Source organism: Cherax quadricarinatus, chromosome 43, assembly GCF_038502225.1.
Source record: "Cherax quadricarinatus isolate ZL_2023a chromosome 43, ASM3850222v1, whole genome shotgun sequence".
NCBI lineage: Eukaryota > Metazoa > Arthropoda > Malacostraca > Decapoda > Parastacidae > Cherax > Cherax quadricarinatus.
In genome coordinates this window covers 20,265,482-20,409,660 of record NC_091334.1, presented here as the reverse complement: position 1 = coordinate 20,409,660, position 144,179 = coordinate 20,265,482, and the positions used below count along the sequence as shown (strand labels likewise).

The 144,179-nt window shown below is 39.7% G+C and overlaps 4 protein-coding genes and 1 long non-coding RNA gene across 10 annotated transcripts in view; 4 read left to right on the top strand and 1 right to left on the bottom strand.

Moving 5' to 3' along the window:
• LOC128694320 (akirin-2) overlaps nucleotides 1–3,909 on the top strand; it is a 16,983-nt gene extending 13,074 nt beyond the window's left edge. Inside the window, exons 4-5 of one of the 2 annotated variants that reach the window (XM_053784413.2) lie at nucleotides 529–691; nucleotides 2,226–3,909. In XM_053784413.2, coding sequence (XP_053640388.1) covers nucleotides 529–691; nucleotides 2,226–2,236 — 174 coding nt within the window. In that variant the 3' untranslated portion in view covers nucleotides 2,237–3,909. The remainder of the gene's footprint in view (nucleotides 1–528; nucleotides 692–2,225) is intronic. The other variant, XM_053784414.2, reaches the window with a different exon arrangement.
• Nucleotides 3,910–11,327: 7,418 nt separating this feature from the next.
• Nucleotides 11,328–31,499, top strand: Syx16 (syntaxin 16). The gene is made up of 6 exons (XM_070093651.1): nucleotides 11,328–11,498; nucleotides 19,805–20,050; nucleotides 28,833–28,989; nucleotides 29,201–29,306; nucleotides 29,633–29,777; nucleotides 31,253–31,499. The coding sequence occupies exons 1-6, from the start codon at nucleotides 11,415–11,417 to the stop codon at nucleotides 31,433–31,435; spliced, it is 921 nt and encodes a 306-aa protein (XP_069949752.1). The 5' UTR covers nucleotides 11,328–11,414; the 3' UTR covers nucleotides 31,436–31,499.
• Nucleotides 31,500–33,498: 1,999 nt separating this feature from the next.
• Nucleotides 33,499–40,128, top strand: LOC138853925 (uncharacterized). Its single transcript, XR_011393117.1, has 2 exons — nucleotides 33,499–39,166; nucleotides 39,209–40,128. It is a non-coding gene; the product is annotated as an uncharacterized lncRNA (long non-coding RNA).
• A 2,769-nt stretch (nucleotides 40,129–42,897) lies between these two features.
• Nucleotides 42,898–131,080, bottom strand: LOC128705456 (uncharacterized). Of its 3 annotated transcripts, XM_070093649.1 has the most exons (18): nucleotides 131,002–131,080; nucleotides 128,610–128,708; nucleotides 127,131–127,247; nucleotides 117,496–117,624; nucleotides 117,116–117,249; nucleotides 116,574–116,710; nucleotides 106,526–106,611; nucleotides 100,315–100,413; nucleotides 94,193–94,331; nucleotides 93,792–94,076; nucleotides 88,780–88,919; nucleotides 69,613–69,723; nucleotides 67,013–67,179; nucleotides 62,682–62,796; nucleotides 58,304–58,699; nucleotides 51,057–51,176; nucleotides 47,888–48,019; nucleotides 42,898–43,780 (listed from the first exon to the last, which is right to left on the bottom strand). In XM_070093649.1, the coding sequence occupies exons 2-17, from the start codon at nucleotides 128,655–128,657 to the stop codon at nucleotides 47,918–47,920; spliced, it is 2,325 nt and encodes a 774-aa protein (XP_069949750.1). In that variant the 5' UTR covers nucleotides 128,658–128,708; nucleotides 131,002–131,080; the 3' UTR covers nucleotides 42,898–43,780; nucleotides 47,888–47,917. The 3 variants fall into 3 exon arrangements, with proteins under 3 accessions (XP_069949750.1, XP_069949749.1, XP_069949751.1); XM_070093648.1 differs by lacking the exon at nucleotides 42,898–43,780 and having other exon boundaries at nucleotides 45,923–48,019; XM_070093650.1 differs by lacking the exon at nucleotides 42,898–43,780 and having other exon boundaries at nucleotides 45,923–48,019; nucleotides 131,006–131,074.
• Nucleotides 131,081–141,437: 10,357 nt separating this feature from the next.
• spir (spire type actin nucleation factor) overlaps nucleotides 141,438–144,179 on the top strand; it is a 481,192-nt gene continuing 478,450 nt past the window's right edge. For all 3 annotated transcript variants that reach the window (XM_070093645.1, XM_070093647.1, XM_070093646.1), the window contains exon 1: nucleotides 141,438–141,719. In XM_070093645.1, the coding sequence (XP_069949746.1) occupies nucleotides 141,464–141,719 (256 nt within the window). In that variant the 5' untranslated portion in view covers nucleotides 141,438–141,463. The remainder of the gene's footprint in view (nucleotides 141,720–144,179) is intronic.

Below are 144,179 nucleotides of genomic sequence, written 5' to 3'. Positions count from 1 at the left end.
CCACTACTACTACCACCTATCACTGCCATTACCTATCACTGCCACCATCTACCATCCACACCATCTATCACCACCTATCAGTGCAGGCATTGAACGTATCACCTCTAAGACTCTGTTCCCCCTAACTGGTTCTCGGAATACCTTCATATGTGTTACCTTGCTCACACTCTAACTGCACATCAAACTATAAAAATCACTAAGCTCTACTTGTTTCAGTCTAATATGCTCACACATTCTGCTGGATGTGCAAGCCCCATGCACTTAAAGCCTTTACCCCCTCCCTCCAGGTCTTCCTGGGAGTGGCCCCTACCCCTCCTTCCTGTTTTCTACCTCAGCTGTATGCATCCTCTAGGTCATCCTATTCTACTACACATGCCCAAACCACCTCAGTAACCCTTCCTCAGACTTATAATTTTGGTAACACCTCACTATCTTCAAATTTCTAGACTCCGAATTGTCAGCATAATATTCACATCCCATGTTTTCTCCACAAAATGGCTTTGATGATAAGTGCACTCATTATTACAGGTGAATCTGATCTGTGAGCAGCTACTGCGTGAACGTGAGGTGAATATCCGAGAGGAATATGATAAAGTTTTGGCATCCAAACTTGCTGAGCAGTATGATTGCTTTGTACGTTTTACTACAGATCAGATACAGCAGAGGCTCTCTCAAGCATCCCTTCCCAGCTGTAAGTATTGTTTTAATATGGTAATTGCTAAATGTATCCAAGACATTATAGTTTTTTACAGAAACATGCTCATTATTTAGCCTGTTGGGCTTCATAACTACCCATAAATTATAATTTGAAACTGGACAGCTTTTCAGTCTTTCTTGGATTACTATTATCAAGTTGAGAGTCAAAGAGAAGTGGTGAATGCTAGAAGTTAGGTTGAAATCATTGGTAGGTTTTCAGAAAATGTGTATTACAAAGATAGAGAATTAGGTACTGGGAGGGACTAGCATCTACAGAAAAAGTGGGGGCTAAGAGTTATGTTAGGGATGTTATAAGGGTAGGTTCAGCAATGTAGCTTCTGTGAAAACTTGAAGAGGGATACATAATTTTGAATATAGACCACCTCATGGAATGGCACTATGATGCCTAACATCACAGAAAGGAGCCTTATTCATGTCAACAGTAGTGAAAGTTTGAAATGGGTTGATTGTTGACTCAAAAATTTAAATTCTTTGCTGTTCATTTTCATCTTGTCTTTACTAATTTCTTAAATTTGGCTTGCTTATGCTAAAAGAATTTTTTTCTTGAATTTACTTTTGCAGTTAAGACATTTGTGTTTTGCCTTCACTATATTTGTAGTTTATAAAGCCTTAACACCCTTAACTTGCTTTGTTAAACTAATATACAGTAGGGCCCTGGTTTATGGACCTTCACTGATGCAACCATTTCAAATTATACCCCAAAATTTGTTTATATGACTCCTGATTCACTGTCACAGCCTGAGTTCCCAGGTGGCTGTGTGTCCATGCATCATTATCTTTTAGGTTGTTTATATCCTCAATGACTTCCATGTGTCTCTTGATTCTTCCTGGAAACTTTCCAAAGTTTCAAGTGTTTTAAAGTTATTGATTTTTTAATTAACAGGTGTTTTTATTATCAGGCATTTATATGCCTGATAATAAAAAATGATTCACTTTACAGCAATAGCCTGGAACTTAACCCACTGTATAATCAGGGCCCTCCTGTATTTTAAATATAATCTGGTTCTTACTATTACAACTGCAGCCAACGCTTGAGTGTTTATTTCCTGCACATTTTACCCTCTAATACATTGGTGAAGCTGTTCAACGAAAGACATATTTGGCTTGCTGACACTAACAATACCATAGTTGTATTAGGGATTATATCTAGCATCTGTGATGGTTCTCTTGCAAAATTTTCTGTCCTCTTAAAGATTTTACAGACATCTTTTTGTGGAAATGGCCCTGGCATGAATCTTAGCTGTGTCCTTTCTTCACAATGCTCTGACTTCTGACTTTCTCCCTCTTTCTTTATGGACCAAATTGTAGTCTAGCTTTCAGTTAAAATTTGTTAGTTAATGTGGATTGTTCCAGTCACAGGATTGTAACTTATTCTTCCTGGTTTACTCATTGTGGTTAAGAATATTATTTTAATTTACTTGTAAAACATTTTTTAGGCAAATTTGTCTTATTTTCCAAAATGTTCACTCGGAATTGAAAGCCTATTAATTTATTGTTTTTACTTTCAGATCTTTCATAAAGTGACCATGTTCTTTTGATATGGACTATGTGCCTTTGGAGGTACAAAGAATGAAAAATTGTGAGAATATTTCCCCTGGAAGTGTGAACTTTGTACATAGGAAGTATCTCAAGCTCTGGAAGGAATAAAAGTGTTCAGGAAACAAGTGTAATAATCGATTGCCAGATAAAATGGATATAAACCTCATTTCGGTTTGATAGTGCTTGTGAAGTGCTGTGTTTAGTATGAAGGTGTTAAATCAATATATCCATATCATTCAAGGCTGTACACAAGTACAGTGGTCTTGGGTTAGCCAGGACACAAACTCAAGTCACGTACATAACAGCAAACAATATAAGTTAGAAGGGACTTACACGGCAACCAGAAGTGGCAGCTTCAGTGACAAGCATGAGTTAACTTGTGGTGCTCATTCTGTGTGGCATTCCTCAACTGTTGTGTGTACATACCTTCTAACCATTCAGTTGCCTTTCACACTTTTCTTGCTTTAAGTGGGTACTTTGTGGAGTAAAACTCGGCGATACAGCATACTTGAAGGGAGGAACTGGTATCTATAATGGTTTGCGAGAAAAGTTGTGATTGTTGAGAATTTATCTAGTACAGGAAGACAGCCTCAGCTGCAGTCACATTGCCTTCATGTGAATAGTAATCTAGGGTAGCGCTCCATATTGCCTGTTTTATGTTAGCATAAATTTATTTTTTGCTAGCTTCTCTTTAACTTGTATGTATCTGATACGTGTGACTTGAAAGTAGGTTCTTTAACTTTGTAAATAAGTTTTTAATAGGAAGGAGATACCCTGGTAATGTCTTCCTGTATTAGAGCCATAAAACTTGCCCCTCTCATTAGAAGGGCAATATTAACCCACCATACAAATCAATATCTCGCCTATGCTGTTTTATTAGAGATCTATTGTATGATAATTTACTTATGGGTGTTGTGTCTAATGTGGGTAATAATGTAATTTAGGCATAATAAGGTGTTAGGTTCAAAAGGGTTACATTCTGCTGTAGCAGAAAGAGCCCTATAAAGTGAGAAAGGCAGTAGTGTTAGTTGCAATGAATGATTGTTTCACCGTATGAATTTACAACTAGTGTAGAGTAAGTTTTTTTTATAATGTTCCGAGGCTGGAAGGTCTCGAATCGTGTGTACGATGCACGTTTGGAAGCAGGACTTTGTAAGCTGCATATTGTCAAGCATTGTTGAAGCAGTAAGTCTGCATTTATAAGATAATTGGTGAAATTTTGGGTTTTGTAAGGAATCTGTTAGTGCATTTTATTTCCTTAATTTCATCTTTCATGACAGGGACATTGTATAGCAGTTCTGCATTACTTTATCACTAAGACTTTTCACATCCTGTAATGTCATTCACTGTTATAAAGCAATGCTTCTTTTCCATATAAATAGAAAAGTAATCTTAAAAATTGAGCAAATGATTCTCTTTATTTTTTTTTTATTTCCTGCAAAGAATAACACTAATCTTGGCTTCTCTGTAACTTTAATTTTATGAATCTGGAAAATTTGTTGCTAAGTTAGCTCAACATATTGGTTAATAAGTTAGTTGGACATATTGTTGCATGAACTCTTGAAGAGTAATTGTTTACTATTTATTTTCTTGTTCTCACTTTTTTACTGTACTTGTATTATTAAATATACTTGTTAATGGGAAAGTACGGCATTTGTATTTTTATTGGCATACTCGAAGATTACCCATTGTGGCATGTACGTTATAAACTTGAGATAAAAAGAACTTATTGAAGTGAATTTAAACCTTCTGGTATTTTCTTTTTTTCTTTCCCCAAGAGCAATCTGCCAAGGCAGGGTAACCTAAAGAGGAAAACTTTTATTACTATTCATTCGATCACTGTCTTGCCAGAAGTGTGCTGACATCACATTTCAGATTACTCTCTGACTGCAACATCTCCACCCCCTCCAGAGTGTAGGCATTGCTCTTCCCGCCTTCAGGACTTGAAGTCCAGCTAACTGGTTTTACTGAATTGTTTAATTAATATTGCCTTGCTCACACTCCAGTAGCATGTCTCCATTTAATCCTAACTAACATGCTTGCACAAGGCTGCTAGATGCCCAAGTCCCTAAAACTCAAAGCCTCCTTTGCTCCCTCATTCCATTCATTGCTTCCTACTTTCCACCTCAGATTTATATGCCCTCTTCATCATCCTATCTCTCTCCATCCTCTCGACATGCTCAGACCACCTCATATCATCAGCCCCCTGAATTAAACCCTTTGTGACCCCATATCGTCTTTTAATTTCTCTGCTCTGCATGATATTCACACCATACATTTCTCTCAAATTCAGTCATACACTTTACTCAGCATGTTCAACAGGTTTATCCCCCTATAATTCTTAGTGTGTCTTGTCCCTGTTTCTCTTATATATGCATATATTATGTCCCTGTTTCTCTTATATATGCATATATTAAAAAATACAAACTACTACGACACTATCCCACCTGCTTTTAATATGTCTGGCTTATGGCTTAATCTCATGCAACCTAGCCACTTCACCCCCCTTTCATTTTAGTCTGGATTTCCAGATTTTGACTTGGATTTGACTATTGAAGATACTAAATGCTGCTATAGTACTTTATTTAAAGTGCCTGAAAGTTGAACCTGCTCTGTGACCTGTCTTTAATCTACTCTCGGCTAAAACTGGGGAGTTAGTATATTATATTACATTACCTCCTTGTTGGGTCTGGTGATAATTGGGGATGTGGATCCATAAGGCAAGAGACCAGACCTGATTTCCTGGTTTGCTGCATCTGACATATTTCAGTCCAAGTCTGACCAAAATGTCATCATAAGCTCCCCCCTCCTATGTGCAGGTTGTTTGTGTATCCTTTCTGCGTATAAAAGTTTCTCCTTTGTTTAGAATTTGACTTCAGGCACTGGGAATGTTTTTATAGTCCCAACAAAATGCTGTAGCAGATGCTCTTGAAAACAGGCTTTTCCCTTATGCTTCAGTGTTTCATTTCATTGGCCCTAATGGCCTGTATCAAATTATGCAATTGATGTGTATTGTGCATTCTGCCAGACAAACTGAGGCCCTCTTTGAATTTCAGGCTGGATGACCTTTGCTACAGTCTTGCCATATGCCCTGCATTTAGCCAGAGACCCCAACAACACTATTAAATGACAGAAATGATTCCCCATTCAGCATAATTTACTTCCAGAGGCTTAGAAATTGTCAGCTGACTTTTCTCTATCATTTGTATACATAATGATTTCAAATATAGTAGTTATAAGTGCCTAAAATGTATGTGTAATGCTATAGGGATGAACCTGTAAACTCCAGCAAGAAAGGAGTCTCCCCCCAGTTGATCCTACACCAATCCTGCCCCTCCCCAGTCTACCCTACACTCAGTTCAATTGTACCTAGATGGTACCACACCAGTTCTTACCCTCCCCAGTGTAACTTACTCCATTTCTTCTGCTTCCCATCTGTCTTGCACCAAACCTTCACCCATCCTTTTCTCCAGTCTTACTCCATTCGATCTCCCCAGTCAATCCTACACTAACTCTCCCCCACTCCAGTCTATTGTACAAAAACCCTACTCTCCTTGTCTATCCCACCAGTCCTCCCAGTATATCCTACAATCTTCCTCAGTTTATCCCATACCAATCCTTACCCTTCCCAGTCTACCCCCCACTAAGCTTTCCACTCCTTTGTCTATATCAGTCTTTACCTTCCCCAGCCTATCGTACAATTCTTCCCTCAATCTATCCTATACCAATCCTCCACAGTTCTACACCAATCCCCCAGTCTAACCTACAATCCTTCACTATCTTACACCAATCCCTTCCTACAGTATCCCACACCAATCCTCTGCAATCTTGCAATCCTCATATGTCGATGGCAAGAAATTGCTTCCCATCCACCTGGGACCCCAAGAACCACCCATTTATACAATCTCTAAAATGAACAAACCAGGTACATCTCTTAAGACATCATGTTTGGCATTGGAAGGGTCTCACACCAACCTGCAGGAGTACTTGCCAAGCATCTCTCCAAGCTGCTGGGAAAGATCAGCTCTGCCCTCTGTTTCATGATCAGCAGATGGAAGATCAAACCTTCACCACCAGGTCTTGCGCTGAATGACACAAGTTTAGAGCTTAACATGAATTAAACGAACAAACACTTAGCCCTTAATTTTGATTGTAATAATGATGGTGATGTCACTATTCACAAAGTCCCCACACACCAACAGTCATGGCATGACTGGGCACCTGGAGGAGGAGAAATTGAAATAATTTTTAATTCACACCAGCCAGTGTCACATGGTTAATATACGTTGGTCATCGCCCTCAAGAGGCGTCAACACTACTGAACTAAATGCCACAGTTCTGTAAAGCCTTCCATAAAGTTTACCATAGAAGAGGAACATGGTTGCCAACCTGTTACAGATGTCCTACTTGGTAAGAGTAACAAACTGGAGTTCAGGGTCGACTGGAAACCAGCAGCACTTAGTTATGATTATAATGTTACAGGAAACTAACCAACAAAAATAAACTTTTGCATTTCTTCTCTTGCCACAGCACACGCTCTAAGTGGGGTGTTGTCACTGTCTTTTTGAGGGCCTTCTGAAACTTTTTTTTTATTTTTGTTATCACACTGGCCGATTCCCACCAAGGCAGGGTGGCCCGAAAAAGAAAAACTTTCACCATCATTCACTCCATCACTGTCTTGCCAGAAGGGTGCTTTACACTACAGTTTTTAAACTGCAACATTAACACCCCTCCTTCATGCAACATTAACACCCCTCCTTCATGCAACATTAACACCCTCCCAGAGTATATCTGGAGGGTGTCCCGTGGTCAACGCCCCCGCGGCCTGGTCCAAGATCAGGCCTTGTGGTGGATCAGGGTCTCATAGCCAGGCTGTTATTACTGGCTGCTCAATCCAACATACGAACCACAGTCCAGCTGGTCAGGTACTGACATCAGGTGCCTGTCCAGTTCCCTCTTGAAGACAGCTAGGGGTTTATTGGTAATCCCCCTTGTGTATGCTGGGTGGCAGCTGCACAGTCTTGGGTCCTTGACACTTATTGTTTTGTTTATTTCTTAATGTACTCATGGCACCCCTGCTTTTCAGTGGGGGGATGTTGCATCATGTGTGAAATTAAGACTGGTCAGTAACTTGTCATCACCAGACAGCTCTTAGCTTGTATAAGCTCAGGCAATAATAATCCTTACTTCTACAAGTACATGTACAAGGTATACAGGCCTAGCTGACATCAATGAATGACATACTACTATATAAAAAGCCCCTTGTTATGCTGAGCATTTCGGGCGACCCACACCAATCGACTAACACCCAGGTACCTATTTTACTAATGGCGCTGTATAATCCTCCGGGTTTAGCACTTCCCCCTTGATTATAATAATAATAATACTAATGGAAGAGGATGAACAGCAGACGTCCTATGGAAACACATCCTAATGTTTCCACCCATTTACCTGGAGAGTTCCGGGGGTCAACGCCCTCTCGGCCCGGTCTGTGACCAGGCCTCATGGTAGATCAGGGCCTGATCAACCAGGCTGTTATTGCTGGCTGCACGCAATCCAACGTACGAACCACAGCCCAGTTGGTAAGGTACCGACTTTAGGTGCTTGTCCAGTGTCTGCTTGAAGACAGCCAGGGGCCTATTGGTAATCCCCCTTATGTATGCTGGGAGGCAGTTGAACAGTCTTTGGCCCCTGACACTTATTGTGTTGTCTCTTATCGTGCTAATGACACCCCTGCTTTTCATCGGGGGGATGTTGCATCGTCTGCCGAGTCTTTTGCTATCGTAGGGAGTGATTTTCATGAGCAAGTTTGGTACTAGTCCCTCTATTATTTTTCAAGTGCATATAATCATGTATCTCTTCCACCTGCATTCCAGGGAGTACAGGTTCAGGAATTTCAAGCTACTGGGGATCGAACCATGGACCTCAGAGTGTGAGCTCGGCAGCTCTTGGCTTCTGAGCTGATTTCTCTTGGGTTAAGCAGTAAGTTATAATTATAATCATAATTATAAAAATAACTGAGCTGAGTTCCAGCAAGCGTGTTAGATAGGAGTGAATGGAGACGAATGATACTTGGAACCTGACGATCTGTTGGAGTGTGAGCAGGGTAATATTTAGTGAAGGGATTCAGGGAAACCGGTTATTTTCATATAGTAAGACTTGAGTCCTGGAAATGGGAAGTACAATGCCTGCACTTTAAAGGAGGGGTTTGGGATACTGGCAGTTTGGAGGGATATGTTGTGTATCTTTATACGTATATGCTTCTAAACTGTTGTATTCTGAGCACCTCTGCAAAAGAAGTGATAATGTGTGAGTGTGGTGAAAGTGTTGAATGATGATGAAAGTATTTTCTTTTTGGGGATTTTCAGATGACAGCAAGGAAATGAGTGAGCTACTCAAGTCCCAATATGACTCAGTTTTTAGCAAGCCGCTAACCAGACTGAGAGTCGAAGATCAAAATGAATTTTTTATGAGAGAGCCACAAAATTTGATTAACACAAGCCTATCCGATGTTATCCTGACACCAAATGACTTCGAACAGGCGATAAATGACATGCCCATGCACTCTGCCCCAGGGCCAGACTCATGGAACTCTGTGTTCATCAAGAACTGCAAGAAGCCCCTATCACGAGCCTTTTCCATCCTATGGAGAGGGAGCATGGACACGGGGGTCGTCCCACAGTTACTAAAAACAACAGACATAGCCCCACTCCACAAAGGGGGCAGTAAAGCAACAGCAAAGAACTACAGACCAATAGCACTAACATCCCATATCATAAAAATCTTTGAAAGGGTCCTAAGAAGCAAGATCACCACCCATCTAGAAACCCATCAGTTACACAACCCAGGGCAACATGGGTTTAGAACAGGTCGCTCCTGTCTGTCTCAACTATTGGATCACTACGACAAGGTCCTAAATGCACTAGAAGACAAAAAGAATGCAGATGTAATATATACAGACTTTGCAAAAGCCTTCAACAAGTGTGACCATGGCGTAATAGCGCACAAAATGCGTGCTAAAGGAATAACAGGAAAAGTCGGTCGATGGATCTATAATTTCCTCACTAACAGAACACAGAGAGTAGTCGTCAACAGAGTAAAGTCCGAGGCAGCTACGGTGAAAAGCTCTGTTCCACAAGGCACAGTACTCGCTCCCATCTTGTTCCTCATCCTCATATCCGACATAGACAAGGATGTCAGCCACAGCACCGTGTCTTCCTTTGCAGATGACACCCGAATCTGCATGACAGTGTCTTCCATTGCAGACACTGCAAAGCTCCAGGCGGACATCAACCAAATCTTTCAGTGGGCTGCAGAAAACAATATGAAGTTCAACGATGAGAAATTTCAATTACTCAGATATGGTAAACATGAGGAAATTAAATCTTCATCAGAGTACAAAACAAATTCTGGCCACAAAATAGAGCGAAACACCAACGTCAAAGACCTGGGAGTGATCATGTCGGAGGATCTCACCTTCAAGGACCATAACATTGTATCAATCGCATCTGCTAGAAAAATGACAGGATGGATAATGAGAACCTTCAAAACTAGGGAGGCCAAGCCCATGATGACACTCTTCAGGTCATTTGTTCTATCTAGGCTGGAATATTGCTGCACACTAACAGCACCTTTCAAGGCAGGTGAAATTGCCGACCTAGAATAATGTACAGAGAACTTTCACGGCACGCATAACGGAGATAAAACACCTCAATTACTGGGAGCGCTTGAGGTTCCTGAACCTGTATTCCCTGGAATGCAGGAGGGAGAGATACATGATTATATACACCTGGAAAATCCTAGAGGGACTAGTACCGAACTTGCACACGAAAATCACTCACTACGAAAGCAAAAGACTTGGCAGACGATGCACCATCCCCCCAATGAAAAGCAGGGGCGTCACTAGCATGTTAAGAGACCATACAATAAGTGTCAGGGGCCCGAGACTGTTCAACTGCCTCCCAGCACACATAAGGGGGATTACCAACAGACCCCTGGCAGTCTTCAAGCTGGCACTGGACAAGCACCTAAAGTCAGTTCCTGATCAGCCGGGCTGTGGCTCGTACGTTGGTTTGCGTGCAGCCAGCAGCAACAGCCTGGTTGATCAGGCTCTGATCCACCAGGAGGCCTGGTCACAGACCGGGCCACGGGGGCGTTGACCCCCGGAACTCTCCAGGTAAACTCCAGGTCACCCTGCCTCGGTGGGAGACGGCCGACTTGTTGAAAAAAAAAAAAACTGAGTTGCGGCAGGACTCACTCACTCTCTCTCTCTCTCTCTCTCTCTCTCTCTCTCTCTCTCTCTCTCTCTCTCTCTCTCTCACTCACTCACTCATCAACCAAAGAATTGCTGCAACACATGGATGCCTGGCAAACCTAAGAACAGCGTTGAGACACTTCAGTCAGGAGTCATTCAAGACACTCCGTCAGGCCCATATTGGAGTATACTGCACCAGTCTGGAACCCACACCTGGTCAAGCACGTCAAGAAATTAGAGAAAGTGCAAAGGTTTGCAACAAGACTAGTCCTGGAGCTAAGGGGAATGTCCTATGAGGAGAGGTTAAGGGAAATCAACCTGACAACACTGAAGGACAGGAGGGATAGAGGGGATATGATAATGACATAAGATACTGGGAGGAAATAACTAGGTGGATAGGGACAGAATGTTCCCGAGATGTGACACAGCAACAAGGGCTCACAATTGGAAGTTGAAAACTCAGATGAGTTACAGGGATGTTAGGAAGTATTTTTTTTAGCCACGAAGTTGTCTGTAAGTGGAACAATCTGGAGAGTGATATAGTGTAGGCAGGATCTATACATAGCTTTAACAAGAGGTATGATAAAGCTCAAGGAGCAGGGAGAGAGTGGACCTAGTAGTGACTAGCAAAGAAGTGGACCATGAGCTGTGACTCAACCCCTGCAACCACAACTAAGTAAGCACACATAACAATAATTATTATAATAGTAGTAATAACGATAATAATATAATAACAACAATAATAACGATAATAATAATAATAATAATAATAATAATAATAATAATAATAATAATATAGGAGTGGTGATGCCATCTGTCGGCGTGTTGGGGAGTTAGCTGCCACAACAAACACAGGTCATTCTCCCTCACTCCCTCCATCACTTCTCCCTGGTTCTCCCTCACCATGGCCTCCAAGAACCTCACTCACATCTTCATGATCATGAGGGACAAGGCCATCCAGAGGAGGAACATGTACAAGCGTGTGGAGGTGAGAGAGACCAGTGTCGTGGCACAACCTGCTGCTCATCACCCTTGATACATCATAGACTTAGTCACTGTAGCTTGATACATCATAGACTTAGTCACTGTAGCTTGATACATCATAGACTTAGTCACTGTAGCTTGATACATCATAGACTTAGTCACTGTAGCTTGATACATCATAGACTTAGTCACTGTAGCTTGATACATCATAGACTTCGTCACCGTAGCTTGATACATCATAGACTTAGTCACCGTAGCTTGATACATCATAGACTTAGTCACTGTAGCTTGATACATCATAGACTTCGTCACCGTAGCTTGATACATCATAGACTTCGTCACCGTAGCTTGATACATCATAGACTTAGTCACTGTAGCTTGATACATCATAGACTTAGTCACCGTAGCTTGATACATCATAGACTTAGTCACCGTAGCTTGATACATCATAGACTTAGTCACTGTAGCTTGATACATCATAGACTTCGTCACCGTAGCTTGATACATCATAGACTTCGTCACCGTAGCTTGATACATCATAGACTTAGTCACTGTAGCTTGATACATCATAGACTTCGTCACCGTAGCTTGATACATCATAGACTTAGTCACCGTAGCTTGATACATCATAGACTTAGTCACTGTAGCTTGATACATCATAGACTTCGTCACCGTAGCTTGATACATCATAGACTTCGTCACCGTAGCTTGATACATCATAGACTTAGTCACCGTAGCTTGATACATCATAGACTTAGTCACTGTAGCTTGATACATCATAGACTTAGTCACCGTAGCTTGATACATCATAGACTTAGTCACTGTAGCTTGATACATCATAGACTTAGTCACCGTAGCTTGATACATCATAGACTTAGTCACTGTAGCTTGATACATCATAGACTTCGTCACCGTAGCTTGATACATCATAGACTTAGTCACCGTAGCTTGATACATCATAGACTTAGTCACCATAGCTTGATACATCATAGACTTAGTCACTGTAGCTTGATACATCATAGACTTAGTCACTGTAGCTTGATACATCATAGACTTAGTCACCGTAGCTTGATACATCATAGACTTAGTCACTGTAGCTTGATACATCATAGACTTAGTCACTGTAGCTTGATACATCATAGACTTAGTCACTGTAGCTTGATACATCATAGACTTCGTCACCGTAGCTTGATACATCATAGACTTAGTCACCGTAGCTTGATACATCATAGACTTAGTCACCATAGCTTGATACATCATAGACTTAGTCACTGTAGCTTGATACATCATAGACTTAGTCACTGTAGCTTGATACATCATAGACTTAGTCACTGTAGCTTGATACATCATAGACTTAGTCACTGTAGCTTGATACATCATAGACTTAGTCACTGTAGCTTGATACATCATAGACTTAGTCACCGTAGCTTGATACATCATAGACTTAGTCACTGTAGCTTGATACATCATAGATTTAGTCACTGTAGCTTGATACATCATAGACTTAGTCACTGTAGCTTGATACATCATAGACTTCGTCACCGTAGCTTGATACATCATAGACTTAGTCACCGTAGCTTGATACATCATAGACTTAGTCACCATAGCTTGATACATCATAGACTTAGTCACTGTAGCTTGATACATCATAGACTTAGTCACTGTAGCTTGATACATCATAGACTTAGTCACTGTAGCTTGATACATCATAGACTTAGTCACTGTAGCTTGATACATCATAGACTTAGTCACTGTAGCTTGATACATCATAGACTTAGTCACTGTAGCTTGATACATCATAGACTTAGTCACCGTAGCTTGATACATCATAGACTTAGTCACTGTAGTTTCATACATCATAGACTTAGTCACCGTAGCTTGATACATCATAGACTTAGTCACTGTAGTTTCATACATCATAGACTTAGTCACCGTAGCTTGATAGATGATAGATTTAGTCACCGTAGTTTGATAGATGATAGATTTAGTCACTGTAGCTTGATAGATGATAGATTTAGTCACCGTAGCTTGATAGAGGATAGATTTAGTCACTGTAGCTTGATAGAGGATAGACTTAGTCATCGTAGCTTGATACATCATAGACTTAGTCACTGTAGTTTCATACATCATAGACTTAGTCACTGTAGCTTGATACATCATAGACTTAGTCACTGTAGTTTCATACATCATAGACTTAGTCACTGTAGCTTGATACATCATAGACTTAGTCACTGTAGTTTCATACATCATAGACTTAGTCACTGTAGTTTCATACATCATAGACTTAGTCACCATAGCTTGATACATCATAGACTTAGTCACTGTAGCTTGATAGATGATAGATTTAGTCACCGTAGCTTGATAGATGATAGATTTAGTCACCGTAGGTTGATAGATGATAGATTTAGGCACCCTAGCTTGATAGAGGATAGATTTAGTCACCGTAGCTTGATAGATGATAGATTTAGTTACCGTAGCTTGATAGATGATAGATTTAGTCACCGTAGCTTGATAGATGATAGATTTAGTCACCGTAGCTTGATAGATGATAGATTTAGTCACTGTAGCTTGATAGATGATAGATTTAGTCACCTGGGGTGCCAGGTGTAAATGATAATGGGAGCCCTTTGATTGAACTTTGTATAGAAAGGGGTTTAGTTATAGGTAATACATATTTTAAGAAAAAGAGGATAAATAAGTATACAAGATATGTTGTAGGGCGAAATGACAGTAGTTTGTTGGATTATGTATTGGTAGATAAAAGACTGTTGAGTAGACTTCAGGATGTACATGTTTATAGAGGGGCCACAGATATATCAGATCACTTTCTAGTTGTAGCTACACTGAGAGTAAAAGGTAGATGGGATACAAGGAGAATAGAAGCATCAGGGAAGAGAGAGGTGAAGGTTTATAAACTAAAAGAGGAGGCAGTTAGGGTAAGATATAAACAGCTATTGGAGGATAGATGGGCTAATGAGAGCATAGGCAATGGGGTCGAAGAGGTATGGGGTAGGTTTAAAAATGTAGTGTTAGAGTGTTCAGCAGAAGTTTGTGGTTACAGGAAAGTGGGTGCGGGAGGGAAGAGGAGTGATTGGTGGAATGATGATGTAAAGAGAGTAGTAAGGGAGAAAAAGTTAGCATATGAGAAGTTTTTACAAAGTAGAAGTGATGCAAGGAGGGAAGAGTATATGGAGAAAAAGAGAGAGGTTAAGAGAGTGGTGAAGCAATGTAAAAAGAGTGCAAATGAGAGAGTGGATGAGATGTTATCAACAAATTTTGTTGAAAATAAGAAAAAGTTTTGGAGTGAGATTAGGATTGCTGGTTTCTTTTTCTTTCTCATAAACACGCTAGATAACAGGGATATCTTGCTACTCCTACTTACACTTTGGTCACACTTCACAGACACGCACATGCATATATATATATACATACATCTAGGTTTTTCTCCTTTTTCTAAATAGCTCTTGTTCTTTTTTATTTCTTCTATTGTCCATGGGGAAGTGGAAAAGAATCTTTCCTCCGTAAGCCATGCGTGTCGTATGAGGCGACTAAAATGCCGGGAGCAATGGGCTAGTAACCCCTTCTCCTGTATACATTTACTGAAAAAGAGAAGAAGAAAAACTTTATAAAACTGGGATGCTTAAATGTGCGTGGATGTAGTGCGGATGACAAGAAACAGATGATTGCTGATGTTATGAATGAAAAGAAGTTGGATGTCCTGGCTCTAAGCGAAACAAAGCTGAAGGGGGTAGGAGAGTTTCAGTGGGGGGAAATAAATGGGATTAAATCTGGAGTATCTGAGAGAGTTAGAGCAAAGGAAGGGGTAGCAGTAATGTTAAATGATCAGTTATGGAAGGAGAAGAGAGAATATGAATGTGTAAATTCAAGAATTATGTGGATTAAAGTAAAGGTTGGATGCGAGAAGTGGGTCATAATAAGCGTGTATGCACCTGGAGAAGAGAGGAATGCAGAGGAGAGAGAGAGATTTTGGGAGATGTTAAGTGAATGTATAGGAGCCTTTGAACCAAGTGAGAGAGTAATTGTGGTAGGGGACCTGAATGCTAAAGTAGGAGAAACTTTTAGAGAAGGTGTGGTAGGTAAGTTTGGGGTGCCAGGTGTAAATGATAATGGGAGCCCTTTGATTGAACTTTGTATAGAAAGGGGTTTAGTTATAGGTAATACATATTTTAAGAAAAAGAGGATAAATAAGTATACAAGATATGATGTAGGGCGAAATGACAGTAGTTTGTTGGATTATGTATTGGTAGATAAAAGACTGCTGAGTAGACTTCAGGATGTACATGTTTATAGAGGGGCCACAGATATATCAGATCACTTTCTAGTTGTAGCTACACTGAGAGTAAAAGGTAGATGGGATACAAGGAGAATAGAAGCATCAGGGAAGAGAGAGGTGAAGGTTTATAAACTAAAAGAGGAGGCAGTTAGGGTAAGATATAAACAGCTATTGGAGGATAGATGGGCTAATGAGAGCATAGGCAATGGGGTCGAAGAGGTATGGGGTAGGATTAAAAATGTAGTGTTAGAGTGTTCAGCAGAAGTTTTTGGTTACAGGAAAGTGGGTGCAGGAGGGAAGAGGAGCGATTGGTGGAATGATGATGTAAAGAGAGTAGTAAGGGAGAAAAAGTTAGCATATGAGAAGTTTTTACAAAGTAGAAGTGATGCAAGGAGGGAAGAGTATATGGAGAAAAAGAGAGAGGTTAAGAGAGTGGTGAAGCAATGTAAAAAGAGAGCAAATGAGAGAGTGGGTGAGATGTTATCAACAAATTTTGTTGAAAATAAGAAAAAGTTTTGGAGTGAGATTAACAAGTTAAGAAAGCCTAGAGAACAAATGGATTTGTCAGTTAAAAATAGGAGAGGAGAGTTATTAAATGGAGAGTTAGAGGTATTGGGAAGATGGAGGGAATATTTTGAGGAATTGTTAAATGTTGATGAAGATAGGGAAGCTGTGATTTCGTGTATAGGGCAAGGAGGAATAACATCTTGTAGGAGTGAGGAAGAGCCAGTTGTGAGTGTGGGGGAAGTTCATGAGGCAGTAGGTAAAATGAAAGGGGGTAAGGCAGCCGGGATTGATGGGATAAAGATAGAAATGTTAAAAGCAGGTGGGGATATAGTTTTGGAGTGGTTGGTGCAATTATTTAATAAATGTATGGAAGAGGGTAAGGTACCTAGGGATTGGCAGAGAGCATGCATAGTTCCTTTGTATAAAGGCAAAGGGGATAAAAGAGAGTGCAAAAATTATAGGGGGATAAGTCTGTTGAGTGTACCTGGTAAAGTGTATGGTAGAGTTATAATTGAAAGAATTAAGAGTGAGACGGAGAATAGGATAGCAGATGAACAAGGAGGCTTTAGGAAAGGTAGGGGGTGTGTGGACCAGGTGTTTACAGTGAAACATATAAGTGAACAGTATTTAGATAAGGCTAAAGAGGTCTTTGTGGCATTTATGGATTTGGAAAAGGCGTATGACAGGGTGGATAGGGGGGCAATGTGGCAGATGTTGCAAGTGTATGGTATAGGAGGTAGGTTACTGAAAGCAGTGAAGAGTTTTTACGAGGATAGTGAGGCTCAAGTTAGAGTATGTAGGAAAGAGGGAAATTTTTTCCCAGTAAAAGTAGGCCTTAGACAAGGATGTGTGATGTCACCGTGGTTGTTTAATATATTTATAGATGGGGTTGTAAGAGAAGTAAATGCGAGGGTCTTGGCAAGAGGCGTGGAGTTAAAAGATAAAGAATCACACACAAAGTGGGAGTTGTCACAGCTGCTCTTTGCTGATGACACTGTGCTCTTGGGAGATTCTGAAGAGAAGTTGCAGAGATTGGTGGATGAATTTGGTAGGGTGTGCAAAAGAAGAAAATTAAAGGTGAATACAGGAAAGAGTAAGGTTATGAGGATAACAAAAAGATTAGGTGATGAAAGATTGAATATCAGATTGGAGGGAGAGAGTATGGAGGAGGTGAACGTATTCAGATATTTGGGAGTGGACGTGTCAGCGGATGGGTCTATGAAAGATGAGGTGAATCATAGAATTGATGAGGGAAAAAGAGTGAGTGGTGCACTTAGGAGTCTGTGGAGACAAAGAACTTTGTCCTTGGAGGCAAAGAGGGGAATGTATGAGAGTATAGCTTTACCAACGCTCTTATATGGGTGTGAAGCGTGGGTGATGAATGTTGCAGCGAGGAGAAGGCTGGAGGCAGTGGAGATGTCATGTCTGAGGGCAATGTGTGGTGTGAATATAATGCAGAGAATTCGTAGTTTGGAAGTTAGGAGGAGGTGCGGGATTACCAAAACTGTTGTCCAGAGAGCTGAGGAAGGGTTGTTGAGGTGGTTCGGACATGTAGAGAGAATGGAGCGAAATAGAATGACTTCAAGAGTGTATCAGTCTGTAGTGGAAGGAAGGCGGGGTAGGGGTCGGCCTAGGAAAGGTTGGAGGGAGGGGGTAAAGGAGGTTTTGTGTGCGAGGGGCTTGGACTTCCAGCAGGCATGCATGAGCGTGTTTGATAGGAGTGAATGGAGACAAATGGTTTTTAATACTTGACGTGCTGTTGGAGTGTGAGCAAAGTAACATTTATGAAGGGATTCAGGGAAACCGGCAGGCCGGACTTGAGTCCTGGAGATGGGAAGTACAGTGCCTGCACTCTGAAGGAGGGGTGTTAATGTTGCAGTTTAAAAACTGTAGTGTAAAGCACCCTTCTGGCAAGACAGTGATGGAGTGAATGATGGTGAAAGTTTTTCTTTTTCGGGCCACCCTGCCTTGGTGGGAATCTGCCAGTGTGATAATAATAAAAAATAATAATAGCTTGATAGATGATAGATTTAGTCACCGTAGCTTGATAGATGATAGATTTAGTCACTGTAGCTTGATAGATGAAAGATTTAGTCACCGTAGTTTGATAGATTTAAGTCACCGTAGCTTGATAGATGATAGATTTGTCACCGTAGCTTGATAGATGATAGATTTAAGTCACCATAGCTTGATAGATGATAGATTTAAGTCACCGTAGCTTGATAGATGATAGATTTAAGTCACCGTAGCTTGATAGATGATAGATTTAAGTCACCGTAGGGTGATAGATGATAGATTTAAGTCACTGTAGCTTGATAGATGATAGATTTAAGTCACCGTAGCTTGATAGATTATAGATTTAAATCACCGTAGCTTGATAGATGATAGATTTAGTCACCATAGCTTGATAGATGTTAGATTTAAGTCACCGTAGCTTGATAAATGATAGATTTAAGTCACCGTAGCTTGATAGATGATAGATTTAACTCATCGTAACTTGATAGATTAGAGTTACCATAGGTTGATAGATTTAAGTCACTGTAGCTTCATACATATGTCACCTTAGCTTCTTAGATGATAGAATTAAGTCACCTTAGCCATATAGATATACGTATTTAAGTCACCATAGCCTCATAGATGATAGATTTATTCACCTTAGCATGATTTTTGTAGTTTTTACAATAAAAAGGTTTATCAAATCAGGAAGTAAGTTTATTCAGGTATACACAAATACAGTTACAAAGATTATCATACATAGCAGCATATGTGTAGAGAACCTGGGATAACCCAAAAAAGTCAAACAAAGTGACTTATTTCCATCTGCAATGTAACCCTAGGTTTTCTGAATATTCTTCACTTTACATAATGCTGATTTTCATATTGCTCCAATTTTCATATGAATGTATGAGAGTAAAGTGATACTAACACTATTATATGAGTGTGAAGCTTGGGTTGTGAATGTTTAAGCAAGGAGGAAGCTGGAAGCATCGGAAATGTCATGTCTGAGGGCAATCTGATGTGTGAATGTTATGCAGAGAATGCATAGTTTGGATATTAGAAGATGTGGGGTTACTAAAAGTATTATCCAGATGGCTGAGGAGGAGCTATTGAGGTGGTTTGGGCACTTAGAGGGGATGAAGCAAAATAGGATGACTTGGTGGATGTATAAATATGTAGTGGAGGGAAGGTGGGGTAGGGGGTTATCCTAGGAAAGGTTGGAGGGAGAGGATAAAGGAGGTTTTGTATCCAGCAGGCATACATTGTGTAATTTTATAGAGTTAAACAAGATGTTTGTTAATTTTAAAGCATATTTAAGTTTTTATGTCAGGCTTTTTATTTCATTACCACATGTCTGTTGTGTATTGTATCTTGTCATGGCCACCTCCTCTGGAGAGGATCTTGGAAGCAACATGATGTTGGATAAAACAATATTTTGAATGGCAGTTAAAAAACCTGCAACACAGTATATATGGGCATACTGTATTATTACTACACTTATATTGATGCAGGCATATTCCGATCAAGATTCTCTGGTGCACAGCGAAGAGCTAGAGAATGGCCTTGGTGGAATAGGAGATGGCCATCTTCCAGACTGGGCAGGGATGGTAGAGGAAGTTCAGTACAATATCATCACACTGAAAGAAAAGACAAAGCGAGTGGCAGCCCTGCAGAGCTACTTGGTAAGGCGGCCTTCACTGGATGACAATACAGAGGAAGAACGGCAGTTGACGGCACACAACAATGAAATTAGACGGGTTTGTATGTATTTTTTTTTGTAAATTTTTTTTTAGCATTATTTTATTTTTATTTTATTAACACATCAGCCTTCTCCCACGAATGCAGGGTGCCCCCAAAAAGAAAAACTTTCATCACCATTCACTCCATCACTGTCTTGCCAGAGGTGCACTTACACTACAGTTATAAAACTGCAACATTAACGCCCCTCCTTCAGAGTGCAGACACTGCACTTCCCATCTCCTGGACTCAAGTCCAGCCTGCCGGTTTCCCTGACTCCCTTCATAAATGTTACCCTGCTCACACTCGACAGCATGTCAAACCCTAAAAACCATTTGTCTCCATTTGCTCCTATCTAACATGCTAACGCATGCTTCCTGGAAGTCAAAGCCCCTCGCACACAAAACCTCCTTTACGTTCTTCCTCCAACCTTTCCTAGGCCAACCCCTACCTCGCCTTTCCTCCACTACAGATTTATTTATTTATTTATTTAGAAATTTTAGCATACATACAGAGGTACAAAAAAATACAGGTAAGAGCAGCATGCCAAAGCCACTTATATGCATAGCATTACGGGCTGGCTTAAAATTAACTTAAGATTAACTAAGCAATGATGAAATCAGTGATAAGACATTATTGTAAACAGATAACTATAAAATACAAATGAGTATTACAAAGACAGGTCATATGGTTGCATACATTACTGTACATTCAGTAGAATGGAGTATTCTGTCAGGTAGTGTATTTAAAAAAAATAACAAAGTTAGGTTTAACATTTGTGTGATATAATTGTGAGTAACATTTAGGATATACAATTTATATGGTTCAGTTATTCAGTATTTATTTGGTTTTGAGTGAGTAAGTGAACTTTGAGAAGAGACTTGAATTTATAAACAGGTAGTGTTTCTTTTATATTTACAGGTAATGAATTCCAGATTTTAGGGCCTTTTATGTGCATTGAGTTTTTGCATAGCGTGAGATGGACACGAGGAACATCAAAGAGTGATCTGTGCCTTGTATTATGGTCATGTGTTCTGTTGAGGTTGGCAAGATGTTTGAGGGGAGGGTTAATATCAGAGTTAAGTGTTCTATGTATGTAATAAGTGCAATAATAAGTATGGATGTTTTGTATGGTGAGTAGGTTGAGTGTTTTGAATATTGGTGGAGTGTGCTGCCTGTAGTGAGAATTTGTTATTCTAACTGCAGCCTTTTGTTGGGTAATTAGTGGTCTGAGATGGTTAGTTGTTGTTGAGCCCCATGCACAAATTCCATAGGTGAGATAGGGGTAAATAAGAGAGTGATAAAGGGCCAGGAGGGCTGACTGGAACATAGTACCGTATCTTCGATAGTATGCCTACAGTCTTGGAAATTTTCTTAGAAATTTGTTGTATATGTGTATGAAATTTGAGTCTATTATCGAGGTGGATTCCTAAGAATTTTCCCTCTGTTAGCTTTGTGATAGGTGATCCGTTTATCGTTATGTTAAGAGGTACATCTGTAGCTCTGCTACCAAACTGAATGAAGTAGGTTTTGTCAATGTTTAGTGTAAGTTTGTTAGTCCTCATCCAGGTAGATATTTTCTGTAATTCGGTGTTTACAGTATTGGCTAGCGTGACTGGGCTCGGGTGAGAGAAGACATATGTGGTGTCATCTGCAAAAAGTGTGGGTTTGAGTAATTGCAAAGCATTTGGTAGGTCATTTATGTATAGGAGAAAGAGAAGAGGGCCAAGGACACTTCCCTGTGGGACACCAACTGTAATTGTTTGTGCGGAAGAGCTTGCCCCATGTGCGTACACATATTGGCTTCTGTTGCTGAGGTAAGACTTGAGGTAGTTGAGGGAGTGCCCTCTAATACCATAGTGTGACAATTTTACGTGGAGCAAGTCATGGTCAACTGTATCAAAAGCTTTACGTAAGTCAATGAAGATCCCCAGTGGGACTTTTTTTTTCTCTATTGCAGTGTATATATGTTCTAGCATGTGTATAATAGCATCATTAGTATTTTTATTAGGCCTGAATCCAAATTGGCAGGGGTTGAGAATGTTATGGGAGATGAGGTAGGAGTAGATTCGTTTATGAATTAATTTTTCGAAGATTTTTGAGAGAGGGTGTAAATTGGATATTGGCCTATAGTTATTCAACTCTGTTTGGTCTCCTCCTTTATGGATCGGGGTGACCCTTGCTATTTTGAGAACTGTAGGGAAGGTGGAGGATTCAATGGATTTGTTAAAGAGTGTTGCAATGATTGGTGATAGTACTTGTGATGCTTTTTTGTATATAAAGGGTGGTAAGGTATTTAAATCTCCTGCCTTGTTTTTCAGTGCGTTGATAATAAGGGAGACTTCGTATGGGTTAGTCGGAGCTAGGAACAGTGTGTTCGAGTAGTTGCCAGTGAGGTAGTCATTTGGTAGGGTATCTGAGCTTGGGATATTATTGGCAAGGTTTTGACCTATAGTGGAGAAGAAATCATTGAGTCTGTTTGCTGTTTCTGTTGGTGGGAGTTGGGGTTCATCTGATTTTGCTAATTTTATTTCGCTATGTCGTGATATCTTTTTTGTTCCCAGAATTTCTGATAGGGTCTTCCAGGTCTTTTTTATATCACCTCGTAAGTTGGATAATCTGTTCTCATAATACAATTTTTTTGCCCTTCTTATCAGGCTGGTTAGGATTGACAAGTAACGTTTTGTTTGGTCTCTGGTTATGTGACCCATTCTGTACTGTTTTTCATATCGGTGTTTTGTATTTATGGATTTGAGAATGCTGGGTGTTAGCCAGGGACTGTTCAGTCTCTTAGCTGTCATCTGTTTAGTTTTTTTAGGGCAGTGCTTGTTATAAAGGTATTGGGTCTTTTTTAGAAAATTATTAAAACATTCGTCAATATCTGTATAGATTTCTAGCTCAGTGTGCCAGTCAATGTTTGTTACTGCTGTTGTGAAGTTATTAATGGCTGCCTCATTGTGAAGTCTGAAGGTGACTTTAGTAGTGTCTTGGGGTATTTTACCAAGAGTTGTTATGAGGAAAGTAGGGTAGTGGTCTGTGGTATTATCTGTAATTATGCCTGATTTTAAAGGGGATATGGTGTTGGTCCAGATGTGGTCAAGTAGGGAAACACTAGTCTCTGTAACTCTTGTAGGTTTTGTTACTGTTGGTAGCAACATGCAGTTACTCATTGTGTTTGTAAATTCAGTAACGTGTGGGTCCTGGTCTTGCAGGAGATTTATATTGAAGTTACCTGAGAGTAGTAAGTGATCTTTGTTCATGCGTGCATCAGTTATCATACTTCCTAGGTTTTGACTAAATTGGCTAATGTTTGATTGTGGAATTCTGTAGATGTTTATCACTGTGAGAGGTTTTTGTAGGTATTTGAATTTGAATTTAGCTATTATATATTCCCCATGTTCATCCCTTGTGCAAGTATTAGTGATACATTCTAGTTGGTCTGAGTAGTATATAGCTGTGCCACCCCCTTGTTGGTCTTGCCTACAGTTGTGTATGGCTGTGTAACCAGGAATGGCATAGACATCTGTAGTATCAGGCTTTAGCCAGGTTTCAGTTAGTGTAATGATGGACATATTGGCATGCAAGGAATTTAGTAATGCTAGGAGGTCATCATAATGCTTGCTTAAAGATCTGATATTGTAGTTAAAGATAGTTATGTTGTTGTTGGCTCTGAGAAGTGCCTTTGATTGTTCTGCTGTGTAGTAATTACGGTAACTGTTTCAATCATTTAAGTCATTAAATAAGAGGTTGGTATCAGGATCAATGCTTGTAATCATAAGATTTGTAGTGAATCTATAGTTAGAATTAAGTAAATAATAAAGTAAATATTCTAAAGCTAAAAAAAAATAGCACCTGAATTATTTAACAAATGTAAAAATAATGAGCTAAGGTAGTTTTTTAAAGCTAAAATAAAGGAGACAATATAAAAGGGACTAAAATAATTTGTGGTGAACAAATAAAGTGATGATCAAATAATGGAGCTTGGGAATATGACAGTAGGTAGTACTTTAAAGGTAATTCTTTAAAGTTAGAATTATAATATAAAATTATAATATAAAAGGGACTACTATAAGTTGTGGTGAACAATAAAGTGGTAATCAAATAAATGAGCTTTGGAGTATAATGGCAAAATAGTGAACTTATTAACTTTAGCACCTGAGAATAGCAGGTGATTCGATTCCTACTCCAGGAAGATCTTATTCTGACTGTGAAGCCACCAGCACCCATCAGTGACTTTGTCATCAACCAAGAATTACTGTATCAAACAGCCGAGTTGGGTACTCCTAGCAGAAGAGTATACCAGTTAGTAATTCCACAGTCACTAGTGAATGTAGCCTTACAGCTAGTTCACGATGTACCAGGTGTTGCACACCCTGGTATGGATCGTTCAGTAAAACAAGCCAGATTGAAATACTTTTGGCCTCGTATGGCAACTGATATTTCTGAGTATGTCAAGAAATGTAGTGTCTGCATGCAACACAAAGGTAATGCTAATGGTCCTAATCCAATCCAAGTGTATCCAACTACTAGCGAACCGTGGGAAAGAGTTGCACTAGATTTGTTAACTAATTTCCAATGTTCCCTCCAGGGCAACAAACATCTGTGTGTTATGGTAGACCATTTCACCAGATATTGTGAGTTAGTTCCTATTGCAGATAAGACTGCCGAGACAGTAGCTAAAGTGTTTAAAGAACGCATTATCTGCAGGCATACCACCCCTAAGTCCCTAGTAACAGATAATGGTGGTGAATTCTGTAATGAGATTCTCGAAAATTTGTGTACCTTGTACAAGATCTCTAAATCCACCATTGTTCCTCATCATCCTGCCTGCAATGGGTTAGCGGAACGAACCAATAAGAAAGTATGTACTTGATGTCTTGAGAGCCACTATCAATCCCAACAGTGAAACTTGGGATGAAGTTATACCTGATGTGCAGTGTGCTATAAATTCTGCTTACAATGTTTCTATAGGTGACACTCCACATTATGCATTGTACGGTGTAGATAAACGTTTGCCTTTTGAGTTGCTATATTCTAATCCGAAACCAAATTACAACCCTGATGATTTTATAGCAACTCGTACCAGCTTAGCTCACAGTGTTTTTAGAAGAATCCGTGAAACACTTCATAAATCAACAGCAGAATTTACAAGAGTCGCTAACACTTGAGCAGAGCCGTCCAAAATCAAAGTAGGTTCGAGAGTTATGCTGACTAACTTTAACAAAACGTCTACAATGCCAAAGCTTGATCAAAAGTTTGTTGGTCCTTATCGAGTAGTTGAACATATCACTGGTAATAAGTATAAGGTTAGAGAAATTAGTACTGGTCAGTATAAAGAATCGCATTTAGATCATATGAAGTTAGCATGTGATGATAATGATGTTCCAACCCAGACTAATGTGACAGACTCTGACAATCCTCCTGATCCTGTACTCTCTACCTCTGATACTCAGTCAGACGATCAACCTGAATGTCGTTATTCCCTATGTACACGACAGGTATTGAGAAATCCTCAAGTATCATTTGTAACTACAAATTCAGATTTGCCCCAAATACGGCATGAGTTAACCAGTACAACAGAGTTTGATCCTCCCAGAGATGACACCCATTCTGCATATGTCAATCTCACCCTAGCAGAGTTGGGGTTAAATGTAAATAACCTGTATATCGAATAATTACAGTATCAACTTATCAGTATTCAAGAATTTTTTTTTTGTGTTCACGTTCTCTCCGAATTCTGAGATTTAACAGTCTAGATTTGAGTGCACCGAATCTGCCTTTCTGTTAAACACTTCTTTCTTTGTATATATTCCTTCCTCAGAATCCGTAGATCACATGAATACAGATCGATCGATCAAATTTTTTTTTATCACTTCTATTGTGTAATCCCAACATTGAGTTTCATTTGATGAGTTGTGCTATATTATGCCTTGTATTGCATTACAGTTTCAGTTACGTAAGCTTCCATTCCAATATTCTACTTATGTATGTTATAATGTTCAATTGTTGTGTACTTTGACATTGTATAGAATCAGCCCAAACCGTACACCTGCCATCTCTAGTTTGTATTAGTTGTATGTCGGGACGACATACGTTAGCGTCGCCGAGCTCTCAGTAGTAGTACCAGTTCCTAGTAACTAGTTACCAGCAACCAGTGTACCAGTAGATGACTCACTACCAACCGTCTGTGTGAATCACTGACTGTTATTCATGTTGCTGCTGACCATAGCATGATTTCAAACACCGCTCACCCTGTAGGCACTGGTGGGTCAGTCTAAGATAGGGAGCAGAGAGAGGCAGGTCGGCTGATGTGCTTCCCATTCTTCCCGTTATATATTATACGTACTACCAGCCTACGTGAGTATTTTTACCCCATCCACGTTATTAAACCCACATGACACTGACAACAAACTGGTATTAGTACAAATATGAAGCTCGTCTTTCTCAACTCAGCAGACAGAAAATCAAGCCTCCACCACATCTTGCACTGAATGATCCATATGTGGTGTGTCATGTCAACAGTTGAAAAACTTTCTGTTTTTGGAATTTTGGATTCTGTACTGTACAAAGAAAACCAAAGTCCTATCAGTACTTATTGGGATACAAATGTTGTTGGCCCCATGATGGCAACATCAGAAATTGCTGTGCTTCATTTTTTTTTTTCAACAAGTCGGCCGTCTCCCACCGAAGCAGGGTGACCCAAAAAGAAAGAAAATCCCCAAAAAGAAAATACTTTCATCATCATTCAACACTTTCACCACACTCACACATAATCACTGTTTTTGCAGAGGTGCTCAGAACACAACAGTTTAGAACCATATAGCACGTATAAAGATACACAACATAGTTTATTAATTTTTTTTTTTCTGGTGTTTTCTAATTTTTAGTATGTTCATGTAAGTTCTGTGGACTGTGACCCTCATATCATTCCTAGTGTCCATATGGTAAGCCCTTGTATACAACACAGTAGTCACACTAAGAATTTCAACAGCATATTGTTTTGAAAAGAGTGATGCACAATTATGTGAACACACAAGCATTCTTTGCCTAACAGGCCTACTTACTATTGTAACATATGCACACACATATACAGGCACTGGTCAGGTTCCCAGAACTATTGCAGTTTGTGGAAGTCTTGGAAACACAGCTCCATATATATTGGTGCTTTACATTCCCATCATATAAAACGTATCCCTGTGCTTTACTGGTTCCAAAGACGTGTGTGCTTAGACGTAACATCTCTTCTGAGCACATTTCTGATAGCATGCAAACAGAAGTGGACATATGGTAGTCTGTTACCAGTCTTGACCTGGTACATTCAGCATTGTAATGTCAATAAGATGGAAGAAAAGTTTCATGTGCCACTTGTAATTAATTGTTCTGAACACAACAAGTGCAAGCTGCATGTCACATTTGTTCACCAAATGCACACTATTTGTGTAATCAATGATACCAGCTGTCAGTCACTTTTGTCAGGCCTCATCTTTTCTGAGAAGTGTAGCACATGCAGAAGCATATACATGTATAGGATAAATCTGTTGACAGGGATGAGATCACTGAATGCTGGGGTACACACAAGGTGGTCAGTTGACCAGAATGCTGCAATATTATGCTATGCACATGTGGCATAAGCATGATTGTGGCAATGAAGAGATGCATCTTTGCCACAGTTGTGTTATTCCTTTTGTGAAGCCATGATCATAGTGAAGCAAATAACAAAAAAGGCACAATACCATGACTGGAACGATACACAAATAACCCGCACATAAAAGAGAGAAGCTTACAACGACGTTTCGGTCCAACTTGGACCATTGACAAAGTCACACTGTGACTTTGTCAATGGTCCAAGTCGGACCGAAATGTTGTCGTAAGCTTCTCTCTTTTATGTGCGGGTTATTTGTGTATAGTGAAGCAAACATGTTATGCATTATGTTCTGGTACTGTAGTATCTGCTGGCTTCTGTCACTCATTTTCATTAGGGGTTTATCAAAATAGAGTTCAAAAAAATCAGGGTCATTGATATTCCCGAAGATAAATTTCAGCTTGAATCCACTGTGTCGTCAAATTGAGGAGGATTGAGCATAGATTGTGAATTCTGCCAATCCCAGACACTGGTGATTACAAATACTTGACTCTTCAAACATAAAGTACTAAAGCCAGCTTTTGTCCCATTTGCACCAAGTAGAACTATTTCCATTGCACTCCCACTTAATATTAGCCATTTAAAATTATAAATTGCTGCTAAACTCACGCCAGGCCTAAAATTTGATATTGACAGAGATGTCCTCTGAAATGCAAAATTATCCTGAATGTAAAGGAAAATTTATTATGCAGACATAGTTTTGTCCATGGGGAAGTGAAACAGAATTCTTCCTCCATAAGCCATGTGTATCGTAAGAGGCGACTAAAATGCCAGGAGCAAGGGGCATGTAACCCCTTCTGTGTGCATTACTTAAGTTAAAAAGAGAAACTTATCTTTTTCTTTTTGAACCACCCTGCCTCAGTGGGATACAGCTGGTTTGCTGAAAAAAAGAAAGAAGTTTTGTTTTACTGTATTTGTGGATTCTGAATTCATAGGATCTCTTAAGAATAAACCCGTGATTAACAGTCACATAAATTATTCTTTAAAGAACTAGATTGACAAATTGCATTTATTTAAATTTTAAGAAAACTTTCAAAACTTTCATCATGAAAGATTAATTTGGAAAACTGTAAAACATTGGACAAAAAGGCAAACTGCTTCAGTGAACGAGAGAGAGATCTGTTGGAAGTAATTGTTTTTCTGATTCCCATTTCCATTAGACGCTGGAGAGATGTCAGATGCTGATGATACAGATCAAGCACAGTGGTGGACAAGGACGAGAAGAAACGCTCAACAAAAATGTTGTCCGAGCCTTAGGGTTTGCCTTACAGGAAGTGAAAAATGAGTTTGTTACAACTTGTTCCGCATTTACTACTTGTAAGTTGTAATTTATTACTCCTGTTTTTTTAGTTACCGTGCCTATATAAATGCTGAACAAATAGTTGCAAGATTAATGAAACAAATATAGGCACTTAGAGACTAACTAAAAGTCATTATATATACTGAAATAATAAATTTTTGTCGTAAAATTCATTGCTCTTCTTGTCGGTGAAATGAGTATACAGTAACAATAAATTCATTATTACAGCTATGAACAACATAAAGAAAACCAGTTCCTTTGTTCATGAAGGTGGTGGTGATTATGACAGTGATTATGGAACATTTGAGGGAGGATCCAACTCTAGTCAGAGTCAGTGAGTACTACATATATTGAAGTCAACACTTTTTTTTAAGAATTACAGTAATCTTAATTTACTAAGTTTCTACAGTGTTTTCATGTCATGCTTCAGGAAGGGTCATCCTTTAAAAATTCGCATCCTTTTCCCTATTTTTTAACCTGTACTGATAAAGACTTGATAAAGACTTTGGTCAGATGTTATATCTACTTAGCTTTGCTCAGTAATAAGTTATAGATCAGTGAATTGAGTTGTGAAATAATTGATCATCTGTGATTCTGTTGTGCTTGATTTGTTTTGCTTATTACTTAATAAAGTTTTACTTACTAAAATCAAATTGGCAGAGCATGGACACAGGAGCAGCTCATGTTTCTGGCTGACAACACTGTTCAAGTGCAAGAAAGGGACAAAGCTGTTCAGCACATACTGCAGTCCACAGTCCAGCTTAACCAACTGTTCCGAGATGTAGCACAACTTGTAGCAGAGCAGGTATATACGAATTTCATTAAAATATATTTTTGTAACTGTTTCCCATCTAGGGAAATACTCGCAAAAGGTATAAATGTCACATTCCAGTATTGCCTCCCTTCCCCTCCCCAGTCTCAATGTCCCTCATCCCACCCCCACTTTCAGAGTACAAGCCTTGTTGTTTCCTGCTTTAAGAATTCATAAGTTGGTTTCAGCCAACTGGTATGAGTAACATCTTTGGGAAGAAGATTGAAGAACCTCAGTGAAAATAAACCACTCTGATGACAGTGACTTTCATGGGTAATCCCAGGTTACTAACCCTCTTTCAGATAATCCAGACACAATCTTCAAAACTCTTTTGTAGGCTTTCCATGCTGCTTGTGCATTGTTTTATAGTTTAACAGCTTTTTGGCCAATTGTATGGTGGTCTGAGAAGAGCATACACATATAACAGCTTCAACATTGTACTGTGTATGAGGTGGGAGGCTAGACTGGCTAGCTGAGTACTCTGGTGATGCTGTAGGTCCCTGCCCAACACATCACACAAAGCCCCTTTAAGATGACAGGGTCAACAACAGTACATTTCTTGTCATATGATACATAAACAAAATACACAATGTACACTGACAATTATGTACAATACTGGAACAATGCTATCTTTATTTTTCTCCTCTGTGCTTTCCTGGTGAGCACAGTGATTGATGGATGGTTATCTGTCAGTTGTGGGGACCCCTCCACACCTTTGGCCCTTTTTGGGGACTGTCTGGAGAGTTTGCACATACTAGGCCTGTCCTTAGACCCACAACATCAATTATGAACCCCACAGAAGGGGCCATAGGTGTGGATGGGTCCTCATGGCTGATGTATGACTGCCCAGCAAGTGTTACACCCTCCAGGAGAGCAGAGTGGAGGGAAAGAAAACCAGCCCAGCTTGCAAGCTTAATTATCAAAGTACATTATAGATTTGTCTATGCATCCCTGAAATTTCAGTTGAAAAGTTAAATACTGTCCAGCTTGTCATCTTAAAAGGGGCACGAGTGATATGATCCAATGAGCAGGTGCTTCTGGCATCACTCAGGCTGCCTGACCAACCAGTCGAGGCTCCTACCATATACGTACTTGAAACAATGTTGTAACATTGTCAATAAATACTGGCTATGTCATCTGCGTATTCTTGCAGACCCCGTGGGCTTGTAATCCTACTCACTGAGTTGTTCAAGAGTGGGTGTTTTCACTGTGGAGTGAAGCTAGGCTGCTCTCTAAAACATTGGCTTCTCCCTAGGCATAGAGGGAAAATATCTCTGTGCATGATAAAATGGCATTTCACACATGTAATGGGTGAGTGAATTGTGAGTCTACTGCATTATTATTTTTGTTTGGGATGGCTTATGGAGATTATGGGAAGGCTGAAGACTATCCTTGGCACTGTCACTGTTGAACATTGCATCAAGGTGCATTACTATATTTGAATAAAATAATTTCCTTTTCTTTTGCAGGGAACTATCTTAGATCGAATAGACTTCAACATAGAACATGCAGCTATTAAAGTGGAAGATGGAGCAAAACAGCTGAAGAAAGCAGAACATTATCAACGCAAGAATCGTAATATGAAGTGCATTTTAGGTCTATCTGGCACTATCATTTTTCTTATTATTCTACTTATAATTGTCAAAACCTAACAATAATATGAATTTTAACTATATACATTATATAGCTTTATTTATTTTTCTTAAGAACACTATTGATATCATTTTTCTTTAATAATGGAATTTTTTTTAATGTTGCTGTGGGTTTGATGACCCTACCAAAATACACTTGGCTTGTTGCTTACACTGTACAGCCTTAAGTACTATAAATCCTGCTTTCCATTTAATAATGGTTGCTCTTCAAAAGAAGCTTGTAGTCAGCAGCAAATGATCTTTTGTCATAATTCCTGTTAGGCAACCTCACAGATACCAGTGATAGCATATCACTGTAGCAAAAATCTGTCATGTTCAGTGACATAATGTAAGGAGTACTCACTTGAAAGGGAAAATAGTGGGAAATAGGTGATCACTAAACCAATTGCAACATAGGAAACATTCTTACTTTGAGTTCTAATTTTTGAGTAGGACCCAGATTCAGATTTGATGGGGAAGTGGAGAAGAATCCTTCCTCCGTCAGCAATTCAGGTCATAAAAGGTTACTAAAAAGCCAGGAGCAAGGGGCTAGTAACCCCTTCTGTATAAATTACTAAATGTAAAAAGAAGAAAAGCTCAATTCCGTCTTTTTTTGGGGTCACCCTGCCTCAGTGGAAGATGGTCAGTGTTAAAAGAAAGTAGAACAAAAATCTTGTCTGTTCAACATGGTTCGTTATGATGCTAGTGAGTTTTTTATTTTTTTGTTGAAAGTTATTGAGTTAAAGTGGAAAGCTTCATGACTGCCAATCCAAACAATGAGATCTGGTCATAAGTAATGATGGTAAGAATCAAGGACTTCATTATTATTATTATTATAATCAAAAAGAAGCGCTAAGCCACAAGGACTATACAGCGCTGCAGGGTAGGGAAGGAAGCGAGGGTATTGGGCAGCAGAAGGGGAAAGGGATGATCAGTAGGTTACAGAAAACAGCGGGGCAGGGGATAGTGTAGGGGTAGAGGGTAGCAAGAGATTGAGGTAGAAAGGGCTGAAGGCATCAGAGTTTGTGAAGTAAGTCAGTTGTTGTCAAAGAGTCAATGAGAGAGTCCGGATGAAAGGTGGGTCCATCAGCGAGAAGGGAAGGTAAAGAGAGATCAAGGACTTCACCCTTGACTAGGGAATCCTTTTTAAACATCCCTACTTTACCCATATCATTATTAAAATATGAAGCCTTAATATCCTGCAGCCTATCCTGCAGGACCTAATTAATGACTGTGATAAAGAGTACATGACAATGCTATAGTTTATATAGACATTAAATGTAGTCAAAAAAGAGTCCTCATGTATGAATTTCAGGATGTGAAGAGGTCCTTCATCAGCAAGTCGAGTCACTGGTGTAGAATTAGAATTAAGGGAAGCAAAAAATAAAATTAAATTAATTTTAGTAATACAGTAAAATAAATGAAACACCTTTAAGTATACTTAAAAGGAGACTATACTTTAAGCTAGATTTTATAGAAAAATTAAATACAGGTAGTGTGCAGCAACAGTCCTAGCATTCCTGGAAGACAGTGAAGAGGAGGCCAACTGCAGTTAGTGTGTGGCAACAGTCCTAGCATTCCTAGAAGAGAATAAACAGGTGGCTTACTACAGGGCTAACATTTCTAGAGGAATAATAATGAACAGGTGGATGACTAAAGGTAATTTGCCGCAACAGGCCTAGCATTCTTCGAAGTAAAAGAATGAGCAGAATAAAACGTGTTAAAAGAGGTGTCTAATATTTAGTTTAGGTCCTGGTCTGAACTCGCGTATTATTTTAGTATGTAAAATACAAGCTTGTTATCCATATGCTGGTAACAATTATTATATCTTGTGCCAAATTGTATTTTGGGAAATATTATATTTTTTTTTTTTTATTATCACACTGGCCAATTCCCACCAAGGCAGGGTGGCCTGAAAAAGAAAAACTCACCGTCATTCACTCCATCACTGTCTTACCAGAAGGGTGCTTTACACTACAGTTTTTAAACTGCAACATTAACACCCCTCCTTCAGAGTGCAGGCACTGTACTTCCCATCTCCAGGACTCAAGTCCGGCCTGCCGGTTACCCTGAACTGGACTTGAGTCCTGGAGATGGGAAGTACAGTGCCTGCACTCTGAAGGAGGGGTGTTAATGTTGCAGTTTAAAAACTGTAGTGTAAAGCACCCTTCTGGCAAGACAGTGATGGAGTGAATGATGGTGATGGAGTGAATGAAGTTTTTTGGGAAATATTATTAAAATTAAAAAATTTGGCACAAGCAGCACACTAGAGCCAATCAGCACTTAGTATTGAGCAGCTCTTAGTATTGAGTTATGTAATGCATCTGGCCATATACAGTAGTGTAAAGAAAACTGCATATAACATTAACAAAGCTGTACCATTCTTGTATCTACCACTGACAGAGTAAGGTCAAGTTACTTTTTTTTTTCGGTTTGAGTTGTGTTACATGTCTTACCATTTCCACAAACTTAATTGGTTCGTGGCATAATCTACCTAATATAGGACATTTTAAGGAAAAAGTTATTGATCAATTCAGACCATAACATGAACTCAGTATTACCCAGAAAGGTACATACAATGTAAGCAGGATCATTGAAGTCGCCTAGCAGGAATTTATGATCAGTGATTGATTACTATTGGAAATGAACTTATCAGAATAACTATTGGTTAGTGAGCAGAAAAGAGTTTTTAGCACTTAATTCTATTATGTCTAAGCAGGAAGCTAAGTTTATTCTGAGGAGAGAATCATTGGATCCTACGTATATAGACTATACTGCTTTTCACTGAACATTTTCATATCATAACTTAAAGTAGAAATGAATTAAAATAATGCAGCCATTTTTGGTTACAGTGTTCGTATCATAATTAGGTTAACCTGTAGACATTAAAATATTGATAGAAGTATAACATGTACTGTAAGTTTAAATTGAGAAACAGAATTGTTTATATTTTTTTATATTTGTAAAAGATACTGTACATATCTAGGGAAAGATCTTATGCAATTACCGTGATATCATGAAGCACAGCTTAAGAAGCATCAGTAATGGGTTTGTCATGAAATCTGAGCACCATGGATAGGGTATTATGGCGATAATTGCATGCTTTATTTAACTAGTCATTTTATCTTATTAAGGTGCTAATATGACTAATTTTCCATGATAAGGCCAGGTTTTCACATCATAGTGTGACTGCTTCAGAGTTTTGGATAGTGTTTTCATAAACATACCTTGGGAGATGGTCAGCTTGTTAAAAAAATTATAAACAAATTTATATATACTATATGATAATATGCAAAAAAATACTTATGTAGTTCGCAAAAACCCTTGAATATCATATACATCATTTACATTCCAATACTCTTCAGTAGGGATGTGCCAAAATATCGTTATCAGTGTGTAGTTTATAATTTTGATGATATTAGTATTCATCTAAAATTGAGTGTCAGTATAAGCAAAAATTTTGGTATTGTCCCAGCATTACTGTACGGTATTTACATGTGAGTCAAGCAGTTTTTAGCATGCTGTTGTCAATAACAGATACTAAATAAATTTTATACTCTTGTGTATGTATACTGATATTGTGACTAATATGAAACTCCATAGGATAATCTTTAGCATTGCTGGAGCATCTAATGTTTTCACACATCTGCTCTTTGTTACATAAAATCCTAGTGTTCTTTTAAAATGATTTTATTATGTTAAAAATTGGTGAATTTTTAATTTAAGTCCACAGTAACCCTTTGGTATTACCATAGAGGTACTATGATAGGAATCTTAACAAAACACTCAAGTACCTTCATATAAACTTAATTGTGCTCTTTAGCATACTAGCTACCATTTATATGTATCTGCCCTTCCTCAGTAGTGTTAAAAGTCAATCTGACCATAAATGATCTACACTGCCATGGTCATTTCCCTATTTTTTTATTACTACTTGTTCTTATACCCACCCTCCTTGCTGATCTTTGTGGCAGTTTTTCCCTTTGAGAGGCCTTGATGTCAGTGAGGGGCTCTTAAGCCAAGGAACTGGATTTACCTGCCCTTCCTTATATCGAACCTGAATGCTTCCCAGGAACTGTATGATCCCTACAGGTTTAGCACTTCCCCATAATTAAAATTAAAAAAATATTAATGACAATTGGAACGTGAAAATTGGGCACTCTGTACACACCGTCCTCTTCATCACCTTGGTACTGTCCGCATTATTACTATAATCAAAAGGAAGCATTAAACCTACTAGGGGGTACTGTCTGCAGCCACATATTCTAACTTATGCATAAGAGTGCTTAAACATCTCTCTATATAGACAGCTAAACAAACTTGTCAATATGCTTACATGTAACCACAAATGCTGCTACCTCAGTGTACACTATCTGGATAACGCTGACAGTCAGCAGGTAAGTTTTACATGATCCTATCCCTGTCCTTAACATTGCTGGCAAAAAAAAAAAAGTTATTGTAGAGGCACTATTGTGTCCTGGTATATAATAGCTCTTTCCCTGACTTAGATCAGGTTGAAGGTATACCACAAGATTGGGCTCTTAGCACTAACCTCTTCCTGCTAATCATTAATAATCTTCCCTTTCTTCTCCTCTCCAATGTTTGGTCATCTTTCTAGGTCTGCAATTTTGCTGTAGCTTGTACAAGTGCTGATTGTTACTTTGTGGTGGCCCCTCTCTAGTATGCTATTGATCATGCTTCCAACTAGGCCACTTCTTGTAGGTTTCAGTTTTCTGTTGCTGAAACACTCCAGATAACTTTCACAAGGTGCCATGTTATACCTCGTACTGTTCTCTACCTGTATGGGTTCTGTATCCCTGAACAGGATATTGGCAGTTTTTTTTCAGTCTTTTGTTTGATCATTGAATGTCCTAGAATCCTCTCATAACCTTGAGAGCTGCTTGCCATAACTGCCTGAACCTTCATGAACTCCTGCCCATCTTTCATGGGAAGCTGCTAGACAAACCCTTCTGCACCTTTATTTAGCCCTAATTTTATCTAAACTAGACAACAGTGACCAAATGTACTCTTTAGCTTCTGCTGCTACTCTCTAAACTTGATTCCATTCATCATCAAGGATTGTGTTTACATCTTTGGGGTTTTCAATCTTCCTCAGTCGAGAATGTTTATACAGAGGCAAATATATCCTGACAAGATGAAATTAAGACACATGTGCAACATCTGGGTATCTTTATTGTAGACGTTTCACCATCCAGTGGCTTTATCAATACAAATTCCAGGACATAACTTGAAGATAGTAGAGCTATGTACAGAAGATGAGGAATTTGTATTGATAAAGCCACTGGATGGCGAAACGTCTACAATAAAGATACCCAGATGTTGCACGTGTCTTAATTTCATCTTGTCGGCATTGTATACCATTCTTGCACAAATATATCCTGTCTTTGCAAGATTGACATGATGCCTGTTGTCTCCATTAGTTTATCTTTCATGATCCTACCACATATAATTCACTCTCTCTCTCTGTGAAAGAGAGGGGTGAGGGGGAGGGAGGGGCTGACTGGCTGCCCGAGACAAAATTCTTCACCAAGCATGTACTCGCCTATTTGTGGTTTCAGGGGTTAAGTCACAGCCCCTGGGGGTCAGATTGTTTTGAATGGTATTCCCAACTCAAAGCAGGACAAATATCAGTTGAAGATCATGAACACACTAGTCGTCCATCATCAAAAACACCCCGAACATTGAAAAAGCGTGGACTATTCATGAAGTGTCATCAGAGTATCCAGGAGACTGCAAGTGCTGTGGGAATTTTTTATGGGTTGTGTCAAAGTATTTTGACTGAAAATTTGAACATTAGGCAAGTGGCTGCAAAACTTGTTCCCTACTCGCTGACTCAAGACCAGAAAGACTCGTTGTTTTGTGATCGAAAACAACGTGGCTGTCATCCCCTCCCCCATGTTTAGCACTTAGTTTTCATTATAATAATAATGTCATCCCCCACCCTCCATACTTCCCAGATCTAGCCCCCCCTGTGACTTCTTTCTCTTCTCAGACAGAAAAATGGTACTCAAGGGGTAGCATTTTAAGGACATGCAAGAGATTCAAGCAGAATCACAGGCCATGCTAGATGCCATTAGGATAGAAGAGTTCCAGAAATGTTTTGAGACAAGAGATGCTGGGATCAGTGTATAGCCTCCCAAGGAGAGTACATCAAGGGAGACAAATTTAACTAGGTGTAAAACAAAAAGGCACAATACTTTGACTGGAACAATATACAAATAACCTGTGCACAGAAAGAAGCTCATGAGTGTGACAAGTTAATTGTCCAAGTTGGACCAAAACATAGTCATGAGCTATCTCCTGCATGCAGGTTATTTGTGTGTTTAACTAGGTTATCAGGTAAGCCTATATATTTTGCGCATTCCAGGAACTTTCTGATAACACCTCGCATGATAATTTTTTTGCCTTTCAACCCTCTCAAGTTAAACCATTTATTTGACCCATATGGGTTTGGTGCTTATTTTCAAATACATAGTAATACTAACTGGCCAGCCATTAACAATAGGAAATATGAAGACCCATGTGAAGTGGGTAAAGTTTATGGTGTATAATTTTCAGGTTTATTTAGCTGTTGAGTAAATGATGACTCGAGTTACTTCATAAAGTACAGTTGATTGTCAGTTGATACGGTAGTTATGTTCCTGAAGATGGTGTGAAATGCAAAAGAAAATATAAAATAAACTGAAGACCATATGAGACAAATAGGGTTACTTTCCTTCAAAAAAAACATCCAAATTTTTTAGGCTTCAAAATTGTAAAAACAATGATAATGTAATTTGTAGGTCAGTGTAGTGATGGGCATCACTCAGAGATCCCACATCCACATCTCTGCTAGTAGACAGAGGTGCCTTACAGTTTGTCCCACTCTGCAACTGTATGGGGTGTATATCAGTGGGGTTAGAGTAGTTGGGGTGTGTGCATGGGGATTGGGGAACTAATGATGTAGGAGGTGGAGACTGAGCCATGGAGGGGTAGGGGCAGGAGCTGGAGGCTGGTGTTGGGAGGTGGAGGATGCTGGGCAATGAGGGATGTAGTGGAGACTGGAAGTAAAGAGGTGGTACTCACTTAACTGTGGTTGCAGGGGGGTCAAGTCATAGCTCCGGTTCTCTGGTGTGATGGTGGCATTGTCAGTGGTCTGGTGATGTGGCAGTAATGAGGGTTTTGAGTGGCTACATGTGTAGATGGTATGTTAAGGAATGTTGGCCATGAAAGCATAGGCATCATGTGGGTTGAGGCTATAGGAGAGTGGTGTGGGTTGAGGCTATAGGAGTGGTGTGGGTTGAAGCCATGAAGGCTTGAAGCTGTAGGGCAGTAGTGTGGGTGACAGGTGTGGTTATGTTGGTGGCCTGGTGCTGGGGATGATGGATGGATGAGTGTGCGGTTCATGATGTGCGTGGTAATGAGGGTAGAAAGTGCCTGCATGACTAGGTGTGGATGGCATGTTAGGGCACATTGACTAAAAGTATAGGCAAGGTGTGGGCATAATGCTGTAGGAGTGGGACTGTGTGGGTTTTAAGCTATGAAGGAATAATGTGAGTTGAGGCCATGTAGGCTTGAAGCTGTGGAGGAGTGTTGTGGGTGAAAGGTGTGGTTGTGTTGATGGCCTGGTGTGGATGATGGGTGATTGGATGGCTGAGTTCATGTGTGGTGTTGTGGGCAGTGGCTAAGCGATTAGCTGTGTGTATTCAGTGTTAGGGTGAGAGGCCGATTATGGTGTGGGTGTAGTCATAGGTAATTGGTGAGAGGCCGATTATGGTGTGGGTGTAGTCATAGGTAATTGGTGGGTGAGGGCATGGGGCTGGGCAAAGTGTGGTCTTGAAGTGGGGGAATGGTCTAGATGTAGGTATGTGGTTGTGGGGGGAATTGTATAAGTGTGTGGGTGGAGGCAAACTGTATGGCAGATGTGTGAGGTCAAGGTATGATGTTGGACAAGTATGAACGGAGCACTGAGGTGAGGGAAGTTGTCTGTATTAAGTAGAACTCCCACCCATAAAGTCACCAAAAGATGAAGGGAAAAGAACCCAGTGCATGCCACATTTTCCCCTATATGTACTGCACATTGTAACCTGATTAATTCAGCACGTTCACCAAAAATATGCCAGAATTTTGCAACCATGTTAAGGCAAAAACAACAGACCACTTGTTAACCAAAAAGATGACAGGAGATATTTCTATTTATAGTATGCACAAGAAATTTAATAATTGGGGATATACATAATACTGTACAGTATATGTAAACTATAAATGGAAAATTTTATGAGGTAAGAGTGAGGTATTAATGATATAATAACAATGAAAATAATACATAATGATACTAGTTCTTTGTTAAACAATGTAGCAGTTTTCTAGCATCCATTTCAACATCACTGTGAAAATATGATGATACAGTATCAATATTTTTATATTCAAGTAAATATTGCTTCTAAATGTGTCGTGTCTACTGTAGTGATATCCAGTATTTACACTTACATCATTAGCATTTATTTTTAGGTTTAAGAATCTTTGGGTATTAATGACACTGATACATCCCAATAAATGCTTGCATTCCAATGTGCAAAACACAATCAGCTAAGAATTCATGGAAAATCTATTTTTTACATCAATATGTACATCCAGTGAACCTAATGGCTCCAATTTACAAACTAATAATTGTAAAATCTTGTATGACAATAAATAGCTAAACAGAAAGAAAATGTGTCCAGTTTAACCCCCCTCCCCACAAATTCAAAAACTTCCTAATTCCCGTGCTTGTGCTTCTGTTATTTACAATTTTTACTGACAGACATGAATATCTATTATTTATAATCTATTTGCAGTGCCCATTTTTTTTAGCATGGTGCATGACCCTCTTAATAGGATTCCTTCAAACTCCAGGAAATGTAGTTTTCATAATTGAGGAAGGAACAAAAAAAGACTACTGGAAAAAGACTACAGACTCAGGGAACAAATACTGCAAACCTTCCCAATAAAGTACTTCAGGGTGAGCATAGTTCTGAGCATATCAACTGAACAGCTGCCACAGAAAATGTGAGACTGGCAAATTTAAGGAAAATTTTCAATAGCCTCAACATACTACTGTATGGCATTTGTCAGGAACATCTTTGTGAATGCAGCATCAGTATGGCACCCTCGTCTGATAAAGGGTGTCAAGAAGCTAGAAAAAGTGCAAAGGTTTGCAACAATAATAGTCCTTTAGCTAAGGGGTATGGCTAATGAATAAAGACTAAAGTAGTTAAACCTGAGCATTAGAAGATAAAAGACCAGGGATGACATGATTACACTGCAAAATACTAAGGAATTGGGTGGACAGGACAAGTCTGATCATGAGGCAGATGTCAGAGACACAAGAACATAGCTGGAGCTTAACACATAATGAGTAACAGGACTGATATTCTAAAGTTTATTTTCCATGCCATTACCTGTATAGTCCTTGTGGCTTAGCACTTCTTTTTGATTATAATAATAATTCATGCCATTACAGTTTTACATTATATAATTAGGCAACTTTATTCCGAAACGTTTCCTAACTGTTGCCTATGTGTCTTACCTACCAACCTGTCGGTATTGTATACCATTTTGATGTTCACATTATATAATACACTGTCATACATGGAAAAGCCCACTGTAATTGGCAATGAATTGTGAGCAGACTTAAGATTACATACACTGTGCATTAAAAATGTATGTAATCTCTTTCTGAAGATAATGACACCAAAAATACGAAATCTGATGGAAAATTTGTGGGACTGAGCAGGAGTAATATTAGTGGTCTGGGCTCAATTTATGCACTGGTGATTTCATCCACTTTGAGCCCTATTTTAAGCATTGTTCAGTTTGACCAAATTCTATTTTAAGCATTGTTCAGTTTGACCAAATTCTTATCTATTTTGCCAGAATGCCTTCTGTTCTATCAATTAAGCACAAGAAACTACCCATTCAAATATCAGAACTACACTATTAACCCCTTGACTGTCGCAACCCCAAATCCTGAGGTGTCTCCTGGTGTCACAAAATCCCCCCCCCACCACAAAATTATTTTTTCTTTTGAAATGATAAGAGATTCTTTTCCCAACTGTAATGACACCAAAAGAACCAAATTTGATGGAAAACTGACAGAATTATGCTCTCGCGAAGTTAGCAACCTCGGCGATATTTACGAATCGGTGATTTCTCCCACTTTGAGCCTTATTTTCGGCTAATTCCATTGTTCCAGTCGACCAAACTCATAGCTATTTTTTTAGAACTCCATTTTTTCTATCGATTGAGTACAAGAAACTGCCCATTTACCGATTTCAACTACCTAATAACGTGGTCAGAAATTTGCAATTTGGCCAATTTCACGCAAATTAAAAAACATGACAATTTCAAAATAGGGTCCAGAATGAATAATGCAGGCATTCCTGGCTCTAAAATAACATTTTCTTTGTTCACCAGTCACGTCTCCAGGCCCCACTGATATTACTCTTGCTTTCTATTTTGAATTTTTATTCAAACAAAAAATAGAAGATTTACTGTTATGCAGACTACTGCAATATTGTAATAATTGTATAAATAATGCCAACCCATTCATGACTGCATATTAGAATGGCTAGTTGGACATTTATTGGAAAATGATATTTGTTTACTTTTGAACATTGGCAAAAATCAAACATTTCCTCTACTTTGAGCTCCATTTCAAGGTTCTTTTCATAGTAAAACCAATCAAAATCACCTCTATTTCTATAATATGTTTTCCATTCTATCAAAAGAGACCAAGAAAAAGAGAATATAACCATAAATACTATACAAAAATAGACCACAAACTCGACATTTAATTCAAACAAAATGGTCGGAGTTTTTTTTTTCTCATTATGCACTGTGTGCTGCAGGATTTTTTTTATATGGTGCACACTGACCACACAGACCCATTCTCTCACATGTGGGCCTACCAGCTTTCTCCTGCTTGATTTGAAGCCGCTAGAATTTTTGAGTATATATGTCAAAAACGGTGGTTCGTAAGACATACAGTAAGTATATATACGATCAAAACAGTCAAAGGGTTAGTTTCTGGGGTTCCAACAGTAAAACGTGCAAACTAGTTAATGAGTGGTACATTATTTAAATGTTTATAAAAATTTGATGAAGTTGTACAAAATTAGAATTAAGTACAATGATTATTCATATGGAATTAGAACTGAGTATAATGATTATTATTGATGTAGTTTACATTTCATTACATGTAAACTACATTTTGTAAACTGCACAAAGAAATAAAGTTTGTTTGAGTGGTAAAATATATATAGAGACACAAATTTAAGTACATAATGTGACAATTTAAATGTGAACTCTTATAACTCTTTATTGTTGCAACAGATAATGACACAAGAAATTATGTACAATAATTATTCAATGCAAAATAATCTTGAGTTACAACAGCTATGTCAGAATAAAGGGATATTAACTTACGGTACAATTTATGTCTGTAAAAGAAGTGGAGACAAGAGGTACATGAGAATGAATTCTGGACAAATACTCAATAGGCAGGTTTCTGAGATGTTTGACATAAATACTGCTATCATGAATCACATTGCCTTGAAGCAATTGAGAGACAGAAAAACTTTGGAATCGTTAGCCTTAAACAGTGCAGCTTGGGTTATTTATAATTACTGGAATTTCAGGTCTGAATGTGTCGCTCAGTGGGATGGCAGGCAATAAGCCATGCAAAATCTTCCTCTTCTAAAAGTATTCATGTGGCTAATATCTCCTGAAATAATTTGTGCAAGAAATAAATATTATTGCTTGGGTTTGGATATTTTGTTTATGTGATAAGAAATGAGTAAAAGGCTGATGTCTGATGTCAGTGAAGGGCTCTTGTTCTAAGAAATTGGACCTATCCTTAGACCAAACTTTATTTCCTCCCATTTCCTAGGTGCTGTATGACCCTTACAGTTTTAGCATTCCCGTAAGTGTAATAATAATACAGTAGTACCCGAGTTTTGAACTGCTCCCAACTCAACCAATTATGTAAGTGTATTATTGTAAGTGCTTTTGTGAGTACATTTTTGGGGGTCTGAAAGAACTAATCTAATTTTCATTATTCCTTATGGGAACAAATTCATTCAGTAACGGCACTCGAACAGCCTTCTGGAATGAAGAAAGTTCGAAACTCGGGGTACCACTGTAATTTATTATACGAAAAGCTATAAATATACAGATAATGCACTTATTGTTTCTGATAAATTTGGTTATGTCCTTTGATTTAATGATACAACATGAGTCATTTGTTAATCAAGCATTCTAGCAACTTAGTAGTACAGTAGAACCCTGGTTTTTGTCCTTAATCCGTTCCAGAAGGTCAGTCAAAATCTGAAATGGACGAAAACCGAAGTAATATTTCCCACAAGAAATAATGTAAATCCAATTACTCCGTTACAGACATCCAAAAATATTAACAAAAAATACATTTTATAGAGAATAACTATAGTTTTACATACAGAAAACAATGAGAAATAAATATAAATGACTAATTTTAATAGATAAATGAACACTTAAATCACTTTTACCTTTATTGAAGAGACTTATTGGCATATGGAAGACGGCGAGGAGGGGAGAGGGAGGAGAGGTTATTATTTGGAAGGGAAATCTCCCTCCATAAAGACTTCAGGTATCAAAGCCCTATCTGGGGTTACTTCCCTTCTTCGTCTTTTACTGGCTCTAGGACCAGCTTGAGAGTTACTGGACCATGCAGACACGGCTTGCAACATGTCGAGGTATGTAAACACTGATGTCACACTTCCCACATCTCACTCTTAATCTACTGTAAAGCACAATTCCTGAATTTTAACATTTTTACCTGTCAGTAATTTTCTTTCCACAATTGTTCATTTCATATTATCACTACTTATTCATCTCTCATTCAAGCATTATTTACTACATACTCCTTTATTTATAACCTCAGCACTGGCACCCTGGGCATCCAGTGCCACTCTGCAAAGTGTAAAGTCATCCTGAGGGTCCAACATTTCATGATCAATTGTCCAGGTCATCTGAGCATGACAATGTCATTTAAGACACATAAGACATTCTGGCATGCCTATTTTACCTGCCCTTCTCTCTGACAGCCCCACCACTTATGTACTCATTCTTTGATTCCTTAATTGACAATAATCTGCTACATTAACTATGACTCCCATCCACTTAGCCACCTCCTCTTCCCAATTGCCATCTCTTTCACCTCTGCCATACAGTGCTAATGACATGGGTTTAATCACTTTACACAAATAAAATAATGAACAAGGGTACCCAAGATGCTGATAAAGGTTATTATATAATGGGTAAGCAGTTTTAATGTTTCTCCATGGGAAAGTGGAACAGAATTCTACCTCCGTAAGCCACGTGTGTCGTAAGAAGCGACTAATATGCTGGGAGCAATTTTACTTCTTGCAGGTTTAGCACAATTTAGAGAGTTAAACAGCTTATTTCTTCCTTTTAATCAGTTTTGGCTAAGCTGTGACTGATGGTAATCAAGCTATTTACCATAGTTCAACATGGTAATTATCAATTTGTGAATGTAACAAAAAACTTAAAGTAAAAATAAAAAAAACTTTATATTTACACAAATTTTATACTTCCATTAAAAGTTTTTTCCTTGATAATCATTAAGTGATGTTCCTCATTAATTAAGATTGTAGTAACATTTATAAATATCAGTCAATTAGTTTTGCTCTATCCAGATAATTAACATGTTTCATATTATTCTTAGCACCACAAGTACTGTAAGAGTTTTCCGAAGTACAGTAGACCGTCGTTTAACACGGTAGTTACGTTCCTGAAAATGCCACTAGTCAAAACCGTGTTAGACAAACTGAAGAACTTACAGGAAAAATAGGGTTACGTTCCTAGGAGCCCCCAAGTCGAACAACTTTTTTTTAGACCAATAGAGCTTACAAAAATAAAAGTGAATATGTAATTGTAGTTCATTGTCGTGATGTATTATGTTGTTTTTACTGCATAAGATTACAAATGCAACAGAAATAATAGTATTTCTTACCTTAAATTTAGTGCTGGTGTTTGTGGATGATTGTGAAGAGAGTGGAGAGTTATGCTGTGGCCCTACTGGGCTGAGGTGGATGGTAGAGGTTCTGATACTGAAGCCGATGGATGTACTGGAGTGTGCATAAATTCTGTAAGGGATTTCTGTTCTGTTTTACCCTACAGTACATTATACAAATGATGGTAAGGCATCAGCTGCTCTAGACACTGTTTCTGGGTCCTCTTCAGTGAAAAAGTCAAAGTTCAAGTCATTCAATAAGTCAGTCAAGTCAGTCAGTAAGTCAATCAGTCAAGTCAGTGAGTCAGTCAAGTTATTCAGTCAAGTCAGTGAGTCAGTCAAGTTATTCAGTAAGTCAGTCAAGTCAGTAAATCAGTCAGTCAAGTCAGTAAATCGTCAAGTCAGTAAGTCAGTCAGTCAAGTCAGTCAAGTCTGTCAGTCAAGTTAGTAAGTCAGTCATGTCAGTAAGTCAGTCAAGTCATTCAGTAAGTCAGTCAAGTCACTCAGTAAGTCAGTCAGTCAAGTCAGAGCTGACGCTTCATTAAGGCCATAGGCCCTCACTATATCCACTACACGTTGAGCCACTCTTAAGCTTATCTAATGCTATATTTTGATTTTCTTTGTAATTCCTAGACTTGAACACTTAAACCTTTTCTTGTCACTTGCGGGAACACTTGTATGCTTACTGGGTGCCATGATTGCTTGGCAGATTTAACAAACGGCAATGAAAATAAAAAAATATGTATGTAAATAAACACAGCGAGCTTCCTGAGTATCATTGTCCTACATGCGTATGAACCGAACTGAAGGCTGGGAGGGTGGTGTAGGTGGCGAGGGATGGCAGTGGGTCTCCCCTGTTGACTCAATGGTGCAACCCACAGACCATCCTGCCTGGCGGGTGACCACACACTCAAAATTTTTCCCCCTCTCACAACCGTGTTGAACTAATTTTACGAAGTGTTAAACAAAAATATGCCCCAATTCTTCAAACGTGCTATAACCAAAACGTGCAAGACAAAACTGTGTTAGACGACGGTCTACTGTAATAATAATTTGAAGAGGATGCCATCACACACGTGCACTCAGGGTCAGGAGCTGATACTCTACCCCTGCAACCACAATCAGGCAAAGTGAATGTAGGTGAGGTGAGTATGCACACAGACACATAATTTTGTGACATGAAAATAAATGATAGTCAATCACTAATTAACAGACAAGAAACCAGTATCATTATGCCATATCACCATGAAGAGGTATCACCTGACTTTCATTAATTTTACTATAAGTAGGTGTTTCCTGACCTCAATTGCTTTAACCCTGAAGAGTGACTTTCATGTTTCTCAGCACCTTAAAACTCTACTGTCAAATGTTTAAATAGATGCTTATTGCCTTGGGGTGAATTATTGTACCGAAGTCAGATTGTTCTATATACATATACCTTCTCTGATACTGCTTGCCAAAGTTAGTTATTTAGCTTAATAGTGACCACTAGCCTATTAATAGTGCTACTGTACTTGTATGCTGCATTAATGCCTACTTGAGATCTGTGTTAAGAACAATGAAAGTCAAACTCTTTTGGTTAAAATCAATCAACGTGAGGTAACACCTGTCTGCATTGAGATCAATCAAGGTCACACCTCTTCATGGTGGTGGCTAACTTATATCTTCCTTATTTCAGCTGAAGAAGCCATGTGACAAGGCATAATGATGCTGGTTTCTTGTCTTTGTTAAACAGTGATATCCTATCATAGTATACCTATTTTTTTTTTTTTCAACAAGTCGGCCGTCTCCCACCGAGGCAGGGTGACCCAAAAAAGAAAGAAAATCCCCAAAAAGAAAATACTTTCATCATCATTCAACACTTTCACCACACTCACACATTATCACTGCTTTTGCAGAGGTGCTCAGAATACAAGTTCAGAAGCATATACGTATAAAGATACACAACATATCCCTCCAAACTGCCAATATCTATATACCTACATATATCTATATACCTATATGTTTATATATTAATTATACCACAGTATCCTTTAAACTGAATGGTACAGTATACAAAAATCTGTATTCTCTATAATCAAAAAACATAGGTAGCCTTTTGCTACATAGGCAATTAAATAGTGAAATACATCAAAGTGCACTTAATCATCTACATGGTAAATGGCTATGCATTTAACCCGTAAACGGTCCAAACGTATATATACATTTTTTCAACATTTGAAAGTATGTAAAAAAAGCAGATCTTCTTTTTGTTTTTCTACATTTGAAAATGTGTAAAAAAACTTTGATCTACTTTTTTTTTTTGTTATATTTGAAAATATGTAAAAAAACTTAGATCTACTTTTGTAGCACTACACATGTGAACGTAGATCTGCTTGGACCGTTTACGGGTTAAAAAATTAGGAATTTCAACAATTCTTCACAGTTTTAATTGTAGTAGATGTCTTCCAATTTCAACAATTCTTCACAGTTTTAATTGTAGTAGATGTCTTCCTTCTTTTATCAGGTGGGCCATCAGAACCCTGGGAATCACAAATCTCGAAGTGATGTAAGTCCTGGAATGTAAAATAGAAAATTTTGTTTAATTAAGACAGGACTGAAATTACAAAACTTTAGCAGGTTTACTAATTCCCAGCCTATTAAAACCAGCATCCCTCTCAGTCACTTGTCATACAGGCCCTCAATGATAATCCAACTATTCCCCTCCCCTAACAGAGCCTTAAATATCCAACTTAATTTTTTTTTTTTTTTTAACAAGTTGGCCGTCTCCCACCGAGGCAGGGTGACCCAAAAAGAAAGAAAATCCCCAAAAAGAAAATACTTTCATCATCATTCAACACTTTCACCTCACTCACACATAATCACTGTTTTTGCAGAGGTGCCCAGAAGACAACAGTTTAGAAGTATACACCTACCATCCGACTTACGACCGAGTTCAGTTCCGAGAAACCGGTCGTAAGTCGAAATGGTCGTAAGTCGAACTTTACTACTGAATATCAACAAAACATTTTTGTAATGACTTTATTTTGGTATTTCATGTTTTACTTTACTTTTTATATTGTTAGTACTGTATTTTATACTGTAAGGTTTAGGATAAACACTGTGTACAACACAAATACAATGGACCCCCGCATACCGTCGGCATCACATAACGTTCAATCCGCATACCGCTCGCTTTTATCGCAAAAATTTTGCCTCGCATACCGCTCAAAAACCCGCTCACCGCTCTTCGTCCGAGACGCGTCCAATGTGCGCCCTTAGCCAGCCTCACATGTGCCGCCGGTGGCATTGTTTACCAGCCAGCCTCCGCGGTAACATCCAAGCATACAATCGGAACATTTCGTATTATTACAGTGTTTTTGGTGATTTTATCTGCAAAATAAGTGACCATGGGCCCCAAGAAAGCTTCTAGTGCCAACCCTACAGCAATAAGGGTGAGAATTACTATAGAGATGAAGAAAAAGATCATTGATAAGTATGAAAGTGGAGTGCGTGTCTCCGAGCTGGCCAGGTTGTATAATAAACCCCAATCAACCATCGCTACTATTGGTGGTACAGCTGCTGCTGCTGCTGTACCACCGTCAGCTGCTGCTGCTGCTGCTGCACTGTCAGCTGCTGCTGCTGCTGTAGCACCCTCAGCTGCTGCTGCTGTTGTACCACCGTCAGCTGCTGCTGCTGCTGCTGTAGTACCGTCTGCTGCTGCTGTAGTACCGTCTGCTGCTGCTGTAGCATCGTCTGCTGCTGCTGTAGCACTGTCAGCTGCTGCTGCTGCTGTACCACTGTCAGCTGCTGCTGTAGTACCGTCTGCTGCTGTTGTAGCATCGTCTGCTGCTGCTGTAGCACTGTCAGCTGCTGCTGCTGCTGTATCACCGTCAGCTGCTGCTGTAGTACCGTCTGCTGCTGCTGTAGCATGGTCTGCTGCTGCTGTAGCACTGTCAGCTGCTGCTGCTGCTGTACCACCATCAGCTGCTGCTGTAGTACCGTCTGCTGCTGCTGTAGCATCGTCTGCTGCTGCTGTAGCACTGTCAGCTGCTGCTGCTGCTGCTGTAGCACCGTTGTTGGTGTAGCTTATTGAGAATACCAAGAAACAATTAACCCCAGAGGATTTGCCACCCAGGATAACCCAAAAAAGTCAGTGTCATCGAAGACTGTCTAACTTATTTCCATTGGGGTCCTTAATCTTGTCTCCCAGGATGCAACCCACACCAGTCGACTAACACCCAGGTGAACAGGGAAAAATGCCTGGAACTAGTGCTCATATTGGTGAATTTAAAGCCAGCAAAGGTTGGTTTGAGAGATTTAAGAATCGTAGTAGCATACACAGTGTGATAAGGCCTGTTCTGGAAGAAAATGCCAAACAGGACCTACAGTACTCAGGAGGAAAAGGCACTCCCAGGACACAGTGTCTCATCAGCCATTGCTGCATCTTCAATAAAGGTAAGTGTCATTTATTCTTCATTTAGTAGAGTAGTACATGCACAATATATATTGTGCATGTACTACTCTACTATTGTGCATGTATCCTTCTCTTTGTATGTAGGAAAATGTATATTTCATGTGGTAAATTTTTTTTTTTCATACTTTTGGGTGTCTTGCATGGATTAATTTGATTTCCATTATTTCTTATGGGGAAAATTCATTCGCATACCGATCATTTCGCATAACAATGAGCCCTCTTGCACGGATTAAAGTCGCTATGCGGGGGTCCACTGTAGTTGTTTATTTCCCAGAAATTTGGCATAAAAAACACGTCGTAAGTCGAGTTGTCGTAAGTCGAGTGGTCGTAAGTCGAGCAGGTCATAAGTCGGATGGTAGGTGTATATGTATAAAAATACACAATATGTATATCCCTCCAAACTGCCAATATCCCAAACCTCTCCTTTAGAGTGCAGGCATTGTACTTCCCATTTCCAGGACTCAAGTCCGGTTATATAAAATAACCAGTTTCCCTGAATCCCTTCACTAAATATTACCCTGCTCACACTCCAACAGCTCGTCAGGTCCCAAATACCATTCGTCTTCATTTACTCCTATCTAACACACTCATGCACAGCTGCAGTGCTGAGAACAGAGAGCCAAAATTGACAAGATATATTTAGAAAATGCTCAGAAAACATAAAATATTTACTGGTAAAAATAGAAACTGGTCTTCAAACAAAGACAGTGGAGAGCAGCAAGGTAAAAACTTCCTTAGCGTCTGCAATACAAACTGCCAGAGCACAAGGAATATAACAGGCAAACTAAAACAAATTGCTAGAGGAGGAAACAGATATAACTGTAATAAGAAACCTGACTCAATCTAAAAAACAGGGACATGCCTGCTGAATGCCACATACAAATAAAGTTAACAGGAAAGGGAGAAGGAACTGTTTTGGATGTTAGGGAAAATTTAAACTGTTGCATCAAAAACAACATAAAGGCAGAAGGGACCAATATAGAATCTGTTTGGCTCTAGTTTCTTGAAAGTTCATTGTAAGAATAAAAAGGTACACTACTATGACTGGAACAATACACAAAAAAACCTGTACAGTATGTAAATAAATTATTCAGCATATATCATAATTCAAATGAATAGCAGAAGTTAAGCATTACCAGTGATTCTGAACAAACAGTTCTCTTGCCACGGGAAAGTTTGCTTTCCCCAACAATAAGCTTGCGTTTTTGCTTTACAGATTTTCTTTCATGGCTCTTTGAAGTATCACTTGTAAACACCTGAGGAAGAGTACATTTTTATATAGCATGTTATGATTCATCTCCCTCTCCTCCCAAAAAAATCATCTCAAAAAACCAGACTCAGTTGACAATTTCAGGACTGATAACTCTTAAAAAATGCACAACAGAGTTGATCAAGTTATTGTGACTGAATTCATGTTTGCATAAATAACCCATCACAATTATAATGAAATATAAACAAGTAAATAGTATATTACTAATGTAACTTGTTTAGATATCAATACTTTGGGGCCCAGTCCCTGGACCCATTATGTACCTCTGTACACAAATAACCTACACATAGAAGAGAGAAGCTTACGACGACATTTCGATCCGACTTGGACCATTTACAAAGTTACACTAACAGGAAGGAGAGAAGGAGGGAGTATATATAGGCCAGCAGACAATGATGGGAACAAGAGAGGTAGTGGTGGAGGTGGTGGTGGCAGTGGCGGCAGCAGCGGCAGCGGCCAGCAGTGGCAGCAGCAGCAGTAGCATTAGTAGTAGTGGAGTCAGTCAAATTCTAAGAAAGAGCAGCACTGCAAGGGAGCTAGGGGCCCACAGAGAGTAGGAGCAAGAACACAGAGGGGTGGAAAAAATAATGAAAGAACAAATACCAAAGGCAGAAGAAAGAAAACCCAAAGGAAAAAAAGGAAAGAAAAAAGGGCAAGAGGGAGAAGGGGAAAAAAGAATCAGGTTAAGTCAAGGGTGTTTTGAAGTTTGGAGCATTTTACAATGTAATGGGAAAGGAAGGCATCTACAGAGACAAAACCAGGACTAAGATTCATAGAAGGAAAGTTGTGTATAAGTAAGGATTCAACCATACAGAAACTGTGAAAGTTAGACGTAGGGTAGACAGTTTTAGCAGAAGACTAGTCAACAGAATGACTGTGATCTCTGACATGATAGAAAAGAGCATTGTTGGTGTCAGCAAGCCTAACACTACTTTTGTGCTCTCTAAGTCTGTCAGAAAGAGATCGGCCAGTTTCTCCAAAGTACTGAAGAGGACAGGAGGGACAAGACACAGTAGACAACAGGAGCATCTATAGAGAGAGGAGAGGTATGAACTAGATTAGTGCGAAGTGTTAGTCTGGCGAAAAGTAAGTTTGATGTCTAAAGAATGGAGAGAGCTGCTGAGATTAGAAAGACCGGAAATGTAGAGAAGGCAGAGGACAGGAGAGTTCACAGGAGTAGAGAGTTTGGGAAAGAAGAAAATCCATTTAGCATGGGAGAAGGCAGTCTATGAAATGGGAAGGGTAGCCAAGACAGGAAAATGAATTATGAAGAGTGGAAATTTCTGATTCAAGGAACTGAGGATCACAAATGTGGTGAGCATGGAGAAAGAGGGAGATAACACTTTTCTTGACAGAGGAAGCATGATAAGAAAGAAGTGAATGTACATACCACTGTGCATAGGCTTGTGGTAAACAGAAAATGCAAAGCTTGCATCTGAGCAATGGACATGAATATCAAGGAAAGGAAGCAATGACTTAAGATTCCCATTCAATTTTAAACTTAAGGGAAGGGGCAAGATTATTAAGAGCATCAAGAAATAGTTGGAAGAGACTAGAGTCATGAGGCCAAAGAGCAAAGATGTCATCTACATAGTGGAGCCAGAGTGAAGGGCTCACATCAGTAGTAGGAAGAACAGTCTCAAAGTATTCCATGTAAAGATTAGCAAGAACAAGAGACTGAGGAGAGCTCATAGCAATACCGAAGGTTTGAGAATAATATTTATCTTGGAAGGAAAAGGAATTTGAGTCCACACAAAGGCAGATAAGATCAAGAAAGACATCAGTAGGTATAGGGAGATGAAGTAACCCTTCAGTGGCATTCTCTCCGAGGAAATTAAGGACATCATCAAGAGGGACATTAGTGAAGAGGGACTCAATGTCAAGACTAAGCATCTTACAGGTCAAGAGAGAGCGAACCCGTTCAATGAAGTCTTGAGTCTTTTGATTACTGCCCACACGATGGATATGAGGTAAATAATAAAAATATTAAACTAACCTCCACCCCTTCCTCCATATAAGCTTTATTTATTTATTTGCAGATGCAACAATGGATACATTTCTGTAAGATGCTGGAAGCAGTGAGAGAATTAAATGCTGTGTTATTTTGTGAATGTTGATCGTCTCTTGTTTTGTTTTGTTGTTGTGATCGGGGACTGAGACAGTATACCTGGAAAGGGTTTCAGGGGTCAATGCCCCTGCAAGGCCTGTGACCAGGCCTTGTAGTGGATCAGGACTTGATCAATCAGGCTGTTACTGTTAGCTGCACACAAACCGATGTACAAACCACAGCCCGGCTGGTCAGGTACATACTTTAGGTGCCTGTTGTTATTGTGACTTCGGCTTTCATTACTCCCTACAACCTTAACAGTGTTGACGAGGAATGGGATTTTAGAGCCAAAGGTTACTGTTTTGCTGAAGTCATGGAGTTATTGGCAGCCCAGGATGTGGTAGCAGAGTGGTGATTATCACCAAGGAGCTACTGCGGCATCAGCAACACGTGTATAATATGGTGAAACTACAGGGAAGGTTGAACCCTTCTGATCCAGCTAAGTTGGTTGGAAGCCAATTTTGCTTATTTGGGAATTACACAGCAGTACACAACCCACACATAGGAGAGAGAGGAGCTTATGATGATGTTTCAGTCTGATTTGGACCATTTACATCTATCACAACAATACAATTACCACCCATCACATCTACCACTACACATCTACCACCACTACATATCTACCACTACACATCTAACAACACTAAGTCACACTAACAATAAGGAGAGAAGGAGGGAGTATATATAGGCCAGTAGGCAGGGATGGGACAAGAGTGGTAGAGGTAGTAGCAATAGTAGTGGAGTCAGTCAAAGACTAAGAAAGAGGAGCACTGCAAGGGAGCTAGGGGCCCACAAATTCAATTCAATTCAATTCAAAGTTTATTCTCTATAAGGATTACAATGCTGAGTTTACAGAATTTGGTTATTGTGTGGTTTACATGTAGTAAAATAATAATTACAGAGTGTACCACTAGAACACCTAGCATGGCTAGGCATTTCGGGCAGACCTAGATTAAATCTTAAGTTTAAAATATTACAAAATTATGAGGTAAGTTGGTATTATGGCTAAGTGACTAAAACTAGTTTGTGAGTTTAGCAATGTGAATGCTTTTGTTTTGGCACTATACATAGTTTCAGTATTGGAGTATCACAGGCCAACTTATGACTAGTTAAGATTCATTATTTTGAGATTGAGATTGACATTTCTGTTTATGGTCAAATGGGTGAGTGAGTGTAAGTGTTAACCACCAGGTGGTATTCGTGTAATTAGTTGACAGGGTGTATCAGGGAGATAAGATGTTTTCTGATGGTAGTTTTGAAGGTGATGAATGTGTCTGCAGTTTTAGAATTTTCAGGTAGGGTGTTCCAGATTTTAGGGCCTTTGACATACATTGAATTTTTGTTAAGGTTTAGTCAGACACGGGGAATGTCATAGAGATGTTTGTGTCTGGTGTTGTGCCTGTGGGTTCTGTCACAACTATCAAGAAAGCATTTTAGGTCAAGGTTAATATTGGAATTTAAGGTCCTGTAGATGTAGATTGCACAGTAGTAAGTGTGGATGTACTGAACAGGGAGTAAGTTTAGATCTATGAAGAGTGGGGGGTGTGTTGCCAGGGATGGGATTTAGTGATTATTCTTACTGTGGCTTTTTGTTGGGTTATTATTGGCTTTAGGTGTGTTGCTGCAGTTGAACCCCAAGCACAGATAGCATAGGTGAGGTATGGATATATAAGTGAATGGTATAGTGTGAGAAGGGCAGTTTGCGGCACGTAGTATCGTATCTTGGAGAGGATCCCAACCGTTTTGGATACTTTTTTGGTTATGTGTTGGATATGGGTGCTGAAGTTCAGGTTGTTGTCGAGGTATAGGCCTCGGAATTTGCCCTCATTATGCCTGGCAATTAGAGTGTTGTCGATCTTAATGTTAATTTGCGCATCTCCTGCTCTGCTACCAAACATAATGTAGTAGGTTTTGTCAGTGTTAAGCATAAGTTTATTGGCTGTCATCCAAGTCGATATTTTGATCAGCTCCTCATTAACAATGGTGTTGAGGGTGGCAAGATTAGGGTGGGAGATGACATAAGTCGTGTCGTCAGCAAAGAGAATGGGGTTCAGGTGTTGAGATACGTTTGGAAGATCACTGATGTATATGAAGAAGAGCAGGGGACCAAGACAAAGGGTAGGAACAAGAACACAGATGGGGTAAAAAATAATAATAATGGACCAAACACCCAAAGCTGAAGAAAGAAAACCTAAAGGAAAAAGAGCAAAGAGGAAAGGGGAAGATAGAGAAGGGGAAAAAGAATCAGGTTAAATCACGAGTTTCCCTGGGATCAGAAACTTGCAGTGTTTTGCGTAATGTGTGTACGCTAGATTTACCCCACACAAAGAATTATGATGACTTGGTAGCAGCCCTGAAGAGGTATTATGCCATGAAACTAGCCTATCACTGCAGTTTGTTGGCATTTCAACAAAGGAAGAAATGACATGATGAGTCCTTGCATGAATTGTATGCTGATTTAAAAGCTTTGGTGGGGAAATGTAATTTTGGCAATCTGTTTGGCCCCAGAGTTAGGGACCAATTATTCATGGCAGTGGTGAATGAAATTTATTTCCCTAACTTAGTTGCAGAAACTCTGAATTTGAAAAGTATGCAATCTGCCAAAATTTTTGAGACTTCTGAACTTGGAGCAAGCTTTGGTTAGTGAGAAGCACACTGTTCCTGAGGTGCAAGTAATTAATGCTGAAAAATGTTAACATTGTGGTTTCCAGGATAGTAGTGATAATTGTAGGTTTAAAGAGATTTTGTGTCACTTGTGTCATAAAAAGGGCCACTTGAAAAGAGTGTAAGGGTACATCTCAAGTGTATCAAAATCTAGTACATTGTGACAAAAAGGGAAGAGTAAAGAAGCAGCAGTCACCAAGATATCCTAGAACAAAGAGGGTTAAACTGCTTGAAGAGAAAAATAGTTCAGCAGATGAGTTTATATGCTGTGGAAGATAAAGTGAAGAGAAAAATAGTTCAGTGATGAGTTTATATGAGGTGGAAGATAAAGTGTTTTCCATGCTGACTGAACATGGTTTTGTAATTAATCAGAAATAGGTTCCTTTTGAGACTGACAGTGGGGCATCCATCTTGACATTATCCAAAGACTGGGTCAAGGCAGTGAAAGGGAACACTGAACCATGTTTTAGGAAGTTAATTGCATATGACAATTGGAAAACAAAACTTTTGGGAAAGGTTGTTTTGCCAGTACATTATAATACTTAAAGGTACCACGGGTATTCTGTGTAGTAAAATCAAATAATAGTAACTCGTGTGGAAAAGACCTCATGAAAAAGGTAGTAATTTAATCCCTGGTTGAATTAGATAAATCTACCAAAATTCACAAACTCTACAGTGCTGAAGAAATGTTAGATAATTTTAAGGTAAATTTTAGTAAGCCTATCTCCAGCATTGAGGCTACAATTCATGTGAAAAGTGATGCTGTTCTTAAGTTCATAAAAGCTAAGCTGGTACCATTTTTCACAGAGAAATTATTGAAGCAGAATTAGAAAGAGGGATTATTGAGCTTATTTCCCATAGTGAGTGGTCTGCACCTGTTGTACCTGTATTAGGATATAAAGGGACTTTAAATATGTAAATCAACATATTCATTGTGAGAGATATTCTTTATCCAGGATTGAAGAATTATTGTCTGTAGTGGAATGCATATTTCCAGATACCAGTAGATGAGAGAAGCCAACAGATTTAAGTAATTAATACCCACAAAGGGCATTTTAAATGTGAGAGTCTACCCTTTGGGATTTCCTCATCTCCTGATATCTTCCAAAAATTTATTTCCCAATTGTTTGTTAGATTGGAAGGCGCAGCGTCCTATTTGGATATCATAATATGTGATGCCACAGAAGCTGAGCATAATGTCAGACTCAGGCAGGTTTTGAAGATTTTACAAGAGCTAAATGTAGTGCTGATTAAGAATAAATCAGTGTTGAGATCCAGATCTATTAAATATCTGGGGTATGAGATTTCAGGGAAAGGTATTAATCCTTCTCCTAAAAAGATTGAAGCTATTGTAAAATTACTGTAAAGTTCAGCCTTGTTGCCAAACCTTACAGGAGAGCATTCATTAATAATTGAGGTTGATGCTTCCTTTATAGGTGTTGGATGTGTGTTAATTCAGAAAGTAAATGGCCAGGGAAAAACCTGTGTACTTTGCTAGTAAGAAACTTTCTCCAGCTTTAGGGTTTGCTGTTAAGAAATTCAGAAATTTCTTGTTAGGAAGAAAGCTTGTTGCTTGAACAGATCATAAACCATTGTTAGCTTTATTTGGAAAAGGAAAATGTATTCCAGCAAATGTTAATGCCTGAATTCATCATGGTTTAGTCAAGTATACCTATGGAATATGTAAGATAGGTAAAGTCTCTGGATTTCCAAGAGAAGATCAAAGAGCAAACTGGAAAAGATGCTGTGTTATCCCAAGTCATAAATAATGTTAAATATGGGTGGTGTAAGAACAGTGTACCTTTATCTGACTATACTTCCATCAAATCAGATCTGACCATTCTTGCCTAGTATGGGCCAACAGGCCTCCTGCAGTGTTCCTCCTTTCTTATGTTCTTACAGCAGGACCCCCTTATCCAGCTTGCTAAGCTAATGTTGTATTGGAATAATACAACTGGTTTTGATGATACAAAGTAATCTACGGGGGAAGGCACGTAAGGTATTGGGAGCAGCTAGAGAATTAAATCCTATGTTATTCTGTGCTTGTCAATTGTCTTTTGTTGTGTGTTGTGATCAGGGACTGAGAGAGTATAATATTGTTGTTGTGACCCTGGCTTTCATTACCCCCTACAACCATAATTCAAATATTCCCACTGCTGTGAAAATTGTCAAAAAAAAAAAAAAAAAAAATATACTTATATTTACCAAATCAAATTTCAGTAGTAAAATATGAACATGTTTTAATGTAGTACCTAATTTTCAGGGTAACATATTTGCATGTAAAGCAATTATTGTTTTACAAGGGTAACCCAAACAATATTTACTAACTACTAACTACATACCATGTCTTCTCCATAAGTACTGGAATTATGAAGATCTTTGGCAGGTGCTGAGACACTGGCTGTTGTGTTCTCTTTACTGGCAAGTTGTGATTCAAATGTGGCCATAGTGTCACCAGCAGTGGCCATTGTTTCAGACACAGTTTCTTGAATATGGTCACTTTTCTCACTATCAATTACCTCTAATCCATTGTCAATAACCATTGGCATTATTTGAGTGCCCACCGTTACATCCTGTGTATCATTAAGAATGTCTAATGTCTCATCAAGTGATGAAGTTATCAGCTCCACAGACTCTGCAGTTCTTGAACAAGTAAGAGATTTGAGGAGAGAAGATATGTGAAGATCTGGAGTTGCATCATCATCAAAATCTGCATTAGACTGCATGCTATTTGGAGTCTGTGGATAATGACATAAATTATAATACAACTCAGAATCACACTGTATTTCTGAATACATCAGTATCAGACCCTGTCTCTTACTCTGCAAATTTATTTATCAATATTGACACTAATGAATACTGAGTAAATAAAATATAAAATACTAAGCTGGATGTTTATTTATTAGTGGTGAAGATAATTTAAGTATCAGTTGAGGCAGCTGTCATAGAAAGCAAGTGCTTAGTGTAATGAAAGAAAGAGTAGCTATCACATTTTTCTATGAAGCTCTTTAACATGAGATCTTATGCCATGTTTAATTATGGCTTTACAGTTTATATATAAATATTTTCAATGTTAATAACAAGGGTAATGCACCCTCTTTAAATAATGATATTTCAATATTTCAGAAACAAAACCTGTATAATATTCAACTGTGGTGGATACCTATTTTGAAGCAGGCAGAGTGGAATACACAGCATGTCAGTCACTCCTCTTAGTTTTAAAATGAATTGCAGCTATCCTTAGTCATTTAGTCATATAATTTATTAATTTTCCAATATTTCACATGCAAAGGGATCACAGCATGCAATAACTAAATTAATTTTCAGATCCTACAAGTGTGACCATGGCGTAATAGCGCACAAAATGCGTGCTAAAGGAATAACAGGAAAAGTTGGTAGATGGATCTATAATTTCCTCACAAACCGAACACAAAGAGTAGTACTCAACAGAGTAAAGTCTGAGGCAGCTATGGTGAAAAGCTCTGTTCCACAAGGCACAGTACTCGCTCCCATCTTGTTTCTCATCCTCATATCTGACATAGACAAGGAAATTAAAAAACTTCATCAGAGTACAAAACAAATTCCGGCCACAAAATAGAGCGAAAAACCAACGTCAAAAGATCTGGGAGTGATCGTGTCAGAGGTTCTCACCTTCAAGGACCATAACATTGTATCAATCGCATCTGCTAGAAAAATGACAGGATGGATAATGAGAACCTTCAAAACTAAGGATGCCAAGCCCATGATGACACTCTTCAGGTTGCTTGTTCTATCTAGGCTGGAATATTGCTGCACACTAACAGCACCTTTCAAGGCAGGTGAAATTGCTGACCTAGAAAATGTACAGAGAACCTTCACGGCGCGCATAACGGAGATAAAACACCTCAATTACTGGGAGCGCTTGAAGTTCCTGAACCTCTACTCCCTGGAACACAGGTGGGAGAGATACATGATTATATACACCTGGAAAATCCTAGAGGGACTAGTACCGAACTTGCACACAAAAATCACTCACAACGAAAGCAAAAGACTTGGCAGACAATGCAACATCCCCCCAATGAAAAGCAGGGGTGTCACTAGCATGTTAAGAGACAAAACAATAACTGTCAGAGGCCCAAGACTGTTCAACTGCCTCTCAGCATGCATAAGGGGGATTACCAATAGACCCCTGGCTGTCTTCAAGCAGGCACTGGACAAGCACCTAAAGTCGGTACCTGACCAGCCGGGCTGTGGCTTGTATGTTGGACTGTGTGCAGCCAGCAGTAACAGCCTGGTTGATCAGGCTCTGATCCACCATGAGGCCTGGTCACAGACCAGGCCGCGGGGGCGTTGACCCCCGGAACTCTCTCCAGGTAAAGCTCTTGTAGGTTATACAGTCATTAAATACCTCACAATTGCTTGTACTATATACTGTATACAATACTTGGAGGAATTTTAACTATTTCATATCCAGTCAACATTTTTTAACAAAAACGACTTTATACAGGTAATTCTTTTATTAAGTGAATGGTCACCTTCTGTTTAAGCAGGATGACTTAAAGAAAACACATTCACCAATATTCACTCAAGTGCCATTGTAAACTTATATTAATTAAATTTTTTTTTTTTTTTTTTTCAACAAGTCGGCCGTCTCCCACCGAGGCAGGGTGACCCAAAAAAGAAAGAAAATCCCCAAAAAGAAAATACTTTCATCATCATTCAACACTTTCACCACACTCGCACATTATCACTGTTTTTGCAGAGGTGCTCAGAATACAACAGTCTAGAAGCATAAACATATAAAGATACACAACATATCCCTCCAAACTGCCAATATCCCAAACCCCTCCTTTAAAGTGCAGGCATTGTACTTCCCATTTCCAGGACTCAAGTCCGACTATATGAAAATAACCGGTTTCCCTGAATCCCTTCACTAAATATTACCCTGCTCACACTCCAACAGATCGTCAGGTCCCAAGTACCATTCGTCTCCATTCACTCCTATCTAACACGCTCACGCACGCTTGCTGGAAGTCCAAGCCCCTTACCCACAAAACCTCCTTTACCCCCTCTCTCCAACCCTTTCGAGGACGACCCCTACCCCGCCTTCCTTCCCCTATAGATTTATATGCTTTCCATGTCATTCTACTGTGATCCATTCTCTCTAAATGACCAAACCACCTCAACAACCCCTCTTCTGCCCTCTGACTAATACTTTTATTAACTCCACACCTTCTCCTAATTTCCACACTCCGAATTTTCTGCATAATATTTACACCACACATTGCCCTTAAACAGGACATCTCCGCTGCCTCCAACCGTCTCCTCGCTGCTGCATTTACCACCCAAGCTTCACACCCATATAAGAGTGTTGGTACTACTATACTTTCATACATTCCCTTCTTTGCCTCCATAGATAACGTTTTTTGACTCCACATATACCTCAACGCACCACTCACCTTTTTTCCCTCATCAATTCTATGATTAACCTCATCCTTCATAAATCCATCCGCCGACACGTCAACTCCCAAGTATCTGAAAACATTCACTTCTTCCATACTCCTCCTCCCCAATTTGATATCCAATTTTTCTTTATCTAAATCATTTGACACCCTCATCACCTTACTCTTTTCTATGTTCACTTTCAACTTTCTACCTTTACACACATTCCCAAACTCATCCACTAACCTTTGCAATTTTTCTTTAGAATCTCCCATAAGCACAGTATCATCAGCAAAAAGTAACTGTGTCAATTCCCATTTTGAATTTGATTCCCCATAATTTAATCCCACCCCTCTCCCAAACACCCTAGCATTTACTTCCTTTACAACCCCATCTATAAATATATTAAACAACCATGGTGACATTACACATCCCTGTCTAAGACCTACTTTTACCGGGAAGTAGTCTCCCTCTCTTCTACACACCCTAACCTGAGCCTCACTATCCTCATAAAAACTCTTTACAGCATTTAATAACTTACCACCTATTCCATATACTTGCAACATCTGCCACATTGCTCCTCTATCCACTCTATCATATGCCTTTTCTAAATCCATAAATGCAATAAAAACTTCCCTATCTTTATCTAAATACTGTTCACATATATGCTTCAATGTAAACACCTGATCTACACATCCCCTACCCACTCTAAAACCTCCTTGCTCATCCGCAATCCTACATTCTGTCTTACCTCTAATTCTTTCAATTATAACCCTACCGTACACTTTTCCTGGTATACTCAGTAAGCTTATTCCTCTATAATTTTTACAGTCTCTTTTGTCCCCTTTCCCTTTATATAAAGGGACTATACATGCTCTCTGCCAATCCCTAGGTACCTTCCCCTCTTTCATACATTTATTAAACAAAAGTACCAACCACTCCAACACTATATCCCCCCCTGCTTTTAACATTTCTGTCATGATCCCATCAGTTCCAGCTGCTTTACCCCCTTTCATTTTACGTAATGCCTCACGTACCTCCCCCACACTTACATTCTGCTCTTCTTCACTCCTAAAAGATGGTATACCTCCCTGACCAGTGCATGAAATTACTGCCTCTGTTTCTTCCTTAACATTAACATTAATTAAATGATGTGACAAAATGGAACATTATTATTTTATTTACAAAAATTACTAAACCTTTATGGGCTTTCTGCAATGGAAATGATATAGTAAAAAATAAAAAATAATTTATATTGAATATATTTTTATATACAGACACCAATGAAATAAAACTTACCTGAGCAGTGTCATTAACTCCACTTCCAGCTTCTGCTGTGCCTTCATGTGACTCTCTATTCAGATACTCAGGAAAAGCAATCTTCCGAATTTTAGTTTGATTTGAAAAAGAGCCTCTGTAAAGTTAAAGCATACAAACCTGGGTTTAAGAACACAGTGATAAGTCAATTCATCCTACTCCTGAAAACAGTTTACCCAATTCTTTTTGCATATTTTTTTTTTTAACACATCGGCCGTTTCCTACCAAGGCAGGGTGACCCAAAAAAGAAACACTTTCACTATCATTCAACACTTTCAAAATATAAAAATATTTTGCCAAAGAAACCTTAATCTATCATTACTATAACTACTTAAAACACCTTTACTGAAAATGGAAAGAAAGACAGAGTTTGACCTGGTGACCATCAAGGCCCCAGTGGTGGATCTCCACCGCCAGGTTGAACCTTACCTTTACTGAAAACTCCTATGCTATACAGTGGACCCTCGCCTAACGATGGCATCCCATAACGTTAACTCCACCTAGCGATACATTTTAACGCAAAAATTTTGCCTCGCCTAGCACTAAAAAACTCGCTCGACATGATTCATCCGAGATGCGTCCACGTGCGGCTTGAGTCAGCCTCACTTGTTCCGTGGGTGGCAGTGTTTACAAGCCAGCCTCCGCGGTCACATCCAAGCATACAATCGGAACATTTCGTATTATCACAGCGTTTTTAGTGATTTCACCTGCAAAATAAGTGACCATGGGCCCCAAGAAAGCTTCTAGTGCCAACCCTACAGGAATAAGGGTGAGAATTACTATGGATATGAAGAAATAGATCATTGCTAAGTATGAAAGTGGAGTGCGTGTCTCCGAGCTGGCCAGGTTGTATAGTAAACCCCAATCAACCATCGCTACTATTGTGGCCAAGAAAACGGCCATCAAGGAAGCTGTTCTTGCCAAAGGTGCAACTTTGTTTTCGAAACAGAGATCGCAAGTACTTGAAGATGTTGAGAAACTGTTATTGGTGTGGATAAACGAAAAACAGATAGCAGGAGATAGCATCTCTCAAGCGATCATATGTGAAAAGGCTAGGAAGTTGCATGAGGACTTAATTAGAAAAATGCCTGCAACTAGTGGTGATGTGAGTGAATTTAAGGCCAGCAAAGGTTGGTTTGAGAGATTTAAGAATCGTAGTGGCATACATAGTGTGATAAGGCATGGTGAGGCTGCCAGTTCGGACCACAAAGCAGCTGAAAAATATGTGTAGGAATTCAAGGAGTACATAGAGGCTGAAGGATTGAAACCTGAACAAGTGTTTAATTGTGACGAAACAGGCCTGTCTTGGAAGAAAATGCCAAGCAGGACCTACATTACTGAGGAGGAAAAGGCACTCCCAGGACATAAGCCTATGAAAGACAGGCTTACTCTGTTGATGTGTGCCAATGCTAGTGGTGATTGCAAAGTGAAGCCTTTATTGGTGTATCACTCTGAAACTCCCAGAGCGTTCAGGCAAAAGAATATCCTCAAGGCTAATTTGTGTGTGCTGTGGAGGGCAAACAGTAAGGCATGGGTCACTAGGGACTTTTTCTATGACTGGTTACACCATGCATTTGCCCCCACTGTGAAAAATTACCTAATTGAAAATAAATTTGACCTTAAGTGCCTCCTGGTATTAGACAATGCTCCTGGTCATCCTTTAGATGTGGCAGAGCAACTTTCTGCAGACATGAGCTTCATTAACCCTTTCAGGGTCCATCCCGTAGATCTACGGCTTTACGTTCAGGGTCCAAACTGTAGATCTACACCATGAGCTCAGCTCACTCTGATAAACTGTGAGTGGTAAATTTGGGCCTAGATATGAGAGAATACATCTATGTGGTATGTGTGCACCACATAAAACAAATCCTGCAGCACACTGTGTATAATGAGAGAAAAAACTGATTTTCGATTAAAACAGCGAATTTGCAGTGTTTTTTCGTTTGCTTTTTATAGTTGTATTTGCGATTTCTTGGTCTCATTTGATAGAATGGAAGACATATTACAGAAATAGAGATGATTTTGATTGGTTTTAGCACTGGAAATAGCTTGAAACTGAGCTCAAAGTAGCGAAAATGTTAAATGTGGTGATGATATTTATACAATTATTACAATATTGCATAACAGTAAATCTTTTATTTTTTGGTGTGAATAAAAGTTTATTATGTGAATAAAAAATTAAAATGGAATTTATTTGTAAAGCCTCAAAACATAACTAATGAACAGAGGAAATGTTAATTTAGTGCCAGGAATACCTACATTGTTTATTCTGGACCCTATTTTGAAATTGGAATATTTTGAACTTTGTGTTAAATTGGCGAAATTACCAATTTCCGATCACTTTATTTTGTAGTTGAAACAGTTGACTTGGCGGTTTCTTGTGCTCAATCAATAGAATAGAAGTAATACTAGTGAAATAGCTAAGAATTTGGTCGACTGGAATAATGTAATTGGCCTAAAATGGGAGTTTAAGTCAGCAAAATCGCCGATTCGTAAATATCGTTGACACATCAAAATTCGCAAGAGCATAATTTCATCAATTTTCCATCAAATTTCGTACTTTTTGTTTTATTACCTTCACAAAAAGATTCTCTACCATTTAATAAGAATTTTTTTTTTTTTTTTTTTTTTTTTAAATTCTTGGACACTGGGGCACCACGTCAGATTTTGGCCTTGGACCCAGAAAGGGTTAAGATCAAGTTTTTTGCCTCCTAATACCACTCCTCTCCTGCAGCCCATGGACCAGCAGGTCATTGCAAACTTAAAAAAACTGTACACAAAAGCTCTGTTTGAAAGGGGCTTTGTAGTGACCTCAGAAACTCAATTGACTCTAAGAGAGTTTTGGAGAGAGCACTTTAATATCCTCAATTGTGTAAACCTTATAGGTAAGGCTTGGGAGGGAGTGACTAAGAGGACCTTGAACTCTGCTTGGAAGAAACTGTGGCCAGAATGTATAAACAAAAGGGATTTTGAAGGATTTGAGGCTAACCCTGAGAAGCGTATGCCAGTTGAGGAATCCATTGTGGCATTGGAGAAGTCCTTGGGGTTGGAGGTTAGTGGGGAGGATGTGGAAGAGTTGGTGGAGGAGGACAATAAAGAACTAACCACTGATGAGCTGCTAGATCATCTTCAACAGCAAGAGGCCACACCTGAGGAAACTGCTTCGGAGGAGGGGAGAGAGAAATTGAAGAAGTTGCCTACTTCAAAGATTAAGGAAATGTGTGCAATGTGGCTTAAAGTGCAAGCCGTGCTGGTGACTATTACACTGACAATGTTGTGAAACACTTTAGGAAAGTCATAAAGGAACGAGAGGTACAGGCCTCTATGGACAGATATGTTGTGTGACAGAAGTCCAGTGACTCTCAAGCTGGTCCTAGTGGCATTAAAAGAAGAAGGGAAGTAACCCCGGAAAAGGACTTGCTACCTCAAGTCCTAACGGAAGGGGATTCCCCTTCTAAACACTAAGACCATCAATCTTAACTAGTCAAAAGTTGGCCTGTGATACTCCAATACTGAAACTATGTATAGTGCCAAAACAAAAGCATTCACATTGCTAAACTCACAACAAGTATTTAGTCACTTAGCCATAATACCAACTTATCTCATAATTCTGTAACATTTTAAACCTAAGATTTAATATAAGTCTGCCCGAAATGCCTAGCCATGCAAGGCGTTCTAGTGGTACACTCTGTAATTATTATTTTACTACATGTAAACCACACAATAACCAAATTCTGTAAACTCAGCATTGTAATACTTATAGAGAATAAAGTTTGAATTTGAATTGAATCCACACTCTCCCCTCCTCCCATCCCATCAATCATCACCAGATCTTCTATAAAGGTAAGTGTCATGTAACTGTGCATGTCTTCTTCAGTTTGTGTGTATTAAAATTAATATTTCATGTGGTAAAAAATTTTTTTTTTTTCATACTTTGGAGTGTCAAGAACGGATTAATTTGATTTCCATTATTTCTTATGGGGAAAATTAATTCACCTAACGATAATTTCGCCTAATGTTGAGCTCTCAGGAACGGATTAATATCGTTAGGCGAGGGTCCACTGTACTACTACATGTTTCCTCATCCTGCTAGTGATAAAAAAATATTTTTTATTTCTTATGAGCTATGCAAACAAGTTACAGTAAATATACTTAATCTAATACAAAATTTTATACAGATGAAGGCACAGAAGAAAAACACTAATTATGCAATGTATAATTAGTGACATTTTGATAAATCCATAATTAGTAACAAAATGCATAATTAGTGACAAAATTGTATATAATACTTAAAATAACTCTGGAAAACTTACACTCTTCCTCTACAGGTTAAAAGCTTGTCTTTTTGGAGTCGGGTTAGGAGCTTCTTTGCAATACTAATGTTCACACCAAGACGCTGACCAAGTAGAGATGCAGTAACACGATCACTGCTGCCTTGAAGAAACATCAGAGTACGACGGTAAAGACAGCACATCTCCATCTGTAAGAATTGGTTTAAAATTTACCAGAAAACTCCCTCTAAACATCCTAAAAAATGAACACTATTAAAGGCACCTGAAAGCACCTGACTTATGTTTTTTTTTTTTTAACATACCAACTATCTCCCACTAAGGTTGGGTGACCATTAAAAAAGAAACATTTTCAGCATCATTCATTATAGTAAAAATACTAAGGATGGTCAAACAGACAAGATCATCATCAGGATAAATCTTTGCCAGAAACCACAGAGCCAGTTTGAAGGTACTTAATAAATCCCAGTTAACTTAAGATCACTAAATCAGTTTAGAGCATTAATACACACTCAAAATTATACTACTGTACTATTGTAAAATGTGCTAATTGTAATATTTTTGCTACCTCTCTCTTTTAAATTGTACTAATTGTAATATGTACCTATGTCAATAACCTATGTCTAATCTTAAGTAGTGTGTAAGCATTAGTATTAGTCTGTCCAAAATGCACAACATGTTAGTGGCTTTCTTTGTGCTTAACAATAGTATTTTATTACATGTAAACCACAGTCACTTTGTATACTACAAACACAAATAAATTTTGTGTTTCTTTTTCCATCAAGTTTCCAATGGTGTGGAGCACAAATTAAGGTAAAAGAAAAAATTCTCTAGCATTCTTTTCTTAATCATAGTGATGTGTGAATGCCTGTGGCTATTTTTTTTTAAAAAAAAAAAAAAAAAAAAAAAAAAAAAAAAAAAAAAAAAGTGCTCATGAATTAAAAAATTCCAAATTTCTATTTGGAACTTTGTTTTGTTGTTTAACATAACTGGCCATCTTCCACTGAGGCAGGGTGACCCCCCCCCAAAAAAATCGCCATCATTCACACACTGAGACACATACGTATGACAGTTTAGACATCACTCTAAATGGCAAATATCCCAAACCCCTCCTTTAAAGTGCAGGCAATGTACTTCTCACCTCCAAGACTCAAGTCCAGCTAACCAATTTCCCTGAATCCCTTCACAAAATATTACCCTGCTCACACTCCAATAGCTCACGAAGTCTCAAAGACCATCAGTCTCCATTCACTCCTATCTAACACACTCACACATGCCTCCTGTATGTCCCTGACCCTTGCACACAAAGCCTTTTTTACCCCCTCCCTCCATCCTTCCCTAGGACGACTCCTACCTCTCCTTCCCTCACTAGAGATTTATACACCCTCCAAGTCATCCTATTTTGCTCCATCCTCTCTATATGACCAAACCACCTCAACAACCCCTCCTCAGCCCTCTGAACAATACTTTTAGTAGCTCCACACCTCCTCCTAATTTTTACAATACAAGTTCTCTGAATAATATTTATGTCACACATTGCCCTTAGACATATCTCCACTGCCTTCAGCCTCCTCCTCCTCCTCGCTGCAATATCCACAATCCATGTTTCACACCCACATAAAAGAGTTGGTACCTCTATACTCTCATACATTCCCTTCTTTGCCTCCATGGATAATGTCCTTTGTCTCCACAAGTACCTCAATGCACCATCCACCTTTTTTCCTTTGTCAATTCTATGGTTTACCTCATCCTTCATAAACCCATCTGCAGACATGTCTACTCCAAAATATCAGAACACATTCACTTCTTCCATATTCCCTCCCTCCAATCTGATATCCAATTTTTCTTTACCTAACTCGTTTGATACTCTCATCACTTCACGCTTATCTATGTTCACTTTCAACTTTCTACCTTTACACACCCTCCCAAACTTGTCCACTAACCTTTGCAACTTCTCCTTAGAATCTTCCAAAAGCACAGTATTATCACCAAAAAGTAACTATGCAAACTCCCATTTTGTATTTGATTCCCGATAATTTAGTCCCATCCCTCCCCCCCAACACCTTAGCATTTACTTCTTTTATAACCCCATCTATAAATATGTTAAAAACAACCATGGTGACATTACACATCCCTGTCTAACACCTACTTTTACTGGAAAGTAATCACTCTTTCTTCTACACACCCTAACTTGAGCCTCACTATGTTCTTAAAAACTCTTTATAGCATTTAGTAACTTACTACCTATTTCATATAATTGCAATATCTGCCATACTTGTCCCCTATTCACCCTGTCATATGCCTTTTCTAAATGCATAAAAGCAATGAAAACTTCCCTACCTTTATCTAAATACTGCTTATTCACTTTTGTGTTTCAACGTAAACACTTGATCTACACATCCCTTACACATTCTAAAGCCTCCTTGCTCATGTGTGATCTTGTTCTCCATCTTACCTCTAATTCTTTCAATAATAACCCTGTTACACACTTTACCTGGTATACTCAGTAAGCTTATTCCCCTATAATTTTTACACTATCTTTTCTCCCCCTTTCCTTTATATAAAGGAACTACACATGCTCTCTGTTACCTTATTATTATTATTACTAAAACTGGAAATGATACCTCAGGATGATCTCTGAGTGTAGGATCAGTCGAAGGTAAGGCAGCTGTTGAACACGCTACACAAACATGTCGCTGTGGGGCCTCACTTTCTTCCAACACATTGAAACACACCTGAAAATTTAGTTTCACAAGTAAATTTCCTGAATTTTTCATGAAAAAATAATCCATCTCTTTTTTTTTTTTTTTTTTTTTTTTTTTTTTCAACAAGTCGGCCGTCTCCCACCGAGGCAGGGTGGCCCAAAAAAGAAAGAAAATCCCCAAAAAGAAAATACTTTCATCATCATTCAACACTTTCACCACACTCGCACATTATCACTGTTTTTGCAGAGGTGCTCAGAATACAACAGTTTAGAAGCATACACATATAAAGATACACAACATATCCCTCCAAACTGCCAATATCCCAAACCCCTCCTGTAAAGTGCAGGCATTGTACTTCCCATTTCCAGGACTCAAGTCCGACTATATGAAAATAACCGGTTTCCCTGAATCCCTTCACTAAATATTACCCTGCTCACACTCCAACAGATCGTCAGGTCCCAAGTACCATTCGTCTCCATTCACTCCTATCTAACACGCTCACGCACGCTTGCTGGAAGTCCAAGCCCCTTGCCCACAAAACCTCCTTTACCCCCTCTCTCCAACCCTTTCGAGGACGACCCCTACCCCGCCTTCCTTCCCCTATAGATTTATATGCTTTCCATGTCATTCTACTTTGATCCAATCTCTCTAAATGACCAAACCACCTCAACAACCCCTCTTCTGCCCTCTGACTAATACTTTTATTAACTCCACACCTTTTCCTAATTTCCACACTCCGAATTTTCTGCATAATATTTACACCACACATTGCCCTTAAACAGGACATCTCCACTGCCTCCAACCGTCTCCTCGCTGCTGCATTTACCACCCAAGCTTCACACCCATGTAAGACTGTTGGTACTACTATACTTTCATGCATTCCCTTCTTTACCTCCACAGATAACGTTTTTTGACTCCACATATACCTCAATGCACCACTCACCTTTTTTCCCTCATCAATTCTATGATTAACCTCATCCTTCATAAATCCATCCGCCGACACGTCAACTCCCAAGTATCTGAAAACATTCACTTCTTCCATACTCCTCCTCCCCAATTTGATATCCAATTTTTCTTTATCTAAATCATTTGACACCCTCATCACCTTACTCTTTTCTATATTCACTTTCAACTTTCTACCTTTACACACATTCCCAAACTCATCCACTAACCTTTCCAATTTTTCTTTAGAATCTCCCATAAGCACAGTATCATCAGCAAAAAGTAACTGTGTCAATTCCCATTTTGAATTTGATTCCCCAAAATTTAATCCCACCCCTCTCCCGAACACCCTAGCATTTACTTCCTTTACAACCCCATCTATAAATATATTAAACAACCATGGTGACATTACACATCCCTGTCTAAGACCTACTTTTACCGGGAAGTAGTCTCCCTCTCTTCTACACACCCTAACCTGAGCCTCACTATCCTCATAAAAACTCTTTACAGCATTTAATAACTTACCACCTATTCCATATACTTGCAACATCTGCCACATTGCTCCTCTATCCACTCTATCATATGCCTTTTCTAAATCCATAAATGCAATAAAAACTTCCCTACCTTTATCTAAATACTGTTCACATATATGCTTCAATGTAAACACTTGATCTACACATCCCCTACCCACTCTGAAACCTCCTTGCTCATCCCCAATCCTACATTCTGTCTTACCTCTAATTCTTTCAATTATAACCCTACCGTACACTTTTCCTGGTATACTCAGTAAACTTATTCCTCTATAATTTTCACAGTCTCTTTTGTCCCCTTTCCCTTTATATAAAGGGACTATACATGCTCTCCTCCAATCCCTAGGTACCTTCTCCTCTTTCATACATTTATTAAACAAATGTACCAACCACTCCAACACTATATCCCCCCCTGCTTTTAACATTTCTGTCATGATCCCATCAGTTCCAGCTGCTTTACCCCCTTTCATTTTATGTAATGCCTCACGTACCTCCCCCACACTTACATTCTGCTCTTCTTCACTCCTAAAAGATGGTATACCTCCCTGACCAGTGCATGAAATTACTGCCTCTGTTTCTTCCTTAACATTTAAAAGTTCCTCAAAATATTCTCGCCATCTACCTAATACCTCCATCTCCCCATCTACTAACTCCCCTACTCTGTTTTTAACTGACAAATCCATACTTTCCCTAGGCTTTCTTAACTTGTTTAACTCACTCCAAAATTTTTTCTTATTTTCATTAAAATTTCTTGACAGTGCCTCTCCCGCTCTATCATCTGCTCTCCTTTTGCACTCTCTCACCACTCTCTTTACCTTTCTTTTACTCTCCATATACTCTGCTCTTCTTATAACACTTCTGCTTTGTAAAAACCTCTCATAAGCTACCTTTTTCTCTTTTATCACACCCTTTACTTCATCATTCACCAATCACTCCTCTTTCCTCCTGCCCCCACCCTCCTATAACCACAAACTTCTGCCCCACATTCTAATACTGCATTTTTAAAACTATTCCAACCCTCTTCAACCCCCCCACTACTCATCTTTGCACTCTTATATCTGTAAAATTAAAATTTTCAACCTACTGATGTTCAAAGAGAACTAAGAAATTGATAACTCTTACCATTTATCTATGAACAATCTGAAGGAGACATGCAAATGGTGTTGTAACTGAAAACAATAATGAAAGACAACTTCCCTCAAGAATATACATTCTTTTAACCCTTTCAGGGTTTCGGTCGTACTAGTACAGCTTACGCACCAGGGTTTTTGACGTACTAGTATGCCTAAATTCTAGCGCCCTCAAATCTAGTGAGAGAAAGCTGGCAGGCCTACATATGAAAGAATGGGTCTATGTGGTCAGTGGGCGCAGTATAAAAAAAATCCTGCAGCAGACAGTGTGTAATGAGAAAAAAAAACTTTGACCGTATTTTTGGATTGAAACAGCGACTTTGCACTGTATTTTCGTGTGGCATTTATTGTTGTATTCTAGTTTTCCTGGTCTCATTTTATAGAATGGAAGACATATTACAGAAATTGAGATGATTTTGACTGGTTTTACAAAGAAAAGTATCTTGAAATTGAGCTCAAGGTAGCAGAAATGTTCGAGTTTTACCAAAGTTCAAAAGTAAACAAATCATGCAATGTGTCCAACACACGTCAACTGGTGAGTCTAATATTCTTTCTCAAGTGCGCTGATATTATTTATACCATCTCTACACTAATGCAGTAGTCTGCATAACAGTAAATCTTCTATTTTTTGGTGAGAATAAAAATTCAAAGTGGAAAGCAAAAGAATGTAAGAGGGGCGTGGGGACGTGACTAATGAATAGAGGAAATGTTATTTTAGTGCCAGGAATGTCTTTCTTGTTTATTCTGGACCCTATTCAGAAATTGGCATCTTTTGAAATTTGCGTGAAATTGGCAAAATTGCTATATTCTGACCACTGTATTGGATAGTTGAAATCGGTAAATGGGTGGTTTCTTGTACTCATTCGATTACGATTTTTGTCGACAAGCACACTGGAATTGGCCGAAAATAGGGCTCAAAGTGGGCAAAATCGCCGATGCGTAAACATCGTCGAGACCGCTAACTTCGCGAGAGCATAATTCCGTAAGTTTTCCATCAAATTTCATACTTTTGGTGTCATTGTGATCGGGAAAAGATTCTCTATCTTTTCATAAGAAAAAATATACTTTTTTTTTATTTTAAATTTGGCCAACCCTGAGAACAAGTCTCTGAGAGGGCCTGTCGAACCTGAAAGGGTTAATTTTATTACCAAATCTGTTCTTTGCAGTCGTGTTTCATATAATAAGACAATGAACAAATTTTGAATTTTGAATTTTTTTTAATCCAAATTACAGTGCCAAAAAACAATTGGTTCTTGAGATATTGTAACTATTATATTTTTAAGCACGACCAAAATGGTGAATATAATTACGAATTTTTCTGAATTTGTAAATTTAAAAAATAAAATAAAATTTTATTTCTAAGTCATACAAAGAAGTTGCAGTAGTTTATTTTACATTTAAATTGGGCACATCCTATACATAATTTTTATTTTAATACACCAGCCATCTCCCACTGAGGTTGGGTGACCCCCCCCCCCCCCCCCAAAAAAAAAAAAGACACTTTCACTATCCCTCACTCCATCACTGGTTTGCCAGAGGCATGACAATACTACAGCTCAAATGCCCCTCCACACTGCAATAGACTCACCCCTCCGTCAGAGTGCTGGCACTGTACTTCCCACTTCCAGCTAACCAGTTTTCATGGATTGCTTCATAAATGTTACCTTGCTCACACTCCAACAGCACATCAAGTCATAAAAGCCACTTGTCTGCACTCATTCCTATCTAACAAACATGCCTGTTGGATGTCCAAGCCCCCTCACATACAAAGCCTCCTTTATCTGCTCTCTCCAACTTTTCCTTGGGCAACCCCCTATTCTGCCTTCCCTCCACTCCAGATTTATACACCCTCTAGTCATTCTATTTTGCTCTATTCTCTCTAAATGTCCAAACCACCTCAACAACCCCTCCTCCAGCTCTCTGGATAATACTTTTAGTAACCTTACACCTCCTTCTGATCTCCAAGCTACAAATTATCTGCATAATATTCATGCCTTACATTGCCTTCAGACATAAAATCCCCACTGGTTCCAACCTCTTCCTCCTCACTGCAACATTCACAACCCATGCTTCACACCCATATAAGAGTGTTGGTACCACTTTATTCTCAAACATTCCCCTTTTTTGTCTCTGGATAATGTTCTCTGTCTAAACAGATGCCTCAATGCACCACTCACCTTTTTCCCCCTCATCAATTCTATGGTTCACCTTGTCTTTCACAAACCCATCCACTACCAAATATCTACGCACATTCACTTCCTCCATGCTCCCTCCTTCCAATCTGATATCCAATCTTTCATTACCTACACTGTTTGTTACCCTCATCTCCTTGTTCTTTCCAATGTTCACTTTTAATTTCCTTCTTTCATAAAAACCTCCCAAATTCATCCACCAACCTTTGCAACTTCTCTTCAGAATCTCCCAAAAGCACAGTTTCATTGGGATAAAGCAACTGTGACAACTCCCATTTTGCATTAGATTCTGCATATTTTAATCCCACAACTCTTCCCAACAGCCAAGCATTCACTTCTCTTACAACCCCATCTATAAATATGTTAAACAAGCCATGGTGACATCGCACATTCTTAAAGCTTACTTTTACTGGAAAATAATCTCCCCCATCCTACACACCCTAACCTGCACCTCATTAACCGCCAAAAAACCTCTTAACCTACCCCCTATTCCATACACTTTCAACATCTGCCGCATTGTTTCCATATCCACTCTATCATATGCCTTTTATAAATCCATGAATGCAATGAAAACCTACTCACCTTTACCTTAATAATATTCATTTAAATGCTTCAATATGATCTAGGATCCTGCTGTTTTGCTCTAATTCTTTCAATAATAACTCTGCCATATAACTGGTATACTCAACAGGTTTACTCCCCTATAATATTTGCACTTTCTTTTGTCCCTCTTTCCTTTATACAAAGGAATTATGCATGCTCTCTTGCCAATCTCTACTAGGTATCACAAGGTCTACATCCAATATATGGGCAATCTAACACTTATTTCTTTTATTTTCATTTATATTATATGTACTACGTCTATCATTTTATAAAATAATTGTTTTTTAACTGAAAAACACTACAGGCAGTTCAGCTGACTAATTTAAGGGGTAATCCTGTAGAACCCTCAAATATTTAGAAAAAGGAAGAGAGGGAAAGTGGATCAAGGAAGTCTAAGATTTTTACCTAAGAAAATACTCTGCTATAAATTCAAGGGTTATAAGGAATAAAAAATAGCATAATAGTATGCAAAACAAGAGTTATTAACTTGCAACTGTCAAGAAGACAAAGATGTTACAAGAAAACAAGCTGTTAAATGATAAAAAAAAAAACACTATATGAGGAGCAAATCCTTATTAGATGATGTTTTGCTTTAAGCAGAGCTTCATCAAGTCAGTGACTTGAAGTTCTACTCAAATCAAATCAAAATTAGAATCAAAATTTTATTTCTTTGCTGACATTACAATGTGTTTACCTAGAGTTTACCTGGAGAGAGTTCCGGGGGTCAACGCCCCCGCGGCCCGGTCTGTGACCAGGCCTCCTGGTGGATCAGAGCCTGATCAACCAGGCTGTTACTGCTGGCTGCACACAAACCAACGTACGAGCCACAGCCCGGCTGGTCAGGAACCGACTTTAGGTGCTTGTCCAGTGCCAGCTTGAAGACTGCCAGGAGTCTGTTGGTAATCCCCCTTATGTATGCTGGGAGGCAGTTGAACAGTCTCGGCCCCCTGATACTTATTGTATTAACGTGCTAGTGACACCCCTGCTTTTCATTGGGGGGATGTTGCATCGTCTGCCAAGTCTTTTGCTTTCGTAGTGAGTGATTTTCGTGTGCAAGTTCGGTACTAGTCCCTCTACGATTTTCCAGGTGTATATAATCATGTATCTCTCCCGCCTGTGTTCCAGGGAATACAGGTTTAGGAACCTCAAGCGCTCCCAGTAATTGAGGTGTTTTATCTCCGTTATGCGCGCCGTGAAGGTTCTCTGTACATTTTCTAGGTCAGCAATTTCACCTGCCTTGAAAGGTGCTGTTAGTGTGCAGCAATATTCCAGCCTAGATAGAACAAGTGACCTGAAGAGTGTCATCATGGGCTTGGCCTCCCTAGTTTTGAAGGTTCTCATTATCCATCCTGTCATTTTTCTAGCAGATGCGATTGATACAATGTTATGGTCCTTGAAGGTGAGATCCTCCGACATGATCACTCCCAGGTCTTTGACGTTGGTGTTTCGCTCTATTTTGTGGCCAGAATTTGTTTTGTACTCTGATGAAGATTTAATTTCCTCGTGTTTACCGAATCGAATCGAGGACGACGAGATCTGTCGTAAGATGGGAAGGAAGAATGATATGGAAGGATGGAAATAACTGGAAAAGGATGGGGAGGAGGGGAAGAGGAGGAATCAAGGCAAGTGGCCCAACAACTTTGGGACATGTGGTACAAAAGTACTGGAGACGTAGATAGAGAGGCTTGACTGATGTCATTGCTTGGCTCACTAGGAGAGGATGGCGAAGGCAGCGGTAGGAGCTGGGAGTGTCAGAAGGCAGCAAGCAGGATGAGTTGGTTATGGTCTTAAACCGTTTATCAGTGCGGTAAATTGTTTTCGGGAGAATTGTATCACACTTATGGGAGAGCTGTAGTAGTATTCGTTGGTTTGGAGTTAGTGGAGTATCTGGTTGTAGGTAGGGAATGGTCTTTCTTCGCTTTGGTACGATACAGTGTTATCTTGGAGATGTTGGATGAGTTTTAGGCGAGTCATGCTTGCAGGGTACAGCCTCGTGGTGTAGAATATGAGTCCTTTGTGTTTAACCCATGGTGTTCCAGGTAATCGACGTGAGCTAAGTAGAGAAGGCGGTGGTGGAGTAGAGGAAGGTGGTGTTGCTTCGTTTTCAACTTCAGTAGACGAATTAGAAGATGTTTCTGGTGGTAAGGCTTTTGATTGGTTGGATTCAGTGAGAGGTGGTGGCGGTGGAGGCTTCTCATTGGTCATTGTTGGATTGACGTCACTAGTTGGTGGTGTTGATGGAACTTCTGCAGAAGAGTTGGCGATTAAGTTTTTGGTGAATTTGAGAATTTCTTCAGAGGGTGGAGATGCTGGAAATGTAAATGAAGGCATGTTATTTAATGCAAATAACTCGTTGATGGTAGAGTTAAATGATCCAGGTACAGCCATGTTTTGCATATGAGCGTATAGTAGACAGTAGTGAATCTTCGTTACGTCACATGTTGGAGGAGTGATGGTAGTGGTGGTGGTGGAGGTGGGCTGAGTAGATGCTTGAAGTAATTTTGTAGTGTCTGCTTGTATTTTTGCAATTGCTGCATACGTTGGAGTGTTGCTAGTAGGTTTTTTCTTTGCTGCATCTTGTGTTTTCTTCATAATATCCTTTCTTGTAGGACATTTTGCTGCCAGTGTATGGTGATCATTACTCTTGCAGTTTAAGCACGCTGGTTGTGTTGGAGCAGCAGCAGTGCAGGAACTGAAGGCGTGTCCCTCACTACCACATGTAGTGCAGAACTTCTTGTCTTTTACTGGACATGCTTTGGTGGTGTGATGGTATGAATAACAGTTCCAGCAATGTTGGATGTAGTGATATCTCTCTGCTTCAATGTAGGTAGGGTTGATGTAGTAGTAGTAGACAGCAAGACCTTCGTTCAGTGCAGTGGCAGCCATGTTCACGTCTGTGAAGGTGACCTTGATCATGGACGTTGCATTTGGGATTTTTGTAATGCTGTCAACAGTAGCCCAAGTATTTTGCGTCTCGATGGATGACTTGAGTTCAGCAGGTGTTTGAGACATCAGAATCTTGTCCAGTTTTTTTAGGAATACTGATTTCCTTGCCCTGAGGACAGGAGATGACGTAACAGTAAACCCTTGAGTAGTAAGAGTAGTGATGGCTTCTGTAGTGAGTAGCTTCTCTGCTTCAGCATCATCGTGACACACAACAATGAATGCTTCTTTCAGTGACAATATGGTGTTGAATTTTACTTCCAGTGCTCCCTGAACAACAGTTGCAAGAGCAATCTTCGTTGAATCATCAACGGTACCATTTCTTGGTTTGATCTTTACACGATTTGCATAGCTCATCGTGTTTACCATATCTGAGTAATTGAAATTTCTCATCCTTGAACTTCATATTGTTTTCTGCAGCCCACTGAAAGATTTGGTTGATGTCCGCCTGGAGCCTTGCAGTGTCTGCAATGGAAGACACTGTCATGCAGATTCGGGTGTCATCTGCAAAGGAAGACACGGTGCTGTGGCTGACATCCTTGTCTATGTCAGATATGAGGATGAGGAACAAGATGGGAGCGAGTACTGTGCCTTGTGGAACAGAGCTTTTCACCGTAGCTGCCTCGGACTTTACTCTGTTGACTACTACTCTCTGTGTTCTGTTAGTGAGGAAATTATAGATCCATCGACCGACTTTTCCTGTGTGTTTACATTTCATAATTTGATTGGTATGACGAAAGCCACTATCATGACAAGGCATTTCAGGCAGACTTAACCTAATACTTAACCTTTTCAGAGTCCGTCCCGTAGACCTACGGCTTCACGTTGTGTCCAAAATTCTAGCGCCGTCAAATTTAGAGTGAAAGCTCTCATAGGCCTACATGTGAGAGAACGGGTCTGCGTGGTGGGTGTGCACCATAAACAAAAAATCTAGGCGCCCACATAGCATTGTGGGAACGCCGGCTCAGTTACCCTTGTTCACCATGCCTCGTCGCAAGTCAGCTCTCACTCCATGGAAAATTGGGACTCTCCTCTTCCTATCTGATAGTTCTGACACTGATGGAAGTGGAAATGAAGACGAATTCTTTGGCTTTGATCAGTTAGTGACCGAAAGGAATGACCAGGATATCGATAATAGTGCAGAAAACCCTGACGATCCTCAACCTTCTACCTCTGGTGTGGGCACTCCTCAGTCACGGTCAGTTGTACCTCAACGCAAGAGAAAAACTATTATTTTCGCGTGGCCAGGCCTCTGACTTCAGTAATGATGATGATAGTGACGTGGATTGTGATTTTATTGCTCTTGACGATCATTCGAGTAGTGATAGTGAGGAATCATATTCACCAGTGAAGCGTCGGTATGTACGCCGCCGCATGCGCTCGGGTAGTGTACCCTATGCTGTGCCCAGGGGACGGAGTACATCTCGGAGTACATCCCGTGGCCCTACACCAGGTTTAGATAGTGATAGTGAAGATGATGTGGCTACACTTAGCATGAATAGACCACAGGCATCAGCAGATGGTGGTAGTGGTGATGGTAGTGGCACCGCCATGTGTGACTCACCAGCCCAGGCTGGGACCCACGCTGCTGACTCCTCAGTTCAAGGACAAAGCGGAGCATCAGCCACCATCCCACCACAGCCACAACCACCCGCACAACCAGCCTATGATGTCCAGTATCCACCAGCAAACCGTATCTGGGATTGGCAGCAAAATCCCAATTTTGTTCCCAAGCCCCACCACTCTGATAACTCTCAAAGTGGAATTCTACCTACTTGTCCCCTTGGAACCATGGCCAATGAACTGGAATTCTTTAAATTATTCTTTGACCAGCCCTTGATGGAAACTATTGTCAGGGAAAGTAATAAATATTTTGAGTACACCATGGCAAATACGATATAACTACAGTCAAGACTACACAGGTGGAAAGAGACGACTGTTGCAGAAATGTATTTGCTTTTTGCAACAATAATGCTTATGCCTCATGTCTACAAGCATAATAAAGAAGCATACTGGTCCACAGATTGGCTAATTTCTACCCTGGTCTTCAGTGAAATCATCCCAGTGAACAGGCTTATCTTACTGTTACGTATGTTACACTTCTCTGACAAAACCAGGCCTGACAGAAGTGACAGGTTATACAAGATTAGAAATGTTTTTATGCATCTCAAACAAAAGTTCAGTATATACCTTTATCCATTCAAGAATCTTGTAATTGACGAGTCTTTGATTTTGTTCAAAGGTAGACTGTCATTCAAGCAGTATATACCGAGCAAGAGGAAACGCTTTGGTATAAAACTGTTTGTACTCTGTGACTGTGACAGTGGCCTGGTATTGGATATTGTTGTATACACTGGATGTAAAACATTGAAAGATACCAAGATGTTATTGGGTATCTCAGGTGACGTAGTGAGAAGCATGATGGCACCTTATCTTGGTAAGGGGCATACATTATATACCAATAACTGGTACACAAGCCCATTGCTCATTGATTTCTTGCGAGTGAACAAGGCAAATGTGTGTGGCACAGTGCGTTCTAATCGTAAACATATGCCCAGGCTCAACGCAGGTGCTCGTGGTGATGACGTGCAGGTGTTTACTGCCAATGACATCATGGCATTACGGTGGCATGACAAACGAGATGTCACACTGTTGACAACCATTCACCGTAATGAAATGCAAGACAGTGGCAAAGTTGATCGAGTGACTAATGAACGTATTCGAAAACCAGTGACAGTGATTGATTATACACAAAACATGAGCTTGGTTGACAAATGTGACATGCAGATTGGTTTTGTTGATTGTGTTCGTAAAAGTTACAAGTGGTACATGAAACTTTTCTTTCATCTCATGGACATTTCAATGATCAATGCATATAATATGTACCAAATAAAGACTGGCAACAGACCACCGTATGGTGAATTTTGTTTGTCTGTTGTCAGACAACTCATAATGAAGTACCAGGTAACAACACCTGCTATACAACAAGGTCCTCGAATTCCTCAGGATATACCCAAGCGTTTGAGGAGGGAAGGTGATTTCATAATACAGCTTCCTTCAACTCAGAAGAAATTTGCTCAGAAGAGATACATCGTCTGTGCACAAACAAAACGACGGCAACAAAGACGCAAAGACACTCGGTTTATGTGTGAGGAATGTAAGGTACCTCTGTGCATGGTGCCTTGTTTCAAGGAGTTCCACAAGCTCCAGCAGTTCTAAAACCATGTCCAGTGACTGTAAATATGTAAATACATATATGATAGAACATTAGTATTATACAAGATTTGTGCATGTTTATTGTAATAAACAACAGTGGTAAACAATAATATGATAACTTTAGTGCAGTTATTGTATTCAATACAGTGAGATTATATTTATACATTATATACAGTATTGTTAGTAGGAAAAGAAAAAAATTGGAAAAGAAAAGAAAAGAAAAAACTACAAAAACTGCTAAATAAAGTAATGCGCGTATGTGGAATTCGTCGATGTTGCCGCCACCACGTCATTTTGGACAAACTTCTCGGCACTGTATCTCGGTAAGTACTGATCAGAAATTTTTTTTTGTCTTATTACCTTCACAAAAATATGTTCTTTAATTCTGTAAGAAAAATTTTTTTTTTTTTTTTTTTTCAAAATTTCTTGGACACTGGAGCACCACTTCAGATTTTGGCCTTGGACCCTGAAAGGGTTAAAAACTACGTATGTCAAGTCTGGACAGGTGAAGAGTGGTAGATTACATTATTATTATAATCAAAAAGAAGCGCTAAGCCACAAGGACTATACAGCGCTGCAGGGCAGGAAGGAAGCGAGGGCATCAGGTGGCAAAAGGGAGATGGATGAGCAACAGGTTACGGATAACAGCGGGGCAGTGGATGGTGAAAGGGTAAAGGGCAGCAAGAGACTGAACCAGAAAGGGCTGAGGGGAGTGTGAAAAGTATCATCAGAGTTTGTGGAGTAAATCAGTCGTTGTCAAGAAGTCAATGAGAGAGTCAGGATTAAAGGAGGGTCCATCAGCAAGAAGGGAAGGTAAAGAGAGAGTAGGAGAACGAAGACGACGTTGGAGGTAAATTCTGCGTGCTCGTTGATAGAGAGGGCAGTCTAACAGAATGTGGCTAATCGATACTGGAACTTGACACTGCTCACAGAGAGGAACAGGGTGCCTCTCCATGAGATACCCATGAGTAAGACGAGTGTGGCCAATGCGAAGGCGGGAGAGAGTGGTCTCCCAACCTCGGCACTGATGACAAGAAGACGGCCAGTAACCTATGCTCGGTTTAATAGAATGAAGTTTGTTACCGAGCAGAGTTGACCAACGTTGTTGCCAACGGGTGCGAAGGTGGGTAGCTATTGCAGCAAAATAGTCTAGAAATGGAACACCTCGATAGGAAATTGGTAGGTCATATACTGCTGACCGCGCAGCAGTGTCTGCCTGTTCATTGCCCTGTACGTCGACATGACCAGGGACCCAACAAAAAACAATATCTTTATGTTTGGTAGAGATACGGCGTAGCCAAAGTTGGATACGGAGAACTAGGGGATGAGATGTATCAAATTTTCGTATAGCCTGTAGAGCACTAAGGGAGTCTGAGACTACTACAAATGATGACACAGGCATAGATGCGATACGAATAAGTGCTGCAAGAATGGCATACAGTTCAGCAGTAAAAATGCTAGCTGAAGATAGTAAATGCCCTCGTACGACGCTGTCCGGAAACACTGCTGCGAATCCGACGCCGTCTGAAGACTTAGAGCCATCTGTGTACACAGCGGTGGCATGAGAATGAGAGTGGAAGTGATCAAGAAAAAGAGAGCGGGAAGCCACCGTAGGCAGTTGAGCTTTCGAGCAAGGGAGTGAGAAAGAACAGACCCGAACAGCTGGAACTTCCCAGGGGGGTAGGGAAAAGTGAGATGCTACATGAACATATAAAGGTGGTAACTGAAGGGAAGACAAGAGTGAAAGTAGGCGAAGAGAAAAGGGACGGAGCAAACAGGGGCGGCGAACGAATAAAGAATGTCTACTAATATCGGTGACCATTCTATAAATGGAAGGATTGTGTAGATCGTGAGAGCGTACATAGTAACGAAGGCAATGGGCATCACGGCGATCAGACAAGGATGGAACATTTGCTTCTGTATAGAGGCTCTCAACAGGGGAAGAGCGAAAAGCACCAAGGCACAAACGTAAGCCTTGGTGATGGATAGAGTTAAGGCTAGAGAGAGTAGCAGGAGAGGCCGCGGAATAAATCTGGTCACCATAATCGAGTTTCGATAAAACGAGGGCTGAATGTAGGCGAAGCAGAGTTCGACGATCAGCTCCCCAGGAAAGATGAGCAAGGGTTTTAAGAAGGTTTAGCCGGCTGTGACAAGTTGCCTTCAGAGAGGTAATGTGAGGTTTCCAGGTTAACCGACGGTCAAAGAGAAGGCCTAGAAACCTGACTGTATCACGTTCGGGGATACGGGAGCCATAGAGATACAAAGGATGATCGGAGATAACAGAGCGTCTAGTGAAAGTAATTTGGTGAGTTTTGGTACTTGAAAATTTAAACCCATGTGTGGTGGCCCAAGTGGAAACACGGTCGACCGCATGCTGGAGAGAAACTGCAATAAGGTGACAGTCAGCGCCTGCACAAGCAATAGCGAAGTCATCAACATAGAGTGATGACCAAATATTGGGTGGAAGAACAGAGGCCAAATCATTTATAGCAAGGAGAAAAAGTGTTGTGCTTAGAACACATCCCTGAGGGACACCTTCAGCTTGGACGAAGTCCGGGGAAAGAACATTATTGACTCGAACACGGAAATGTCTGTCAGTTAAAAAGTTCTTAAGGAAGGATGGTAGATTGCCTCGGAGGCCTAAGGAATGGGCCTGGGCCAAAATATTATACCTCCAAGTTGTGTCATATGCCTTCTCAAGGTCAAAAAATATGGCAATAACTGAGTGATTATTCGCAAAGGCATTACGAACATACGTATCCAAGCGTAGTAAGGGGGCTATGGTAGAACGACCCTTACGAAAGCCATATTGACTAGCGGAGAGACTGTTGTGAGTCTCCAAATACCACATTAAACGTCGATTTACGAGGCGTTCCATCACTTTGCAAACTGCACTTGTAAGAGCGATGGGGCGATAGTGGGAGGCATCATGTCCTGTAGTACCCGGTTTGCGGAAAGGGAGAACAATGGCAGATTTCCACAGCTGGGGAAGAACTCCTTGTGCCCAAATAAGATTGAAGAGGTGTAAGAGGACTACAAGGGCTGACCGATGTAAATGTTGTAACATACGAATATGAATGTCATCAGGCCCAGCTGCCGATGATCGGCAAGCTGAGAGCGTTGCCTCCAGTTCTTGAAGTGTAAAAGGCACATTATACTGTTCTTCTCCGAGAGAAGAAAAGTCCAAGGGTACTAACTCTCTGGCAGACTTTGAGGAAAGAAACGAGGGGCATAGATGGAGCCCTCGGGAAATACGGACCAGATGTGTGCCAAGTTCAATGGCAACGTCGAGAGGGTTTGCTATATCAACACCAGTGACCCGTAGAACAGGAGCCGGGTCAGGAGAGTATTTACCACTCAATTTCCTCACTTTTTTCCAGACTGCACTCATAGAAGAAGCAGAGGTGATGGTGGAAACATAGTCTCGCCAACAAGTGCGTTTAGCTTCACGGATGACACGGCGAGCGATCGCACGCTTCTGCTTAAAATCAACAAGTCTCTCAGCGGTTCTATTGTACCGGTACCTGCCCCATGCAGCACGTTTCAAACGTACTGCACGAGCACAAGCAGGAGACCACCAAGGCACGCACTTCTGAGAATGCCTGCCTGAGGTGTGGGGTATAGAATGAGAAGCTGCGGTATAAACTGATGTCGAGAAGATGTGTAGGAGCTCATCAATGGAGGATGAAGAAGGAACCTCACTAAAAGCAGTGAGGTGTGAGTAAAGATCCCAATTTGCCCGATCAAATTGCCAGCGAGGGCTACGGGAAGGTGGTGAATAGGAAGGAGAAGTAAGAATGATCGGAAAATGATCGCTGTCATGTAAGTCTGGTAGAACAGACCAGGTGAAGTCTAGTGCTGTGGAGGAAGAGCAGACTGATAGATCGATGCAAGAGAGAGTATGAGTACGAGGATCAAAATGGGTGGGAGTACCCGTATTTAAAACATGGAGGGGGTGAGAGGCAAGAAAAGCCTCCAACTGAATGCCACGTGAGTCACAATGAGACCCCCCCCAGAGGAAATGGTGGGCATTAAAATCACCAAGTAACAGAAGTGGTGGTGGTAAGGATGAAACAAGAAAGGCAAAGTCTGGGATAGAAAATGCTCGAGAAGGAGAGAGATATAAAGAACATATTGTAAACCACTTATTCAAGTGGATACGGGCTGCAGTGTAATGCAGCGAGGTATGGACAAATAGTTGACAGTACGGAATATCATTGCGTAGAAGAAGGGCACTTTCATTAAAGGTCCCATCTGAGAAAGGATCCGAAGAATACAATAAATTATAGCCTGAGATAGGTTGGAAAACAGCCGAGTGTAATTTTGGTTCTTGTAAGCAAGCACCAACAGGGGAAAACCTGGAAAGCAACATCTGAAGCTCACCCCGATTACCCCTGAGGCCGCGGACATTCCACTGTAAATAGGCCATGATTGGCGATGAAGAAAATATCAGGAATCTGTAGGTAAAGGCACCTACGGACTAGAGGGGTTAGAAAAGTCAACGTGTGGTGGCATTGGAAGATGTTCAAGTAGCGAAGGAACGGAGCGTTGCGAAGAATGGGGTTGTGAAGATGGAGGAGAGGGAAGAGAAGGAACAGGAAGTGAATCAGTGTCCATTGAAGGTTTAGTCTCTGCAATATATTCTGAAATGGCTTCAAGTGTTTCTGAATTCAAAGATGTATGGGAAACCATATTGGAGATAGGAGGAGGAGGGTGAGTAAAGATTGGGACAGTAATGGACTGTACCAAAGTAGAGGGGGAGGGAAAAGTGTAAGGGACTGGAGATGAAGTGTGGGGGGGGACAGAAGAGGTAGAAACCTGGGAGGTGACAGAAGAGGGAGAAACTTGGGAGGGGACGGGGGTGGAAGGCATAGTACGAGGAGGAGGGTGAATCTCCACACTTGTAATAGAGCCAGAGAGAGGGGAAGAACTAGGTACAGAGACTGGAAAGGTAACGTGTGGAGGTGGAAGAAGGGAAGGAAGGGGCAAAGAAGATTTGAGCAATGTGGATTTTTTGGACTTCTGAGTAGAGGGGCGATTGGTATTAGGTGTCGTACGAGGTCTTGTCGATACTGGGGCTTGTGAGGAAGGACGCGAAGATGTGAGAACAGACTGAGTTGTAGTCGGGACGTCAGAGCCAAGGACAGCAAAAGGATTAGATGCCGTAATGGCTATGGGAGGGGTAACAACAGAGGAGGCTGCAGAAGATGGGACCCCAGAAGTGGGGGGATGTTTGGAAACACGAGAATAAGAAACACGGGGTAGTCTCCCTTGGAGGCGGAGATGAGTAACTGCCATAGCATAAGGGAGACCTTCTGCCTCTTTGAGGCAACGGATTTCACGTTCATTTAAGTAGACCTGGCAACGGCGGGAGTACGAAGGGTGAGCTTCATTACAATTAAGGCAAGATGGAGGTTGACTGCAAGATGTATTAGAATGGTTGTCGGCACCACAGACTGGGCATTCGGCCATAGATCTGCAATATTTCGCTGGGTGACCAAAACGCCAGCAATTTCTACATTGTTGCGGTGTAGGTATCACCTTTCGAACTTGTAACCGATGTCCCGCGACATACACAGAGGACGGGAGCTCTCGGCTGTCAAAAGTTAAACGAGCCACATTGCAAGGGTAACGTCTCCGCCCCCGGGCAGGAAGGACATAAGTGTCTACTTTGAGGATTGGGAGATCCTGGAGTTCCAGCTGTTCAAAAATGTCATTGCCACATGACTGGAAATTCTGTTGGACTATGGTATGGGGCAGAATGACAGTACCACTACAAGAATTGAGAGAAAGATGTTTTTCAATAGTGATAGGAGTAGTATCGATATTCGAAAGGAGAGAAAGATCATGAGCTTGGGTAGCATTCTGGACAGTGACGATGCGCGTACCGCTCTTGAGAGCGTGAAATGAAATATCTCTGCCAACATGACGCAGGAGCGCTTTGGCAATACTATGGTCAGAAAGGTAGGCAGAAGAAGAAGTTGGTCTTAAAGTAAAGAATTTAGTCCATTGTGTGGTCCGAAACTGAGCGTGGAGAGGGAGTGCTTGACGTGTCGGTCGTTTCCGAGTAGAATGGGAAGGTAACGACGGAGCATCATCAGGAGATTGACGTTGGCATTTAGGAGTAGGACCGGAGTTGGTCCGGCATGAAACGGGTGGGCGATTCGAAAATTGCCGTACCGTAGAGGGAGAAGCCGGAAGCATAGTCAAAGGAGAGCGGAGTTCAGACAAATCGAAGGAGTCAGTCGAAGCCCCGGTACCTGAAGCGGGTGAGGAAACAGCACCAGCAAGAGGTACAGGGGCATCAGGAGTGTCCGAAGAGTGGTCTAAACACAAGGCAGGGTCAGAATGGGGTGCGGTATCAAGAAGGGGCCCGGGGGTAGTGGTTTCATGGACTAGGGCTGCCATGGTTAGGTTACTCCTTTGCTTTTTGTTTTTAAGAAAAAAAAAGAAAGAAGAAAAGAAAATAAAAACAAAAAAAAGAATAAAAAAAGGGGGGAGCGGGGAGGAATAGTTCCCAGGAGGAATGAAAGGGCCGGAAATCTCCCTCCGCGCCCAAGAGGACTCGACACCGCTAGTAGCGCAGATGCAGCATGGAACCCGTGCCATACCCTACCCTTCATGCCAGTAAACCAGCAATCCGGGATAGCAACCTCACATCTGCCGAGCTACCCGGTGGACAAAAGAGAGGGCGGCCGGATATCCGCCACAAAGCATACCTCCTTCAGCCACCACCCCCGGAATCCGAAAGGTGGCTTCCAGAGATACACCCGTCGCCCAAAAGACACCCAAAGCTACTCCGGGATACCGGAGAGGGATCGGGACATCCCTAGGCAATCCAGATTCCACGGCAAACTACGCCACCGCCAAGAAACCTCAACGGAATGGGATCGACCCCGGTGTCCTTTCCCCTACCTAGGAACTAGCACGCCTGTGGGAGAAATCACGAAGGCTAAAAAGAGGAAGGGCAAAAGGGAGGGGTGAGGAGGAGGAGGAGGAATGGAAAAAGGGGAGGATGGGGAGGATGGGATAGGGGAGGGGAGAATGGGGGGTAATTAGGTTCGGTCTGAGGAAGAAGACCGACAGGGCTAATTCCTCAGACCAAGAGCCTCTTCACCACGCCAAGGAGCCCCCCTTGAAGAGGTGGTAGATTACAAATATTCAATATTTTACTCTATTATTAATATGAGGTGGTACAATTTATGATAAAACATACATTTTTAACTTTGTAATATTGGATTAATAGTTAAGGGATAATAATATATTGGGAGAGTTGCTTTAAATTTGGTTAGAGTTTAGCATAGTGTGGGTATGGTTGTTATTGAGAGATGAGATGATTTTTTAGTATAGTCCTAAATTGATTTACAGTGAATCATCATCTGTAAGTAAAGGCTTGCTCTGCACCTAATGACTTTTTTTTACCATATTTGTTCTATGGCAAATCTTACCATCTCACAAGCTGTTATATGAGCACTGCCTCCAGAGTACACCTACCAGACTACCTTCCTGAAACTTAAAAATGGTACTTACTGCATGCTGCCAATTGTTGCATATATCACAAAGGATCATGAGGCCATCATCTTGATTAACATTACAGGGGCAACGTACCACAAAACCAGCTTGTTCTCTGTTGTTGGATTCCCTCACACTGAGAACACTTACTAAAGATGCTGGGAGAAGATACAATTATCTAATTAAATAAATTGCATCACATTCATTTCTCAAAACATTTGGTAATTTTTTCATCCATATATACTGGTAATATGTCACTTTATCATTGGCTACCCTTATATAATATGGCAGCAATGAAAACCTTGCTGCACAACCAGATATTTAAATATAAATTAGAGAGAATAAGAACCAGAGAAGTACAAAACAGAATTATATAACTAAAGCAATACTCCCACAGCTATGCTGGTGTAGAATTAGTTTGTAAAAACCAGTGGAGCCCATGCTAGCCTCTCTTTGGTGCACATAAAATACATAGCTGGATGCATCATTAATGCTAGCTGGTCTAGCAGTCAGTACACTGGCCTGTGAGTTTTAGAACTCACCTGCCATGAGTTTGATCCCCACCCATCATGTTTGTTTTCACTCATGTTATTGTAATTTCATGTGTCTCACTGTATACTTCTGCATTTTCTCCAGTTTCTTATTATACTTTTCCTGGTGCAGGTTCCATACTGGTGTTGCATGCTCTATGATGGGCCTGACATATATTGTATAAAGGGCCTGAAATTCATAAAGACTTCTCTTAGATTTGCCAGACAAGCAATGGCTGCAGAGATCATTTGGCTGATGTGAGCCTCTGGAAATATTGGGCACTATGTTCACCCCTAGGTCTCTCTGTCCCCCTAGTCCATACCCCATTTTCAGTCTTCTTGCTTCTTCCCCAATCTTCATGACCTTCCATTTACTGGGTTAAATTCAAGAAACCACTTATCTGGCCACTCTTCCAATTTGTCCAAATCCCTTTGGAGCCTTTCCTTGTCCTCATTTATTTTTATTCTCTATTAGTCACACATCATAAGTAAACAGGGATTTCTCCGAATCAATCTCATCTAAAATGTTATTCATATAAACGAGAAACAGAACTGGTCCTGATATCAACCCCTGCAGAACCCCATTCTGACGTTTCTTTCTTGATAGTCATTATTTGCTTCCTTCCCCAAAAATGCTCTTTGATCCATTGGATTATGCTCCCTGTTATTGCTGCCTGAATCTCAAGTTTTTGGCCCAGTCTCTTGAGGGGTTCAGTATCAAATGCCTTCTTGCAGTCTAAAAAATGCTATTCACTAAACTCTCTCTTTCTCCTTCCACATCTGTTCCTTTGTCAAAAACTAAAAGTTAGAGACAAGATTTGCTATCCAGAAACCCATGCTGGTTATTATTTATGAAACCCCTTCTCTTGAAGTATTCTACCACTCTTCTTCTAATAAGTTTTTCCATTACCTTGCAAGGTATGCATTCCAGAGAAACTGGTATGTGGTTTAACACCTGTCTGTCTGCATAACCAAGGGCTTTCTGCATGCACAACCAAATATCACCTATCTCCATATTTTGTATCATATAGAAATAAATCTTTGACTTTCTCTTTTCTTAAATATTGGGATTACATTTGTTGTCTTCCAGATCTCTGGTAACTGTCCTGTATCCACTGACATATTGTAGATTATAGCTAGTTGTTTAGACAATGTTTCTGCATCCTCTCTCAGAATCCATGGCAACACCTGATCAGTATCCAGGTCCATCAAAATTTCCTTTACCTCTTTCCCTGTTGTGTGACTGACTCCCGGTACTTGTCAGTACCCCTGTTCCTTAAGTCTCCTTGGTATTGCCTGTTTCCAATGAGAAGGCCCTGTCAAATTTTTTTTATCAACACTTAAAGAGACCTCCTTGTTACTGTATATGAGCCCTCCTCCTTCCTTCCTCAGTCAAATTACCTGTTTCTTTGCTATCATTTTTCTTCTGGTGTGGCTGTGAAATAGTTTCAGTTCAGACTTGGCCTCTGCTACTAAATCATTCTCAAACTGTCTCTCAGCTTCTCTCCTCACCCAAAAACGATTGTTTCTGGCCAGTCAGCTCACTTCTGTGTTCTTGTCTGACCTTTTCTTTCTGTTTTTCCACTCTCTCACACACATTTTATTTTTTTTGCCTCCTTGCACACTCACATTTATGGGACCCCCATTAACAATAGTCATGTTATTTGAATACCTACTTGTAGTTACAAGTACAGGGCTCTGCAATATCTAATCTTCAGTATTTAGCTTGTCAAATAATAGTTTAAAGCACAAGTTACTTAATTCAATTCAAGTTTATTCTCTATAAGGGTTACAATGTGGGGTTTACAGGTTTTGGGTATTGTGTGGTTTACATGTTATAAAATACTAATTACAGAGGGGGCCACTAGGACACCTAGCATGGCTAAGCATTTCGGGCAGACTTAGATTAATTCTTAACATTAAATCCTTACAGATTATGGTATTAAGGCTAAGTGACTACATCATAATTTGTGAGTTTAGCAATGTGAATGCTTTTGTTTTGGCACAATACAAAGTGTCTATATTGGAGTATCATAGGCAAACTTATGACTAGTAGGGATTTATTATTTTAAGATTAAGATTAGTATTTTTGGGTTTATAGTCAGTGGGTGAGTGAGTGTTATTGTGAACCACCAGGTGGTTATCATGTAGCTAGCTGTTGGGGTGTATCAGGGAGATAAGATGTTTTCTAACTGTAGTTTTGAAAGTGATGAATGTGTCTGCAGTTCCAGAGTTTTCAAGTAGGGTGTTCCAGATTTTAGGTCCTTTGAAATACACTGAATTTTTGTAAAGGTTTGGTCGAACACGGGGAATGTCATAGAGATGTTTGTGTCTGGTGTTATGCCTGTGGATCCTGTCACAACTATCAAGAAAGCATTTTAGGTCAAGGTTAATATTGGAATTTAAGGTCCTGTAGATATAGATTGCACAGTAGTAAGTGTGGATGTTCTGAACAGGGAGTAAGTTTAGATCTATGAAGAGTGGGGGGTGTGTTGCCAGGGATGGGATTTAGTGATTATTCTTACTGCGGCTTTTCGTTGGGTTATTATTGGCTTTAGGTGTGTTGCTGCAGTTGAACCCCAAGCACAGATAGCATAGGTGAGGTATGGATATATAAGTAAATGGTATAGCGTGAGAAGGGCAGTTTGTGGCACGTAGTATCATATCTTGGAGAGGATCCCAACCGTTTTGGATACTTTTTTTGTTATGTGTTGGATATGGGTACTGAAATTTAGGTTGTTGTCGATGTATAGGCCAAGGAATTTGCCCTCATTATGTCTGGCAATTAGAGTGTTGTCGATCTTAATGTGAAGTTGCGCAACACCTGCTCTGCTACCAAACATAATATAGTAAGTTTTGCCAGTGTTAAGTGTAAGTTTATTGGCTGTCATCCAAGTCGATATTTTGAGCAGCTCCTCATTAACAATGGTGTTGAGGGTGGCAAGATTAGGGTGGGAGATGACATAAGTCATGTCGTCAGCAAAGAGAATGGGTTTCAGGTGTTGGGATATGTTTGGAAGTTCATTGATGTAAATGAGGAAGAGCAGGGGTCCAAGGACACTTCCCTCCGGAACTCCAGTATCAAGTGGCCGTATTGATGAGGCTGTGTCTTTAATGGTGACATACTGATACCTATTAGAAACGTAGGATTTAAAATATGCAAGCGCATGGCATCTTATACCACAGTGGTCAAGTTTGTGGAGTAGGATGCCATGGTCTACTGTGTCAAACGCTTTTCTTAGGTCAATAAAAATTCCTGGCGGATATTCTTTATTTTCCAATGCTGTGTAAAGCAGGTCTAGCATTTTTATAATTGCATCATTAGTGCTTTTATTTTTCCTGAATCCAAATTGGCAGGGGTTGAGTATGTTTTGTGACGTCATAAATGAGTATAGTCTCCTGTGCACGAGTTTCTCGAAGATTTTGGATAGCAATGGTAAGTTTGATATTGGCCTATAGTTGTTTACATCTGTAGGGTCACCACCTTTATGTATTGGTGTAAACCTTGCTGTCTTGAGTAGTGTCAGGAAAGTGCTAGTTTCTAGTGACTTGTTAAAAAGTAATGTAATAGCATGCGAAAGGACATGGGCCGCTCGCTTGTACAATAATGGTGGGACATGAGACAGATTCCCTGAGTAAATTTTAAGTGACTTTATGATCGCGGTGACTTCCGTGGGCTCAGTTGGTACAAGATAGAAGGAATTTGGGAAATTCCCATCTAGGTAGTCCCTGGCACGGGCATTGTTACATGGGATTTTACTGGCGAGATTAGATCCTATGTTTGAGAAGAAGTCGTTTATCTTGTTAGCTTTATCAGTGGGATGCAGTGGTGTTTCATGAGGTTTAGTTAGAACAATATTCTTGTTTTTTTTCAGTTTGTGGGTCCCCAGAATCTGGGAAAGTGTTTTCCAGGTCTTTTTTATATCTCCTCTTGTGTCAGTGAATCTGCTGGAGTAGTACAGCTGTTTGGCTTTCTTTATTAATTTGGTGAGAACTGTTGAATATTGTTTAAGAATATCTTTGTGTATTAAGCCCTGTCTATATTGCTTTTCAATTGGTGTTTCTTATCAATGGATTTCAGAATGCTGCTGGTTAGCCATGGGCAACCAAGCCGTTTATTCGTGATCCGTTTCGTTTTTATAGGACAATGTTTGTTGTATAGTCTAAGTATTTTGTTAAGAAAAATGTCTGTCCAATCGTCAATACCATTGGCATTGGAAAATTCTGTAGGCCAGTCAAGTCTCTAGGTCTGCTGTGAAATTCATAATATTGAGGCCTCGTCATGGAGTCTAAATGAAACTTTGTTGTATTCGAGTGGTGGCTTACTAATGTTTGTTAAGAGGAAGGTTGGGTAGTGGTCAGTAGTGCTGTCTGTGATTATCCCTGATTTAAGGGGGGCTAGTATATTGGTCCATATCTGGTATATTATGAATATGGACTTGAAATTAGATTCATAATAATAAAGTGCTTGTATAAATAATTAATTAGAAAAATACACACCTGGTGTAGTTTGTAATGGGCTTGGGAGTGAGAGCGTCCTCACATTAGAATTTTGTGTTGGCATCTGAGGCACCAACTGAGCATCATCTTGTGAACTAATGTTGTTGCAAATTCCAGAGGTAAAAGTTATGTCTTCAGTAATGCTGGGGACCCAATTATCTACATTCATGGTGATGTCATCCAGTTGGTTTTCATATTTTACATGGGCTGCAGCAGGCTCATTTTTATGGTGAATAACAAAAGGTGAATCACAATTTCCATTTTGCTTTGCGTGACAGCTTCTCCCTAAAATGGAAATTAAACTTCTAAAACAACTCTATTATGGTATCAAATTATGAGACGAGATAAACAAATCTCAGAATTACAATGAAAGCCAGATGAACAGTAGTAATGTACCAAACCTGATGATGATGATTCATAGGAACAGGTGCGAGGTAATGAAACTTTAGCATAACTTCGAACCAAGACCTCATTAGTTTCCGAAGACTGCACAAAGTTCTTTACACCTGGATTCTCAGGCAGCTCTTTATCTTTTTCTTCCTAAAACAAATTTAAGTATAAATGAGTTAAAAAAATTACCCTCCTTTACACTGTAATAAAAAAAAATATAAACAATAATACAGTAAATATAGCAATGAAGAAAATGACACAATTCTGTGGCTGGAATATTTCACTTTCAACTAACAAAATAACAGTAATTGCAGCAATGTATAAAGAGAATATAAATATATTACTATACATTAAAATCTGTATAACAGTGCTGCACTTAATTGTTACACTAAGGTTTTCCTTTTTTTTTTTTTAACCTGGAACATGTGCTATTAGGCAGTATACAATTCACATTATTATTAACTAAACAAGAAATAATGTAAGATAGCAAAGTTAAAAGAGCATATGGTATGACACACTGAGCAAGTACCTGGTAAAGCAGAAGGCACCAGAGCACTGAGTCAAGCCTCACTTTGCATACTACAGGCATGCACAGTAAGTGATGGTGTCAAACTCTGGCTATATCACCTGCTTATTCTTTCCCCAGACTATCATACATGAAGTTGTGTGATTGTCTAAACAAACAAACAAACAACTTTATTTCTATAAAGTGGAGAGAACTCTACAGTATACAATTAGGGTAACTGACATTATAAACTAATTTAAGAAAGCCCCTCATTATGCAAGGCATTTTGGACAGCCTTAAAACTAACTTATAATTACTAGACAATGAGACACATACAGTACATGAGAATAAGAATTACCTTATTTATACTTTATTGAAGGTATTCAAATTCAAATTTTTATTTCTCTACAAAGTTTACAATGTGTGATAATAAAAAAAAATAAAAAAAATTTTATTATTATTATCACACTGGCTGATTCCCACCAAGGCAGGGTGGCCCGAAAAAGAAAAACTTTCACCATCATTCACTCCATCACTGTCTTGCCAGAAGGGTGCTTTACACTACAGTTTTTAAACTGCAACATTAACACCCCTCCTTCAGAGTGCAGGCACTGTACTTCCCATCTCCAGGACTCAAGTCCGGCCTGCCGGTTTCCCTGAACCCCTTCATAAATGTTACTTTGCTCACACTCCAACAGCACGTCAAGTATTAAAAACCATTTGTCTCCATTCACTCCTATCAAACACGCTCACGCATGCCTGCTGGAAGTCCAAGCCCCTCGCACACAAAACCTCCTTTACCCCCTCCCTCCAACCTTTCCTAGGCCGACCCCTACCCCGCCTTCCTTCCACTACAGACTGATACACTCTTGAATTCAAGTCACTCTGTTTCGCTCCATTCTCTCTACATGTCCGAACCACTTCAACAACCCTTCCTTGATGTGTTAGGTACAAAGAAAGCCACTATCATGTCAGGGCATTTCGGGCAGACTAATCCTAATACTGTCCTTAAAAACTACTTAAGTCTAGACAGAATAAAGTGTTACAACAGTACAATTTTAGTCATATTCAGTTATTCAATCAAAAATTCTAATTAAGGATACATTAATGATGAAGCTAAGTATACCTGAATTAATACAAAAAAAAATGCCTTTCTAGTAATAAATGAGAGTTGAAGGAAGCCTGAAACAAGAAGAGGGGCAATACTGGATGAAAGCCAGGGTTTCAAAACAACAAAACAAACAAAAGTTTATTTCTTTGCAAAGGTTACAATGTGTGTTTATATTTCATAATTTGACTGGTATAAAGAAAGCCACTATCATGCTGGGGCATTTCGAGCATTTCAGGATTTATTCAGCATAATAAACTGTTGGGAGGATCACATTAAAGTAAGGATGTGTTTTTTAGCAATAGCTTTGAAGCAGTTGACGGATGGGGAGCCTCTGGAATCTTCAGGCAAAGTGTCCCAGATTTTAGGTCCTTTTTTGCATAGGGTTGAGTCAAACATGAGGAATATCATAGAGATTTTTGTGTCTGGTATCATGCCTACGAGTTCTGTTGCAACTATCAGTAAAGATTTTCTGGGCAGGTTTGATATTAGAATTGGCTGTCCTGTATATGTAGTATGCACAGTAGCAAGAGTAAATTTTATGTATATTAAGTAAGCTTAGACTTCTGAAGAGTAGAGGAGTGTGTTGTCTGGCATTAGACTGGAGTGTCCTGCGGCCTGGTGGCAAAAGCTCTTGCTTCACATGGTGAGGGTCCGGGTCCGATTCCTGGCAAAAAGGTGGAAACATTGGACATATTTCCTTACACCGGTTGTCCATGTTCACCCATCAGTAACAATGGGTACCTGGGTGTTAGTCGACTGGTGTGGGTCGCATCCTGAGACAAAACTGACCTAATTTGCCCGAAATGCTTTGTATAACAAGCAGCTTTCAATATAGTAGTATGTCACTGATGTCAGCTAGGCCTGTTTACCCTCTACATGTACTTGTAGAAATAAAGATATTATATTATGATCACTCATACAGACTCTCTCAGTTGAGTTACTATGCATTGGCTTTAGGTGATTTGCTGTAGTGGATCTCCAGACACAAACTGCATTGGTGAGGCAGGAATAGATTAGAGTAGTATACTGTGAGTAGTTCTGTTTGAGGTATACAGTAATGTATCTTAGAGAGGAAGATAACTGATTTAGATACTTTTTTGTTATGTGCTGAATGTGGGTGTTGAATTTCAAGTTGCTGTCAAGGAAGAGAACCTAAGAATTTTCCTTCATTTTGTCTTGGGAGAACCTTTGTTCATAACATTACGATTCAAATTTGGGTGGGAGATGACAGAAGTTGTGTCGTCAGCAAATAGAAGAGGTCCAAGTTGTTGAGATGCGTCCTCTTTCTATTCTACATCAATGATCTCCCCAATGAATCTCAACTCCATAAACCAGTTCTATTCGCAGATAACACTACTTATGTCTACTCCCACTCAAACCCAGCTATACTCAGAGACACTGTAAACAATGAGCTGCTAAAAACATGAACTTGGATGATGACCAACAAACTCACTCTCAACACAGACAAAACAAACTTCATGCTGTTTGGAAACAGAGCCTTAAATATCCAACTGAATATAGTATTGATAAATGATTCCCCTATTACAAGACACACTGAGGGTAAATTTCTAGGTCTTCTCCTTGACTGTAATCTTAAATTTCATTCCCACATCCAGCATATGTCCAAGAAAATTTCCAAATCAGTAGGCATCTTTCCAAGATACAATACTATGTATATCCCTACCTCACCTATGGTATTTGTCCCTAAGGATCAACCACAGCCAACCACCTTAAACCAATAAAAAGCTGCTGTGCAGATGATTACCAGCTCCTGTGCTAGACAGCACACCCCATAACTTTTCAAAAGCCCAAACTTACTAAATATACAACACACTAAACTCCAATATAAACCCTCCACTTAAACTTCTCCTTGATAGCTACAACAGAATGCACAGTCACAATACAAGGTATAAGGCACTCTTCGACATCCCTCATATCAGTCTCACAAGTATGCAAAACTGTACTGCACATAAAGGGCTAAAAGATCTGGTAAAGGATCCCCTGACTACATATAAATTTAGAACTTTGCTTAAAAATCATCTTATCTCTGAATACTAACCAAACCGACCAAAACAACTTCTGATCAGTTTGACGCAACTCTCCCAAATACTATATGACCTCTAGTTTATTAAACATCTGCCAATCCATGAAATATTACTTTTTGAACCATTATTTGTAATATTGTTTTTATTATGTGCAACTTCAAGACTATTATTCTTATAAACCTCCACCTTGACTACCTTGCATTATGTAGTATTAAGATTAAATAAAGGTTTTAATGCAAGTTAACAACTCTTATCTTGTCTAGATTTAAGTAGTTATTATGTACTAGGATTAGTCTGCCCAAAATGCCCCGGCATGATAGTGGCTTTCTTTGTACTTAGCAAACCAAAATTGTGATTACACATTGTAACCTTTACAAAGAAATAAAATCTTTATCTTTATCTATATCACAGATATATACAAGGGGCTACAGGTGTGGATAAGTCACCACTAACAGATGACATCTCTTAGGAACACAGCAAAAGAAAAGAAAGCAACTCAGTTTGAAAACTACAAATAAATTTTATCAATTACCATTACGTATTGTGTTTATGTCTACCCAACTTAACAGTAGACAGAAAGTATATTAGTATTGACCTTGCCAACACTAATGGAGGTGTATGAATGGTCAACAAAAATGACAAGATAAAGAATCAGTCACATGTGCAACATCTGGGTATCTTTATTTGTCTGCTGCATGTTCCTCACCTGACACCAGAATAAAAGTTCCAATCTTCATGCCTGTACTTCAGATTCATCAAGACTACAGTACTCTTCACCAACTCCAAGGCTAAGGGACTGATCACCTCATCTTTTGTATATAGTTCTACAATTTTCCTATTTTGTCCTTGAATTTGTATTGATAAAGCCATTGGATGGCGAAACATCTACAAATAAAGCTACCCAGATGTTGTATGTGTCTAATTCTTCAATACAGGAGGTATATATGGTATGACACATTGGGCAGGTGCTTTGCTTGGAAATGCTGGAGGCACCTAGGTAATGAGTCCAGCTTTACTGTATAATGTAGACATGTAAGTTATGGTGTCAATTAACTCCAACTATGTTGCCTGCTTATTCTTCACCAGACTATCACACAATGTGGAAATATAAATTTAAATAGGCTTCATGATTATATCTGTTAACTGGCTGAGAGAGACAAAAAAGATAATTTGCTCAGTAACTCAAAACAAAAGTAAAAACCAATGGCGTTTGTTTAGTAAGAATTTATTAAATATTTTTTATATTTTACAAATACAGAATAAGATATTCCACTGAAGTTTTATTTCTCCTCCATACTCATCTTCAAACTTTGTATCTATTTTTTCATAAAATAAAACACTACTACTGATTTTGAGAAAGTCCTATTCATCACCAACACAAGGTGCAATTTGAGCTGTCGGAACTATACATCTCATACTTCAATTAATTTACAAGCTTTCCCTGATTCTGATTACTGTTTCTCTCAACAAAACTAAAATACAGTAGGACCCCCGTATCTGCTGGCTCAGTTTCTGTGGTTTCAGTTATCTGCAGTTACCGTGGCCCAAAAATAACCTTAAATTTTGCTTAATAATGACATCAAAGCACAAAAGTAGTTGTTGGTGACAGTTCTTCAAAACCTAAGAAAAGCTATGAAATGCTAACCCCTGACTTATTGTGCTTCATTTATCAATTAACTTTATCAAAGGTGGTCTGGTGGCTAAAACTCCCGCTTCACACACGGAGGGCCCGGGTTCGATTCCCGGTGGGTGGAAATTCTGACACGTTTCCTTACACCTATTGTCCTGTTCACCTAGCAGCAAATAGGTACCTGGGTGTTAGTCGACTGGTGTGGGTCGCATCCTGGGGGACAAGATTAAGGACCCCAATGGAAATAAGTTAGACAGTCCTCGATGACGCAATGACTTTCTTGGGTTATCCTGGGTGGCTAACCCTCCGGGGTTAAAAATCCGAACGAAATCTTATCTTATCTTATCTTACGTAAACAAAAAATGACTTGTATACGTGTAGTTCAAAAGGTAATGGAAAAGACCTATGGCTAGTATGAATGGTTTCAGGTAACATTCCCCCAATGAAAAGCAGGGGTGCAATGAGTACACTGAGAGACAACATAATAAGTGTCAGGGGCCCAAGACTGTTCAACTGCCTCCTAGCATACATAAGGGGGATTACCAATAGACCCCTGGCTGTCTTCAAGAAGGCACTGGACAGGCACCTAAAGTCAGTATCTGACCAGCCAGGCTGTGGTTCGTATGTCAGTTTGCGTGCTGCCAGCAGTAACAGCCTGGTTCATCAGACCCTGATGCACCACAAGGCCTGGTCTCAGACCAGGCCATGGGGGGTTGACCCCCAAAACCCTCTCCAGGTATACTCCAGGTATCCCTGGTAGGTCTTGGAATGTATCACCCACAGATACAGGGGTTCTACTGTATAGCGGATAATAACTGAAGGTTAAACAGAAGACATTTTACCTTACTATTATTTGCAGAGTTCTCATCTGTGGAGTATGACTTCTTATCGACACTTACTCGAAGCTTTACTGTGTGAAAGCATGTACTCACATCACCAACCTGATTATAAGAACCTCAATGCATTAGTAAATGTTAGTAAAAGAAAAATATATCATTTAAATAATCTGTAATATTTGTAATATTGTTTTTATTATGTGCAACTTCAAGATTATTATTCTTATAAACCTCAACCCTGACTACCTTGCGTTAGTATTAAGATTAAATAAAGGTTTTAATACAAATTAATGTAGGAAAGAGGGAAATTATTTCCCAGTAAAAGTAGGCCTTAGACAAGGATGTGTGATGTCACCGTGGTTGTTTAATATATTTATAGATGGGGTTGTAAGAGAAGTAAATGCGAGGGTCTTGGCAAGAGGCGTGGAGTTAAAAGATAAAGAATCACACATAAAGTAGGAGTTGTCACAGTTGCTCTTTGCTGATGACACTGTGCTCTTGGGAGATTCTGAAGAGAAGTCGCAGAGATTGGTGGATGAATTTGGTAGGGTGTGCAAAAGAAGAAAATTAAAAGTGAATACAGGAAAGAGTAAGGTAATGAGGATAACAAAAAGATTAGGTGATGAAAGATTGGATATCAGACTGGAGGGAGAGAGTATGGAGGAGGTGAATGTTTTTTTTTTTTTTTTTCAACAAGTCGGTCGTCTCCCACCGAGGCAGGGTGACCCAAAAAAGAAAGAAAATCCCCAAAAAGAAAATACTTTCATCATCATTCAACACTTTCACCACACTCACACATTATCACTGCATTTGCAGAGGTGCCCAGAATACAACAGTTTAGAAGCATATACGTATAAAGATACACAACATATCCCTCCAAACTGCCAATTTCCCAAACCACTCCTTTAAAGTGCAGGCATTGTACTTCCCATTTCCAGGACTCAAGTCCGACTATATGAAAATAACCGGTTTCCCTGAATCCCTTCACTAAATATTACCCTGCTCACACTCCAACAGATCGTCAGGTCCCAAGTATCATTCGTCTCCATTCACTCCTATCTAACACGCTCATGCACGCTTTCTGGAAGTCCAAGCCCCTCGCCCACAAAACCTCCTTTACCCCCTCTTTCCAACCCTTTCGAGGACGACCCCTACCCCTCTTTCCTTCCCCTATAGATTTATATGCTTTCCATGTCATTCTACTTTGATCCATTCTCTCTAAATGACCAAACCACCTCAACAACCCCTTTTCTGCCCTCTGATTAATGCTTTTATTAACTCCACACCTTCTCCTAATTTCCACACTCCGAATTTTCTGCATAATATTTACACCACACATTGCCCTTAGACAGGACATCTCCACTGCCTCCAACCGTCTCCTCGCTGCTGCATTTACCACCCAAGCTTCACATCCATATAAGAGTGTTGGTACTACTATACTTTCATACATTCCCTTCTTTGCCTCCATAGATAAGGTTTTTTGACTCAACATATACCTCAACGCACCACTCACCTTTTTTCCCTCATCAATTCTATGATTAACCTCATCCTTCATAAATCCATCCGCCGACACGTCAACTCCCAAGTATCTGAAAACATTCACTTCTTCCATACTCCTCCTCCCCAATTTGATATCCAATTTTTCTTTATCTAAATCATTTGATACCCTCATCACCTTACTCTTTTCTATGTTCACTTTCAACTTTCTACCTTTACACACATTCTCAAACTCATCCACTAACCTTTGCAATTTTTCTTTAGAATCTCCCATAAGCACAGTATCATCAGCAAAAAGTAACTGTGTCAATTCCCATTTTGAATTTGATTCCCCATAATTTAATCCTACCCCTCTCCCGAACACCCTAGCATTTACTTCTTTTACAACCCCATCTATAAATATATTAAACAACCATGGTGACATTACACATCCCTGTCTAAGACCTACTTTTACCGGGAAGTATTCTCCCTCTCTTCTACACACCCTAACCTGAGCCTCACTATCCTCATAAAAGCTCTTTACAGCATTTAGTAACTTACCACCTATTCCATAAACTTGCAACATCTGCCACATTGCTCCTCTATCCACTCTATCATATGCCTTTTCTAAATCCATAAATGCAATAAAAACTTCCCTACCTTTATCTAAATACTGTTCACATATATGCTTCAATGTAAACACTTGATCTACACATCCCCTACCCACTCTGAAGCCTCCTTGCTCATCTGCAATTCTACATTCTGTCTTACCTCTAATTCTTTCAATTATAACCCTACCGTATACTTTTCCTGGTATACTCAGTAAACTTATTCCTCTATAATTTTTACAATCTCTTTTGTCCCCTTTCCCTTTATATAAAGGGACTATACATGCTCTCCCCCAATCCCTAGGTACCTTCCCCTCTTTCATACATTTATTAAACAAAAGTACCAACCACTCCAACACTGTATCCCCCCCTGCTTTTAACATTTCTGTCATGATCCCATCAGTTCCAGCTGCTTTACCCCCTTTCATTCTACGTAATGCCTCACGTACCTCCACCACACTTACATTCTACTCTTCTTCACTCCTAAAAGATGGTATACCTCCCTGGCCAGTGCATGAAATTACCGCCTCCCTTTCTTCCTCAACATTTAAAAGTTCCTCAAAATATTCTCGCCATCTACCTAATACCTCCCTCTCCCCATCTACTAACTCCCCTACTCTGTTTTTAACGGACAAATCCATACTTTCCCTAGGCTTTCTTAACTTGTTTAACTCACTCCAAAATTTTTTCTTATTTTCATTAAAATTTCTTGACAGTGCCTCTCCCACTCTTTCATCTGCTCTCCTTTTGCACTCTCTCACCACTCTCTTTACCTTTCTTTTACTCTCCATATACTCTGCTCTTCTTATAACACTTCTGCTTTGTAAAAACATCTCGTAAGCTACCTTTTTCTCTTTTATCACACCCTTTACTTCATCATTCCACCAATCACTCCTCTTTCCTCCTGTCCCCACCCTCCTATAACCACAAACTTCTGCCCCACATTCTAATACTGCATTTTTAAAACTATTCCAACCTTCTTCAACCCCCCCACTACTCATCTTTGCACTAGCCCACCTTTCTGCCAATAGTTTACCTGGAGTTTACCTGGAGAGAGTTTTGGGGGTCAACGCCCCCGCGGCCCGGTCTGTGACCAGGCCTCCTGGTGGATCAGCGCCTGATCAACCAGGCTGTTGCTGCTGGCTGCACGCAAACCAACGTACGAGCCACAGCCCGGCTGATCAGGAACTGACTTTAGGTGCTTGTCCAGTGCCAGCTTGAAGACTGCCAGGGGTCTGTTGGTAATCCCCCTTATGTGTGCTGGGAGGCAGTTGAACAGTCTCGGGCCCCTGACACTTATTGTATGGTCTCTTAACGTGCTAGTGACACCCCTGCTTTTCATTGGGGGGATGGTGCATCGTCTGCCAAGTCTTTTGCTTTCGTAGTGAGTGATTTTCGTGTGCAAGTTCGGTACTAGTCCCTCTAGGATTTTCCAGGTGTATATAATCATGTATCTCTCCCTTCTGCGTACCAGGGAATACAGGTTTAGAAACCTCAAGCGCTCCCAGTAATTGAGGTGTTTTATCTCCGTTATGCGCGCCGTGAAAGTTCTCTGTACATTTTCTAGGTCGGCAATTTCACCTGCCTTGAAAGGTGCTGTTAGAGTGCAGCAATATTCCAGCCTAGATAGAACAAGTGACCTGAAGAGTGTCATCATGGGCTTGGCCTCCCTAGTTTTGAAGGTTCTCATTATCCATCCTGTCATTTTTCTAGCAGATGCGATTGATACAATGTTATGGTCCTTGAAGGTGAGATCCTCCGACATAATCACTCCCAGGTCTTTGACGTTGGTGTTTCGCTCTATTTTGTGGCCAGAATTTGTTTTGTACTCTGATGAAGATTTAATTTCCTCATGTTTACCATATCTGAGTAATTGAAATTTCTCATCGTTGAACTTCATATTGTTTTCTGCAGCCCACTGAAAGATTTGGTTGATGTCCGCCTGGAGCCTTGCAGTGTCTGCAATGGAAGACACTGTCATGCAGATTCGGGTGTCATCTGCAAAGCTTAAATCTCGCCCGAACTTCCTCCTCCCTTAGTTTATACACTTTCACCTCCCTCTTACTTGTTGTTGCCACCTTCCTCTTTTCCCATCTACCTCTTACTCTAACTGTAGCTACAACTAAATAATGATCTGATATATCAGTTGCCCCTCTATAAACATGTACATCCTGGAGCCTACCCATCAACCTTTTATCCACCAATACATAATCTAACAAACTACTTTCATTACGTGCTACATCATACCTTGTATATTTATTTATCCTCTTTTTCATAAAATATGTATTACTTATTACCAAATTTCTTTCTACACATAGCTCAATTAAAGGCTCCCCATTTACATTTACCCCTGGCACCCCAAATTTGCCTACTACTCCCTCCATAACATTTTTACCCACTTTAGCATTGAAATCCCCAACCACCATTACTCTCACACTTGATTCAAAACTCCCCACGCATTCACTCAACATTTCCCAGAATCTCTCTCTCTCCTCTACACTTCTCTCTTCTCCAGGTGCATACACGCTTACTATAACCCACTTTTCACATCCAATCTTTATTTTACTCCACATAATCCTTGAATTTATGCATTTGTAGTCCCTCTTTTCCTGCCATAGCTTATCTTTCAACATTATTGCTACTCCTTCTTTAGCTCTAACTCTATTTGAAACCCCTGACCTAATCCCATTTATTCCTCTCCATTGAAACTCTCCCACCCCCTTCAGCTTTGTTTCACTTAAAGCCAGGACATCCAGTTTCTTCTCATTCATAACATCCACAATCATCTCTTTCTTATCATTTGCACAACATCCACGCACATTCAGACTTCCCACTTTGACAATTTTCTTCTTCTTATTCTTTTTAGTAATCTTTACAGGAAAAGGGGTTACTAGCCCATTGTTCCCGGCATTTTAGTTGACTTTTACAACACGCATGGCTTACGGAGGAAAGATATTCAGATATTTGGGAGTGGACGTGTCAGCGGATGGGTCTATGAAAGATGAAGTGAATCATAGAATTGATGAGGGGAAAATGGTGAGTGGTGCACTTAGGAGTCTGTGGAGGCAAAGAACTTTGTCCTTGGAGGCAAAGAGAGGAATGTATGAGAGTATAGTTTTACCAACGCTCTTATATGGGTGTGAAGCATGGGTGATGAATGTTGCAGCAAGGAGAAGGCTGGAGGCAGTGGAGATGTCATGTCTGAGGGAAATGTGTGGTGTGAATATAATGCAGAGAATTCGTAGTTTGGAAGTTAGGAGGAGGTGCGGGATTACCAAAACTGTTGTCCAGAGGGCTGAGGAAGGGTTGTTGAGGTGGTTCGGACATGTAGAGAGAATGGAGCGAAACAGGGACTTCAAGAGTGTATCAGTCTATAGTGGAAGGAAGGCGGGGTAGGGGTCGGCCTAGGAAAGGTTGGAGGGAGGGGGTAAAGGAGGTTTTGTGTGCGAGGGGCTTGGACTTCCAGCAGGCATGCGTGAGCGTGTTTGATAGGAGTGAATGGAGACAAATGGTTTTTAATACTTGACATGCTGTTGGAGTGTGAACAAAGTAACATTTATGAAGGGGTTCAGGGAAACCGGCAGGCCGGACTTGAGTCCTGGAGATGGGAAGTACAGTGCCTGCACTCTGAAGGAGGGGTGTTAATGTTGCAGTTTAAAAACTGTAGTGTAAAGCACCCTTCTGGCAAGACAGTGATGGAGTGAATGATGGTGCAAGTTTTTCTTTTTCGGGCCACCCTGCCTTGGTGGTAATCGGCCAGTGTGATAATAAATAAAAAAATAAATAAATAAAGAAAATAACCACTCTTATCTTGTCTAGATTTAAGTGTAGTTATTATGTGCTAGGATTAGTCTGCCCGAAATGCCTCAGCATGATAGTGGCTTTCTTTATAGTATTTAGCAAACCAAAATTGTAATTACACATTGTAACCTTTACAAAGAAATAAAACCTTTATCTTTATCTTTTTATCTTTATCTTAAGATTGAATTATTTATGTTTCTTAAACTCAAAACATTACAATATAGTGATTAGGCTATGGATGCCAAGGAACTACTGATATAAAAAACTTTAATAGCCATCATAAGTTTTTTCACAAAAGTTAAGATTCCCAACGGGTATAAAAAAACCTTTACCTTAAAGTCGCAGGAATTGTTGTCAAACACAAAGCTTCCATGACCACCTTCCTTGAATCCTGGAGGTTCATAATCTTCTGGAGTCACTAAAAAGTTGTTAAATTATTAACGAACAATAAAAATGCTACTAAAACTGACATCATGAAGCTCAATGATTATGGATAATCAAACCTGATTTTATTTATTTTTATTTTTTAACGCTGATTTCACTAAACACATGTTGAGCGGCACCCACTTGGTGTTTAGTGAAGCCAGTTAAAAATTACAAACAATGTACATGTTAAATCATAAATTCTTTGACTGTGCAAATGATGGAGAGGGTACTTAGCTGCCTTAAAAATAAAGAAACTGATCACTTCATTTCATTAGAAAACCCTATTCAATTTAAATTAATGACAATCAAAAGGTAGAGAAGACAAAAACAGATCAGAAATAAAAGTAAAGTGAAAGCAATTTTTCCAAAAAGACAATGCTGTAGTGGCATTTCCAGTTGTTCAAGTTATAGTTACAGCTTCCCTGAAAAAGCCAATCTTTGGAATTCTCACAGAGTACTTTTGCCAAGGCAATCAAGACACAAGAAAATAAAAGCAATGCTAATAAAATAGCTTAATCATCCATATCTACAAGATTCTTGAGAAAATACTGAAAAAAAATTACTGTATTTCAGTGTAGAATCTATTCAGAGCAACATACAGTAATACTATATAAAGTGGATTTATACGTAAAACCTACCAAACAAGTTTTCTTACTTTTCCAATGATGTGTTCACATACATGGACTTCCATGAGGCAATGTTTCTTAAATGGTTGGTCACAAAACTTCAGAATGTTCTAAAGTAGAATTTTACTTATTTTCTGGATGATTTCTATTACCAGTATTGAACTTTTATGTAATCTAATATCTTTCAGCAAGCATGTTTGCCATGCTAGAATGCAAAAGTCAAGGTGAAGGATTCAAAGGTACAGTGCTCCCTACAAAATAATGTGAATCACACACCTAGAGGTCCCAGCAAATGCCACTAAATTCTATCTGCATATTTTTTCAAACAAGACTCCTTTTATTAAAGGTACACAGAATACAAACTACAAATAATAACTCTAATTCTGAATTCAAAATCACACAAAAATAGATTTACTATTTCCCAGATAATATAATATAACTAGAAATGATTGGTCATGGTTTATGGCATCCCAACAATTGAATCAGTCTTATTAAAAAGCCATAAAACAGATTGTGGGGGGTGTAGGGAAGCATAACCATCCTTAGGAAAATCTGCAAAAATCAAATATTTCTGATACATACTTTGAACTCGGTTTCACACTACTTTCTTAGTGAAATAAACTAAAATCATCTTTATTTAACAATACTCTTATTGTTCAACATAATGAGAGGAAAATTTCTGGATCTGCACCTTGACAGCAACTTAAAATTCAACACCCATATCTAGCACATAACAAAAAAAGTATCTGAAACAGTTGGCATCGTCTCCAAAATATATTATTATGTACCACAAACAGCACTACTTACATTACAGTATATTATTCACTGATCTACCCCTACTTCACCTATGCTATTTGTCCCTGGGGATCCACAACAGCAATTCACCTGAAGCCAATAATAACCTAACAAAAAGTTGCAGTACAAATGATCACACAGTCAACTACTAGACAACAACCCTCCCCACCACTCTTCAAAGACCTAAATCCACTCACTATACGTGGCCCATGGCCTGGTGGCAAAAGTTCTCACTCTTCATGCTGTGACAGTCCAGGTTCGATTCCCGGTAAGGGTATAAACACTGGGCATGTTTCCTTACACCAGTTGTCCATGTTCACCCATCAGTAAAGTGGGTACTTGGGTGTTAGTCAACTGGTGTGGGTCGCATCATGGGACAAAACTGACCTAATTTGCCAAAAATGCTCTGCATAACAAGTGGCTTTCTATGTACGTAATAGTATGTCACTGATGTCAGATAGGTCTGTATACCTTGTACATGTACTTGTAGAAAAAGATATTATTATTATTATTATTATTATTTTTTTTTTTTTTTTTTTTTTCAACAAGTCGGCCGTCTCCCACCGAGGCAGGGTGACCCAAAAAAGAAAGAAAATCCCCAAAAAGAAAATACTTTCATCATCATTCAACACTTTCACCACACTCGCACATTATCACTGTTTTTGCAGAGGTGCTCAGAATACAACAGTCTAGAAGCATACACATATAAAGATACACAACATATCCCTCCAAACTGCCAATATCCCAAACCCCTCCTTTAAAGTGCAGGCATTGTACTTCCCATTTCCAGGACTCAAGTCCGACTATATATATTATTATTATTATTATTAACATTCAATCTTACTACCGTGCATCCTACATTTACAGAATAAATTCTAATATTAATCCAGACCTGAAACACTTTCTTGATAGTCGCAACAAAACTCATAGACATTATACTAGGCACAAAAATCTCTATGGCATTCCCCATATCTGGCTAAATCTCTTCAAAAATTCAATGTACATAAAAGTGCCCAAAATCTGGAACTCTCTGCCGGAAATCTCTAGAATCACTGTCTCAGCCAGCATTTTCAAAACTACCATTAAAAAACACCTTCTCTCCATAACATATCCCAAAATCAGCTAAATATATGAAAACTACGTATCTTATTCTCAATATCTGTAATCTTCCCAACATTAAAACATTGATTGTGTTCCCTTTATGCTGATATGCTAGAATCCTTATCATCTATAATCATAATCAAACCAGTAATTCCTTAAATAATTAAACTTGATAAACTTTTATCTTTAGCAAACAGGATATTCAATTCTCCTGTATTCATCGTAACTCCTAAATTTATACTAATTATTATTATTTTTTTTATTAACACATCAGCCGATTCCCACCAAGGCAGGGTGGCCCAAAAAAGAAAAACTTTCATCATCATTCACTCCATCACTGTCTTGCCAGTGGGGTGCTTTACACTACAGTTATAAAACTGCAACATTAACACCCCTCCTTCAGAGTGTGGACACTGTACTTCCCATCTCCAGGACTCGAGTCAGGCCTGACAGTTTCCCTAAATCCCTTCATAAATGTTACTTTCCTCACACTCCAACAGCACATCAAGTATTAAAAACCATTTGTCTCCATTCACTCCTATCAAATACGCTCATGCACGATTGCTGAAAGTCCAAGCCCCTCGCACACAAAACCTCCTTTACCAATTTGCACACAAAACCTCCTTTACCCCCTCCCTCCAACCCTTCCTAGGCTGACCCCTACCCCACCTTCCCTCCACTACAGATTTATACACTCTCAAAGTCATTCGGTTTTGTTCCAGTCTCTCTACATGTCCAAACCACCTCAACAACCCCTCCTCAGCCCTCTGGATAATAGTTTTGGTAATCCCACACCTTCTCCTAATTTCCAAACTATGAATTCTCTGCATTATACTCACACCACACATTGTCCTCAGACACGACATCTCCACTGCCTCCAGCTTTCTCCTCGTTGCAATATTCATCACCAATGTTTCACACCCATGCAAGAGTGTTGGTACACCTATACTCTCATGCATTCGCCTCTTTGCTTCCACAGACAAAGTTCTTTGTCTCCACAGACTCCTAAGTGCACCACTCACCCTTTTCCCCTCATCAATTCTGTGATTCACCTCATTCTTCATAGACCCATCTGCTGACACATCCACTCCTAAATATCTGAATACATTCACCTCCTCCATACTCTCTCCCTCCAATCTGATATCCAATCTTTCGTCACCTAAACTTTTTCTTATCCTCATAACCAACTCTTACCTATATTCACTTTAAAATTTTTTTTTTACATACCCTACCAAATTCATCCACCAACCTCAGCAACTTCTCTTCAAAATCTCCCAAAAGCACCATGTCATCAGCAAAAAGCAACTGTGACAACTCCCACTTTGTGTTTGATTCTTTATCTTTTAACTCCACACCTCTTGCCAAGACCCTAGCATTCACTTCTCTTACAACCCCATCTATAAATATATTGAACAACCACGGTGACATCACACATCCTTGTCTAAGGCCTACTTTTACTGGGAAATAATCTCCCTCTCTCCTACATACTCTAACCTGAGCCTCACTATCCTCGTAAAAACTCTTCACTGCTTTCAGTAACCTACCTCCTATACCATACACCTGCAACCTCTGCCACATTGCCCCTTTATCCACCCTGTCATATGCCTTTTCCAAATCCACAAACGCCACAAAAACCTCTTTACCCGTCTAAATACTGTTCACCTGTATGTTTCACTGTAAACACTTGGTCTACACATCCCTACCTTTCCCAAAGCCTCCTTGTTCATCTGCTATCCTACTCTCTGTCTTACTCTTAATTCGCCTCCTTGTTCATCTGCTATCCTACTCTCTGTCTTACTCTTAATTCTTTCAATAATAACTCTACCATACACTTTACCAGGTATACTCAACAGACTTATTCCCCTATAATTTTTGCACTCTCTTTTATCCCCTCTGCCTTTATACAAAGGAACTATACATGCTCTCTGCCAATCCCTAGGTACCTTACCCTCTTCCATATATTTATTAAATAATAGTGCCAACCACTCCAAAACTATATCCCCTCCTGCTTTAAACATTTCTATCTTCCCCTCAAACATCTCCTTGCCAACCTCAACAGAACACATGACCATAACACAAGGCACAGATCACTCTTTGATGTTCCTCGTGTCCATCTCACACTATGCAAAAACTCAATGCACATAAAAGGCCCTAAAATCTGGAATTCATTACCTGTAAATATAAAAGAAACACTACCTGTTTATAAATTCAAGTCTCTTCTCAAAGATCACTTACTCACCCAAAACCAAATAAATACTGAATAACTGAACCTTATAAATTGTATATCTTAAATGTTTCTCACAATTATATCACATAAATGTTAAACCTAAAACCCAATCTAACTTTATTATTTTTTAAATACACTACCTAACAGAATACTCCATTCTACTGAATGTACAACAATGCATACAACCATATGACCTGTCTTTGTAATACTCACTTGTGCTTTATAGTAATCTGTTTACATTAAAGTTTTATCACTGATTTCATCATTGCTTAGTTAATCTTAAGTTAATTTTAAGCCAGCCCGTAATGCTATGCATAGTATAAGTGGCTTTGGCATGCTGCTCTTATCTGTATTTTTTGTACCTCTGTATGTGTGCTCAAATTTTAAATAAATAAATAAATAAATAAATCCCATCAATCCCAGCTGCCTTACCCCGTTTCATTCTGCCTACTGCCTCATGAACTTTCCCCACACTCACAACTGGCTCTTCCTCTCTCCTACAAGATGTTATTCCTCCTTGCCCTATACACAAAATCACAGCTTCCCTATCTTCATCAATATTTATCAATTCCTCAAAATATTCCCTCCATCTTCCCAATACCTCTAACTCTCCATTTAATAACTCTCCTCTCCTATTTTTAACTATTTTTTTTATTATTATCACACTGGCCAATTCCCACCAAGGCAGGGTGGCCCGAAAAAGAAAAACTTTCACCATCATTCACTCCATCACTGTCTTGCCAGAAGGGTGCTTTACACTACAGTTTTTAAACTGCAACATTAACACCCCTCCTTCAGAGTGCAGGCACTGTACTTCCCATCTCCAGGACTCAAGTCCGGCCTGCTGGTTTCCCTGAACCCCTTCATAAATGTTACTTTGCTCACACTCCAACAGCACATCAAGTATTAAAAACCATTTGTCTCCATTCACTCCTATCAAACATGCTCACGCATGCCTGCTGGAAGTCCAAGCCCCTCGCACACAAAACCTCCTTTACCCCCTCCCTCCAACCTTTCCTAGGCCGACCTCTACCCCACCTTCCTTCCACTACAGACTGATACACTCTTGAAGTCACTCTGTTTCGCTCCATTCTCTCTACATCTCCGAACCACCTCAACAACCCTTCCTCAGCCCTCTGGACAACAGTTTTGGTAATCCCGCACCTCCTCCTAACTTCCAAACTACGAATTCTCTGCATTATATTCACACCACATATTGCCCTCAGACATGACATCTCCACTGCCTCCAGCCTTCTCCTCGCTGCAACATTCATCACTCATGCTTCACACCCATATAAGAGCGTTGGTAAAACTATACTCTCATACATTCCCCTCTTTGCCTCCAAGGACTAAGTTCTTTGTCTCCACAGACTCCTAAGTGCACCACTCACCCTTTTCCCCTCATCAATTCTATGATTCTCATCTTTCATAGACCCATCTGCTGACACATCCACTCCCAAATATCTGAATACATTCACCTCCTCCATACTCTCTCCCTCCAATCTGATATCCAATCTTTCATCACCTAATCTTTTTGTTATCCCCATTACCCTAATCTTTCCTGTATTCACTTTTAATTTTCTTCTTTTGCACACCCTACCAAATTCATCCACCAATCTCTGCAACTTCTCTTCAGAATCTCCCAAGAGCACAGTGTCATCAGCAAAGAGCAACTGTGACAACTCCCACTTTATGTGTGATTCTTTATCTTTTAACTCCACGCCTCTTGCCAAGACCCTCGCATTTACTTCTCTTACAACCCCATCTACAAATATATTAAACAACCACGGTGACATCACACATCCTTGTCTAAGGCCTACTTTTACTGGGAAATAATTTCCCTCTTTCCTACATACTCTAACTTGAGCCTCACTATCCTCGTAAAAACTCTTCACTGCTTTCAGTAACCTACCTCCTACACCATACACCTGCAACATCTGCCACATTGCCCCCCTATCCACCCTGTCATACGCCTTTTCCAAATCCATAAATGCCACGAAGACCTCTTTAACCTTATCTAAATACTGTTCACTTATATGTTTCACTGTAAACACCTGGTCCACACACCCCCTACCTTTCCTAAAGCCTCCGTGTTCATCTGCTATCCTATTCTCCGTCTTACTCTTAATTCTTTCAATAATAACTCTACCATACACTTTACCAGGTATATTCAACAGACTTATCCCCCTATAATTTTTGCACTCTCTTTTGTCCCCTTTGCCTTTATACAAAGGAACTATGCATGCTCTCTGCCAATCCCTAGGTACCTTACCCTCTTCCATAATTTATTAAATAATTGCACCAACCACTCCAAAACTATATCCCCACCTGCTTTTAACATTTCTATCTTTATCCCATCAATCCCGGCTGCCTTACCCCCTTTCATTTTACCTACTGCCTCACGAACTTCCCCCACACTCACAACTGGCTCTTCCTCACTCCTACAAGATGTTATTCCTCCTTGCCCTATACATGAAATCACAGCTTCCCTATCTTCATCAACATTTAACAATTCCTCAAAATATTCCCTCCATCTTCCCAATACCTCTAACTCTCCATTTAATAACTCTCCTCTCCTATTTTTAACTGACAAATCCATTTGTTCTGTAGGCTTCCTTAACTTGTTAATCTCACTCCAAAACTTTTTCTTATTTTCAACAAAATTTGTTGATAACATCTCACCTACTCTCTCATTTGCTCTCTTTTTACATTGCTTCACCACTCTCTTAACCTCTCTCTTTTTCTCCACATACTCTTCCCTCCTTGCATCACTTCTACTTTGTAAAAACTTCTCATATGCTAACTTCTTCTCCCTTACTACTCTCTTTACATCAGCATTCCACCAATCGCTCCTCTTCCCTCCCGCACCCACTTTCCTGTAACCACAAACTTCTGCTGAACACTCTAACACTACATTTTTAAACCTGAAGTCTACTCAACAGTCTTTTATCTACCAATACATAATCCAACAAACTACTCCCATTTCGCCCTACATCATATCTTGTATACTTATTTATCCTCTTTTTCTTAAAATATGTATTACCTATAACTAAACCCCTTTCTATACAAAGTTCAATCAAAGGGCTCCCATTATCATTTACACCTGGCACCCCAAACTTACCTACCACACCCTCTCTAAAAGTTTCTCCTACTATAGCATTCAGGTCCCCTACCACAATTCTCTCTCACTTGGTTCAAAGGCTCCTATACATTCACTTAACATCTCCCAAAATCTCTCTCTCTCCTCTACATTCCTCTCTTCTCCAGGTGCATACATGCTTATTATGACCCACTTTTCGCATCCAATCTTTACTTTAATCCACATAATTCTTGGATTTACACATTCATATTCTCTTTTCTCCTTCCATAACTGATCCTTCAATATTACTGCTACCCCTTCCTTTGCTCTAACTCTCTCAGATACTCCAGATTTAATTCCATTTATTTCCCCCCACCGAAACTCCCCCACCCCATTCAGCTTTGTTTCGCTTAGGGCCAGGACATCCAACTTCTTTTCATTCATAACATCAGCAATCATCTGTTTCTTGTCATCCGCACTACATCCACGCACATTCAAGCATCCCAGTTTTATAAAGTTTTTCTTCTTCTCTTTTTTAGTAAATGTCTACAGGAGAAGGGGTTACCAGCCCATTGCTCCTGGCATTTTAGTCACCTCATACGACACGCATTGCTTACGGAGGAAAGATTCTCTTCCACTTCCCCATGGACAATAGAAGAAATAAAGAAGAACAAGAGCTATTTAGAAAAAGGAGAAAAACCTAGATGTATGTATATATATATGCATGTGCGTGTCTGTGAAGTGTGACCGAAGTGTAAGTAGGAGTAGCAAGATATCCCTGTTATCTAGCGTGTTTATGAGACAGAAAAAGAAACCAGCAATCCTACCATCATGCAAAACAGTTACAAGTTTCTGTTTCACAGTCATCTGGCAGGACGGTAGTACTTCCCTGGGTGGTTGCTGTCTACCAACCTACTACTACTATTTTTAACTGTCAAATCTATTTGAATATTTGTTCTCTTAGAGATTAAATGTATAAAATTACTCAAATTGTCACTACCTTATTAATCTTAAGTTAGTCTTAAGTTTGCCCGAAATGCTCTGCATATTGATCGGCTTTCTGCATGCACACTTAAATGTCATTCACCTTTGTACAAACAATGTATCATGCTGAAATAAAGTATTACTATTATTATTATTTTTTTTTTTAAGTACGTCGGCTGTTTCCCACCAAGGGAGGGTGACCCAAAAAGAAAGAAAAACCCAAAAAGAAAAAAAAAACTTTCATCATCATTCAACACTTTCACCATCACTCATACATAATCATTGTCTTTACAGAGGCATTGATACAACAGCTGAGACATCCCTCCAAACTGCCAATATCCCAAATCCTTTCTTTAAAGTGCAGGCATTGTACTTCCCATTTCCAGGACTCAAGGCTGGCTAACGGGTTATTATTACTATTAGGTTTAGAGAGTGATGTAATTAGACCAGGTCTTGTTGTGCTTGGAGCTTCGGTAGCTTCTTGTTCATCATTCAGCAGGGCTGATGCTGCGTAATGCTGGGCAGTCCTCTTTCTAGTTGACGACTTTGACAAATTCATAGATATCTACACTCAGTCTACATCATCTTGTGTTTCCATGTACGTTAGTGCAGTAGAACTTCATGTTATGCCATTACAGAAAGCTTGTATTAGAACAGGGGACTGAAAAAATTGAGGAGCTCCATTGCTGCTACTGCTGCCGACCATTTTCACTCCTCTAACAAACACAGTAATGATTGCCATTATGTTACTACACAGACAAAAATAATTAAAATATTAATGCAGCAGGGCCAGGATGCAACAGTAGCAGTGGACACCAAGCCAATTTTATTCAGTCAAGGGGCAACATGAAGGGACATTTGAAATTTGCAAAACAATCGCTAATTAACATTTTCCTGCAGATAACAATTATCAATAGGAAATAAGCATAACAAAGAGCATTGTTTTTTCCACAAATAATGTTAACTTACTAGGAAACCATTGTAAATAATAAAATTATTTAAGTTTTTGGTTTTATCAGTGACACGCTCTTATTAAAAATTTGTGGCAAATGAACCTCCTTCAAAGCTACACCCCATGAGATCCTACACGCACACACACACACACTCAAAAGTGACAAAGCACAAAAGTTGCCATAATTTACCATTATCATAATATCCAAGCTTCATTGCAAGGTGGATTTTTCGAGGTAGAGGCTGCAGCGTCTGTGTTAACAACAAAATACTTCGAAGCATCTTCTCTGTTGACCTTTTCACATCCAATTTCTTCTCCTTCTTAATTCTAAAAAATATTTCGCATAACAGTAATTTTTTGTGAATTATGTACTTTACATTACACATAAATAAACATACATGTATATTCTGAATGTAATACAAGAGGTATTAACTACTGCAAAACAGTCAGGCTAAAAGTTATTACTGCAATATGGTTCAAACTACGTATAATTAAAATATAATAACAAATTCATATTGATAGTTATAATAATAAAGATGAGAGTGAAATGCAAGTTGAAGAAAAGATAAAAGGGCACATAAAGACAGTTTTTATGAATATTTATTATCAATGTTTCCATTATTATCTATGCTTCTCATGTAGGAGTGAGAGATGTGATTTAAAGGAGAAGAGAAAGTAACAGAGGGAAGAAACTCATGGAAGATAGAAACAGGAAATGCATATGTGACTTACACACTGAAATTGGTTTCCATTTCACTAATGACAGGTCCCTCTTCATCACTGTAGCAAAATTTATATGTGTAAGTTTCTAATGGTACATCTGGCTTGTCTGGATCAACGTAGATCACAAATGTTAACTGTCGTAACTGTAATTAAACAAAGGTTCTAGCTGGTAGAAACACAAATTCACTGAATTCTCTAACAATCAACAGCATTTTTCTTTACATAAGCTTTAAAGCTTTTGCAATATCATACTTACTTTCACTGTCTCATACAATGTATACAGGATAATTATTTTACTCCCTTATTGTCATAGTACGAAATGTATGTAGCAGTGTATTGCTTGACAAAGTAGATAAACTATGCTAATACAGTACATTAAAAAATCTTACATATTGCTTCTCAATAGCTTCAAAACACCCTTTGATCCAGGAAACAACCATGTTTGATTTATGACATGCAGTGTTTTCCATGAGCATCTTGAGTTGTAGCCCATCAAGGTTGCAGCTTCTGTAGGAGACCTATAAATGAACAGTACATTTGCAATTGAGTATCATCCTTTATTATATATTCCTTATCTTGCAAGCACATATCATTAATGTATTTTTCTTATATGGTTATTACTGTACCGGCTATTAGAGGAATGTCTGGGGCCACATACAACAGAAAAAAATTTTGTATTAAATAAAGAAAATTTTTGTATTACAGTCAAATTTAATCTGTGCACTGCTATTGCAAAACAAAGAAACATTTTTATTAAAGAACAAATAAAATTTTTATGTAGCACTAAAGAACAAATAAAATCTTTATTATGTAGTATGTATTAAAGAAAAATAAAACCTATTTGGTGAGGTATTAAATAGCAAATAAAATCTTTTGTATTAAAGAACAGAAAATATTTGTATTAACCTTTTCACTGTTTTTTTTTTTTTTTGTTTTTTTTTGTTTTTTCAAAAAGTCGGCCGTCTCCCACCGAGGCAGGGTGACCCAAAAAAGAAAGAAAATCCCCAAAAAGAAAATACTTTCGTCATCATTCAACACTTTCACCACACTCACACATTATCACTGTTTTTGCAGAGGTGCTCAGAATACAACAGTTTAGAAGCATATACGTATAAAGATACACAACATATCCCTCCAAACTGCCAATATCCCGAACCCCTCCTTTAAAGTGCAGGCATTGTACTTCCCATTTCCAGGACTCAAGTCCGACTATATGAAAATAACCGGTTTCCCTGAATCCCTTCACTAAATATTACCCTGCTCACACTCCAACAGATCGTCAGGCCCCAAGTACCATTCGTCTCCATTCACTCCTATCTAACACGCTCACGCACGCTTGCTGGAAGTCCAAGCCCCTTGCCCACAAAACCTCTTTTACCCCCTCTCTCCAACCCTTTCGAGGACGACCCCTATCTCGCCTTCCTTCCCCTATAGATTTATATGCTTTCCATGTCATTCTACTTTGATCCATTCTCTCTAAATGACCAAACCACCTCAACAACCCCTCTTCTGCCCTCTGACTAATACTTTTATTAACTCCACACCTTCTCCTAATTTCCACACTCCGAATTTTCTGCATAATATTTACACCACACATTGCCCTTAGACAGGACATCTCCACTGCCTCCAACCGTCTCCTCGCTGCTGCATTTACCACCCAAGCTTCACATCCATATAAGAGTGTTGGTACCACTATACTTTCATACATTCCCTTCTTTGCCTCCATAGATAGCCTTTTTTTGACTCCACATATACTCACCTTTTTTCCCTCATCGATTCTATGATTAACCTCATCCTTCATAAATCCATCCGCCGACACGTCAACTCCCAAGTATCTGAAAACATTCACTTCTTCCATACTCCTCCTCCCCAATTTGATATCCAATTTTTCTTTATCTAAATCATTTGATACCCTCATCACCTTACTCTTTTCTATGTTCATTTTCAACTTTCTACCTTTACACACATTCCCAAACTCATCCACTAACCTTTGCAATTTTTCTTTAGAATCTCCCATAAGCACAGTATCATCAGCAAAAAATAACTGTGTCAATTCCCATTTTGAATTTGATTCCCCATAATTTAATCCCACCCCTCTCCCGAACACCCTAGCATTTACTTCTTTTACAACCCCATCTATAAATATATTAAACAACCATGGTGACATTACACATCCCTGTCTAAGACCTACTTTTACCGGGAAGTATTCTCCCTCTCTTCTACACACCCTAACCTGAGCCTCACTATCCTCATAAAAACTCTTAACAGCATTTAGTAACTTACCACCTATTCCATATACTTGCAACATCTGCCACATTGCTCCTCTATCCACTCTATCATATGCCTTTTCTAAATCCATAAATGCAATAAAAACTTCCCTACCTTTATCTAAATACTGTTCACATATATGCTTCAATGTAAACACTTGATCTACACATCCCCTACCCACTCTAAAACCTCCTTGCTCATCCCCAATCCTACATTCTGTCTTACCTCTTAATTCTTTCAATTATAACCCTACCGTATACTTTTCCTGGTATACTCAGTAAACTTATTCCTCTATAATTTTTACAATCTCTTTTGTCCCCTTTCCCTTTATATAAAGGGATTATACATGCTCTCTGCCAATCCCTAGGTACCTTCCCCTCTTTCATACATTTATTAAACAAAAGTACCAACCACTCCAACACTATATCCCCCCCTGCTTTTAACATTTCTGTCATGATCCCATCAGTTCCAGCTGCTTTACCCCCTTTCATTCTACGTAATGCCTCACGTACCTCCCCCACACTTACATTCTGCTCTTCTTCACTCCTAAAAGATGGTATACCTCCCTGACCAGTGCATGAAATTACTGCCTCCCTTTCTTCCTTAACATTTAAAAGTTCCTCAAAATATTCTCGCCATCTACCTAATACCTCCATCTCCCCATCTACTAACTCCCCTACTCTGTTTTTAACTGACAAATCCATATTTTCCCTAGGCTTTCTTAACTTGTTTAACTCACTCCAAAATTTTTTCTTATTTTCATTAAAATTTCTTGACAGTGCCTCTCCCACTATCATCTGCTCTCCTTTTGCACTCTCTCACCACTCTCTTTACCTTTCTTTTACTCTCCATATACTCTGCTCTTCTTATAACACTTCTGCTTTGTAAAAACCTCTCATAAGCTACCTTTTTCTCTTTTATCACACCCTTTACTTCATCATTCCACCAATCACTCCTCTTACCTCCTGCCCCCACCCTCCTATAACCACAAGCTTTCACTGTTGTTACCCCAAAATCAAGTGCTGACAGTTTCATAAGTTTTAAAAACAATTTTATTTTCTAAAATGGTAGAGAATCTTTTTTACAAAAGTAATGATACCAAAAATGCAAAATCTGATGGAAATTTACAGAATTACACAAGCACAAATTTGGCAGTCAGGGAGAAATTTATGCATCAGCGAGTTTGCCGACTTGGAGTTTTATTTGTAAGCCAGTTTCAATGCTTAATTAGACCCAATTTCTAACTATTTCACTAATGTCTTCCAATCTATTGACTGAATACAAGAAACTGCCCATTTATCTATCAGAACTACCCTAAAATGTGCACATAAGTTGGTAATTAGGTCAATTTTACACAAAATAAACACCCAATGTAAAAGTAGTCTAAAATAATCACTCTAAGCATTCCAGGTACTATGACAACCTTTCCTCTGTTCACTAATCACTTCTCCAGGCCTCCCCTATATAACACTTGCCCTCTATTTTGAATCCACTGTCACAAAAAAAATAAAAGTTTTACCCAATATCTCAGTTGTCAGTGGTCAGTCGTCAGTTGTCAGTGGTCAGTCGTCACGTGAGGTCACAGACCCTGAGCTGCTTTGGGGATTAGTGTGGACGGTTACAAAGCATGGCTTGCTTCTGCAGTGTTTTAAAAATTGAGGTTGGAGAGTTGAAGGAGGAGGTCTTGCTTCTCCAGGAGGAGATTAGGAGGCTGAAGGTCCACCTCAATGGGTCTGGGAGAGAGTGTGAGGTGGCTGGAGTTGTGGGGAATGAGGCTTCAAGTGAGGTGCAGTCTGTCTCTCGCTGTGAGGAGGCTGTAGTTGGGAAGGTAGCAACGGCTACCAGCAGTGAGGTGCAGTCCAGCACCTGCTACAAGTGGCGAGTGGTTCACAGTAATGGAAGGCGCATCAGAGTAAGGAAAGTTAAGAGTGAAGATCTGAAGGTAGGAAATCGCTTCTCTGTTCTTCAGGATGAATGTACTTCAGTGGCCAGTGAAGGTAAGGGTACTACTGCCCCTGCTAATGGAGGTAAGCGCATTCTTGTGGTTGGTGACTCTCAGGTAAGATATATGGACCGTGCTTTTTGTAATAGGAATAAGAAGATGAGAGATAGAGTGTGCTTCCCTGGAGCTGGTGTTGGGGACATTGTCAACAGGCTGGATAATATCATGTCAGGTAATGGGAACAAGCCCATTATCTGTCTCAGTGCTGGTGGAAATGATATTGGGAAGGGTAGGAGAGAAGAGCTGCTAGATAAGTACAGGTCAGCTATAGATTTCATTAAGTCTAAGGGAGGGATCCCAATCATATGTAGCATCTTGCCTAGAAGGGGAGTAGGAAATGAATGGTTGTCTAGGGCAATTGGTGTAAATTGCTGGCTAGACAGATACTGCAAGGAACTTGCAATCCCATTCATTGACAACTGGAACAACTTTTATGGCAAACATGATATGTATGCAAGGGATGGGGTACATCTCTCTGGGGCTGGGGTGGTAGCACTTGCAGACTCGATTGAGAAGGCCATTGGTGAAATGCCTATGATTTTAAACTGATGGAAGATAGAGGTATGGGTGTGTGTGGGAAACAAGCAGGTTGCAACACTTGGGTTGGAAACAGTAAATGTATAAAAGGCATTCAGCATGAAGTTATAAATAAAGACAATAGATCAGGTCAGCAGACAAAGGGGGACAGCAGAGGGCAGCAAGGGACTAGCTCCCTTAAGGTTTACTATACTAATAGCAGGAGTGTAAGAAATAAGATAGATGAGCTAAGATTAATTGCAAGTGCAGGAAACATAGATATTATTGCTATAACAGAGACCTGGCTCAATCTGAAAGATAGAGAGATGCCCTCTGAATGTCACATACAAGGCTATAAATTATTCCACACTGACAGGGTCAACAGGAAAGGTGGTGGAGTAGCGATGTATGTCAGAGACAATTTAAATTGTTGTGTTAGACAAGATATTAAATTAGAAGCGTCAGCCACTGAATCTGTTTGGTTACAGCTTCTCGAGGGCCGAGAAAAACTAATTTTGGGTGTGATTTACAGGGCCCCAAATCTTGATAGGGAGTGCAGTAAACTTCTATGGGACGAAATTCGGAAGGCATCTACATACGAAAATGTTGTGCTAATGGGAGATTTCAACTATAGACAGATTGACTGGAGCAATTTGACAGGAAATTTAGAGTCAGGTGACTTTCTTGATACGATCCAGGATTGTTTTTTAAAACAGTTTGTGACAGAGCCAACTAGGGGAAATAACCTCCTTGACTTGGTTCTTGCCAGTAGGGAAACACTAATTAATAATCTTGAGGTTAATGATGAGCTTGGGGAAAGTGATCACAAATCACTCAGTTTTAATATATCATGGAATTCCCCTAATAATGGCAATCAAGTCTCCGTCCCTGACTTTCGCTTGGCTGATTTCATAGGACTGAAAAATTACTTAGGTGGGCTGAACTGGAATGACCTGACTAAGGGTCAGGTAGGTGGTGATGGTTGCCGATATGATGCTTTCCAGGGCATAGTTCTAGCTGCTCAGTCAAATTATGTTCCAAATAGGGAAATCAGATCAAACAAAAATGATCCTAAATGGATGAACAATAGATTAAAATATCTGATTGGTCAAAAGAGAGGCATATATAGGCAAATCAAAAGAGGAGAGGGGCAATTGAGAAATCGATATATTCAGTTAAAGAGAGAAATAAAAAAGGGAATTAGAAAAGCAAAAAGAGATTATGAGGTTAAAGTTGCAAGAGAATCGAAGACTAACCCAAAAGGATTCTTTCAGGTATACAGAAGTAAGATCAGGGACAAGATAGGCCCACTCAAAAGTTCCTCGGGTCAGCTTACTGACAGTGATAAGGAAATGTGTAGAATTTTTAACACATACTTCCTCTCAGTTTTTACACAGGAGGATACCAGCGATATTCCAGTAATGATAAATTATGTAGAACAGGACGATAATAAACTGTGCACTATTAGGGTCACAAGTGACATGGTCCTTAGGCAAATAGATAAATTAAAACCTAACAAATCCCCAGGCCCTGATGAACTGTATGCAAGGGTTCTAAAGGAATGTAAAGAGGAGCTTAGCACCCCTTTGGCTAATCTTTTCAACATATCACTACAAACTGGCATGGTGCCAGATAAGTGGAAAATGGCAAATGTGATACCTATTTTCAAAACAGGTGACAGGTCCTTAGCATCGAACTATAGACCAATAAGCCTAACCTCCATAGTGGGAAAATTTATGGAATCAATAATTGCCGAGGCAGTTCGTAGCCACCTTGAAAAACATAAATTAATCAACGAATCTCAGCATGGTTTTACAAAGGGGCGTTCCTGCCTTACGAATTTATTAACTTTTTTCACTAAGGTATTTGAGGAGGTAGATCATGGTAATGAATATGATATTGTGTATATGGACTTCAGTAAGGCTTTTGACAGGGTCCCACATCAGAGACTATTGAGGAAAATTAAAGCACATGGAATAGGAGGAGAAATTTTTTCCTGGATAGAGGCATGGTTGACAAATAGGCAGCAGAGAGTTTGCATAAATGGGGAGAAATCAGAGTGGGGAAGTGTCACGAGCGGTGTTCCACAGGGGTCAGTGTTGGGCCCCCTGCTGTTCACAATCTACATAAACGACATAGATGAGGGCATAAAGAGCGACATCGGCAAGTTTGCCGATGACACCAAAATAGGCCGTCGAATTCATTCTGACGAGGACATTCGAGCACTCCAGGAAGATTTGAATAGACTGATGCAGTGGTCGGAGAAGTGGCAGATGCAGTTTAATATAGACAAATGCAAAGTTCTAAATGTTGGACAGGACAATAACCATGCCACATATAAACTAAATAATGTAGATCTTAATATTACGGATTGCGAAAAAGATTTAGGAGTTCTGGTTAGCAGTAATCTGAAACCAAGACAACAGTGCATAAGTGTTCGCAATAAAGCTAATAGAATCCTTGGCTTCATAGCAAGAAGCATAAATAATAGGAGTCCTCAGGTTGTTCTTCAACTCTATACATCCTTGGTTAGGCCTCATTTAGATTATGCTGCACAGTTTTGGTCACCGTATTACAGAATGGATATAAATTCTCTGGAAAATGTACAAAGGAGGATGACAAAGTTGATCCCATGTATCAGAAACCTTCCCTATGAGGATAGACTAAGGGCCCTGAAACTGCACTCTCTAGAAAGACGTAGAATTAGGGGGGATATGATTGAGGTGTATAAATGGAAGACAGGAATAAATAAAGGGGATGTAAATAGTGTGCTGAAAATATCTAGCCTAGACAGGACTCGCAGCAATGGTTTTAAGTTGGAAAAATTCAGATTCAGGAAGGATATAGGAAAGTACTGGTTTGGTAATAGAGTTGTGGATGAGTGGAACAAACTCCCAAGTACCGTTATAGAGGCCAGAACGTTGTGTAGCTTTAAAAATAGGTTGGATAAATACATGAGTGGATGTGGGTGGGTGTGAGTTAGACCTGATAGCTTGTGCTACCAGGTCGGTTGCCGTGTTCCTCCCTTAAGTCAAGGTGACCTGACCTGACTAGGTTGGGTGCATTGGCTTAAGCCGGTAGGAGACTTGGACCTGCCTCGCATGGGCCAGTAGGCCTTCTGCAGTGTTCCTTCGTTCTTATGTTCTTATGTTCTTATGTTCTTATGCATTGGCTTAAGCCGGTAGGAGACTTGGACCTGCCTCGCATGGGCCAGTAGGCCTTCTGCAGTGTTCCTTCGTTCTTATGTTCTTATGTTCTTATAATAAAAATAATCAAGAATGATTGGTCATGGTTTATGCCATCCCAATAATTGAAGTAAACCTAGTAAAAACTCATTAAATTGACCAGGAGGGCCAGGGGTGCCCCCTATCTATCCTCAGTAAAATTACCAAAAAATCATATATTTCCACTGTTTTTTGGAGTCCTCTTTCAAGCTACTTCAGGTCTGAAACCGACCAAACTCATCTTTACTTCACTAGTATGTCTTCCATCCTATCAATTGATACCAAGAAACACCCAATAAAACATAAAAACCATCCTAGAAAACACCTCAGAGTTGCTATATTAAACAAAACACAACATCAGAGGTTTCCTTTTCCTATTACTGACTGCATGGGGCAGCACTTTTTTATACTATGCACATGCACCACACACACCCATTCTCTCATACTTGGTTAAAAATTTACCAATACCTTATTTGAGAGAGCCAAGATCAAAACAGAGATCTACATGAGTGACACTGGCATCAATAACACATATATGTGAGAGACAGTGAAAGGGTTAAAGAACAAAAATATTAGTACAAAATTAAAGAACAAAGGAAATTTGTATTAAAGAACAAAGAAAATCTGTATTAAACAAAGGAAATCTTTATTAAAGAACAAAGAAAATCTTTATAATAAAAACAAAGTCTTTATATAAAACAACAAAGAAGTCTTTGTATTAAAGAACAAGAAAATCATTGCATTAAAGAACAAATAAATCTTTGCATCAAAGAACAAAGAACATTACATTTATGGGGAGAATGCTAAACTCATAGAGGTCATAAAGCTCCTAAGAGAATGAAAGATATTCAGACTCAGTTCAAAGAACCAGAGCACTGGTCAAATTCCTTAGATCAAGAACCCCCTCACCAGCATCAAGAAACCTCTTGAGGAGAAAACAGAGAATGAAAAACATATTCAATGACAGGAACCAGAATATGTAAATACCTACAAGGTGGCATAAATGGCACATACATGCAGTGGGTATCTTTTGTAACCAAAATGCATTTGTTACATAATTATTTTTCCATGATTTTCTTATAACAATGGCAAATTAGAAACTGGTAAGTAATTGCTGGCTTCTGTTGGGTCACCATTTTTGTAGAATAGTATAACTCTAGCTAGCTAAAGTACATTTGGGAAATATTATTTCAACTGAATTGTTGTAAAATGATGCAATAGTGTAACAGCACATGAGCAGCTAAGTATGGTGAAACACCCTGGTTGTGTAATAGTATCAGAAGTGCGGATAACAGCATATTTTAAACATGTTCTATCTTTGTCTCATTCTTTGATAACTAGCTCAGCATTTGTCCATTTACAACATATTCAATAACAATACATACTATGCAAGCTTGGAACAGTACTACTGTAATTGTAAAAGAAGCATTTCTACTATCTTTGTCTTGTGGCTTACTTTAAATAAGGTGAAGATGTAAATGTAGCTACTCTATATTCATACATACTTATGCATATACTATTTTACTAATGATATAAACTGAAATGTGAATTTTCCCAATATCATGAAAATAACAAATTGTGTAAGGAGCATGGTGAATCAAACTGGTAACTTCACTTACTCAAAATGAGATTCAAAATATTTTTCTACACTCACTGACCCTTTAAGTACAATGGTCCTCATGTGTGAGGTCGCTGGATCAGTCTTCTATATGTACTCCTTACACAGTGTACTATTATAGTAATACTATATTCCTCACCAGGATCATATTTTGCCTCATGCAGCAGGGACAATGGCAGGGTTAGCATATGTAACTTGAGCTATGGATAATAGATACATGACAAACTACTTAAAGTAATGTACAGCAAATTCTTATTCTTAAAATTTTACTTAATTTACAGCCTGATCTTTTCATTTGAGCAACAGAACTAGTATATTTCTACATTACAAACATGCAAGACAAGTCTAGTTTTAATTATACTACATATTGTATAACAATGAGGAAGCAATACAAACCTCAGGAAACAGTGTGCGGAGGTAAGTGATGGATGAGATCCCAACTGCTACCAATCTCTTCACAAAGAACAATGACTGCTCCTTTGTTTTCATCTCTGGTGGGAAGATTGAGGCCCACTGCAATGCAAAATAAATACTACATGAAGAGAGCAGAAAATCTTAAAAAACAACAAGCCACTAAATGAGCTTAGGTGCATGATTTTTGGTTCCTGCATAGCTAACTGATCTAACTTTTCTATGAAGACAAATTGGTTGTATGTTCTAATCAAGTTCTCACACACCTATACAAAAATACTGAACACTGTATTTAGGTGCCTGATGAATACAATTATTTTCAATAACTATACAAGTTTTATCAAGAACTTCAGATAAAAAAATTCTTAACCCTTTCACTGTCTCATCCATTGATATACAATATTGATGCCAGGGTTGCTGACGTAGATCTTCGTTTTGAGCTCAGCTCCCTCAGAAAAGCTGTGAGCGGTAAATTTTGGTATAGACATGAGAGAATAGATCTCTGCAGTGAGTGTGTAATTTATAAAAAAAATCCTTCCAAAGTAGTGTATGATGGGAAAAGCAAAATTCTTGACCTTGTGTTGGATTAAAATAGTGATTCTGAAGGGTTTTCTAGGATGGTATTCATGGTTTTAATGGCTGCTTCATGGTATCAATTGATAGAATGGAAGACATACCACCAAAATAGAGGTGATTTTAGTTAGTTTCAGGGCCAGAAGTAGTAATTTGAAACTGGGCTGAAAGCAGCAAAAATATTAAATTTTTTTAAGATTTTCATAAGGATGGGTAAGGCCTCCCTACACCTTCCCTGTCTGTTTTATGCATTCTCATTAGATTTGATTCAATTACTGGGTTGCTCTAAACTATGACCAATCATTCCTTGTTATATTTTATTATTGGAGAAATAAGGTAACTGATTTTTTGTGTGATGAATTCAAAATGGAGGGCAAGCATAATATAGTAGGCCTGAGGACATCATTAATGAACAGAGGAAATGTTGTTTTAGTACCTGGAATGTCTACAGTGTTATTATGAGCTCTTTTTAAATTGGAGTGCTTTAATTTTGTGGAAAATTGGTCAAATTACTGACTTCCATGTACGTACTTTATAGGTTAGCTCTGAGTTTAACATGTTATAAAATGAAAGCTACACTAGCATAACAGCTAGGAATGCACTCAAACTGAGCAATGGAATTGGCTTCAAATAGGACTTAAATTGGACAAAATCGCTGATGCATAAATTACACCCAGACTGCAGAACTTTGCACCTGTGCATTCTGTAAGTTTCAATCAAATTTCATATTTTTGGTGTCATTACCTTTAGAAAAAGATTCTCTACCATTTTTTTTTTTTTTGCAAATACCAATAACATAAGCACTTTAATTTCAAGGCTTCCGACAGTAGAGGGGTTAAAGTGTCATTCTCATGGGGTACTGAGTTACCAGAGAGCTGATATAATACTTACTGTGCTTGATGACACTGCAGTCTTAGCCATCTGTGCTGTTCCTGTCATTGTGAAGCCTGTTACCACCAATACATTAAACTGAATTCTTCCTGCTCAATTCTGAAAAAAAAAAAAACATTCTTAGTTATGTAAAAATCAATCACAACATACATATCAATAACAAGTGAAGATGCAGGTTCTTAATTACAGTGTACTATAAATCTCAAACAGCATGATGAAACACAAGTCTGGCCTCCAGTGTTAAGTACGTCAATATTGCAACTGACTTTCATATACAGTACAGTCATCCCTACTAATTCCTGGAGTTTTAAATTTGTAAAAAAATTTTATACAACATTTTTATTGGATATCTGTATATATATTTGATCATTCACAGTTTTTTCACTTTACCCATTTTTCGGGCATGGACATTCTTTTTTATGCATGTCAATGACTCATGAAATCGTAATGACACGATTGCAAACAAACCATACCACGGGCAGGGATAGAGTTTCGAGACTCTCTGATCACGGGTTCTATCCCCGCCCGTGGTATGGTTTTTTTATGCATGTCAATATTAACTAGATTAGAACAATATTTAAAAAAAAACACAAAATAAACCCAAATCTGAAAAAAAATTTATGCAACATAATTTTACACTATTCACTCATTTTAGATTTGTGGTATGTTTACCTCCTGGAATGTGTAAGTTTAATCATAAAAATAAAGGATACCTGCAGCAAGTCTTTTGGCCCACACAGGGCAAGGCCATCTTGAACCAACTCAATAAGTATGCAAGAATAGAAGAGAAGTGCAGCAGCCCTAATGGCTGTTGGTATGTGCCCCATACCAACACTGTAAGTGGTAGTCAAAAGATTACAGAGGCATCTAATGGGTCCTGGAATAACTGCTCATGATAGTAGACAATCAAATATCAAGACTATTATCAAACCTATTGGGGAGAGCAGGGGTGGTTAACACCCAGGTACCTACTTACTGCTAGGTGTTCAGAGGCAGTAGGTGTAAGATGACTTAACACCCAGGTACCTACTTACTGCTAGGTGTTCAGAGGCAGTAAGTGTAAGATGACTTAACACCCAGGAATCTACTTACTGGTAGGTGAACAGGGACAACAGGTGTAGGATTACGACCACCCAGGTACCTACTTACTGCTAGGGGATCAGGGGCAGCAGTTGTAAGGAAACATGCCCAACAAACTCCTGAGCAGCGTCAGTGATGCTAAAACGTTGTGTAATTTTAAAAATAGAGAAGACAGATACATGAGTAGGTGTGGGTGGGTGTTTAAGTTGGACCTGACTGGCTTGTGTTAGTGGGTCTGATGCAGTGCTCCTTCCTTCTTGAGTGATGTGGCTTGGACATGACTAACGGGCTGGTGGGTGAGTTAGACCTACCTAGCCTCTTAAGGAAGGTTCCTTGATGCTGGTGAGGGGCTCTTGATCTAGGGAATTGGATCTGTGCTCCGGTTACCTGAATTAAGCCTGATTATTATTATAATCATGGGGGAGCGCTAAGCCCGTAGGGTTATACGTAGGGGAGAGGATGGAAGGTATTCAGGCTTAATTCAGGGAACTGGAGAACAGATTCAATTCCCTAGATCAAGAGCCCCTCACCAGCGTCAAGGAACCCCCCCCCTCAGGGGAATTAAGCCTGAATGCCTCCCCCACAGGCGCTGCATAATCCTACGGGTTTAGCGCTTATAACATAAGAAAGAAGGAACACTGCAATTCTCCTACTGGCCCATGTGAGGCAGGTCCAAGTCTCCTACCGGCTTAAGCCAATGCCCTAACCTAGTTAGGTCAGGTCACATTCACTTCCCCTTGATTATAATAAAAGCCCTGCCTAGCATGGGCCAGTGGGCCTGCCGCAGAGCTCCTTATGTATTACACACAAATAACCCGCACATAGGAGAGAGGAGCTTACGACGACGTTTCGGTCCCCGACTTCCACCATTTACAGCCACACTTATGTACTGCTTGTAACGGCTTGATAAAGCTCCTGGAGAGCGAAACGTTGCCACAATGTCACATTAGTTGCACTTGTGTCCTTTTACCTAACAAAAGTAATACTGATCAAGGGGAAGCGCCTGGGGTATGGGAGACACTCAGGTTCGATCCAAGGGGAAAGAATGTTCAGTTCCTTGGATCAAGAGCCCCCACACACCAGCATCAAGGAGACAGTTGGTTTAATTACAAATATAACAAAAGTGACCAACAGAGTGAGAATAACGTGAAAACATTTGTGCCACAAGTGACACTGGAGAACCACATGACTGGCACGTCCTGTATTTCTGTATAAATCTGTGTCTACAGTGTATGTTTGAGAGAGTTAATGACGCCCCTACATCCTGCTGTTGTCTACTACATCCTAACACAAGGTAGTTCATTATAGTTACCTACAAGACGGTAAATTAGGATGAGAAACAAGGTAGAAAACGTAGCGTGCTGACACACTTGAGTGGCGGGAAATATGGCCGACCTTCCTAACCTTCTATATTATCTTTAATTTAACTGATTTACGGTTTATTTTCACGAATTGCATTTCAATTTGCTTGTTTAAATTTATCGTATATTTTTTCTTATTATTTGTTCAATAATCATTTATTTTTTATTAAACTACATCTTTACATACTCTCGTTGCCCGTGATTTACACATAATATACAGTAATAAATTAATAGTAAACTAAATTAATGTCTTTTAATATTTGACGAACCTAATTATAATAATTAATATATATAATGAGCTATTTGCATATACATCCCCACATCTTTATACACCTCATAACCATATATGATTTCTTAAGTAAATTGCAACCCTATATATATATACATATATATAGATACATATATATATATATATATATATATATATATATATATATATATATATATATATATATATATATATTATTTTTCTGTCTCATAAACACGCTAGATAACAGGGATATCTTGCTACTCCTACTTACACTTCGGTCACACTTCACAGACACGCACATGCATATATATATACATACATCTAGGTTTTTCTCCTTTTTCTAAATAGCTCTTGTTCTTCTTTATTTCTTCTATTGTCCATGGGGAAGTGGAAAAGAATCTTTCCTCCGTAAGCCATGCGTGTTGTATGAGGCGACTAAAATGCCGGGAGCAATGGGCTAGTAACCCCTTCTCCTGTAGACACTTACTAAAAAAGAGAAGAAGAAAAACTTTATTAAGCTGGGATGCTTAAATGTGCTTGGATGTAGTGCGGATGACAAGAAACAGATGATTGCTGATGTTATGAATGAAAAGAAGTTGGATGTCCTGGCCCTAAGCGAAACAAAGCTGAAGGGGGTAGGAGAGTTTCAGTGGGGGGAAATAAATGGGATTAAATCTGGAGAATCTGAGAGAGTTAGAGCAAAGGAAGGGGTAGCAGTAATGTTAAATGATCAGTTATGGAAGGAGAAAAGAGAATATGAATGTGTAAATTCAAGAATTATGTGGATTAAAGTAAAGGTTGGATGCGAGAAGTGGGTCATAATAAGCGTGTATGCACCTGGAGAAGAGAGGAATGCAGAGGAGAGAGAGAGATTTTGGGAGATGTTAAGTGAATGTATAGGAGCCTTTGAACCAAGTGAGAGAGTAATTGTGGTAGGGGATCTGAATGCTAAAGTAGGAGAAACTTTTAGAGAGGGTGTGGTAGGTAAGTTTGGGGTGCCAGGTGTAAATGATAATGGGAGCCCTTTGATTGAACTTTGTATAGAAAGGGGTTTAGTTATAGGTAATACATATTTTAAGAAAAAGAGGATAAATAAGTATACAAGATATGATGTAGGGCGAAATGACAGTAGTTTGTTGGATTATGTATTGGTAGATAAAAGACTGTTGAGTAGACTTCAGGATGTACATGTTTATAGAGGGGCCACAGATATATCAGATCACTTTCTAGTTGTAGCTACACTGAGAGTAAAAGGTAGATGGGATACAAGGAGAATAGAAGCATCAGGGAAGAGAGAGGTGAAGGTTTATAAACTAAAAGAGGAGGCAGTTAGGGTAAGATATAAACAGCTATTGGAGGATAGATGGGCTAATGAGAGCATAGGCAATGGGGTCGAAGAGGTATGGGGTAGGTTTAAAAATGTAGTGTTAGAGTGTTCAGCAGAAGTTTGTGGTTACAGGAAAGTGGGTGCGGGAGGGAAGAGGAGCGATTGGTGGAATGATGATGTAAAGAGAGTAGTAAGGGAGAAAAAGTTAGCATATGAGAAGTTTTTACAAAGTAGAAGTGATGAAAGGAGGGAAGAGTATGTGGAGAAAAAGAGAGAGGTTAAGAGAGTGGTGAAGCAATGTAAAAAGAGAGCAAATGAGAGAGTGGGTGAGATGTTATCAACAAATTTTGTTGAAAATAAGAAAAAGTTTTGGAGTGAGATTAACAAGTTAAGAAAGCCTAGAGAACAAATGGATTTGTCAGTTAAAAATAGGAGAGGAGAGTTATTAAATGGAGAGTTAGAGGTATTGGGAAGATGGAGGGAATATTTTGAGGAATTGTTAAATGTTGATGAAGATAGGGAAGCTGTGATTTCGTGTATAGGACAAGGAGGAATAACATCTTGTAGGAGTGAGGAAGAGCCAGTTGTGAGTGTGGGGGAAGTTCGTGAGGCAGTAGGTAAAATGAAAGGGGGTAAGGCAGCCGGGATTGATGGGATAAAGATAGAAATGTTAAAAGCAGGTGAGGATACAGTTTTGGAGTGGTTGGTGCAATTATTTAATAAATGTATGGAAGAGGGTAAGGTACCTAGGGATTGGCAGAGAGCATGAATAGTTCCTTTGTATAAAGGCAAAGGGGATAAAAGAGAGTGCAAAAATTATAGGGGGATAAGTCTGCTGAGTGTACCTGGTAAAGTGTATGGTAGAGTTATTATTGAAAGAATTAAGAGTAAGACGGAGAATAGGATAGCAGATGAACAAGGAGGCTTTAGGAAAGGTAGGGGGTGTGTGGACCAGGTGTTTACAGTGAAACATATAAGTGAACAGTATTTAGATAAGGTTAAAGAGGTCTTTGTGGCATTTATGGATTTGGAAAAGGCGTATGACAGGGTGGATAGGGGGGCAATGTGGCAGATGTTGCAAGTGTATGGTGTAGGAGGTAGGTTACTGAAAGCAGTGAAGAGTTTTTACGAGGATAGTGAGGCTCAAGTTAGAGTATGTAGGAAAGAGGGAAATTATTTCCCAGTAAAAGTAGGCCTTAGACAAGGATGTGTGATGTCACCGTGGTTGTTTAATATATTTATAGATGGGGTTGTAAGAGAAGTAAATGCGAGGGTCTTGACAAGAGGCGTGGAGTTAAAAGATAAAGAATCAAACACAAAGTGGGAGTTGTCACAGCTGCTCTTTGCTGATGACACTGTGCTCTTGGGAGATTCTGAAGAGAAGATGCAGAGATTGGTGGATGAATTTGGTAGGGTGTGCAAAAGAAGAAAATTAAAGGTGAATACAGGAAAGAGTAAGGTTATGAGGATAACAAAAAGATTAGGTGATGAAAGATTGAATATCAGATTGGAGGGAGAGAGTATGGAGGAGGTGAATGTATTCAGATATTTGGGAGTGGACGTGTCAGCGGATGGGTCTATGAAAGATGAGGTGAATCATAGAATTGATGAGGGAAAAAGAGTGAGTGGTGCACTTAGGAGTCTGTGGAGACAAAGAACTTTGTCCTTGGAGGCAAAGAGGGGAATGGATGAGAGTATAGTTTTACCAACGCTCTTATATGGGTGTGAAGCATGGGTGATGAATGTTGCAGCGAGGAGAAGGCTGGAGGCAGTGGAGATGTCATGTCTGAGGGCAATGTGTGGTGTGAATATAATGCAGAGAATTCGTAGTTTGGAAGTTAGGAGGAGGTGCGGGATTACCAAAATTGTTGTCCAGAGGGCTGAGGAAGGGTTGTTGAGGTGGTTCGGACATGTAGAGAGAATGGAGCGAAACAGAATGACTTCAAGAGTGTATCAGTCTGTAGTGGAAGGAAGGCGGGGTAGGGGGCAGCCTAGGAAAGGTTGGAGAGAGGGGGTAAAGGAGGTATTGTGTGCGAGGGGCTTGGACTTCCAGCAGGTATGCGTGAGCGTGTTTGATAGGAGTGAATGGAGACAAATGGTTTTTAATACTTGACGTGCTGTTGGAGTGTGAGCAAAGTAACATTTATGAAGGGGTTCAGGGAAACCGGCAGGCCGGACTTGAGTCCTGGAGATGGGAAGTACAGTGCCTGCACTCTGAAGGAGGGGTGTTAATGTTGCAGTTTAAAAACTGTAGTGTAAAGCACCCTTCTGGCAAGACAGTGATGGAGTGAATGATGGTGAAAGTTTTTCTTTTTCGGGCCACCCTGCCTTGGTGGGAATCGGCCAGTGTGATAATAAAAATATATATAGTATATATATATATATATATATATATATATATATATATATATATATATATATATATATATATATATATATATATATATATATATATATATATATATATATATATATATATATATATATATATATATATATATACGTATATATGTATATATATATATATATATATATATATATATATATATATATATATATATATATATATATATATATATATATATATATATATATTTTAGAAATGCCTTTAATATGGTAAAGAGAGATGCTGTCTTGCCAGCTGTTCGGGATTGCTTCCCCAGTCTTTTTCCCTTCATCTCAGCTGGCTACAGCAAACCCTCAATTCTTTTGTGTGGAGAACATGAAATTCAATCATCAGAAGGTGTTCAGCAGGGTGACCCACTAGCTCCGCTTCTCTTCTGCTTGGCAGTAAGAGAACTAACTTCCAGCCTACGCAGCGAGCTCAACATCTGGTACCTGGATGATGGCACTCTGGCAGGTACTGAAGAGTCCCTGGTAGGGGACCTACAACTGGTGAAAACACAGGGAGAAGACTTGGGACTCATCCTCAATCCCTCCAAGTGTGAAATCATCACAGCGAACCAGGAAATAATCAATGCTGTGCGAAGAATCCTCCCAGAAGTCTCTACTACCACTCCTTCCAACAGTACCCTCCTGGGAGCACCGCTGGGTCACCAGGCCATCGACACAGTCCTCAAGGACAAACTGAATGACCTGATGAGAATGGAGGAGAGAATAAGCAATCTTGATGCCCATGATGCTCTGTATCTCCTCACAAGGTGCCTTACTATTCCAAGACTCACTTACTTCCTGAGGTGTGCACCCTCTTTCGACAACCCAACACTCGACGAATATGATGCACACCTGAGGTCAACCCTTAAGAAGGCACTGAACCTGTCACTAGAGGATCAGCAATGGGATCAGGCAACCCTCCCAGTGCGACTGGGAGGTATAAGGGTGCGCAAAGCAACGCATGTTGCTTTACCTGCTTTTCTGTCTTCGTGCTTGGCTTCCAGTGCATTAGTCAAGAAGATTGTTCCCGAACGCTTGAGAGACGTGGTAGGAGCTCGAGACCCCAGGTTTACTGAAGCAGCGATTCGGTGGGACACCCTTACAGATTCCTCCAGTAGACCAGCTCCTCCCAAATAACACAAACAGTCCCACTGGGACAAACCGATCATGGAAAAAATCACCAACACAATGCTCTCCAATGCCTCAGGAAAGGACAAAGCTCGTCTCCTGGCAGTGAAGGCACCACACTCAGGAGATTTCCTGTTAGCTGTTCCCAATTCCTCCTTGGGCACTCGACTAGACCCACAGGCCATTCGGATTGGTGTTGCTCTTCGCCTAGCCGCCCCCATCCTCACCGAACATAGGTGTATTTGCGGCAGGGCGACAGCTGATCAATTCGGACTTCATGGTCTCGTGTGTCACACAGCAGAGGGGAAGTATGCCAGGCATGAGGAGGTCAATGACATCATAAAGAGAAGCCTCACCACAGCCCGTTGCCCAGCTCAACGGGAACCCCAAGTGCAGAGGTCTGACGGAAGTCAAAAGCGTCCTGATGGAGCCACTATGCTACCTTGGAAGGATGGAAAGCAGATTGCCTGGGACTACACATGTGCCGCCACATTGGCAGACACCTACTTGCCATACTCCGTAGTGGAAAGGGGTGGAGCTGCCAGCCACAGGGAGACCCAGAAGATCCGCAAATATGAAGACCTTCCCCCTTGCTATAACTTCATCCCAATAGGGTCGGAGACCCTTGGAGCATGGGGCAAGTGTGCTCTAAAGTTCCTAATAGAGCTGGGTGAAAAGCTCATCATAGAAACCAAGGACCACAGGGCGACCAGCTTCCTCTTTCAGAGACTCAGTGTTGCAATCCAGAGAGAAAATGCCTGCAGCATTCTGGGCACGCGGCCCACCGCCGGGGAGCTGCACGAAGTATTCGAGATGTAGCGCTGAGTCACCTATGTTGTTTTACTTTCTATCGTATTTTTTGTGAATGTTTTGTCAATGTATTTTGTCTTTAAATAAAATATACATAAAATATAGGGGGTGGTAGGAGAAAATTCTCAAACAGCTTCAGGAAGAACCTTGAGTTTTCCCTAAAGCAAGTTTATTCTTTTCTCTGAGGATGAGGGTCCCCAGGACAGTTGTAGAGGTGGTACCTCCCTATATTTTAAATATATATATATATATATATATATATATATATATATATATATATATATATATATATATATATATATATATATATATATATATATATATATATATATATATATATATATAATATATATATATATATATGTTGAAGAATTTTTTGTAGATTCTATCGAATATTTTGTAATACAAAATACTACAGATGGAAACATTGTGTATTCAGTAATATTTATTATCTGTGTTGTTTTTAACACTATATAAAAGAAACACGTGAGTCCCAATGTTTGGATAATAAGATGATGCTTGTCATTACACTGCATGATGGGGTCCTCTCTATGGCCTTTCTAAATCTAAACTTATTAAATTTAAATCCGTTACTTCGATTACTTTCTTGATTCGACATCCTCAGGTTAGGTAAAAGGACACAAGTGCATATAATGTGACATTTTATTGTGGCAACGTTTCGCTGTCCAGGAGGTTTATCAAGACTGTTCAATGCAGCCATTACCTGGAGTTTACCTGGAGAGAGTTCCGGGGGTCAACGCCCCCGCGGCCCGGTCTGTGACCAGGCCTCCTGGTGGATCAGAGCCTGATCAACCAGGCTGTTGCTGCTGGCTGCACGCAAACCAACGTACGAGCCACAGCCCGGCTGATCAGGAACTGACTTTAGGTGCTTGTCCAGTGCCAGCTTGAAGACTGCCAGGGATCTGTTGGTAATCCCTCTTATGTGTGCTGGGAGGCAGTTGAACAGTCTCGGGCCCCTGACACTTATTGCATGGTCTCTTAACGTGCTAGTGACACCCCTGCTTTTCATTGGGGGGATGGTGCATCGTCTGCCAAGTCTTTTGCTTTCGTAGTGAGTGATTTTCGTGTGCAAGTTCGGTACTAGTCCCTCTAGGATTTTCCAGGTGTATATAATCACGTATCTCTCCCTCCTGCGTTCCAGGGAATACAGGTTTAGGAACCTCAAGCGCTCCCAGTAATTGAGGTGTTTTATCTCCGTTATGCGCGCCGTGAAAGTTCTCTGTACATTTTCTAGGTCGGCAATTGCACCTGCCTTGAAAGGTGCTGTTAGTGTGCAGCAATATTCCAGCCTAGATAGAACAAGTGACCTGAAGAGTGTCATCATGGGCTTGGCCTCCCTAGTTTTGAAGGTTCTCATTATCCATCCTGTCATTTTTCTAGCAGATGCGATTGATACAATGTTATGGTCCTTGAAGGTGAGATCCTCCGACATGATCACTCCCAGGTCTTTGACGTTGGTGTTTCGCTCTATTTTGTGGCCAGAATTTGTTTTGTACTCTGATGAAGATTTAATTTCCCATAGTTACTCTGCAGGACAGAGATTATAACTGACAGTCTAAGTGAGGATCCCTCCAGTAATCTACCTGGAGGTTATTCCGGGGATCAACGCCCCCGCGGCCCGGTCCACGACCAGGCCTCCCGGTGGGTCAGGGCCTGATCAACCAGACTGTTACTGCTGGCCGCACGCAGTCCAACGTACTAACCACAGCCTGGCTGATCCGGCACTGACTTTAGGTATCTGTCCAGCTCTCTCTTGAAGGCAGCCAGGGATTTATTGGTAATCCCCCCTTTTTCTTGGTGAGAGGCTGTTGAACAGTCTTGGGCCCCGGACACTTAAGGTGTTTTCTCTTAGTGTACCAATAGCGCCCCTACTTTTAATTGGGGGTATTTTGCATCGCCTGCCCAGTCTTTTACTTTCATAGGGAGTGATTTCTGTGTGCAGATATGTAGAGATGCAAAATAATTTTTGGACTCACGTTTCTTATACTTCCTGGTATTAACCCAAGTGATCTGTTAGCCTTATTGAAGAATACAAGATAGAAGGAACACTACAGCAGGCCTACTGGCCCATGTAAGGCAGGTCCAAGTCTCCTACCGGCTTAAGTCAATGCCCTAACCTAGTTAGGCACTTTGTAGATAAATGGTTCAGATAACCGACACGTTGATAAATTAGACACATGTGCAACTCTTGGGTATCTTTATTGAATTATTTAGTTAGGCACTGTTGCCTGGGCCTTAGATTTCGGCTTACCATGACTCTAAAGTCTTTTTCACATTCTGTATAATCAAGCTCTACATCACCTACTTTTAGAATTATAAGTTATTATTATTTCCAAGTATTAGGATTTTACACTTGTCCATTTGTCAAGGACAAATGGACCAGGTCCAGGTGAACCCCAATGAAAATGAGAAAATTTACTTTTTCGGGAGTTATGTATGATAATTGTATTTAAATGTTATTGAAAATGGTATAAAATAACGACAAGCTGAAGATTAAGATACTGTGCAACAGTTGTGCTGGAGTGTCTGTGTGTAGGTAAGACATACGTGCAACAGTTAGGCAACTTTATTCCCAAACATTTCGCCAACACAGTAGTATTCTTCAGTCGAGTACAGAAAGTAGGCAGGAGCAGTAGAGATGTGAAGATGATGTAATCAGTCCATCACCTTGTCTGTTTCAGTCTATGGAACAGGACTCTTCTCCAGGCTGAGGGACTGACAACCTCAAATCTACGACTTCAAGGGTGATGGACTGATTACACCGTCTTCACATCTCTACTGCTCCTGCTTACTTTCTGTACTCGACTGAAGAAGTCTACTGTGTAGGCGAAACGTTTCGGAATAAAGTTGTCTAACTGTTGCCTATGTGTCTTACCTACCAACCTGTCGGTACTGTATACCCTTTTGATTCAGCATAATGGTATCTTGGTACAGAGGACATCTTCCATTCTTCATGTGGCCCGGTGGTCTGGTGGCTAAAGCTCCCGCTTCACACACGGAGGGCCCGGGTTCGATTCCCGGCGGGTGGAAATTCCGACACGTTTCCTTACACCCTATTGTCCTGTTCACCTAGCAGCAAATAGGTACCCGGGTGTTAGTCGACTGGTGTGGGTCGCATCCTGGGGGACAAGATTAAGGACCCCAATGGAAATAAGTTAGACAGTCCTCGATGACGCACTGACTTTCTTGGGTTATCCTGGGTGGCTAACCCTCCGGGGTTAAAAATCCGAACGAAATCTTATCTCTTATCTTATCTTATCTTCATCGCGTATCTACTAGTTACGAGTGAAAAGGGTTGGATTCCAGATGAACCTGGCTTCTGACTAGTGGATCTCGTCCCCAACAGCGTCTTCGATGACTCACGAAATCGTAATGACGCGATTGCAAACAAACCATATCACAGGTGGGGAAAGAACTCGCGATCAGAGTCATAAACCACCAGACCGACGCGCTAGCCACTGGCTACAACAAGAGTCGTCCAACTAGGTATATTTATATACCATAGGAGGGGACCTGAGCTAGAGCTAGTCACGGCCACGCTGGCGGGAGATTCGTCTGTAAAAACTTGCATTTGTGATCACAGTGGTGCCTATGCCAACCTCCTATGGTGTATAAATATACCTAGTAGGACGAATCTTATAGCCAGCTGGCCCAGTGGCTAGCGCGTCGGTCTAGAGTTTCGTGACTCTCTGATCGCGAGTTCTAGCCCCACCCGTGGTATGGTTTGTTAGCGACTTCGGTATCTTCCACCTCACCTTCGTTCTCATGGTACAGTTTCATATCGTTCCAGACCATGGAGCTGAAATCTTCTCCAGGCTGAGGGACTGACCACCTCAAATACTTCTCCAAGGTTGATGGACTGATTGCATCATCTTTATTTCATTACTACTGCTCCCTTTGCATTTGACTGAAGAAGCCTACTGTGTAGGCGAAACGTTTCATGAATAAAGATACCCAAGAGTTGCACATGTGTCTAATTTATCAACGTGTCGGTTCTCTGAACCATTCATTGCCCAATTGTTGCACTTGTATTTAAGGGCACCTGTGCCTAAATAAATTTACTTATCTGCCACTTTTCAAACCATGACAATAATTTGTCAAAATCTTCCTAAAGTTCAGTAGTATCTTCCTCAGAATCTTTTAATCGGAGAAGTTACTCATTTCACTTCTCATTCTTTCGTCAAGTTCGTTAATGCAAATTGTGAACAACAATGGACCTATAACTGATCCTTGTGGGACACCACTAGTGACTAGACCCCGTGACTTGTTTATTCCACTTTGCAGGCAAGCAGGTTCGATCCAAGAAAAAAGGAGGGTAGATCTATTTCCCTTGATCAAGATTCCTTTACCCGTTTACCGGCATCAAGGGTAAAGTTAGAGTAGTTACCATGTGAGGTGAGTATAAGTTTTCTATGACGGAGTTGCAGGGGTGGAAGGGAGTGCTTATGGCCGCCAGTGCTGTGTAAGATCGTGTGTGGGGAGGATGTCGCAGCGCGCGTCCACTGGATGTGCGCTCGACCCTCGAGGATGCATAAGTCTTGAATGCATCTTATTAGCTTTTAGTGCACCAATATCAGAGGAACAGGCCTGGGCCTTGTGCTACACGACCATTCAGTGTTTTTTCGCCATTAGAGACGAGGATAAGTCCAAAGCGACCCTTTCCACCAGCCTAAAGCATGTGATTTTGCACAAGGATGGATATGTTCACGAGGATACCTTCATGCCCAATGGCAACCAAGGTAGGCCTACTGTATGCCCTGCTAGGGCACATTGTTGTCGCCACTCAAATATTTCCCTTATGCTTTACCTCGCCACCAGAGTGAACCATATTGATCCCTCTCCCTCCAGTTGCTTACATGTGTTCCTCCAGTCATTCCCTCCTTCCACATTTATCATCCACCATAGTGGGTCCCTTGTGCATATTTAGTTGCGCTTCCTAGTCCACAATAAGAGGTTTTTTTTCCCGGAATGTCCAGTGCGGTGAAAACCCAGGCGCGTGTGGTTGTAACCCGAACGCGATACAACGTTTTTTGTCTGACCTTTGTCTGGATTTCTTCTTCCACTGTGGTTGTAAACACACTTTTAGTGCTGACTCTTGTCTGCAGTCTCCACATTGTTTGCATGGACACCCTGACAGGTACCCAAGACTGGTAAAATACTAGTCTCACGGCTTGTTTCAATGGAATTTCTCCGGTGAATCAAACTAACGTTATGACACAACGTTGCTTTGCTAACTGACTTACGCTATAAAATCAACCTTTTTTTTTTTTACGTGTAGCTTTATAGATACAGTATATTTGAATAGCGCCTTGGTGTCGTATTTTTGTTAAATGTTGAATGAATTGTTGATGTATTCACTTATAAACACACACTGCATATGCAGTTTATATTAGCCACGTATTTTAGGAGCTGAAACATGGTTAATGTTCGTGTTTATGTGAATTAAAATTCTATATTAATCCAAGTTCAGTCAGTAGGCCTTAAACTTGGCATAAATAATGAGCAACATATGTTGTAAGATCGTCCGGTAGTTCACGTTTACGTGGCTCACCTCTGGATTTTTTGTTTTGTTTTTAACAATCTCTTGAGTGTTATGTTTATCTTATTTTGGGGGGAAGAGATTGTATTAGGTAATTATAACCCACCTTCCCTGCTATTGAAGTTGCTGGGCTGGGGAGGTATCGATTTTGGGAACTAAAGTGGAAATCAGTTGTGCTATTTGACCTTGTTGCGTCATTCTGTGTTAATTTTTAAGAACGTAAGAAAGGAACAGTGCAGCAAGCCTACTGGCCCATGAGAGGCAGGTCCAAGTCTCCTACCGGCTTAAACCAATGACCCAACCTAGTCAGGTCAGGTCACATTCACTCAAGGAAGGAACACGGCATCAGATCTAGTAGCACAAGCTAGTCAGGTTCAACTCACACCCACTCGTGTACCTATCTATCCTGTTTTTAAAACTACGCTCATAATCTTACTACTGTATGTCCGTAATAATGAAAGTAATATTGTATATTGTATATTGTATATAATGTTGTATATTGTAGAAACTTAAAATATGGGTTTGGAAAAAAATATTAATATATCTTGCACTAATTAATTCGATCCGAATTAGGTGTATTAACGTTAAAAACCTTCAGTGAGGCAGCATTAAGTCATTGTCCCGTGATGGGAGGTTTCCCTGATGCCGGGAGGGCTCTTGATCCAAGGAACTGGACCTGCCTTCCCTTATTTGCATCGAATATGTTTGCCTCATTCCCCCCATCCCACCAGACGTATGAACTTTGCAGGTTTAGTTCTCCACCATAAATGTAATAATGTTTCTGTATGGGCCAACAAGCCTGTTCCTCTTTTCTTATGTTATCAGCCTCATTATTCTTGTTATTTAAGTATTGCATTGTGTAGGTGGTTCTGTGTATTTTCCACAGGCGAGTCTTTTTTTCCCAGATGGAATGTCATTGTAATGATATATGCCAAGACCAGCATTATAATTAGTAATAATTTCATTGTACTGATATATGCCTTAGCTCCACATATAGTTAGTGATAATCTCTGTTAATCGTGCTCGCTTGCTGGTAATATCACGTAACAAAAGAGCTTTGGCGCCCATAAATACAACGGTGTATAAAATAATTGAAATGCCGGTAGTGGTAAGTTGCTATGTCATCCCTGGTAGCCACCCTCCACATGACCCGTTGTTGACCACCTGCACTCTCACAACCACTATTATAATGTACCAACCACTATTATGATGTACCAACCACTATTATGATGTACCAACCACTATTATGATGTACCAACCACTATTATGATGTACCAACCACTATTATGATGTACCAACCACTATTATGATGTACCAACCACTATTATGATATACTTCACATAATCCTAAGTAAGCCTGGTAAAAAAACAGATAAGCAAACAACATAATGGATTGGTTAAGTTACATTACGTCAACTGTTGCGTTTTTCCCCTTCCACACGACCTTTGGTTTATTTTCCTTTACAGAGTGAAATGTGCGTACTTTTAACGTAGTTGGTTTAATACAATAAGTTAGCCTGGCGACATGTGCAGTAGTTTTTTATCTTGACCAGTGGATCTCCTTAGTATTAATATATTCCTCCCAGGAGTCATTTCAGTAATGATATGCAGATCCTTTTAACCCACTAGTTGGCGTTCCTCAACTGCTTTATCTACTTTCT

What these genes read in the sequence shown, in the direction of transcription:
- Syx16 (XM_070093651.1), top strand. Translation starts at nt 11,415, where the DNA reads ATGGCCTCCAAGAACCTCACTCACATCTTCATGATCATGAGGGACAAG. An exon ending in ACAACAATGAAATTAGACGG is followed by an intron (nt 20,051 to 28,832) that starts GTTTGTATGTAT and finishes CATTTCCATTAG; the next exon opens with ACGCTGGAGAGATGTCAGAT. An exon ending in TTGTTCCGCATTTACTACTT is followed by an intron (nt 28,990 to 29,200) that starts GTAAGTTGTAAT and finishes TCATTATTACAG; the next exon opens with CTATGAACAACATAAAGAAA.
- LOC128705456 (XM_070093649.1), bottom strand. Translation starts at nt 128,657, where the DNA reads ATGACAGGAACAGCACAGATGGCTAAGACTGCAGTGTCATCAAGCACA. An exon ending in TCCGCACACTGTTTCCTGAG is followed by an intron (nt 117,625 to 127,130) that starts GTTTGTATTGCT and finishes GTTCATTTATAG; the next exon opens with GTCTCCTACAGAAGCTGCAA. An exon ending in GCTTGGATATTATGATAATG is followed by an intron (nt 106,612 to 116,573) that starts GTAAATTATGGC and finishes ACAACTTTTTAG; the next exon opens with TGACTCCAGAAGATTATGAA.